The sequence below is a fragment of the Chiloscyllium plagiosum genome, unplaced genomic scaffold (assembly GCF_037043375.1).
Source record: "Chiloscyllium plagiosum isolate Xiang-an unplaced genomic scaffold, Cpla_swu_hap1 HiC_scaffold_25, whole genome shotgun sequence".
In the NCBI taxonomy this organism is placed as follows: Eukaryota; Metazoa; Chordata; class Chondrichthyes; order Orectolobiformes; family Hemiscylliidae; genus Chiloscyllium; species Chiloscyllium plagiosum.
This window is the reverse complement of record NW_028270163.1, coordinates 43,733,404-43,877,582: the sequence shown is the minus strand read 5'-3', so window position 1 is coordinate 43,877,582 and position 144,179 is coordinate 43,733,404.

The following is a 144,179-nucleotide window of genomic DNA, read 5'->3' as shown; positions in this document are numbered from 1 at the left end:
ATAGTACATGTGTTGAATGGGCTGCCAAAGGAAGTGGTGGAGGCTAATACAATTTCATAATTTAAAAGGCATTTAGATGGGTATATGAATAAGAAGAGTTCAGAGGGATATTGGCCAAGTGCTGGCAAATGGGACTAGATTAATTTATGATATCTGGTCTGCATGGATGAGTTGAACTGAAGGGTCTGTTTCTATACTGTACATCACTATGTCTCTATAACTCTATAAGAATAAAAAGGAAAAAATGTACTCGATTTACTGTCCTTTCACCCCAGTCCATGGCATTGTCAAGGCTCCAAACCACACTGGGTTTCAAATCTTGAGGACTCGCCGCCCCCCTGCGATGGGCCCTGGTCCATGACTCGCCCCGCTTCCCTTCCCTCCCCATTCCCTGCAATGGGCCATGGTCCGGGATTCGCCTTCCCGTGATGGCCTCTAAATCTGCATAAACTTTTGGCATGTCAGTGGTAGCCATGGGTAGTTTGCTTTTGTTTCATTTCTTCTCAAAAGGAACATCACGCAGTAAAAATACTAATTGAGAAATGTATGATTCACGACAAGTTTGTCTCATATAGTTAAACATTAGACAAAAAGAGACATGAACTTACATTTTATACTTAAACATTTAAGTGGAAAGAAACCAAGTTTCGAAAGGGAACAACAATTTAGCTGTGCAACCCAACACCTGTCAGACTGTATCAAACAAGTCACTGTCTTTACTATCCACAATGGGTCATGACTTTGTTCAACCAGTCTTGGCTTGCATTACTCAGAACGTAGGGTGAAATTTTCCCCATCTTGCTGTGACATGAGCAATGATGAAAACGGCAAGAAAATACAGTGAGAATGTAAAAGTTATAACAAGGTTTCTACCTGCTCTGTAGCCTCTTCCCTCCTCCATGATTTGTCATCAGAATTTGGCGTTAGCACGACTCCAGCCTCACCACACCTGCTCTAGGATCAACTTTGGTCTTTTCAACATTTTGTTATGGAGTTCTGGAAGACTTCTAACATCATGCTTCTGCAGAGATACACATCTCCCAGGATGCTTCAGTTAGTTCTTAGTTCTCCTCCCTAACACATACTCATTGGTGCTTGCTTGGAAGCCGCTAGTCTCTGTCTCCTCGTATTGAGATCTTTCTAGGCACTCACTGAGCTCATCGCTAACATTTAACTGTCAACAGGCCTGCGTGAGGGCCATATTATTTTTTAGGCCATAGAGTTTTTGGTGCTCACTTGTAAGTTGCCAACCTTTGGGGCTTGCATTGTTTTTCCAGCACCAAAGGAGAGGAAGAGCAGCTTGTGACAGTAGGGGATCATTGAGTCAGGGGAATGGACATGTGGCTGTGTGACACTGTGCTGTGTCAATGTTACATTTACGGCATTTACCAACAACTTACGTAACAAACATACTGCAGGTCCTTCAAGCAAATGGTCCTGTGTGAAAGTCAAAGGGGAACACTTGAGATGCGCTGGGATTTTAGACAGTCAGCCAGTGATGGGAACCATCACATCAGTCAATTCAAGTCCATTTGTCTGCATCACATTCCATCTGGAAGGCCTAGTGGGAGCAGCCTGGGTATTACAGGTGCATCAGTCGGGAGGTTGCTGAGAAATCAAGCTGGGCAACACAATGAGACAAAACAAGGAATGAGTATAATGGAAATGCATAGAAGTGCAATTATAGTGTTGCAGAAACAGGAGATGTGGTGAGTCAGAAGTACAGAGGATAGGAAGGATTAATGGTTTGGGAAAATGAGGTGGCTGAGAACCATTATCCGTACAATGGTGAGAGATGCAACCACAAATCTTGGTAAGAGACATATGCATTGGGAGGTGAGAATGAGTAGTGATCCAGTGAGTGTCAGATAGGAGAAAGAAGTTGGTGACCCTTACTTTTGTAGAGTCAAGAAGATCACTAATCCTCTACCCATGCTCCATGGTGTCACACTTCACTCAGGCAATAGCACTGACCTAGACAGTTATTTCTATCTGACTTGGCTTAATCTAGTCATGTAACCTCCTATGGATGTCAGCTGGAAAAATGAATGTCCTCCTCTCCAATAATTCCAGGTCCTTTTTCCATAAAGTGAGGAGTGAGATTTCCTTTCCTCTGAGCCATGTCCTGAATATAGAGCCTAAGACTTGCAGCATCTGAAATGGAGTGGCACTAAATATGGTGTCAATTAAATGAACACAGAAAGGTTGTGGCAGTATTGGGCATTTCTGCCTCTCTGGCTATTCAAGTCCATGACAAAGGTATCCAAGAGCTAGTTTGTAAAAGGAATGAGATGAAGAACAGAAGACTGTGAGACTATTCACACATAGGGCTTTGTAGGCAAAAGGAATATGGCTACACTTTGCACCTATTTAAACTAAGAAAGGGCAATAGAGATAGTGAATCCTTAATGCATCCTCTTAGAACAACCTTGACCAATCATAGGTGTCTTGAATTTGATCATTTGACTGTTCTTTCTGCATTTCCATGCCAGCCACAGTCCAACTAATATGCCAGATGTGCCGGTGTTGGATTGGGGTGGACAAGGTCAGAAGTCACATGACACCAGGTTACTGTCCAACAGGTTTATTTGAAATCACAAGCTTTCAAAGCACTACCCCTTCGTCAGGTAGTGACTTTTGACTTGAACTAATAAACAACTCTTCTAATGCCAAATATATTTTTGTTCTTTTCCTAAATTTAGTTTGTAGCAGTAGTTCTGTACTACCAAGCAAGTATACAGTTAAGTAGACTGATATTCTTTACAAGGCCCTGTTACTGACATTATTTTCTTCATGACTCATACCGAATTTGGATACCTATTAAACACAACATTAGCAATGATTAAAGGTTATGGTAAATGTTTAATTGTTATAAAAGCCCAAATCATTGGTGCATTAGTGTTGACAGTAGCTCGGAATTGTATTATTTCCTCTATAAATAATGGAAATGTATTAAACTCAAGAGAAACTCTCTGAATAGATGAAATTGAATCCAATTCATTAATTATACATGCTTTTGAAGTTTGGCTCTTTTTGCACTAAAAATAGCAGACAGACTTTGCTGATCAATATCTCCCTCTTGGCCATTGTGGTATTTTCCATTATTAAGATCGTGTTACAAAGCAACATACGCAGTTACCTTACAAATTGTGTTTTAAAAGTTAAAATCTCTCATGAACCTCATTTATGTTCCATAGATGTGAATGCTCACAAATGCAAATTACTCTATGTGACACTGGATACATAGGAGGACAATTATCTCTCTAATTGAAAGGACTTGTCAAAAGCCAATGTAATTTTAAATCCTGTATCTACACAATGCAATATATTAATATAACTACAGTACTATACTACAATTGTAATGTTGTTTAGTTTGTGTTAATCATATAACACACTAATGACCAATTAACTTCCAACATTGGTTCACATGACCAACAATAAATGGGATAGCCTCAGGAACTCTCTTCCATGAATGGCAGTAGATGCTTGATCAGTTGTTAGTTTTAAATCTAAGGTTGATTTTTTTTTGTTCAGCAAAGACATTAAGGGATGTGGGCTAAAGGCAGGTATATGGAGGTAGACAGCAGATCAGCCATGAGCTCATATGTTGTGTAATAGGCTCAACAGACTGAGTGGCCTCATACTGTTCCTGTGTTCCTATGCAAACATATTCTACTTTATCTTTTCTGTATTTAAATTCATTTTGAATTATTTTTCTCTAAATTGGAAGAATACAGATTCAAGCTTCCCTCCAGAGCCTTGAATACAATATACCAGACATGATCTTTTCAGTGTCTTGTATAACTGAAGCATAATCTCCCTATATGTTGCATTCACTTTCCCTTGTATTGAATGATAACATTCCATTACTTTCTTGCTGGACCTGCAGACTAACGTTTTGTGATTCATGCACAAAGATACTCAGATCCCTCTGCATCTCAGAGCTCCATGATCTTTCACCATTCAGATATTATGCTTTTCGTTTTATTCTTCATGCCAAGATGGACAATTTCACATTTTTTCCACATTATACTCACTTTATCAGATGTATGTCCACTCATTTAAGCTATCTATAGCTTTTTGTCACCTCCTTTGTCCTCTTCACAACTTACGTTCCGAACTAACTTTGTGTCTTCAACACAATGGTCATCCATATCTTTTATCCCTTCATCCAAGCCATTTATATAAGGTGTAAACAGTCGATGTCCAAGCACAAATCCCCAGAGCATCCCACTCATTACATCTTTCCTACCTGAAACAGATCCATTAATGCCTGATTTTTATTACTTGTTAGCTAGTCAATCTTCTATGCATGCCTACATACTATCTACGCACCTGAGCTTTTATTTCCAGCAAAAATTTCTAATGTGTCAATTCATCAAATGCCTGCTGGAAATCTAAGTACAATGCATCCATTAGTTCCCCTTTATCCACAACACTTGTTACCTCCTCACAAAACTCCAATAGATTGGTTAAACATGATTTCCCTTTCACAAAACTATGCTGACTCTGCCTGATTAACTTGAACTTATCTAATAGATCATACGTAAGACTAAGGCTCTATTTCTCTTCTCAGGTGGAAGTAAATGCTCTATGGTGTTATTTGAAGAAAAATTCAGAAATTCTCCTGGTGTCTGATCAATACATTTTGTTCAAATAACATGATGACATAAAATAGATTATACATGTCATTTTTGCTGGTGGGATTTTACTATGTGTAAACTGACAGTTGAATTTCCTACATTATAATGGTGAGCACACCTCAAACATGTTTAATTGAATCTGACATGCTTTGAGACACTCTGAGATTATGAAATGTGCTACATGGGGGAAGGTCCTTTGTTTTGATATTTAGTTAATCTTGATTTTATTATTTTACTTCATGCCATTTTGTTTATGATTATATTTGATTTCAAGTAATTAATTTTTAATTATTAAACGAAGAAACTCTTTAATATGCTTCCAGTGTTCACTGATTTTGGGGAACAATGACATTTTATACTTGGCCTTACATTCAATCAGAGCTTTAAAAACCTGGATTTCTCTTATCTCCACTGTTTTTAGTGAGATATGGAAACAATGGAGAGGTATCCTCTCTATTCAGGCTAATTTTAATGGGATGAGATCCACTTCTGTCAGTGTTCCATCTTGTGTCGTACTCAATAAAATGTCGGGTCTGGGTCCCCAGTTTGTTCAGTTGAGGGGGTGGAAAGAGTTATTGGCCTGGAGCACTCAAAAATAGTTTGACTAACCTCTCATCTTTCTACTGGGATGGACTGAACCACTGCTGCTCTGCAACAGGTAACTTCATCCTGGAGTCCAGTTACCAGTGGTGTACCGCAAGGGTCGGTGTTGGGTCCACTGCTGTTCGTCATTTTTATAAACGACCTGGATGAGGGCATAGAAGGGCGAGTTAGTAAATTTGCAGACGACACTAAGGTCGGTGGGGTTGTGGATAGTGACGAAGGATGATGTAGGTTACAGAGAGACATAGATAAGCTGCAGAGCTGGGCTGAGAGCTGGCAAATGGAGTTTAATGCGGACAAGTGTGAGGTGATTCACTTTGGTTGAAGTAACCGGAATGCAGAGTACCGGGCTAATAGTGAGATTCTTGGTAGTGTAGATGAGCAGAGAGATCTCAGTGTTCAGGTACACAGATCCTTGAAAGTTGCCACCCAGATTGACAGAGTTGTTAAGAAGGCATGCAGTGTTTTAGCTTTTATTAATGGAGGGATCGAGTTCCAGAATCATGAGGGTATGCTACAGTTGTACAAAACTCTGTTGCGGCCGCACTTGGAGTATTGTGTACAGTTCTGGTCACCGCATTATAAGAAGGATGTGGAAGTTTTGGAAAGGGTGCAGAGGAGATTTACTAGGATGTTGCCTGGTATGGAGGGAAGGTCTTACGAGGAAAGGCTGAGGGACTTGAGGCTGTTTTCGTTAAAGAGAAGAAGGTTGAGACATGACTTAATAGAGACATATAAGATAATCAGAGGGTTAGATAGGATGGACAGGGAGAGCCTTTTTCCAAGTATGGTGGTGGCGAGCACGAGGGGGCATAGCTTTAAATTGAGGGGTGATAGAGATAGGACAGATGTCAGCGGTAGTTTCTTTACTCAGAGTAGTAAGGGTATGGAATGCTTTGCCTGCAACTGTAGTAGATTCACCAAATTTAAGTACATTTAAGTCATCATTGGACAAGCATATGGACGTACATGGAATAGTGTAGGTTAGATGGGCTTCAGATTGGTATGACAGGTCGGCGCAACATCAGGGCTGAAGGGCCTGTGCTGCGCTGTAATGTTCTATGCTCTATGCTCTAAAACACTTTTATTTCCTTCCTCAAGGGAAGAGGGAGTCAACTGTGGGATCCAGCTCCCGTGCAGCATCCCAATCGCTAGCAAAGTCAAAGTTCTATTAATGAAGAGGTGATACTAGTGAGAGGTATACCTGAGAGTGACAGAGGTGGACCATGAATTGAGATAATGGGGAGTAGAATCAATTGGAAGTCATAAATAGAAAGGCTAGTATGCTTTACAAACACAGTATCATCGTCAGGTACCAATGCTAGCGAGATGCTTTCTTCGCTATTTTGTGCTAATATTCAGCATTCTAGATTACCCAAATGTCTGCAGCCACAACTAGGTGTTAACATTTATCTTGCCCATGGCCATTATGTTATCAGATTTCTAACTTGTGCCAAATGTGGTATGTGGGGTGGGGAGTGGGGGCTGGGCAGGGAGGAAAGGGAGTGGGGGAGCAGGGGAATGGGTTAGTGGAGGTGGCACAAATAGTAAACTTGCTTCACTTTGCCACCACCACTAAAAAGGTTGACTGCTTACAGTCCTTCTTTGTCCCTCTGCCTGGCCTTCAAATTAAATGAACCTTTCAGTCCTCTATCACACTATCTCTGGGGCTATCTACAGTGTTATTCCAACTGCAATCACATAATTGATGAGTGGATCCGTTTTCATGATGCCGATGACTTTTTCAGTTACCCTGGAGAGCAACGTTTCCCGCTCAGTTATACAGGAAATAATGGAGCATAAATGCAAATCATTGTCTGCAGCAAGGCAACAACGAATGCGGATTTTGACAACAAATGAAATTTTCCTCTAAATTTTAAAAAGGAATAAAGTATTATTCAGCAGTTACCCTAAATTATGTTGTAGGCAAGATTAAATATTTAAATGTTGGCATTGTACTAACTATTCACCATTTCATGTTGAAGGTTTCACTGCCATTTCTAAGGTTCTGATGGTGCAATCATGGGTACATTTTTATACATCCCTTGGCAAGTAAAAGGTGGCTGAGACAGAATGATATCCTTATCCCAAAAACAGATGTTGTTGCCTGATGTAATCAGCAGCCTAGAGAGTTAGCTTGGCTGAAGAAAGTATTAAAAAAAAGTAACATTTTCAGATAAAAGTAAATATCAGCCTGGCAGATTGCAGGTCAAACAGCGCCAAGCATATCAGAGTGAAATAAAACGTTCAACAAGGTGAAAAATTACAGCAGGAACTGACAGAAGAAGAATGGTTTTGAGGCAATGCATTGATACGTTTGTGTGAAATATTACCTGCTTACTCCAAAAATAGTCCTAATGGCCTTTATATACAGGCTTGATCATTTTGACGCAACAAAGATTTTTTTTGTGTGCTCACAATGTGCTGAAGGTTTTTAGCCAATTGAAAAAGAGCAGGAGGAAGTTTTTACCCTGTGGAATATACTGGATGTGTTTTGAAATTCAGCAGTGTAACTGGCAAAGTTGGATCCAAGGTAATGGGGGTATGTTAGTACACTGTGCAAAAAGAGGAGAATATGACAAATTAAATGATAATATTTCACAAGCAGGTCTGGAGTTTTGGTATGATTATACTTGCAGTAATTCAATAATTCTGTATTAATTACTTTCTTGAATAACAAGCAATATCCGACTCTTCTGCATCAATACAAATTGTTCCATTTCCTCTTTTATCTAAAGCAGCACTGGTTGATTCCTATGGATTTTCTATCCTATTGTTAAATTATTATTGTCACATTATAAAGATTGAGGAACTCATTTTTACTTGAATATGTATCCCAGGGTGTCATATTTACTGTCGCACTGCATTAATCTGCCATGTAACAATGCATTGGTCTAACAAACCACCAACTACATGGCGAGATAAAGGAAAAATGCTCAATCAAGCATCAGCATTTTGGTCTAAACTGTGTTTATTTCTAACTAATCTGGGCAGCAGAAGATTGACAGCGGGTTATCTGTGAGTTAAAACCCCCCAAAATTTAAAGCAATTTCAGGCTGAATTAGATTGAAAATCAAACTGAATCAGTAGCAGAGATAGCTAAGAAAGAAGAGTGAATTGTGCAAAAACAAAATGGCTGCCATAGCAATAAATGCACAGCTCCAGTCCATGATGAATTGGGAGCTTACTGGCATCTTAAAGGCATTTCAGAAGTTTAAAGGGAATGCTGATGAACATTCAGTATCGTTCTACAAGGCACTATTGAAGAGAAAACGGTCATCTTTTGGAAACAGGAGAAAAAGGTTTAAATATGTTGAATAGCTGCAGGAGCTGAGTGAAGATGACAGCAGAGACCAAGAGAGTTTTTTTTTAAACTTTGAGAACAACTACATTTCCAGCCAAAGTCATATCATCAGATCTACAGATATAAATTTCAAAACCAGAAATAGCAATTAGATGAGCATGTTGTCAACTTCATAAAAAAATTGAAAAATATAGCCAGAATATTTAAATTCAAAGACTCAGATGAAAGGCTGCTAAATCATCTTAATTGGGGCTCTGTATACCATGAAATACAAAAATAAATGATTGGAAAGACAAGCTTGTTTTCACTCAGACAGTAGAGTCTGCCAGAGCACATGAGACTACAAGTAGACAGATAAAGACTCTGAGTACCAAGATTTTAGTTCATAGAATCCCTAAAGCATGCAAGCAGGTTATTCAGACCATTGGGTCCACACCAACCCTCCAAAAAGCATGCCATTTAGATCCACTCCTCTACCCTATTTCCATGGTTTAGCTTGCACATCTTTTGACTGTAGGAGGAAACCAGACTACCCCACGCAGATACAGAGAGAATGCACAAACTCCACATAGACAGTTACCCAAGACTGGAATTGAACTCGTGTCCTTGGCATCGTGATAGAGCAGTACTAACCACTGAACCACCATGCTGTCCAAGTCAAGGGAAAGACAGCAAAATTGATGCAGTGAGACAGGGACAAAAAAAATGTCCAATTGAAAAGAGAGAACGATATGCAAAAACTGTGGATGACCACATGAGTTAAGAGATGAAGAAACTGTCTCAAATATGGATCAAATTACAGTAATTGAGAAAGGATGTGAAGGACAAACAAGAACGTGGTAAGTGGCTTATCAGAAGTGGAGCAAAGGGGCGAATTAGAAGGAAAAAAAGAATCAAATTATTTATATACATTAGAAGATGACAAAGGGTGTGAAGACACAATAAGCATAGGAAGTCTATTGCATGATAAAATAGCCCATAGTCCCAACACACTGTTGGCCTGCTCTCTCCACAAAGAGGGATAACTGGTGGTGAATTTAACCTGAGGGTTATCACAGCTCAAGTGAGGGGCAATGTTGAGAATGCAGATACACCATGGCAACCTCCATATAGGAATTAAACCCACACTGTTGGCATCACTTTGTATTGCAAAGCAGCTGTCTAGCCAACTGAGATAACTACTCATATGTATAAACTGAACCTGGATAATTCTGCAATATTTTTATCTGATATATTTCAAATGTTGCTTAAACATGGAAGCACTTGCTGATATCATTTGTCAGTTGGAGTGAATCTTCCATCCACTCCTTACCCAATTTCAGGCAAAGACTAAAATCCACCCCCTAACAATAAGTTGGCTGTCAATGAGATGATGTGTGGAAATATTAACAATTACTCTTTCTGGCATGCTAGAACACATGGAAAAATCCCCATGACATCACAGTTACTATGAAACTTAATAAATAACATATTTCCAAACAGTTATGTTTGAGATCAACATAGGTAGATTTGCTTACAAATTATAATTACTCAGAAATGCAAAAACACTGGCAAAAATAGAGACAGTAAATGAAAGAATCAATCTTTGAGAATACAAAACATTATTTTAAGTGTTTATAATTTGAGATTCTACAAGATTTTTGGCAGAATCAGTCTTCCGTAGAGTTTCTGATGCACTGCTAGTATATGGCTGAGAAAATGTCATGACCCTTTGCTCCCCAGGTAAACCTCAACAAACTCAGCTGAAACAGAAATAAAAATGTTGAGGGGAAATAAATGGAAAAATATTCTTAGATTCTCAAGCTAATAAGTAGCCATCCTTCTATCAAATGCAAAAGAGAAAGCACATCTTATTCTTCAACACTCATGAAAAGTTATAGTTTGTGCTGATGTAACTCTTACATTTCTGGTAATGTATTGATCAAGTATTCTCAAGGAGCAAATTTTACTACACCTAGGTGAAGCTGAATTATATTACCAAAAAGCCAGGTTTAGTTTGAGAAATTTACCTTAGAGTATATGGGACAAGGCTTGCTAATAAATACAACAAAGGGGGTAAGGTACCATCAAATAGTATATTCAAGGTTCTTTGGAAAGATCGACTTGAAACAAATAGGCAGGAGGATGGTAAAAAATAAGAAAATGAAACAATATAAAGTACCAGGACATTGAGAACCGTTATTGCTTCAGTTCCTAGCTTAATGGTAGCAAACATGAGTGAATCAGAAAATCAGAAACTCAAGCCCTACTATAATGCTAAAGTGCATAACTCAGGTTGATATTTCTGAAACTTACTGAGAAGGTGGACTTTTAGAAGCGTTATATGCTAGATGAAATGTTAGTCCTGTTTTGTTGAGGATTGTTAAAAGCTTTGTTAAAATATCTCATGTACTGGTGACAAGTGTAAGACACATGAAAAATGGAAAAATATGGAAGGGGGATATGAAAAAATGGGATTATGACTGCTCACAAAGAACAAGTATGATGACTGGCAGTAGACACAAAAGATGACAAAAAGGAATTTCATTATCTCATAAGAAGCAAGAAAATAATCAGAGAATGGGGTGAAACTATCCAGATTTAAAGGAGCTACTTTTCATTTCCAAGTTGAGAAATGGTGGGGGTAGTAAGTGATTTTAACTGATAATTTTCATCCATCGTTAAAAGTGGGATAATAGGAATACTTGAAAGGGGGAAAGAGGAAAATCTGAAAGGGTCATATCTCTAGTCAAATCAAAAGAAATTTATTTGATATAGGTATAACCGTAAAAGTCAAAAAGTGACTGGGCCTAAATGAAACACATTGCAGAATATGAAGGAGATTGTGGAGGAACATTAATAGTAATTTTCCCAGTCATTGTGCAGAAGAATTGTGCAAAGGGCTAATGCCATACTGCTGTTCAAGAAAGGAGAAAGTGAGAAACAAGAAATAAAAGGCCAATTAGCCTTACCTCCATTGTGGTTATGACTACATGCCACTCATAACAATTAACAAGATTAAGGAAGATTTAAAAAGACATGGGAACTTGAGACAGCAGAGTGGATGGAGAAAGGGAGAGTTGTATAGTCGGATTTTCAGAAAAATTTAATAAGGTGCAACTACATGAGAAATATAGTTGCATAAATGTGGAAATGGCAATGTACTAAAATATTGGCCCTAAATCAAAAAACAAATAAAATGTCTAATAATGGAGCTCCACATTGAAGGAGTTAATACCAATCAAACTAGCCAAAATGCCAAATTAATACTTTCACCAAAATGAAAACACATGTGAAGAAAAAAGGCATAATTTCTGATATGGACTCTTATTGTTCTCATTATATGTTCTGGTTAGTTTGCATTTTAATAGTGATTTATTTTCTTGATTTATATCTTTTTGATTGGTTTAGCATTATAATATTGTAATTACCAATAAACGCAAACCACCAATCAAACTTGCATAATTGGTGGTAATTTTAATCATTCTATAGTTTAAAAGAAATCTTTTTATATTCCAAGGAAGGGAACCTTGTCATCACTGATCCAGAATGGAATATATATATATAGTTAACAGTGCCACATTTTAAGATCTAATTATAACATTGTTACGGGTGGTTGTTTTAATTGATGTCATAAGTACCCTCCGACATGATGTCACCTTCTGGAAAACATCCGAAGCACATATTCATTTACAGGCCACTTGGGATTGCCACATGACTTGCAAACCCCTTTTTCCATCAGTAATATCATTCCCACATTTTCCACCAATTCAGTTGAATTCAGGCCAGCGTCTCTTTTGATTCATAATATTCATGCGTGAACAATAGTTACAGTATAGCAACTTTCATTTCAAGTGCTAGCAACCAATGCGTAGGTCAAATGGAGCTGCAAGCTTCTTCATAAGTGAGTTTTCTCCAACACTTTTTTCAAGGCTGTGAAAATAAGTTTTGGGCTGGATTTATGAAACGCTTGCTACTCAGCAAGGAATGAATTTATTTTCCACGAGTTGACCTTTTTTTGCGTAATGCTTCTTGTTTCCAGCTTTTGGAGCTGCCGGGTCCCACAGGAGCCAATAGTTTTGCTTGATAGTTGGTGGTGGGGAATAGTTATTGTTGAGCCCCTGGTGGCCCTGTAGACCTTAGCGTTGTGTCGAGGATGTTGCATGGCGACAGTGTTTTTGTTTGGGTGGAGGCATTTTGTTTTCTTGCCTTGTTCATCTGTATTTTCCATTCATGGTTTAGAACTCCCTGATGATACGTTGTCCTGTTTAGGGTGTTCTGGTTTACAGTTTGTAAATGCTGACAGCTTGCATGACTACTACAAATTGCCAGCTACTTTGGCCGCTACGCTACAATTGAGGGTATGAACACTGCATACATTTGGTAGTTATCTTATTTCAAATTAAATATTTCTGATTACCAAGGTTACCTTGACAACTAGTCAGACAATACACAGTGACTGTTTGACTCAACAAATTTAGTCTTTCTAACTGCTTTCCTTCTGCCTGCTCTGTCTTTCTAAAATTGTGCTTTTATTTTAAGTTCCATATTGCTCTAATTTATTTTATTTATACTCTTCAGTGTGGTCAATGCCATTGTGAGACATGGGTTTCTAACACAAGTACACACACAAACATGCATGTGCATACACACACACACACTGACATACACACTCAGACAGACACACACACACACTGAACACACAGATATCAGACAGATGGACACAGACCCACTCAAACTCACACACACACACTCAACAGTACCTGACACTTTTAATGACTCAACACAGTGTGAATGAACTGATTTTATTAGATGTAAATAGTAGTCGAATTATGATGAAATGTGAGCAACAACAACAACATTTAGCTAAAATGATCCTCAAATCTGCAGACTGGAGTCAGGATCTGTTTCCTTTCATCTTAGCCAGCTCTCAAACACATTCAAAAATCCATCAGTATATTCCAAATCAAATGCAAAATCCATCCACCCAGAAATTCTATATGATCAAGAGCATATGTATTCATCTCCATACTGCAACAGTCAGTCAAGAGAGTTCAGACTATAACTTAAGGACCTCTAGCTATGTGAGTTACTGACATAGTTTAACCTGTTAGGAATTTTTCAGCATATCAACATTGATCATGGGTTGGGGTTCCTCAGTTTGTCCAGCCAGAAACACTGCACCTATTAGGAAATTGATTCATAAAATGATTTTGAGCTAAGTTTGAAGAAACCCAGCCTCCCAATCTGGATCCAGCCTCTGATTGCCATTCTCAACCCAGGGTGGCGACTCAATTATATCAGAACTGGGTGGTTTCTGTTGCCACATAATTTGTGGCTTGGGGTTGTAGATTTTATGGAAGGTTTTTCTTGCCTCTTCTGGTGGTTTGTGGCTTGTAATGGTTTCCCCTTAGCTATGAGTGGGTGCTGGCTGGCTCTGGTTGGTTTCTGCAAGGTTTTTTATTTACTCGGTTGTCCATAGAATTGTTCGTTGACAAGACATCTCTCACTTGAGTCATAGAGGTGTACAGCATGGAAGTAGACCGTTCAGTCCAACTCGTCCATGCTCACCAGATATCCCAACCTAATCTAGTCCCATTTGCCAGCACTTGGCCCTTATCCCTCTAAACCCTTCCTGTTCATATACCCATCCAGATGCTTTTTAAGTGCTGTAATTGCACCAGCCTCCACCACTCTCTGGCAGTTCATTCCATACATGCATCACCCTGTGTGTGAAAAAGTTGCTCTTAGGTTCTTTTTATATCTTTCCCGTCTCACACTAAACCTATGCCCTCTAGTTCTGGACTTCCCCACCGCAGGGAAATGACCTTGTCTATTTACCCTATCCATGCCCCTCATCATTTTATAAACTTCTATAAGGTCACCCCTCAGACTCTGATGCTCCAGGGAAAACAGCCCCAGCCTATTCAGCCTCTCTCTATAGTTCAAACTATTCCACTCTTTTGCTATACATGACTGCCAACGTGTTATATGGCATCTTATTATCATATCCAATCTCATTAAAATAAATCAACACCCTCGTGCTGAGTCACAAGGTAGTTATAGACCGGGAAAATAGAAAAACAAAATACGAATACAGAACAGATTTCTCATTTGAGACAAAAGCAGTCATGCTGCACTATTTCATTTATCTATCCAAAGACTTTACACTTTCCCTTCACTTGCATCCCGGGTCAAACTCCTGGCATTCCCTCACTATCTTTGGATTGAGTCAAGCTCCAAAATTTTTCACATGCTCATGCACAGAACTGAACCACTTTCATGACTTTGCATTATCTAATTTTTTATGATTAAAGCGTTTTGCAATTTAAAAATGCGGCATCCCAGCACCTTCTCCAGGGAAACTCAGGATGGGTAATAAACACTGGCCCTGGTCAGTGAATGTTCACATCTCATGAGCAAGCAAAGGAAATATCATGTGCTCTGTCTCAAATTCAGAAAGCCCTGAGAGGATCTTCATTTATTCGTGATTTTTACAAATGGTTTGAGTAGCGCCTTCGATCATCAGACCTTTCGCATGCCAGTGCTAAATTAGCCTTTTGTTGTAGTTTCAACCTGTGTCCCTTTGCATAAGAACAAAAATGGTGCTGGAATAGGCCATCTTGCCCCTCAAGCTTGATGCGCCATCCAATCTGTTTTCCTGCTCAACGTGTTTAACATTTTATTTATTTATGTCAATGACCTCCTGACACTTAAAGCTTCCTATGGCTGCTCTCCTGCCTCTATCCAGGCAATCCACAGATCCCTAAATTGCCTGAACGGAAGGGGTGATGACTTTCCTTTGTGGCACTTCATTCATCTTCCAATCCAGCGCTCTCTCTCTGGAAAGAGGCCAACCTCTCCTCCTGGGCCCCAGCAATCAGGAGCAAAGTGCTGTATATTCTAAATTTAGACCACATTTTGGAACAGTGCAATATGGGACTGCTCCTTTACGGCATTCGCATGCTGGATAAATTGCGCACATGACCCCTATTCTCCCAGTGCATGGATAATCAATCCAAGGAGAGACAACTAATTAGTAATGCCAATGTACCTTGGAAATTCCACCAAGATCTGCCTCACATATAATGATGCAAGCATTGGCTGTGTAATGGAACTTCTGTGTATTAAACAATGGAAAATTAGTCCTTATCTGACTGAAATCCAAGAAGCACAATTAATGAACTGCAAAGTTATGCCAACTGATTTTGCCACTAGAGAAGTTAACATAGCCTTGCAGGGAATACACACAACATACCCTGTACAAAGTCAATTTGTGTAATGTGAGATCTGTCTCAGGTCTGAACCATCAGGTCTGTACTGGCCTACCTTCAAAACAATTTACATATCTAGGTATTAAACCTCAAACGCAGGAATAAAAATTTCTGGAAAATCTCAGCAAGTCTGGTAACATCTGTGAAGAGAAAGCGGAGTTAACATTTCGGGTCCAGTGACCCTTCCTCAGAAGTTCTTCAGAGTCCTGGCACATGACCTGCCTTATAAAACTGATGAAAGTGAAAGCTTAAATTCCTACAAGAGACCCAGAACTCAAGGCTATCATGACAAGATAGTCACCAAGAAATCCAATAGGAAAGTCAGGAAACATCTCTATCCAAATAGTGGGAACAATGTGGAACTAACAACCACAGGGAATCCAATGGAGAATTCAGGAAACATCTCTATCCAAAGTGTTGAAATGGAAACACTGTGGATTGAAAGGGAAACGAGACAAACAAATGAAGGAGGGGAAAATGAATATCACAATTACAGATATAGACAAGGAAAGATGGGAGGAGGCTCAAGAAGGACAGAACAATGGAATGGAGCTGAATACCATGCTTTGGGTCATGTGTTCAAAACACCTAATCATATATGATCCTATGGATTTTCCCCAACTTAAACAACATTTTCCTTATTCTCAGGTGCAAACATGAGACAACAAATTAGACAGTACCTGCCACATCCTCAAGATGTTAGTAAGTACTCCACAGCCGGTAAGTATCTTTTGGAGAAGAATCACTGCTGTTTTGAGGCTAAAGTAGCTGCTAATTTGTGTAGAGCAAGGTTCTACAAATAGCGTTGAGATGAATGACCAGTTTATTTATAGTTTTTGTAGTGTTAGGAGAGAATAAATCATTCCCAGAACACTTCTCTGCTCTTCTCAGAGCAACTTTGGATCATTTCAGTCCACGAACAGATTAATGTCTCAATTGAAACAAAGCACCTCTGACTGTACAGCATTCCCTCAGGGCTATGCTGAAATTGCAGTCTAAATTACATGTTCAAATCCTGCAGTTAATTCCTGAGTTATTGAGCTAAATTAAGCTTTAATTTAGGATTTTTAAAGCATCATTCATAGACTGTGGGTATTACTGGATGGACAAGTATTGACTGTCCATTCTTGAGAAGATGGTGCCTTCCTGAACAATCCTTTAGTGTAGATACACACACAATCCTACCAGAGAGGGAGTTCCAGGATTTTGAGCCAGTGACACGGAAGGAATAGTAATACATTTCCAAGTCAGGATAGTGATGGGCTTGGAAGCGATCTTGGTTACGATCAGGATTAGGGGCAATAAGAGGCACCAATGAGCCATCTGACTTTGACCGCAATGATGTTTGAATTGGGAATATGGGACTATGAATCACCTGACTAAGAATATGTGTCATTACTTCCCATTTTTTTCAGAATCCTTTTTGAAGATTCTGTCAGGGCAGAGTTCCTCATGCCACCAAATCCCACAGTTGGGTGCCATTGATAGGTGAGAGCATTGGGATACTATTGAAGAATTGGAGGCATGAGTTACAAATTTTTCACTTTCCTCTTATGGGAGAATCTAGAACTGGGGGTCACTGTTTAAAACAATCGGGGGTGCCCATTTAAAACAACATTGAAACTTTTTTTCTCTCAGAGGTTGAGAGTCTTTGGAACTCTGTTTCTGAAAAGGCGTTCAAAGTAGCGTTCTTCAATATTTCTCAAGGCAGGCAGAGCTCAACTCATGTTAAAAAAGTGGGAGCAAAAGGTTATTGGGGGTTGGCAGGAATACAGAGCTCATGTTACCATAAGATTATTGAATGGTGGAGCAGGCTCAGGCAGATGAATAGCCTATTCCTGTTCCATGTTAATATGCTCGTAAATGAGCCTGGGTATTTTTTTCTAAACCCAACATTTGTACCAAGAATACTTTACAATGCTAGCAATCAAAAATTACTTCACTCTCCCTAACCCACTGACTGATTGCAGTGAGGGTAACATTGGCAGTACTCATAACATTACTGATGGAATATTAACTTTATGTTTATAACTTCATGCACTCCATCTCTCCTATACCAGGAATCACATGTGATCTAAATAAACTCAGCAATCCGGTTAATCTATAAAAGAAAATATTGACTGCTGGGACTGCTGCTGCTGAGTGGTGTGGCTGTTTCCTGATGTAGAATAATAACCCAGACCTTGGTATATGGGACACTATTTCAAAACTTGTGAATGATGTGAAACTTAGAAATATTGCGAACGGCGAGTATAACATGAAATCAAACCTGCTGAATAGCTTTGGACCACAGTCCGTTGTATTGCTAATTGACTCGTGAACCAATAAGCAGGAGCCCAGCAATGTTCTAAGGTTGTCTCTGATGAGATGAGATCCAGGTAAAAGCAATGATTGAAAGAGTTGATCACTTAGACTTCAGCTTCCTTTGACCATTAGTTTTCACTGAATCCAAATGATCAATGGATTTTTCCCAGAAAGCGTAATGTACTGTCGGGCCACTAAACTAGTGGTCTCGAGAATAGAAGTGTAATCACACTACCTTATGTTTTTATCAGTGGTCAGGATTATATTTGGGCTCTAACTCCAATATTTTCTGGGGCTCCACTCAGAAAGCAGATCATTCAGCCCATTGAATCCACACCAATCCTCTGAAAAGCCTCCTATCCAGACCCAACCCCCCTACATTTCCTATGGGTAATCCACCCAGACATCATGGGCAATTTAGGGTGGTCAATCCATTTAAGCTGCACTTATCTTTGGACTGTGGGAAGAAACCCACGCAGACAACGTGCTAACTGCAAACAGACTGTTACCCAAGGATGGAATCGGACCTGGGCCCCTGGTGCTGTGTGACAGCAATGCTAACCATTGAACCACTATGCCACACTCCTTTATGCGACCTCCATCTGAATGGCCATAGCTGTGGTGGTAAGGCAAGTGAAGGTGGTCTCACTAGCCCCTTCTTCACTGTTGATGGAGGCTACCTCCAGGCACCTGCCTGGCTTCAACCTTTAGGGAGGGTGGGGGTGGGATGGGGTCCATCTGCTGCCGTCAGTAAAGTTTTGGTAGCATCATCAATTTTGTGCTTAATGAGCTCCTAATTAACCAGCCGCCACTGCTGGTGATAGCTGGTGCTGATCTCACCCAAATTCGAATGTGAAACTAAGCTCGAAAGACACTTTCCAGTAGCTGATACATTTCTGCCCTATGCGAGCAGAAGCTAAGGCCAATGCTGAAATGAGCTGAAACTCAGATCATTAACACACTGCCATCTTTCCAGCATAGGTATTGTTCTCGCTCATTGTTTATTAACTTGCTGCAAGCTGAACCTTAAGTGTACAAGAGGAACTAAACCTGAACACAACTGTACCTTTATTAATAGTTTAAAGAGAGCTGGAAGCCTCTCAGAAACCTGCTTGACAAGAAAAGTAACTAGTACTATCGCACTGCAATCAGACAGCAAAAACATGTCAATTTTACTCTGACAGTTTGCAAGGGCTACTTGTTTTTTTCTCATTCACAAATTAGAGGAAGCAGGGGTCATTTAACTTCTTCCTTTATTTGAGTACAATAACATTGTGAAATACCTAAAATTATTTCATCAACACTGCAAGAAATAGAAAGTGCTGAATTTCTTGCAGTGATAATGAGTCTGTCTGCTAATAGCAACCATTCCAGGGAGAATTGCCACCCAATGTTTCAGTGTGAGCAGGTGAGCAGCACTTTGCACTTGTCATTCTCAATGTTGATCAGGTCCTGCTGGTAAGGCTTGCGGGACCACAGAATTCCTGGCACCAGGGGAAATGGCATGTCCCATTAACGTGGGCCATCAATCCTGTCATAATGACAGACCTTTTACTCCAGGGATTCTGTGCCGACATTTCTCATGCTTACTCATCCTTGTCTGGATTTATGTGTCAGGAAAAACATACAAAGCAGGATGAGATTTACTTTCACAAGCGTCTAGCTCTTTGTGATTTATTTTCTGTGTAAACTTTTACAAAAAGGGGCTGTCGATTCTACATGGGATTTTGAAGATGGGCCTATTTCTTATGATTCAAGATTACCATCAAGTTGTTGAACTGTGGAAATCTGTTTAAACCCATTGTACCCACCACTGAACACAATTATTTTAAACCCAGTTTATTTGGTTGTAATGCAAGACTGTTAAAACTGTAACTTTCACCATAACAGCAATAATGATGATGGTAAGGGTTGTATTCTACTTTTCAAATCTTGTTGAAAACATACTTCACGAGAGCAGCTCCTTCTGTTACTCCAGTGTCACATGTTCCTTTACAACCTATTAATATACACACACATTGAATTCTTGTAAATTTGTCAGACTTGCATAATTCAAGAATACTGAACAGTGTAAAATGTTCTAATCAGGGCTTACACTATCTCACATGCAGATTTGTTTTGTTGTTGTTCATGTGTATTAAGGAATATGGAACTGAGCTGGATACATGGAGTAAAGGTACAGATTAGCTATAAATTAATTGACAGTAGAAGCTTTCAGATAGCTTGCACTTCCAATTAAACCTGTTGGACTATAACCTGGTGTTTTGTGATTTTTAACTTTGTACATCCCAGTTCAACACCGGCATCTTCAGGTAAGATTGATGCATTTGCAACAATCTTCTGCCAAAATTGCCTCCCTCAGAGGTCTCCAGCATCATGGAATCCAGTCTCCTGCCAATTCTATTCACTTTATGTGATATCAAGGAATGCCCAAGGCACTGGTCACTGCAAAACCTGTGGATCCAGACAACATTCTGGCAACAGGATCAAATATGTGCTCCTGAACTTGCTGCGCCCTAGCCAAGCTCATTCATTATAGCGACAACACTGGGATCTACCAGACAGTGTGGAAAATTGCCCAGGTATGACCTGTACACGAAAAGCAGGACAAGTCCAACCCACCCAGTGACCAGCTCAACAATCTATTCTTGGTCAAGAGTAAAGTGAAAGAAAGGGGAGGCAAGGGCTCAGTAATATTATTGCTGGACTGTTAATCCAGAAATCTAGGTTATGTTCTGAAACCTGGGTTGGAATTCCTCCATAGATGGTGGAATTTGATTTCAATAATCTCTTGATGACTATGAATCCACTATTGATTGATGGAAAACCTCATCTGGTTCATTAACGACCTTCAGGGAAGGAAACTGCCATCCTTAACTGGTTTGGCATACATGTGACTCCAGACCACAGCAAAGTGGTTGAGTCTCAATTGTCCTCTAGGCAATTACAGATAGGCAATGAATGCCGGCCTAGCCAGTGACACCTTCATCCCGTGAATGAATACTCAAACACACTGGTTTGACAATAACCTACAGTCTGATGCTCAGTTTGGCTTCTGCCAGAGTCTCTCAGTTTCTGACTTCATTACAGCCATGATTCAAATATGGATAAAAGAGCTGAAATCTAGAGCTAATGTTGCAAATGATTGCAATTGACATCAAGGCTGAATTTAACTGAGTATGGCATATTTGGGCCCTAGCAAAACTTGGTCAATGGGAATCAGGACAAAATTCTCTGCTGCTTGGAGTTATACCTGGCCCAAGGGAAGATAGTTTTTGTTGCTGGAGGCAAGTCATCTCAGCTCTAGGACATGTTTCCAGGGGTTCCTCAGGGTAGTGTCCTAGGGCCAGCCATCTTCAGTTGCTTCATCATTGACTTTTCCTCCTTTAGAAGGTCAGATATGCTGACTCCATTGATCGTTACACAATATTCAGCACCATTTACAACCCCTCAGATTCTGAAGCAGTCCACACTTTACATGACAAGACTTGGACTGATCAGGTTTGGGCTGACAAGTGGTAATTAGAACTCATGCCTCACAAACGCCAGATTGGACAATGACTATCTCCAACAAGAAAGGGTCTAAACATCACCGCTTGATATTCAATGGCATCACCCTCACTGAATACCCTACTATCAACATCCTGGGAGGCCACCATTGACCAGAAACTGAAACTGGACTAGTCACATAAACACTATGACTACAAGAACAAGTCTGAAGCTAGGAATCCTGCAGCAAGCAACTCACCTTCTGACTCCCAAAAGCTGTTCTCCAAGGCAGAAGTCAGGAGTGTGTTGGAATAGTTTCCACTTGCCTGGATGGGCACAGGTCCAACAGAATTTAAGAAGCTCAACGCTATCTTGGATAAAGGAGCCCACTTGATTGTCAGTCAAAAATAGCTTTGTCCTTTTTGTGATGCAAACCAGATTTGTGCTGATGGAGCAAACAGAAAATTGCTGATTTCAAAATAGTTGTAAACTGTTGAAAATGTTTCAAAGGTAAAAAGGACTTACTTAAACCGTGTAGAGTAGAAATCATCAAGGAAAACCTGTTGAAAAAGAGGGATTTATCTTTTGGAGTATCAAATAATAGGAGTCATTTGGTTTAAAAAAAACAATTAAAATGGACATTGTTTATTAAACCACAGGCAGGAGTAAAGTAAAGCCATTCATTCAGGCTGCAAAATCCAAGATCCATCCAGTGAAACCTCAAAGAAAAATGGGTGAGTCCTCCATTTTAACTGAAGAAGTGGGAATATTACCTTTTGGCCACAAAACATGGTTAAACCCTCCAATACAGCAGCATAGAGCAGCAGCACTCAGACTGAAAAATAAGAACTATTCAAGAAAGAAAATAATACTCGTAACAAGACGACATCGGGGCAAGAATAATATTGCAAAGAAGATTTACTTTCAGAAATGGTTCAAATAGAACAGCGAACAGGACATCTTGGAGAAAACAATTTTTAAGACACAGCAGCCTCCAAATCCAATGCTAAATCAAATGCTGAACTACACACACATAAAATGGAGAGTATGGCATTATAGCTTTCTGAGGTGTTACAGGTACCTTTAAAGAAAACCTTTGATAATTTCTCTAAACTTATATAAATAAATTAAAATTATTTAAAACACAAGATTCAGTAGGAGTTTAACATTTATGGGATCTGGAGATGATGTCACTAATGATCACTATAAAATAGTGATAAAAGTACAACTATTGCAAATGTCAGAATTTGTTAGGAAGACAATTATTGACAGAGTTACTGTTGAATCTTATTATAGTTTATTCTGGTTAAAAGAAAATTTGACTCTGGAGAAAAGTCAGAAAGAGTTCATACTGATGAGTACTATAAATACCACACACAATGATGGATCTTGAATAAACTTGGTGGCAGACAGCTTAGGATCTCCGGTGAGTAAGACCAAACATCCTTATTGTTTCTGTGACGTTATTTGTCGTATCAATACACCTTTAAATGAGTGCTAATATTGAATAAACTACTTCTTGTTCAATTCAAGAAATTCTTCTATTTAGACCAGTGGTAGTTTTCCTATACCACACTAGAACAAGAAGGCTATGTATATCCCTTCACTTAGAGAGATGGTGGCAACCAATGTACCCCCTGGTGAGATGCAGACATGGTTTGATTAGGTGTACAACAATATCCTTCATTAACTTTAGATGCATGCTGCCTCATAATCTAAATGCATTCTTCAATTCATTCTTTGCATTTGTATTGTCTCATGTCTGGGAGAATGCTAATGAATCCTGTCTAAGGCTGAATTTTTTTTTCTGTAAAGTGGAGCCCAATATGACACAATCTAAATTGAAGCCTCATTACATTTGTAAGCATGTTCATCATTACGTGTTATGTTGTATTTTTCGTACAACAGCTAGTAATGACATACACGTTGACATGAGGCAAAAATAATAACACAAACTCTTGAAATATAAGCTGATTCCTCTGTTATGGCCAAAAGGAAGTGATGAAAATTTGAATTTGTCTCAGTGCCTGAGTATCTGTATGGAACCTGTGGCATTATTATGCTCCACCTAGTGGCAGAAGTGTTCCACTATAAGCATAACCATGTAGAATAGTGATGTCCGATATGTTTGTGATATACACAGGAATTTGAATGGGAATAGATAGATCACACAGCTCGTTAGATGAAAGCATTTGCCACCTTGTTCACTTGTCTCTCCACTCAGAGTGCTGCTGTAGATAATTTCAGATAAGTCCTGTGAAGCCTAAAAAAAAATCCTTCCAAAAATGGAGATTGACTTAGATGCTGAGTGTAAAAGTAGCAGTTTCCTGTCAGTGTAGTGATTGTAACGTGGTCAGCCAGGTGGACCTCATAGAATGAGTTCACTGATTGGACCAGTTTAATAGCCCCAATCAGGGAGTCCTTGCTGACAGATAAGAACAGGAGAGTCAGAGGTTCTGTTCACTCTGAGAGTTGGATCAGTGTCAAGGGCTCTGCACGTGGAAATAAACAGTGACTTTTGTGATGGGATACCGGCCTTGGTGGAGTTATTTCAGTGTGTGGATTGTTGCCATTTTGAAATGTCATTAGCATCTGATGCAAAGACTGGGCACGTTCTAAATTGCTGCCCATCTTGTAACACAGTGCAAGTTACCTGTTTGATCCTTTGTACCAATTACAAAGTACCTGCAAGTTAAACATGCAATTATGGCTACTGCGACTACTACTATGAATACAGCACATAGTGGCTGTGAATTATGTGTGTATGGAGGAACAATTTATGGACAGTGTATATGCAACAGCACCAATTTGTGAGTGAGACAAATGGGGATGGTCATATAGACACTTCAAGCCAAACTGCTCAGATATCCTTTGACACATGTTTGGGGCAGGTGAGGCTTGAACCCACAGAGAGCCCCACACATTCGACCTCCATATTCTGCTGAAATTCCTGATTTTTAGTTGTTTTCACTCTCCACACAGAGGTATTTCAGCTGACCTGGGGTTGTCTCATGTGCCAGTTCAGCTTGTGCTATATTGTTACTTTATTTTGGAGGATGATTATATTTTCAGTATTCATGAATTGCATGTTACAATGCTTTTGACATAAGGCCACCGAACCCCCCCAAGTCTTTCCGGCCTACCTCCTCCCTGTTTTGAGGTAGGCTCTAAATATGTGTTCAAGAATTTGCAGAGATTTGTCCCTTTCTAAATGAGATTAATTCTGTGATTTTGAACATTGTTATTCTTCTCACTGACTCCTAAGATAATGCCACACTCCGGGGCTATGCCTTAGAATGCTTTGGCCAAAATTGTAGAAATGCTTAGGCTAGGCTCCATATCGACCTGCATTTTTCAGGTACAGGAGACACCAGTGATATTAATTAGCATGGCCTGAATTGATGATAGCTCAGGGAAGTGCTGAATTTATTGTACCACCTACCAGCTTCCTGGTCCCTGAATGGCACTCTAAGGAGAACTGGTGTGGCTTATTCCTCATTCCAGTCCTTTCCATATGTTACCTCATTGCTATAAATTATGCCAAAAAATAACAACAAAGGAAGAAATTATAAAGGGATCATTCAGTACACCAACCGGGGCCCTGTTTCACCTAGAGGCACAGAGCGTAGCATATAAAAAGAGCGATGGGATACTTGCAATGAACTGCAACCAGACAGTAAATAACTCTGCTCCAAAAGTAATCTGACATCAAAACAGTTCTTATTTTAACTCATGAACTTAAACCTGCCACAGTCTTTGAGGAGTCGAAGTAACTTTTCTAATAAGCCCAACTCATCATTGAGTTGTAGCCTTGAAGCACGGTAAAAAACTCACAAGACAATTGGAGTAATAACTTTTTTAAAAAAAGTTGGCCTGCAGGATATGTTTCGTCAAAACTAATATAAATACCAGGGTGGCTATAAATTTTCTATGAATTTCACTATTGGCTTCAAACTGCTTACAAAGTGTCTCAGTGCCATTGCTTAAATCATTAAACAGCAGGAGACTCTGGATCAGCTTTAATATTTCCAAGAGCTGCTGATATTTTAGGCAAACTTCGTATAAAGTTCAGGAATTGGGAATAAATTTGACAATTGAAGGAACACCAACCACGATCATGTTTGAATTCAGTAAAGGATATATGGTTCCAAAAGATTTACAGTTTCACATTTTCCTCCTCAATAGTTTAACGATTTACAATTTGTTTAATAGAACCTGTTCTAAACTCCTGTAGAATCGTCTTGGGTATTAAACTGGGATGTTCACCAATAAATGTCAATGAGGTAGGTTGGTCAAGAGCTGATTGCATTTGCTAGCAGTAACCCAGGCCCATCCCTATCTCTCCACACATTTTCCCTAACCCTCCATATGCTTTGTTCAAGCATGCAACCAATAAATAGTCAATGGGTAACAATGGCGCTGTGCCTGTCTTATTATAGTGAGCTGGGAGTCATTGCTCCAACTAACCTTCTCCAGACACAATTAAATTTGCAGGTGATTAGGCTTCACTGGCAAGAAACCAGAAGTAGCTGCCTTCAGATTGGCATTACGTCTTGACTGAAATCGAACAGCCACTGCCTTGTGATTGTTTCATTGTTGTGACGTTCAAATGAAGAATCTAAACACAAAACAACCAAATTTGAAAACTGCTCTGCACCCTAATCAAGTGTTTGCAAAGTAACTATTAACAATCAAACTTCTTTATTGCATATCTGAGTGTGATTAGATGGATCTTTCAAGTTGATAGGTGAGATTAGGCTGGCAGCACCATTACCAAGGTTTTGATCGTGTTCATTACTACAAACAAAACATTGCCTCCTGTTATTTTACACACCATGGATTTGTGAAGCTGGAGAACCTCCTTCATTTGGAGGACATGGTGATTACTGCCAAAAGTTTGAGCTCCTCTCTTGTGACTAAGCAAAAGAGCCCCTATATAGCCCAGTAGCCATATTGTCCTCTAGACAATATGGTGGGGCTAACACTGTGTGCTACTGCCCAAAGGAAAGTGATTTTGTATCAATACCATGCAGCAGTGACACATTCTAATTTTGTATATTTTAATAAAGGAGGTGCTGATGAATTGTTTACATCTAAGACTCCAGATCTCATGCCAATGTTTTGTACATTGGGTTCGACTCCCACTATGGCAGATGGTGACTCAATAAAGGAAAAATCTGGGGTTCTTTCTGGGGACGATGGGACCTCTATAAACAGGATGGTCTACACCTGAACCTGAGGGGCACCAGTATCCTTGGGGGGAGGTTTGCTAGTGCTCTTGGGGGGGGTTTAAACTAACTCTGCAGGGGCATGGGAACCCAGATTGTAGCTTCAGGGTGCAGGGCCTGGAGTGTAGGGAGGTTGGGAACATGGCATCAATTTCCAAGGAGGGTGTCTGTAAACAGGAAAGTGGCTTGAAGTGTGTATACTTCAATGCACGAAGTATACGAAATAAGGTAGGTGAACTTGCAGCGTGGGTTGGTACCTGGGACTTCGATGTTGTGGCTATTACGGAGACATGGGTAGAACAGGGACAGGATTGGCTGTTGCAGGTTCCAGGATTTAAATGTTTTAGTAGGGTCAGAGGTGGGGGTAAAAGAGGGGGAGGTGTGGCATTGCTTGTCAAAGATAGTATTACAGTGGTGGAAAGGACGATGGATGAGGACTTGCCATCTGAGGTAGTTTGGGCTGAGGTTCGGAATAGGAAAGGTGAGGTCACCCTGTTAGGAGTCTTTTACAGGCCTCCCAATAGTCCTAGAAACGTAGAAGAAAGGATAGGGAAGGTGATTCAGGAGATGAGTGACAGTAATAGGGTGGTTGTGATGGGGGACTTTAACTTTCCTGATATTGATTGGGAAAGCTATAGCTCAAGTTCGTTAGATGGGTCAGTGTTTGTTCAATGTGTGCAGGAGAGTTTCCTGACACAATATGTAGACAGGCCAACAAGAGGTGAGGCCATACTGGATTTGGTTCTGGGTAACGAACCAGGCCAGGTGTTAGAATTAGAGGTAGGTGAGCACTTTGGGGATAGTGACCATAATTCGGTGATTTTTACTCTCGTGATGGAGAGGGATAAGTGTGTACTACAGGGCAAGAGTTATAGCTGGGGTCAGGGAAATTATGATGCGGTGAGGCATGACTTAGGATGTGTGGCTTGGAAAAGTAGACTCCAAGGCAAGAGTGTAAATGATATGTGGAGCTTGTTCAAGGAGCAACTATTGAGTGTCCTTGATAATTATGTACCTGTCAGGCAGGGAGGAAAGGGTCGTGCGAGGGAGCCGTGGTTTAATAAGGAATTGGAATCCCTTGTTAAATGGAAGAGGGCGGCCTATCTCAAGATTAGACGTGAAGGTTCAATTGGGGCGATTGAGAGTTATAGGGTAGCCAGGAAGGACCTGAAGAGAGAGCTAAGAGCAGCAAGGAGGGGACATGAAAGGTCCTTAGTCGGTAGGATTAGGGAAAACCCTAAGGCTTTCTATAGGTATGTCAGGAATAAAAGAATGACTAGGGTAGGAATAGGTCCAGTCAAGGATAGTAGTGGGAAGTTGCGTGTGGAGGCGGAAGAGATTGGGGAGACACTGAATGAATACTTTTCTTCAGTATTTACTCAGGAACAGGGCATTGTCGTCGATGTGAATACTGAGTCACAAATAAGTAGAATGGATGGCTTTGAGGTATGTAGAGAAGAGGTGTTGGAAATCCTGGAAAAGGTGAAAATAGATAAGTCCCCTGGGCCTGATGGCATTTATCCTAGGATTCTCTGGGAAGCAAGGGAGGAGATTGCAGAGCCATTGGCCTTGATTTTTATGTCCTCTTTGTCTACAGGAGTAGTGCCAGAAGACTGGAGGATAGCAAATGTGGTTCCCTTGTTCAAAAAGGGGAGTAGGGATAACCCGAGTAACTATAGGCCGGTGAGTCTCACTTCTGTTGTGGGCAAAGTCTTAGAGAGAATTGTAAGGGATAGGATTTATGCACATCTGGATAGGAATAATGTGATCAAGGATAGTCAGCATGGTTTTGTGAAGGGCAGGTCGTGCCTCACAAACCTTATTGAATTCTTTGAAAAGGTGACGAAGGAGGTTGATGAGGGGAAAGCGGTAGATGTGGTATATATGGATTTTAGTAAGGCGTTTGATAAGGTTCCCCATGGTAGGCTACTGCAGAAAATACGGAGATATGGCATTGAGGGTGAGTTGGAGGTTTGGATTAGGAATTGGCTGGATGGAAGAAGACAGAGGGTAGTAGTTGATGGCAAAGTTTCTTCATGGAGTGCCGTCACTAGCGGTGTTCCGCAAGGATCTGTTTTGGGACCATTGCTGTTTGTCATTTTTATAAATGACCTGGAAGAGGGGTTAGAAGGTTGGGTGAGCAAGTTTGCGGATGATACGAAAGTCGGAGGAGTTGTTGACAGTGAGGAAGGATGTGGCAGGTTACAGCAGGATATAGAGAAGCTGCAGAGCTGGGCAGAAAGATGGCAAATGGAATTCAATGTAGCTAAGTGTGAGGTAATTCACTTTGGGAAGAATAACAAAAAGATGGGGTACTGGGCTAATGGTCGGATACTTGGTAGTGTGGATGAGCAGAGGGATCTTGGTGTCCATGTACACAGATCTCTGAAAGTTGCCACCCAGGTAAATAGTGCGGTGAGGAAGGCATATGGCGTACTGGCTTTTATTGGTAGAGGAATTGAGTTCCGGAGTCCTAAGGTCATGATGCAGTTGTATAAGACTCTGGTGCGGCCGCATCTGGAATATTGTGTGCAGTTTTGGTCGCCATACTATAGGAAGGATGTGGAGGCACTGGAACGGGTGCAGAGGAGGTTTACCAGGATGTTGCCTGGTATGGAGGGAAGATCGTATGAGGAAAGACTGAGACACTTGGGGCTGTTTTCATTAGAGAAAAGAAGGTTTAGGGGTGACTTGATTGAGGTGTACAAGATGATTAGGGGGTTAGATAGGGTTGACAGTGTGAACCTTTTCCCGCGTATGGAGTCGGGTATTACAAGGGGGCATAGCTTTAAATTAAGGGGGGGTAGATATAGGACTGAAGTTAGGGGTAGGTTCTTCACTCAGCGAGTCGTAAGTTCATGGAATGCCCTGCCAGCAGCAGTGGTGGACTCTCCCTCTTTATGGGCATTTAAGCGGGCATTGGATAGGTATATGGAGGATAGTGGGTTAGTATAGGTTAGGTGGGCTTGGATCGGCGCAACATCGAGGGCCAAAGGGCCTGTACTGCGCTGTATTCTTCTATGTTCTATGTTCTATGTTAAAATAAGCTAGTCTAACAGTGACCATTTAAACCGCTCCCCCCCCACCCCCCACATTGTCAATTGTTGTAAAATTCCATCTGGTTCACTAATACATATTTTGGAAGGAAATCTGCCATCCTACCTGGTCTGGCCTACGTGCAACCCAGACACTCAGCAATGTATCTGCCTTCCGCATAAATAGGGATGGGCAGTAAAGGCTGGCCTAGCCAGTGATTCCTGCCAGAACTCATGCAGCACTTATAACGCTCCTACTGCATCTATGCAACACAGCTGATGCTGCATTCATTGGAATAAGGTCCATTGCTAAAGTACAAAATAATGGCATTCCATGGCCCTCCTTATTAGACTCCTCCATGTCCTTCTCTGCTGAAGACATGTGTGTGATGCAAATGTTGATTGTTCTTACTATGACTCTGTTCAGTTTCTCCTGTTTGCCCACGCAGTTTCACTGCAAATGTGACTGATGGATCCAGCCACAGCAGAGGTTATTGTCACTATTCCTTCAGTGTAATAAAGGTTCAAAAAAAATGGAGGAGGATAAGCTATGCCAAGAAGCCTCGGACCAGCAGCAACCTCCATCAATGCTGAAACACCTTCACGTGAAGAGGTTGTAGATGAAGGAATCTTCTTGTGCAGAAGATGCAGAAGATGTAAACTGTTAACATCATTGTGAAAGTTTCGGCCTCTTTTGAAATATTATGTGCAATTCTGGTCTCAAGCCTATAGGAAGGATGTTGTGAAACCTGAAAGGATTCAGAAAAGAGTTACAAGAATGTAGTCAGGTTTGGAGGGTCTGAGCTATAGGGAGAGGCTGAATAAGGTGGGGCTGTTTTCACTGGAGTGTCGGAGGCTGAGGGGTGATCTTATAAAGTATTGTGAAATCATGAACGACATGAATATGGTAAATATATAAGGTCTTTTCCCTGGGGTGGGAGAGTCCAGAACTAGAGGCAAAGGATTAGGGTGAGAGGGAAAAGATTTAAAAGGCTGGTGCGTGTATGGAATGAGCTGTCAGAGGAAGTGGAGGCTGGTACAATTACAACATTTAAAAGGCATCTGGATGGGTATATGAATAGGAAGGGTTTAGAGGGATATGGGCCAAGTGCTGCCAATTTGTACTAGATTAGTTTTAGATATCTGGTTGATATGGATGTGTTGGGCCGAAGGGTCTGATCCATATACAGAACATAGAACATAGAAAAGTACAGCACAGAAGAGGCCCTTCGGCCCACGATGTTGTGCCAAGGATTATTCCCAATCTAAAACAAAATAACCTAACTTACGCACCCCTCAATTTACTGCTATCCATGTGCATGTCCAGCAGTCGCTAAAATGCCCCTAATGACTCTGCTTCCACTACCACCGCTGGCAATGCATTCTATGCATTCACAACTCTCTGCGTAAAGAACCTACGTCTAACAACTCCTCTATACCTTCCTCCTAATATCTTCAAACGATAACCCCCTCATGCCAGTCAATCCTGCCCTGGGGAAAAGTCTCTGGCTATTGACTCTATCCAAGCTTCTCATGGCCTTGTATACCTCGACCAAGTTACCTCTCTTCCTCCTTCTCTCCAGAAAGAAAAGTCCGAGCTTAGTCAACCTCACTTCGTAAGACCAGCCCTCCAGTCCAGGCAGCATCCTGGTAAATCTTCTTTGAACCCTCTCCACAGCCTCCGTATCAATCCTATATAATAGGGTGACCAGAACTGGACACAATAATACAGTACAGTACAGTTTAGTACAATACTGTACAATACAGTACACCTCTATGACTCTACAATGACATTGTAAACTCGCTAGGGTACTAATGACACAAAATAAAAACAGGCAAACATATTATACTGACAGGCAATGTTAGTGAAGACTGAGGGCAGTGGGAGAGAAGAAGGTATATGGAGAGTGAAGTAGGGAAAACTGTGATTGTTTATTCAAAATCTGGGAAGCAAGAGGCAAGTAATCTACCAGCAGGTGTTATGGGAGAATCTTTGCTTTTGTACTTTTGCTGGATTCCTTTGGAAATTGAAGGGGAAATTGTTAGGATAACTTCATCTGAGAAAAACAAAACAAACATTGGAACTCCTGCAACAGGAGAAAACATAGACCCGACTCTAGCACTTAATCAATTAGAAAACTGAGACGTACAACAACAGACATGAAACATATTAATGCATAGATGTGAAAGATAGTAAATTGTTGCTTTATCAAGCAAAATAATCCATATATCTAAATGTCAGATCTATATCCTGAAAGGTCATGATCCTTTGAGAATAATACTTGATAGCGAAGAAATAGTCACCAAAGATTTTTAAAAAATTTTTCCATATCATCTAGTTTCTCTGGGAGTTATAAACAGTAACCTAATCTGGAGACACTGGTGGGTCTTGTCAATATGTCTGAACACCGCACCCCTTGTCTGGATTATTACCCCATTATCCACATTCCATTATTTAAATCTTCATCTTCGGCTAGAATTGAAGTTGTGGAAGGAATGGCTAAGAAGTAAACTTTAAAGCTGATGTTTTAAAATTGAAACTCGAGCTTTAATCTTGATTTGAACAAAGTCTTTATGCTAAATTGTTTTGAATGACCTAGCAAGCACAATGCTCTGAGCTGAACTCCCAGTCACCGGCTATTGACATTTACTCATTTTGGTTTCTCCCATTCCTTGATGAGAATAACTTGACTCGAAGCTGATACAACTTCAAAGCCTTTCAATAGCTTGTGAGAATCAGTGAATATTTATCTCCCGGAAATGATCCTGGAGGAAATGGATGTTTTTGCAAAGAAATATTTGAAGTCTGTTTCTCGATGGATGGTTTTAACTAGATTCATTCAGTTTATCTCAGTCTGGAACTGATGCATTCCTTGATGTGGATACAGCATGGTTTGGGCACCTACTGTGCTTTAAATCAAAAGTTGAATTGTTATAAAAGAGGTTACAGGCCATTTTATAATTAGTTTTGCTGCTTAACATCAATGCAAATGGAATTAAATATGAATTTATAATAAATTTTCTGAAAATACTTCAACATAAGAGATGCCAAATTACAAACACAGAAGGGCATCATTAAAGACAAAAGGTGGAAGAGTTTAAAAGTACAAAAGCGAGGAAATTCTCTTAAACCTTTGTAAAATACTCATTCAAACTCACTTTCTCCATTCATTTGGGCATCACTGGTGAAGCTAACAGTTATTGCCCATCTCTGGTTGCCCTTGAGAGAGTGATAGGGAGCTGCCTTCCTGAACTGCTGTATCTAATTGGTAGGTACTATCATTAGGGAGGAAATTCAGGACTTCGACCCAGTGACGATGAAGGAGCAGGGATTAATTTTCAAATCAAAGTGATGATTGGTTTAGAGGTAAATTTGCAGGTGGGGGTGTTGCCACATATCTGCTGCCCTTGTCCTTCTAGACAATACTGGTTGTGGGTTTGGAAGTTGCTGTCTAAGGGGCCTTGGTGAATTGCTGCAGTGCAGAAGGTAGATAGCACACACAGTTGCCAGTGAATGTCTATAGTGGAAGGAGTAGATAGTTACCTGTCGATGTGATGTCAATCAAGTGGGCTGCTTTGTTCTGGTTTGTGTTAAGCTTCCTAAGTATTAGATTCCCTACAGTATGGAAACAGGCCACTTGGCCCAACAAGTCCACATCGACCCTCCAAAGAGTAACCCTCTGAACAAATGCACCTAGAACTACGGGCAATTTCAGCATGCCAGTTCACCTGACCTGCACATCTTTTGATTGTGAGAGAAACTGAAGCACCCAGAGGAAACCCACGCAGACACAGGGAGAATGTGCAAACTCCACACAGCCAGTCGCCTGAGGCCAGAATCGAACTCAGGTCCCTGGCGATGTGAGGCAGCAGTGCTAACCACTGAGCCACTGTGCCGCTCCGTGTTGGGGCTGCATCTATCCAAGCAAGTGGGGAGTATTCCATTACACTCCTGACTTGTGTTTTGCAGAAGGTGGTCAGAGAATGAATTATTTACTGGACCTGGAGAATCAACATTTTGGAAATAAGCCCTTCATCAGGAATGAGGCTTGTGGACCAGGGGGCTGAGAGATAAATGGGAGTAGGGGTTGGGGCTGGGGGAAGGTAGCTAAGAATGCAACAGTAGATAAGGGGGGGGGGGTGGGAGATGATGATAGGTCGGAAGGGAAGGTAGAGCGGATAGATGGGAAAGATAATGGATAGGTCAAGAAGGCGGTGCCGAGTTGGAGACTTGGGACTGGGATAAGGGGACGGGGGTTGCGGGGGTGGAATGAGGAAACTGGTGAAATCCACATTGATGCCATGGGTTGGGGAGGGCGGGGGGGGGAGGCGGCCCAGGGCGGAAGATAAGGTGTTCTTCCTCCAGGCATCAGGTGGTTGGGATTTGGCAATGGAGGAGGCCCAGGACCTACAAGTCCTTGGTGGAGTGGGAGGAAGAGTTAAAGTGTTCAGCCACATGGTGGTGGGATTGGTTGGTGCAGGTGTCCCAGAGATGTTCTCTGAAATGATCCACAGGTTGGCATCTTGTCTCCCCCATGTAGAGGAGACCACATCGGGTGCAACGGATGACATTGGTGGAAGTACAGGTAAAATTTCTGCCAGATGTGGAAGGATCCTTTGGGGCCTTGGATGGAAGTGAGGGGGGAGGTGTGAGCACTGGCTTTACCCTTCTTGCAGTGGCAGGGCAAGGTGCCAGGAATAGAGTGTGGGCTGATGGGGGCATGGATCTGACAAGGGAGTCGCGGAAGGAATGGACTCACTCTTTAGATTAGATGAGATTACTTACAGTGTGGAAACAGGCCCTTCGGCCCAACAAGTCCACGCCGCCCCGCCGAAGCGCAACCCACCCATACATTTATCCCTTACCTAACACTACGGGCAATTTAGCATGGCCAATTCATCTGACCTGCACATCTTTGGACTGTGGGAGGAAACCGGAGCACCCAGAGGAAATCCACGCAGACACGGGGAGAACGTGCAAACTCCACACAGTCAGTCGCCTGAGGTGGGAATTGAACCCGGGTCTCTGGCGCTGTGAGGCAGCAGTGCTAACCACTGTGCCTTCCGCCGCCCACAAATTTCTTTGAAATGCTGATAGAGGGAAATATATCCCTCTTGCTGTTGTAGTCACAGTATTTATGTGGCTAGTCTGCTTAATTTCTGATCAATGGTAATCCCCTAGGATGATGAAATTTGGGGATTCAGTGTTGGCAACAACAGTGACTCTCAAGGAGTGATGTTTGATTCTATCTTTTAGCTGATGGTCATTACCTGGCACGTATGGTATAAATGGAGAGCCAATGGTCTAGTGGTATTATCGATAGACTATTAATCCAGAAATTCAGCTAATGTTCTGGGTTCAAATCCTGCCGTGGCAGATGGTGGAATTTAAATTCAATTAATAATCTGTAATTAAGGGTATAATGATGACCATATAACCATTGTCAAATGTCAGAAAAATACATCAGTTTACAAATCTCCTTTAGGGAAGGAAATCTGTTGTCCTTATCTGGACTGGCCTACATTTGACTCCAGACACACACCAATGCAGTCGACTCTTTAGTACTCTGTGGGCTGCTAGGGACGGTGATAATTGTTAGCCTAGCCTAGCCACACATTTCATGAGTGAACAAAAGAAAATTGCCACTTGCAAGCCCAAACCCAGATATTATTCAGCTCTTGTTGAGTTTGAACATGGCCTGCTTCAGTATTTGAGGAGTTGCTAATGGTGCTTAAAATTGTGCAATCATCAGTCAACATGCCCACTTCTGAAGTGATTATGGAGGGAAGGTGAAAGGAGACAGATCTAAAAAAAGACATGGGTGCAATTTTTTTTTTTACACAAGGTGGCTGATATGTGGAATAACTGAAGTAACTGAGGATGATTCGGCTTAGGAAACCAACCTGAGGAATTATTGTAGAGATGGCCTTGAGCTGAGGTGACTGACCTCCAACAACACTCACCATTGTTCTTTGTTCCAGGTATAACTCCAACCAGCAGAAGGTTTATTGCGATTCACATTGACCCCAATTTTGTTCAGGCTCCTTGATGCCACACTCTGTCAAATGTGGCCTTGATGTCAAGGGTAGTGACTTTCACTCTGCCTCTGAAACTAGGCTCTTTTATCCATGATTGAAACAAGGATGTGATGAGATCAGGAGTTGAGTGGCCCTGGCAGAACCCAGCTTTGATATGGGGTCTCAAAATCTCAACAGGCTAAGAAACTCCCCAGATTGATGGAAGGGGAATTTACATATTTAAAATTAAAAATCACACAACACCAGGTTATAGTCCAACAGGTTTACTTGGAAGCACTAACTTTCGGAGCGCCGCTCCTTCATCACCCTCTGATGGAGCCTCTGGTGTTGTATGTTCTTTAACTTCGGACACCCCAGTCCAACACCGGCACCTCTAAATCATACATATTTAAAGTAATTGAATAAGAAGCAATGGTGACAGGAGGAAAACTGTTTGTATGCAGCGAATGGTAAGGGTGTGGAATGTATTGTATGAGAATGTGGTAGAGACTGGTTCAATCATCTCATTCAAAGTAGACCTGTGTTAATGATATTAAGGGGTAAAATAGTTAAGACTAAAGAGAAAATACAGGAGAGTGGTACTCAATTAATTAGTTCCATAGAAATTGCGTCTCTTTTCTGCTCAAGCCTGAACTGCATTAATCAACATGCTTTTACACGCGGCAAGATTTGTTACAAATCAACATTGTTTGTTTAATTATGACAATTGCATATGCCCAGACTTTCTGCCTCTGTGTCACAAGACCCTAATATACACATAACTAGTCAAAAAGAATCAACCAACCTGTTCAGCCTTTTGTCACACCCCCTCAGGGGAGGTGGGAGGTGAGCCCAAAGCTTCAGGCCCACAGGCAGGAACATTACAATTGCATCCATAAAAATATTGTTTTCAATCAACTTGTTCGAACATATTATAACACATTGTCATGACTGGGGTTTGCACCCAGATTTTTGGCCCAGAGCTCGGAACATCACTAGCGTGTACACAATCCCTTATATGAACAGCGAATTTTTTTTTAAAAAATTAATCTGTTTTTGGTTGCGTTATGACATACACTATTGTGGCTGTCACATTGTGAGGTGGGACTTGAGCTCAGACTTCCTCTCCCAGAGGGAGGAACACTCCCACTGTGCTCCAAAACCCTGATGTGCACAGGAAGAAAAGAAAACATTAAATCAACTCACACACAGCAGGTAGGATTGAACCTAGGACTTTCTAGTCCGAAGTAGGGACACTGTACCACAAGACCCCGACACATGACTCTTATAGTTATTTTCATCAACTTGTTCAGACATGCTATGGTACAGAAGCACAGAAGTGTTACAGTGCAAAGGAAACTATTTGTTCCATTGTGCCTGCATCGGGCTGTTCAAACAACATAATTGCCAAGTGCTAAGCTCCTGCCTGCCCCCCATAAACTTCCATGCAGTGCATTCCAAACCTGAATTCCTTGCTGAGTTGAAAGAAAAGGTTTCTTCTTCCTTCTCTTTTTGCAAGTCATTTTAAATCTGCACCCTCTTGTTCTTGTTCATTTTACAAGCAGGAACTGTTCCTCCTTATCTACTCTGTCCAACCTGCTCATGACATTGAAAATCTCGATCAATTCTCCTCTTAGTCTTCTTCTCTCCAAGGAGAACAAACCCAACTTCTTCAATCCAACCTCATAAGTTCCTCATCCTTGGAGCCATTCTTGTAAACCACTTCTGGATTATCTCCAATGCGTTCCCATCCCTCTTATACTATGGGCCCCCCAAAATATACACAATTTACTAGTCCCACCTGCCCAGACGACATGTCCTGGGCAGATGGGACTTAAGCTCAGATTGTCTGACCCAGAAGTAGGGACACTAGCTCTGCACCACATGACCCTAGAGGACCTTTATGGACACAGTAGATGTAAATCCACAGGGTTATTAAGTAGGTGCATAAGTAGCTTTCTAGCAATGTGATCATTGTTAATTACTAGTAATCAATCTTCCTGACATATAAAATTGGCTGGTACAAGTGTGAAGTCTCAAATCATTGATATTTCACATTTTATGAGAGCTATGACATTTTAAACATCATCTTTTTCTTACGTTTCCTCTTGCTTCCTGTATTCTGTTCTTTTAATCCAAATCTTTCCTTTCTGTCCTGGACCAACGGTAGTGTTGGATTCACCTGTTTTAATTCACCTCCCCCACTATCCTTTTGCTATTGGTTGTGAGCTGAAGGACGCAGGACCAATTCTAACTAATGGTGATGATTTGAAGATGCTGGTGTTGGACTGGGGCATACAAAGTTAAAAATCACACAACACCAGGTTATAGTCCAACAGGTTTAATTGGAAGCACACTAGCTTTCGGACCGACGCTCCGATCACCTGGTGAAGGAGCATCGCTCCGAAAGCTAGTGTGCTTCCAATTAAATCTGTTGGACTATAACCTGGTGTTGTGTGATTTTTAACTAACTAATGGTGGATATCCTGCAACAACAGATTCTGACCCAATGTCCTCTTCGGTTTTCTTTTTACATCCTGTGGGATTTTATCAAAATGTGGAAATGTTGCAGAGCATTAGGACAGAAAGCACTTGGAGATCTGTGGAATTAGACAAGCAATAACCACTGACCTAGGATCTGTGTGCTTTTTATTATTAAATACATGCTTCACAGTCTGGTGACCAACCCGCAAGATAGCTCCAAGAAATTATACAACTTAGGAGCAAATCCTGGAAATGTTTGTGCACAAAGTCCATTATTGCAGATTAAGACAGTCAGAAAGGTTTTGTCACAGAGCCAAATCCTGGAGGGGTTTAAATATAGGAAACTTCCCGTCTCTGCTGACATTGCCTGCACTATAGCCATAAGCCCCTTGGGGACCTGCCATAGGCACACATATGTTCAAAATTGGTCACAGGCTCAAAAGATGTAGTAGGAACAATTTTCAGCGTAATTGCAAACTGCAAATAGATTGGCGGAGTAGCAACCACACTGAAAATCAGCCCCTTTGTTTTGTCCATTTCAAAATTCTTTTATCTGCAACAAGATCTATTAAATCAAGCCAAATCTCTGTTAGTCCTAGCCTTTGAGTCAAGGGCCATTCACAAAGATCTTTCTGTCTGAAAATAACTGTTGCTCAGCCAAGTCCATTAGCCTATGATTGCGGGTACAGGTATTTAGATTTTTTTTCTGGAAAAAAGAAAACTTCAACTAAGCAAGCAAACGTGAATCACTCCCAACGGAGGATGGAAGTGGAGACTGTGAATGTGCTATTTGAGCAGACCATTTCTGAGACACAAATTCCCTGAAACAGACCATCAACAGTTCTTTGTCATCATGCATACAGCCATTTCATGCAGAAGAAACACTGAACTTGTTTTTATGAAACATAGACACTATGCACAGATACACTAATCCAACCAAAGGTGGCAGTTTCAATTTTTAGAATCTGTTTTACAGTGCTAAATGGCAACCAAAGTCTCCAATATTACAAACTGGTTTGTGCAAAGCACCACATTGGTAAAAGGTTCTGGATGGAGGTTTGCTCGCTGAGCTGGAAGATTCGTTTTCAGGTGTTTTGTCACGATATTAGGTAACATCTTCAGCGAGCCTCTGGATGAAGCACTGGTGGTGTAGGCTCCTTTCTGTTTATGTGTTTGGGTTTCCTTGGGTTGGTGATGTCATTTCCTGTTTTTATGCCACTTCCTGTTTTTTTCTCAGGGGGCGTTTGTTGATAGAGTTCCGGCTGGAATGCCATGCTTCTAGAAATTCTCGTGCGTATCTCTGTTTGGCTTGTCCTAGGATGGATGTGTTGTTCCAGTCGAAGTGGTATCCTTCCTCACCCATATGTAAGGATACTTGTGAGAATGGGTCAGGTCTTTTTGTGGCTGGTTGATGTTCATGTATCCTGGTTGCTAGTTTTCTACCTGTTTGTTCAATGTAGTGTTTGTTACAGATCTTGCAAGGTATTTCGTAAATGTCATTAGCTTTGCCTGTTGTCTGTGTGGGGTCTTTCAAGTTCATTAGCTGCTGTTTTAATGTGTTGGTAGGTTTGTGGGCTATCATGATGCCAAGGTGTCTGAGTAATCTGGCAGTCATTCCCATAATGTCTTTGATGTAGGGGAGAGTGACTAGGGTTTCTGGACATGTTTTGTCTGCTTGTTTAGGTTTGTTGCTCAGAAATCAGCAGACTGTGTTCATTTTATACCTATTCTTTTTGAATACGCTATATCGGTGATTTTCCTCTGCTCTGCAAAGTTCCTCTGTGCTGCAGTGTGTGGTGGCTCGTTGAAGTAATGTTCTAATGCAGCTTCATTTGTGGGTGTTAGGATGATTGCTTCTGTAGTTCAATATTTGGTCCGTATGTGTTGTTTTCCTGTGGATGCTGGTTTGAAGTTTCCCATTGGCTGTTGGCTCTACTGCAACATCCAGGAATGGCAGTTTGTTGTTGTTTACCTCTTCTTTGGTGAATTGTATACCAGTAAAAGTATTATTGATGGTCTTGAAGGTTTCTATAATTTTTTTCGTTTAGTGATGACAAAGGTGTCATCCACGTAGTGGACCCAAAGTTTGGGTTAGATGGTTGGCAGAGCTGTTTGTTTGAGTCTCTGCATTGCTGCTACTGCTAAGAACCCTGATAACGGAGATCTCATAGGTGTTCCATTGGTTAGTCGATAGGTTTTGTTGTTGAAGGTGGAGTGGGTGGTAAGGCATAGGTCCATTAGCTTGATGATACTGTCCTTGCTGATGAAGTTAGTGGTGTTTGCTGTATGTGTCTTTGGTTCTTCTGATGGTGTAGTCAGTGTTTCCTTGGCTAGGTTGATGTTGATGGGTGTGAACAGGGCTGTTATGTCAATGGAGATCATTATTTCATCCTCTTCTATCTTTGTGTCTTTGATGGTCTTCAGGAATACTTGGGAGGAGTGGTGTGAGTCTTCTACTAAGTGTTTTAGTCTTAGGTGTAGTTCCTTAGCTTCTTACTCTCACAAGTATCCTTACATATGGATGAGGAAGGTCACCACTTCGATTGGGACAATACATCCATCTGAGGACAAACCAAACAGAGACATGCAGGAGAATTCTGAGAAACATAGCATTCCAACCGGAACTCTATCAGTAAACACATTGACTTGAATCCCATTTACCACACCCTAAGAAAAAGAACAGGAAATTACATCACCAACCCAAGGAAACCCAAACACATAAATAGAAAGCAGGCTACACCACCAGCGCTTCATCTAATTATTCCGGCACCACTCCCCACCTCTTACTCCGCTACATTGATGACTGCATTGGCGCCACCTCGTGCTCCCGCGAGGAGGTTGAGCAATTCATCAACTTCACCAACACATTCCACCCTGACCTTAAATTTACCTGGACCATCTCTGACACCTCCCTCCCCTTCCTGGACCTCTCCATCTCCATTAGTGATGACCGACTTGACACTGACATTTTTTACAAACCCACCGACTCCCACAGCTACCTGGATTACACCTCTTCCCACCCTATCTCTTGCAAAAATGCCATCCCGTATTCCCAATTCCTCCGCCTCCGCCGTATCTGCTCCCAGGAGGACCAGTTCCACCATAGAACACACCAGATGGCCTCCTTCTTTAGAGACTGCAATTTCCCTTCCCACGTGGTTAAAGATGCCCTCCAACACATCTCGTCCACATCCCGCACCTCCGCCCTCAGACCCCACCCCTCCAACCGTAACAAGGACAGAACGCTCCTGGTGCTCACCTTCCACCCTACAAACCTCCGCATAAACCAAATCATCCGCCGACATTTCCGCCACCTCCAAAAAGACCCCACCACCAGAGATATATTTCCCTCCCCACCCCTTCCGCCTTCTGCAAAGACCGTTCCCTCCGTGACTTCCTGGTCAGGTCCACGCCCCCCTACGACCCACCCTCCCATCCTGGCACTTTCCCTGCCACTGCAGGAACTATAAAACCTGTGCCTACACCTCCTCCCTCACCTCTATCCAAGGCCCTAAAGGGGCCTTCCACATCCATCAACATTTTACCTGCACATCCACTAATATCATTTATTGTATCCGTTGCTCCCGATGTGGTGTCCTCTACATTGGGGAGACTGGGTGCCTCCTAGCAGAGCGCTTTAGGGAACATCTCCGAGACACCCGCACCAATCAACCAAACCGCCCCGTGGCCCAACATTTCAACTCCCCCTCCCACTCTGCCAAGGACATGGAGGTCCTGGGCCTCCTTCACCACCGCTCCCTCACCACCAGACGCATGGAAGAAGAACGCCTCATCTTCCGCCTCGGAACACTTCAACCCCAGGGCATCAATGTGGACTTCAACAGCTTCCTCATTTCCCCTTCCTCCACCTCATCCTAGTTTCAAACTTCCAGCTCCACACTGTCCCCTTGACCTGTCCGGACTTGTCCGACCTGCCTAGCTCCTTTTCCACCTATCCACTCCACCCTCTGCTCCCTGACCTATCACCTTCATCTCCTCCCCCACTCACCTATTGTACTCTATGCTACTCTCTCCCCACCCCCACCCTCCTCTAGCTTATCTCTCCACGCTTCAGGCTCTCTGCCTTTATTCCTGATGAAGGGGTTTTGCCCGAAACGTCGATTTTGCCCGAAACATTGATTTTGCTGCTCGTCGGATGCTGCCTGAATTGCTGTGCTCTTCCAGCACCACTAATCCAGAATCTGCAGTCATTGTTTTTACCTCACTGAAGATGTTACCTAGTATGGTGACAAAACATCTGAAAACAAACCTTCCAGCTCAGCAAGCAAACCTACATCCAGAACCTCAACCTGAGCTACAAATCTTAAAACTCACATTGGTAAAAGATCTGTCTAAAAATGCCACACCTGATAAAGGAGTAGCACTCTGAAAGCTAGTGCTTCCAAGTAAACTTGTTGGACTATAACCTGGTGTTGTGTGATTTTAAACTTTGTCCACCCCAGTCCAACACCGGCACCTCCAAATCACGCCTGAAATGGGCATTATTGAATGTGAAAGTGAAAGGCCTAACACCTGTTTGATGTCCCCACTCCAAGATTGGCTTGTAATATTAAAAATCAGGCCAATATATAGCTTAGCAGTCAATTTTCAACTGGACTGCAATTCTGAAGTTCCACATTTGAAACATACTTGTTGCATGGACAATCCACACTGCTGACCACCATGCTATGTCAGACTTCTACACTAAAGTCACTATGGATAGGTTCGCTGTCACCATTCTCTTTTAGGATAAGGATGTAAAGGGTCCACCAGGTCTGACGTGGTAAAGAAAACCCATTTGCTATTCTAACGAGATGAGACTCTTGTCTTAAACAATATATAGTTGATCACATATCAGCAACTTTGTACAAGTTACACTTATATTATATACGACGGGGTCCCTGATTTGCAAACACTTACGAATGTTTGTACTTATGAACATGCCCCCATGCAGGGGTGTATTAATATTCATTTTAAAGATCTAACATACACACTCCTGAGTTGCTTCTTTATATTGTGTTCCCACTTGTGTGCAAATTGACTTAAAACAGACTCAAGAAGGGAATTGGTTTGCACCCCAGGGGTTACCTATATATTGATTCTTCAGCATCACCACATCTGCATAGCATCATGGTCACGAATGGTTTAAAAACACCCCTCTCACACCCTTACAGCTTTATACAACAATCCTTAACTAGAATGGAATTGAGAGCACCAAGAAAGTCACTCTTCGCTCTACAGTTACCTGCAGCTCCACCCATTCCCTATTACCATCCTCTCCCAACTCAATCTTACCCCCGGCTAACAGCCCTTTCCTCATTTATCTGAGGGCTGATTTGATATCTACAGCAGTTCAACCCTCAGTTTGCTGCAACTCAATGGCTTAAAGAAAATGAAGCCTCATGTCCAATATTGGAGGTGCTTTTGGCATCATCATTTCACCATTCAGGAAAATGATTTGATTCCTGTATCCCATCCCTCCTCCAACCTGATGGTAGAAAATAGGTGTGATGAAACATAAAAATTTGGTTGAGATTCTAGCCCCAGTCACTGCCTACAAATCTTATTAACATATGAAATCAGATCAGGCATAGGTATTTGGCCCCTCTTAACCTGCTCTGATATTCAATGAGATCATGATTGATCTAATTATGGTCAAAGTCCATATTACATCCTTTCCTCAATATGCTTTGACCTCTTTGTTAGTTAAGAATCTTTCTTGGTTTTTAAAATATTCAATGACCCACCTCGAACAGTGTCTGGGGAAGAGAGTTCCAAAGGCACTCGAACCTCAGCAAAACATTTCTCCTTATCTCAGTCTTAAATGTGCAATGTTGTATTTTTAAATTGAATCCTATGATATTGTTCTGTCCAACAAGAAGAAACAGTTTACCACGCACCATGTCAAGACGTCTGAGAATTTTTCTATGAAATAAGATCACCTCTCATCCTCCTGAACTCCAATGAATATCAGCCCAAGCTTTCCTGATTAGATAACCCTTCCATACCAGGAACCATTTGAGTGAACCTTCACTGAACTGTTTCCAATTTTTTTTCATATAAAAAAAACAAAACATTACATAGTACTCTAGACTTGGTCTCAAAGTCATGTACAACTGAGGCAAACTTTTTTTTAAATCTCTTGTAATAAATGACAACATTCTATTTTGCTTTCTATTCATGCACTGTATCTGTACACTAACTTTGTGCGTCTTATGTAACTGGCCACCCAAATCCCTCACTACATCTGTGGCTCTGCAATCTCTCCATTTAAATAATAGGCTGTTTCTCTATTCTTCTTGTCAAAGTGAAAAGATTCACATTTTCCCATGATATATTCCATTTGGCAAAATATTGCATACTCACTTAACCTATCTATATACCTTTGCAAACTCCCCTTGGCTTCTTCACAACATATTTTACTACCTGTTTTTGGTGTTATCAACAAATTTAGCAACTGTACATTTGGTTCCTTCATTCAGTTCTTTGAGATAAATTGTAAGTAGTTGAAACCCTAGCACTGATCCCTGTAACTCACGCCTTGCCATCCCACAAATGACTCATTATGTGTGCTCCTTTTCTATTCCTCTAACCATCTTAACATGTTATGATCATATGTTACACCATTAACTCCTATTTTGCCTAATCCTGTTAGATTAGTCAAAGACAAATTGGGTAATTATGAGGATGCATTTCTTTCAAATACCTTTTACGAATCCACTACTTACTGTCATTTGGTTAGCAAATCTGAATACTTAGCAAGCCATATAATTCTAAATGATTTATACACTCTCTTCAAATTGTTTGTACTCCTTATACACACACAACTGTGCGGCCAAGTTCCACCCCAACTCCATTTACAAGTTTGCTGATGACACCACCGTTGTAGGTCAGATCTCAGACAATGATGAGATGGAGTACAGGAAGGAGATACAGTGCTTAGCGGCACAGTGTAAAGATGATAATCTCTCCATCAATGTCAGCAAAATGAAGGATCTGGTCAACGGCTTCTGAAAGTGGAGCGGAGGACATGCCTCAGTCCACATCATAACAGTAATAAATTAAATCAAATCAAATATCTTTTTACTGTTGCTGATTGACTGAGCCCTGTTCATGACAAAGAACCAAGTTAGAAACTGAAGGTATCTTTTGGCAATGATGTGGCAAGCTATGTTGGACATAGATAATGTAGCGCTGGCAGGACCAATCCATCATCTATATCAGTTTAACTATTTCAATTAAGTAATAAAGGATGCTTGTGGGCCATATGCCAAAATGGCTGCATGACTGAATGCTAACCCTGTCCTAATTTTGGCAGAGTCTACACTACAGAACCTGGATTGTTGCTTTTCAATCACAATGCACTTTAACTATTTATGCTTTCTTAATTCCTCAGTTTTAACTTGATTACCAAATGCTGGGAGTTGATTATGCATCCCCATTGGGAGTTTCATGCTCTGCCAATGATTTTGTTGGTACTGAGCCACAGGGATCAGGAAGGTCACAGGTTCCATACTCAGTCTGTGCTACGTTACCTGATCTCCACTGGGAGCAGAAATTGGCTTCAACATCCTCAATTTAAGGAGGGAAAAACAAATCAACCAGGTTTCCATTTCTGATCACCATTCACTGATTTATATTGAATGTTTGGTGAGACAGCAATGCTGCTGCGATTAAATAGTCTATCAGAATTTACCTTCTAGAATTAGCTGAAGCATGACAACAGATGCATCCTTTCAGGAATCTTACCCCAAAATATATTAATGCTGTATGGGGAATTGAATCAAAAATAGAATATAAATAAAAACTTTATCACATTCTGTGTGTTGCTCAATTATAGAATTTTAGATTAGATTAGATTAGATTCCCTACAGTATGAAGAATTGCAGTATTTAATTACAGCATGAGGAGGGGATCAGAGAATCCCTTAATTTTCACATTGCAATCTCACCCTCCTCATTAACAATCATGAATCATAATGGTGGATCTCTTAATGTACTCCCTTGTGAGCCAGCATACCTTAACAAAAGAGCTGACCTTCAGCCTTGCCTGACTCACAATTACCATAGCTGAGTTATTATATACTAATCTTATTGTGCCATGGGGAAAGTAACAGTAGCGGAGAAGAGATGTAAAACAGAAGTTACTTATTCAGTAAATCAATAATTAATTTGGAGAGCTTTAAATCTGGATAATGTGTAACCTTACCAAAGGATGTGGTGCCGTGTTCGGTGGATCTTATTTGTACCATCCAGGCTTGTCATTATTCCAAAAAATAGAATTATCAGAAGTTTGAGTTCTTTGAATTTTTCAAAACCATGCCTTAGAAATAAATTTAAAATATGTATAATATGTAGACCCTTTATACTTGCCAATATTTCCTTTCCCTCCATAAATGTGTTAACTCCTAGCTAAACACAGACACTTTCATTATCTTACCAAATTGGCTATTTTCCATCTATGAGCTATGACAATTTAGGAAATCACATCTCTCCCAACCAGTCAGGCAGGGGGAAAGATTTGTAAATCTCAATAGCTCAAGCAGAAAATACTTTTCCACTCAGACTGATTCCTCAAGTTATAAAGTCACTTGAAACTTGGATTTGCATGATGCATTGTGATCTGCAATTTACATCTAGAATGGTTTTTATATTTGTTTTCAGTTAACCCAGAAAGGTTTGTAAATGAAACACAGGAGCTTCATGTTGTGCTGTGACTCAGCGGTAGCACTCTTACTGCTGTGATGTAACATATTTGAAGCTTTGAGAGGACTTATCTTAAGCTGCTGTCTATCACTCCCCACCACGGGACAGGATGTGATATGTAGTTCCATGACTCTGTAGACAAAATAAAAGATATTTCTACTTAGCCACACATTTGCATTGTCTGTATTTAATCCTAACTTCAAAGAAATAACTCACATTATTGTTTTACCAATTCTTACCCAACGATTGGTATGTTTGGAGCAAATAGAAGAACATAATACTTACTCACAGTTCAAGGGTTGCCCAAAATTTCAATCCAAATACTTATGCACTTAAATCTAGGCTGACAGTTCAGGAGAGAACTGCACTGCTGGAGGTGTTGTACTTATGGATAAGACATAACACTGAACCGCTATCTGCCCTCTCTGGTAAATGTAAACGATTCCAATACACCAGCAGCATGCTAAATCGGACAGACTTTGAACAGATCAAGCAACTCAAGACTAGGCGCTGTGGATCATCAGCAGCAACAGAATTATACCCTGGCATATCTAACCAGCATAACCCCACTGAAACATTCCCATCAAACCAGGGGATCAACCTGGTTCAATGGAGATTGCAAGAGGGCATGCCAGGAGCAGTACCAGGCATACCTAAAAATAAGGTGTTAACCTGGTGAAGCTACCAAACAGGACAAATTGCATGTCAAGCAGCCAAACAGCAATTGATAGACAGAGCTAAGTGATCCCACAACCAATGGATCAGACCAAAGCTCTGCAATCCTGTCACATACAGTCATGAATGGTGGTGGACAATTAAACAACTCACTGGAGCAGGAGGCTCCACAAAAATTGCCATCCTCGATGATGGAAGAACCCAATACAGGTCAAAGATAAGGCTTGAGCTTTTGCAGCAATCTTCAAACAGAAGTGCCAAGTTGATTATCCATCTCGGCCTCCTCCAGTAATCCCCAGCATCACAAATACTTGTCATCAATTTGATTTGCTCCACTTCATATCAAAATACAATTGGAGGAATGGGATACTGTAAAGGCTATGGACCCTGACAATGTTCCAGCAAGAATACTGAAGACTTGTGCTCCAGATATTGCCACTCCCTAGCCAAGGTCTTCCAGTACAGCTACAACACTAGTACCTACCCGATAATATAGAAAATTGCCCAGATATGTCCTTAATACAAAATGCAAGACAAATCCAACCCAGTGAATTACCACTCCATCAGTCTACTGTCAATCATCAAGAAAGTGATGGAAGGTGTCATCAACAGTGCTATCAAGCAGCACCTATTCAGCAAGAACTACTCAGCTCCTGACCTCATTACAGCCTTGGATCAAACATGGATGAAAAAGCTGAATTTCAGAGGTGAGGTGAGAGTGATAGACCTTGACATCAAGACCGCATGCGACTGAGTATGTCATCAAGGAGCCCAAGCAAAACTGGAATCAATGAGAATCAGGGGGCAAACTCCCTGCAAGTTGGAGTCATACCTGATACATAGGAAGATGGTTTTGGTTGTTGGAGACAAGTCACCTCAGCTCCAGGATGCCTGTGCAGGAATTCCTTAGGGTAATTTCCAAGGCCCAACCATCTTCAGCTGCTTCATCAATGGCCATCTCTTCATCATAAGATCAGAATTGGGAATGTTCACCAATGATTGCACAATGTTCATTACCTTTTGTAACTCCATAGATACTGAAGCAATTCATGTTCACGATTAAACAAGACCTGGACAATGTCCAGGATTAGGTTGACAAGTGGTAAGTAACATTTATACCACACAAATGCCAGGCAATGACCATTTCCAATATGAGACAATGTACCCACTGCCCCTTGACATTTAATAATGTTACCTTCAATGAATCCCCACTATCAAACATCCAGGGGCATACCATTGACCAGAAACTCAACTGGACTTGTCACATAAACACAGTGGCTACAAGAACATGTCAGAAGCGAGAAATACTGGAGCAAGCAACTCACCTTCTGACTCTGCAAAGTCTGTCCACCATCTACAAGGCACAATTGGAATACTCCCCACTTGCCTGAATGGATGAAGCTCCAATAACTCAACTACTCAAGAAGCTTGACACTACCAGAGGACAAAACAGCCCACTTGATTCACATCACATCCACATGCATCCATTCGCTTCACCATTACGCTCTATAGTAGCAGTGTGTACTAACTACAGGATGCATTGCAGAAATTCACTAAAGATCCTTAGACAGTATCATCTGAACTCATGAACACTTCCATTTAGAAGGCCAAGAGCAGTAGGTATATGGGAACACCACCATCTGCAAATTCCCCTTTTAGGCTACTCACCATACTGCCTTGGAAATATCTAAAAACTATTCAGGGTAAAACAGAGAAGTTTTCCTGAAGTTGTGGCCCACAAACAAATGATTTTGTTCTTTTCTGTCATTGCTTTTGCTGAGAGTTTGCTGAGTGAAATGATTGCCCCTGGCTCCTGGATGACAAATGTGATGATTGTTCTAAGTGACTCTTTGTGTAACAGAGAGGGATGAGACAGATCTGAAAACCAAAATCCCTTCCAAATATTGTTGATGATTAATTGTAATTTTCGAGAAGATACGAGTTTGCATTTCTTAACCCTTGAAATTTGTAGTCAATTTGAATAATCAGCAAGCTTTTGTAACTTATTAAAGAGGATTATTTATTCATACATTCACCCTGAAAGTCTAATGCTGTGTTTTTACTTGGTAGTTTCACACACTCTTGAGGAAAACATACAATGAAGAGGATAGTGCAATTTAGCAAGTCATAAACAGAAGGACAGTATATAATTGACATGTTTGGCTTGTCTTAGGAAAAGCATGCATTGCAATCCCCGATGGAGGTACTCTCCCTCCTGAAGCCTCATCCAGGGGAAGTCAGTGCCTTGCATTGGAGATCAGGGTGATTGCAGAGTTGACATAGAGAGCTGGATTTTCAGCAGGTTACGCAGTCAATCTTCTTAGCAGGAGGTCAGTTCTCTTTATACTGATGGACTTGGAAAGGAACAGAGTTGAAGACTTGAAGAAGTTACACTTTTAAAAATGACTTAAGACTGCAAATGTCACTGTCACTTCCACTGCTACAACAGCAGCGTTTGTCAGAATTAACTGGTTTCTTCCAAAACCACCCCACCCACCGAGATTCTTGGGAATTATAAGATTCATTAGCTAATGACATTTTTCTTTAGGTGACCATCTACTGTCCCCAGAGAATTATGTCATATCACAACTATTACTGTACAGTGGAGAGTGGCTGGTGGCTAACCAAACCTACTTATGTTTTGAATGGTTTCTCTCATTCTTTAGTTTCAAGCTAGGACAGTAAATCTGGGTGATCATAGATGTTGTGATTTGTATAATTTCATGAACAGAAGCAAGTGTGAATTCCTCAATTTTCTTTCTTTGTGGTATACATATTTGGAGATGACCATGTCTTACAACAATGACAGGAACCCTTGTTCCTCAATTCCCACCCAATCAGTCTTAGCACTCCAAAGGATTGTAAGCAGTCATTTCCATCACCTTCAGCAGGATCCCACCATTCGATACATATTCCCCTCCTCTCCTTTGTTAGCCTTTCGCAGGGACGGTTCCCTCTGGTACACTCTGGTCCACTCCTCTTCCACTTCCAACCATACTTTCCCATGGATTCATAGAATGTGTAATTGTTCATCACCTCCTTCTTCATTATCCAAGAGTCCAAATGGACCAATGCTTTACTTGAACATCACTCAATCTAGTCTACTGTATTCGCTTCTCACAGTGTGGTCTCCTATATATTGGGGAGTGGAAACACAGAGTGAGTTATCACTTTACAGAACATCTACACAGTGTCTTCAGAAATGACCCCAAGCTTCTTGTTGCCTTCCAGTTCAGCACACCATCAGAGTTCATATGTCAACATTTCTGTCTCTGGCCTGTTGCAGTGTTCCAGCAAGCCTCAGTGCAAACTCAAAGATCGACATCTCCTTTTCTGCTTGTGGACCCTGCAGCCTCTGAGACTCAATATCAATTTCAATAATTTTAGAGACTGATTCCATCTTTCCATATTTTTTAACCAAATCCACACTGTGGTACTGGGTTGTTTTCAGGATAGTAAAACCATTCTTATCCCTCAGTCTCATTTATTCAGCTTCTGTTCTGTCTTGGCTTACACTCAATAATCCCCTTGTGTGCCTACCCTTTCACATCCTTTCACCCCAGCACGGTGGCACAGTGGTTAGCACTGCTGCCTCACAGCGCCAGAGACCCGGGTTCAATTCCCGCCTCAGGCGACTGACTGTGTGGAGTTTGCACGTTCTCCCCGTGTCTGCGTGGGTTTCCTCCGGGTGCTCCGGTTTCCTCCCACAGTCCAAAGATGTGCAGGTCAGGTGAATTGGCCATGCTAAATTGCCCGTAGTGTTAGGTAAGGGGTAAATGTAGGGATATGGGTGGGTTGCGCTTCGGCGGGGCGGTGTGGTCTTGTTGGGCCGAAGGGCCTGTTTCCACACTGTAAGTAATCTAATCTAAAAAAAAAGTTGAAAACTTGCAATTTTTTAGGGCGGCACGGTGGCACAGTGGTTAGCACTGCTGCCTCACAGCACCAGAGACCCGGGTTCAATTCCAGCCTCGGGCGACTGACTGTGTGGAGTTTACACATTCTCCCCGTGTCTGCGTGGGTTTCCTCCGGGTGCTCCGGTTTCCTCCCACAGTCCAAAAATGTGCAGGTCAGGTGAATTGGCCATGCTAAAATTGCCCGTAGTGTTAGGTGCAGGGGTAAATGTAGGGGAATGGGTCTGGGTGGGTTGCGCTTCGGCGGGTCGGTGTGGACTTGTTGGGCCGAAGGGCCTGTTTCCACACTGTAAGTAATCTAATCTAATCTAATCTCTCCTCTCTGAGGCTCTGCTGCCATCTATCCACTCACCTCTCCCCCAACCACATCTTCATCATAATCACCACTTTCTCCTAGCTGCTATCAGTTCTGATGAAGAGTCACTGATTCAAAATGTTGTCTCTGCATTCTCCCACAGGTGCTACTAGACCTGCTGGGTTTCTCCAGCAATCGCTATTTTTGTTCCATGTCCACGGTCATTCAGTTAGGAACCTTCTAAAGTTTTGAGATAGTCTGTGTAGAAATTGTAGCTCAAGCCTTTGTAATCTTCTTAGGAGCCTTTAATGTTCATTTTTCAACACAGTCCATGTTCAAAGCTGGGAATATGGAATGTCTCTACTTGATCTGACATTTGATTGTAAAGTTCTTAAAATTAGACATGAGGCTGTAAGGGTGTCAGATAGATTACTAGATAAACGTCTTTCTAAGGATATGGTTAGCTATCTGTTCCCCACTCTGTGACCCTTCCTGCTACCCTCATTAGAAACAAAGACACAATCCTTAACAGATATTATCATTCCTGTTTATATGCTGATGACTATAAAAAATTAAATTGGACTCATCACGTGTTTTTGAGTATTTCCAACTAGATTCCCTGTTACTTCAAAATAAAACTTGGATTTGCCTTCGTCAAACTGTATGTTGATTAATACACCTCAATCAGTGATTTAATTAACTCACTATCTATATTATCCTTTAATTGCTGCCCTTGCAACATATTCCTGTAAGGGGATAGTAGGTAAAGAAGCACATGTCCTACTGCTCTAGTTTTAGGCAAAATAACAGCTAAAATAGTGAACCTATATGGATTTCCATTGAAATACGAGGAAGAGTACCTCACAACAAAGCTCCATGCAGTTCCTCTGCTCTAACCAGGTTGCCCTGATATCCAGTGCAATTTTGAGATTCAAAATGTTTGGATGCCCGAGGTGTATTTTCTCAGATTAAAGTATAACCTTACTGGTAGATTATCTGCATTTCGATTTGTACTTTTAGCTTTGGTTTGGGCAGAACAGTATCGTCACAAAGTTGCCAGTCTGGTTATTTATCTGGTCCTTCATGCTACATTACTAAATGTTCCAGTGATTTTTATAAAAAAAGAACTACAAAGGAAGTTCTAATGTACTGAAAGGGTCACTGCTGCTAATATTAAAATAAACTGATGTTCACATAGACACTGCAAAGGGCTTGGGCCAAAAGGGACAATATAAATAGGTTTCCCTCATCTATAGCCTGCGCAATACACATATCAAAATGTGAAGCTGAATTGTGCAACAGGTTCAGGACTGAGCTGAAATTATCAGCAACTAGGCTCCGTGAGATAAATCTATCCATGACATGATACCATTCAGCTATCTTTTCCTCAGTCCAGAATTCCCGGAGACAGTTGGAGTCTGCAAAACTATTTTGTCTGTCAGGGTTATTTTGGTAAAATGCACCACTACCGCTATTTCTATGTCAGCTCTTGGAGTATCCAAGGTACACATTTCCCAATCAAGTGAAAATATGTAAAAACGTCTGATGTGAAGTTCTCTTGTTCACAGTATGAGCTGAGCGACATTGGTTTTTCTCTCTCAAGTACATTATAATTTCACTTCCCCAAGCTTTTCGAGCCAGGAGCACGGTGTCTTAAAACCTCTGAGGCCTACAGTTCATACAGAAGCCCACAGGAAGTGCCCTGTGCTTGTGTGGTGATGTAACTGTCAAATCAACACAGGAACATTTCTGTTGATATTAGACTGGCTAATCATTTAACTAATTGGACAGCCATTTGAACCTCAATACAAAGACAGATCAGTTTTCACTTTAACTGCTTACACAGATGATGTTTGACTTGAATGTAATACTTTATATCAACAGACAGAAATGACTGTAAAAATAATACCACATGTGCTGGTGCCAGTCTTTAATATGTGTCTTCCTCAATTTTCTGTGGTGCATTAGACACTCCAATATAAGCCCTAATTGCTAGAATTGTTTCAGCACTTTGTGTATCCACTTGATGAATTAGCCCCAGGAAGTCATTGGCATTATTATTTATCATAAATTACTCACAGCGGTGGTTTTAAGGATTTGGATAATGTAAAAGCTGTACCAAAAACAAAGGCAGGTAAAGACCCCGAAACAATGAAGGAGTTTAATTCCTTTGCCTGCTATTTAATGGTGTTCCTATAAAGTTTTTGCATAGATTACTATTTATACAGTTACAATGAAGAAGTTATCAATTTGACACAAGCATGATATGGCTCCATGAAAAGATTGTCGACTTTACAAATGAACTCACTAAATTTATTGCGTCAATAAACATTTTTATACTTCCAACTTAAAAGAAAGCAGACAATAGTTACAAATGGGGCATATTGGCAATATTCTGCTCCCACCGTGGACTTGCTAATGTTGAGCACAGGTCAAGGTATAAGGGGCTCATATGTTTGCTAGCAGATTTAATAGATCGGAAACTCTTTAAACTACTGTCAGTATATTATCCTGGTTTGCAAAACAGCTGGATAACCAAGGTACATCTTTTCTCTCTGAAAATTTGCCATTGCAGTTTGGCAAATACATTTTCCTCAATATTGTTGTTGTTTGGGCCTAGACTTTTGGAGGACAGACAGTTTAGCTATTCATTGTCTAACAATAAGTGATATATTTGAGTGTACTGTATATAATTACTGTTGCAAGCAAGAGATTCTAAACATCACAACACAAACATAAATAATTACACATACATACATCTTGTCCTCCACAGAACACTGTTGAGCGAATATGCCAATTATGACACTGAGTGAATGAAATGGTAAAATATTTGCTATTGATTCAGCCATCCGTTATATATCTTCCTTCAAATTTGTTTCCAATAGGCTCAACAGAAATTAAGTGAGGGTGGTGTGAATTGAATGGTTGCATTAATACTGAACATTAAATTGCACATAAAATTTTAATAATCTAATCTAGCACCAACTATCAGAGTAAAACAAGGACTCTTATCATAAAAATCTGTATCTATTGCTGACAATAATCATTTTATTAACACCTGACAGCAATATCCAGATATTGGCCTGTAGTTTTACAAGTGATTGGTTAAATTATGGTAACATAACCTCAAATGCATCCAACTGGAGGTTCTAATCTCAACAAGGTAGATGGTGGAATTTGAATTCAATAAAAATCTGGAATTAACATTCAAGTGATGACCATGAAATCATTGTCAGTTGTTGTAAAACTCATTTCATTCTCTAATGTGTTTGAGGGATGGAAAACTACCTTTCTTACCTGGCCAGGCCTACATGTGACTCCAGATCCACAGTGATATAGTTGGCTCTTAACTGCCACCAGAAATGGCCTTGTAAAACACTGTCATATCAATTATTAAAATGCCCCAAAAAAGGAATAAAACCTGGCACTGACTCAAGCACTGGAAACATCATCTGCAAACTCCCCTTTGCTGTCCCTACAAAGTCCTCTTTGCTGATATTTAGAAGCTAGAGTGCCAAGATTAGGAGAGCTGTAATCCAGGCTATTCAAAGAATACCCTGACATACTCATGCTCATAGAATCATGCCTTACTCACAATATTACAGACAACAATATCACCAGATCTAGATGTGATCGCCTCAACAGAGGTATCTCGGACACATCCTTCTAACTCCTGCTAGTTCATGCCCCCATCAATGAACCAGACCTTGGCATTTCTAGGATTGTCACTGACCTCCTCTCGTTTGGACAACTCCCTTCCACAGCTTCCCATCTCATAATCCCCACCCATAGTCTGTTTCTACCTCCTTCCTAAAATCCACATATAGGACTGCCCTGGCTGACCCATCATTTCAGTCCATTCCCCATTGATTCCATTTCTTCCATCCTGTTCAGTCCCTTCCCATTTACATGCATGGTTCTTCTGATGATTTAGGAACACCACCTTTCTTACCTGGTCAGGCTTATATGTGACTGCAGACCCACAGTTTTGGCTTTTAACTGCCTTCAGAAATGGCCTAGAAAGACACAATTTCCTGTTTCCTGGTCCTAGCCGCCTCCTCTTCACCATGGATGTACAATCCCGCTACACGTCCATTCTCCATCAGGCTGGTCCAAAGGCTTTCCCCTTCTTCAATGAAAAAATGTCTGAACAGTCTCCATCTACCACCAGCCTCCTTCACCTAGCTGAACTTGTTCTCACTTCAAACAATGTTTTCTGTAACTCATCTCACATTATACAAGTCAAAGATGTGGCCATGGGTTCCCGATTGAGTCTCAGCCATACTTGTCTTCTTGTTCGAGTCCTGCTTGGGCCCTTGTTCAAAATTCTAATCTATGGTACATCAATAATGTCATTGGAGCTGCTTTCTGCACTTGTCCCGAGTTGGAAAAATTTGTCAGCTTCACTTCCAATTTCCATCTCTCACCTTCACTTGATCATTCACTGACTGTTCCTTCCCTTTCCTTGGCTTTACCATTTCCATTTCTGGAGATAGGATGCCACTAATATCTACGACAAACCTGCCACCTCCTACAGTCACTTTGACTGCACCTCCTCACACACTGCTTCCTGCAAGGATTCCATTTCATTCTCCCAACTTCTCTTTTCGCTCACATCTGTTCCACCCATGCCACTTTCCATCCGGGTGTGTGTCTGAAATGATTGTCTCTTACCTCAGCCAATGATTCACTCACTCTTCACCCCCTCACCCATGGTTGTCATGACCCTTAACCACTTCCAACCCATTTCCTGCACTTCTGCACTCTAGCCTTCCCCTCAACCCCAGAACAATGATGAGGTTCCTTTGACCTCACTTGCCACCCCACCAATCTCTACTTTCAAAGGATCATTTTCTGCTTTTTCTGCCAACTCCAGCAGGATTCTAACACCAAATATATCTATCCCTCCCTACCTCTATCCCCATTTGCCCCATCTTTGCCTTGAGCATCATCACAGTCTGTTTCACTTGATCCTCTCCCTTTCTGACAACAGCATAAAATCATTTGACTCCCCCTTTCAGTTCTGCTAAAGAATCAAATTGACATTAGCTCTCTTCTACGTTCACAGATGCTGCCAGATCTGCTGAGTTTTTCCAGTACTTGGATTTTGGAAATCTGGAATAAAAACAATCAGAATTTGCTTTCAAATCAGCCGAGGCAGTGGCACAGTGGAAAACAGTCAAGACAGAGTTGACCTGGAAGTGTTCAATTAAAGATCTATTAAATCTCATTGCATAAGGCAAGGAAAACTTCTGCTGATTATATGCTACCACCCCTGGGTTTGCGGCAGGTGGTGAACAAACCAACAAGAGAGAAAAATATGCATGATGTTACCCTCACCAATCTGCCGACTGCAGATACATCTGTCTATGACAATATCAGTAAGAGTGACCTCGGCACATTCTGTTTGATTATGAACCCTGGTCTTCACATTGAGATTAGCCTCAATCATGTAATGTGGCACAATCACTGTGCTAAATGGGATAGACTTTAAATAGGTTGAGCAACTCAAGACTGAGCATTCCTGAGACAATGTGGGCCATCAATAGCAGCAGAATTGTACTCCAACACAATCTGCAACCTCTTGGTCCAGTATAATCCATACTTGATCATTACATTTCTCTGAGTGTGGCATTGAGGAGCCCTAGAAAATCTGGAGTCAATAGGAATAATGGAAATTCAGTCTACTAGTTGGAGTCATATCTGGCATAAAGGAAGGTAATTGTGGTTGTTGGAGGTCAGTCATCTCATTTTCAGCGCATCTCCGCAGGAGTTCCTCAGGGTACTGTCCTAGGCCCAACCATCTTCAGTTGCTACATCAATGACCTTCCCTACACTAGAAGGTCAGAAGTCAGGACATTCTCCGATGATTTCACAACATTCGATGTCATTCATTGTTCCTCAGATACTGAAGCATTCCATGGCCAAATGCACCAAGCCTGGACAATATCCTGGGCTGACAAATGGCAAGCAACATTCCCATTACACAAAGGTCAAGCATTGACTGTTTCCAATAAGAAAGAATCTAACCATGTTCCCTTACCATTCAATGGTATCACAATCATCAAATCCCTCACCATCAACGTTCTGGAGGTTACTATTGACCAAAATAGAACTTGACCAGCCATATAAATATAGTGGCTGCAAGAGTAGATCAGAAATTCAGAAATTTTCAGTGAATAACTCAACTCCTGACTCCCCAAAGCCTGTCCGCTATCCACAAGGCACAAGTTTGGAGTATTATGGAATTTGCCTGGATGTGTATAGCCCCACTACCACTCAAGCAACAATTCAGGGCAAAACAGCATGCTCAACTGGCATCACACCCATGAGCATTTGTTTCTGCCACCACTAACATCAGAAGCATCAGCGTGTAATGAACGTGGACAAGATGCACTGTAACATGCACTGCAGAAGTTTAAAGATCATTAGACAGCATCTTCCAAGCTCACAACTACTTCCATCTAAAAGGACAAGGGCAGCAGACACAAACCATACTGATTTGGAAATACAGTAGAATTTTTCACAGTGAAAATCCCAGAATTCCCTCCCCAATTGTATTGTGAGTCTACCTACAGCACATGGACTGCAGTGGTTCAAGAAGGCAGCTCACCACCACCTTCTCAAGGGCAACTAGGGATGGGCAATAAATGCTGGCTCACCAAACATGTCCATATTTCATGACAGAATTTTTAAAAATGTTAAAATTATCATGCCACCAAACACATGTCTATATCAACCAGCCAACGATTGAGATTGACCACCTCTACACTCTCAGGTCCAGCAATGGGATATTTTCACAGCTTTGCCATCAGTGTGAAAGTCAAACAGCATCCCAGGCAATGGCAGTGAGAGGAGTCAGGGCCGTTATTACTCCTGACTCACTCCAGACTAACATTATAAATATCCACAATATTGGCCAATGTTCCACCCTCAAACTGTTAGATAAGTGTACAATCAAGTTGCTTCTTTATCCCTCATCGCAGAATGGTAACAGCAACCTGTTGGAGCTGATCTGCAAAATACATATTGTCATTGATGGCCTTATTCAACAAGATAATGGCTTATGTCACCAGAAAAGGACTTCACTTCTTACGACTGGTACAACTGGTCATTGGTGTCAATGATATATCATGTTAGTAATTGCCTATTTCCTCTGCAACATTACCAACAGAAAACTTCACTTTTTAAACCATTAATATCTAATTTAATGGAATAATGATGCAGCACTCCTCTCCTCGCAGCATGCCCTTTCAATAACTATAGTTAAAACAATAGATAGGTAGGAGAGCTATTCCAGAACAATAACTTAAAGCAGTATTCACATATTTCAAATTGAACAGGTGTCTTACATGGCAATGCCAGCAGGATCTTTGATTTCATTATTGTATACTCCACAACTTTCTAAATGCAAGACTTCTAATTTTAGAGAGGAATAGAAGGAGAGGATCGAGAAAGTCAAAGTTAGAACTGGATACGGACAATCACCTAGATGTTGCCATGGCACAAACATCGGTACCATCAGCAAAATTCATGCTACAAGTACAGGACAGGTGGGAGTCAACATGAAGCAGATCTGAGCAAATGCAATGGAGGTTTTCTCTGCACTTTCTGCCCAACCACAATGCTCATTCATTTGTTCTGCTATTATCTTCTACATAAGTAGAATGAAATTCATTAAATGAGATTCAAATACAATGTGAGCAATGTATTCTCAGATCCCACATTATGTGAGTAGTGTTGCTATCTTTTCCAATAGATCTTCCTAATGTCTTTCAGTGGAAAGGTTAGGGGTACTAGCTGATGATCATAGATTATAAGAGCAAAAGTAGTTAATTCAGCTCATCAAGCCTGTCCTCCCATTTAATAAGATCATCATGGATGTGACTGTGGCCTTAACACTACTTTTCAGCCTGTTTCCTATAACCTTCGATTCCTTTGTCAATCAGAGATTTATCTAACTCAACCTTGAATATAATCAATGACCCCACTGCTCTCTGGCCCTCTCATCTTGAATGGGAAAACGTTTATGATTAAACTGTACCCTAATTCTAGATTGACCTTTGAGAGGGAAGTTTCCTCTCAGCATGTCCTTTTTTACATCCCCTCAAGATCTTATATATTTCAATAAGATTCTCAAATCCCATGAGTATAGGCCCAACCTGCTCACTGCTTCCTCATGAGATAACAACTCAGTCTGAACTGCTTCCAAATCGAGTGTGTGCCTCCATGGATAGAGGGACCAAACTATATGCAGGACTTCAGATGTGGACTCACCGACACCCTGTATAGTTGTAGCAAGAGTTTGAATGTCATGCTACTACCTCCTTAATAATGAACCCTAATATCTTGCCAAGAGTTGAGTTGTTTCTTGAATACAAATTTATAGTTTTCTGGGACATTTTCCAGAAATTAGGGTATTTTGGAAGGAAACAACTACAGTATTCCGTATCTCTACAGCCTCTTCTCTCAATATTCCAAGATGATGGCCATCAAGTCCAGGGGACTTGTTAGCTTTTTTGTTCAATTAATTTTCATAGACTTTTTTTCTCATGGATTGTCATTGATTTGGGTGTTTCTTCTTTTTGCCCTCTTCTTCACTATTATTCTTGGGAGATCTTTTTGTTTCCTCAATTGTGAACATTAGCTATGATCTACGTTTTTTGAACTACAGCATAGTCCATTTTCCCCTGATTTTCCTGCTAGTTCTCTCAATGAGCGTTGCACATAGGTAGCTCCTGCACACACATGCTGGACCAAAAGTTACACCCCAACACCTTATGTCGAGATGGTTAGGGAGCAAGTTAAGGTAAGATGGCCAGAGCTGAATTTTCACTTTCAGAGTGAGAAACAGGAGTGGGGACTGTTCCTGGATCCTGAATCTACCCTTAGGGAGTATTCGATGGAATTTTGACAGGAATGTCCCAATAATTTGAACGGAGACAGGTTCTCTATTCAGTTAAGCCTATTATAGACTCTCTAAACTGGAAAACCAGAGACATTCCAGCTTCAGAGAAACCAACTGTTGCCATGAATGATAAGTGCCTGAGAGGCTTCTTCAATGTGCTCTGTCAATAACCTTTTAAATAATTAAAAATAGAAAATGCAACCAGGCCATCACTGTAGCAAAGGGTGAGGATGGGTGTTGGGACCTACTCCCCAAGAAGCATGAAGGATAGGTAACCAATCCCAACTTGCCACTGCAGGGTGCCAACCATCAGTTGAACTTCCGCATGTCAGGAAGCTGTAACCATCTGAATTTAATCCTGGTAACAAATGACAGAATCCCTGATTTTCTCACACTCAGTGACTGTACAACAGGAAAATCTCAGTCACTCTCCGATATTTACCTTTAACAATATTCTGAGCATGCTTAAAATCAAAACAAAACACGGTAGATGCTGGAAATCTGGAAAAAAAAGGTGCTGGAAATACACAGCAAGTCAGACAGTACCTTTGGAGAGTAAACAAGAGTTAGCACTTCAAGTCGAATATGAAACCTTTTGATACCAGCTGCCTGTGGTATGAAACAGGTTTTTTTTTTGCTATTTGAGAAAGTTGCTTTGCGTCACAATTGAAGAATTCTTGGTCAGATCTCTTCTCAAATATCATCAGCCCAGATTGAATGACAGCAGAATCTTAGCTGGGGGAGCTTGAAAACATTGCTACTTAAGTTACTAGATATCATTCTGCTGTTTAAATTGGTAAATAAAGCATGTTTATGATTTATGCAAAGTTATGAATAGAAGGAACCATATGTTGCAAAAGCAAATCATAATCTCAGCATCTTACCTACCAATCATACTTACTAACCACATAATTAACATTAATTTGTAATGCCACACAATTTTCTTTTAATATTAATCAATTTCCACAAAATTGAGAACTGTCACAGTTTCTAATGCAAGCATTTGTTGAAACAAATCATATGGAGGAAGGTGGGTTCAAATTTAAGTTTGCTTCAGGCCTTTTATATAAGTCAGGCAGAAGAGTAGCCATTTTATCAGTGACATGCCTCACTGCACCAGAGTTAGAGCTACTGCCGCATTAGCCTGGGGCTTAGTTTAGGTGAACGCAGAGTATATATCTCATTTCAATATTGAGCATTTATCTCTATGCCTATGGTGAGTACAGGATTATAAAGACCAAGCTATCAAAAGAGAAAACTCCCTCTATTATAAAGACATGAAGAAAAGTAAGGAGTTCAGAATTAAGGGTGTGATTGTCATTTTGTGCCACAAAACCTTGAAATATATTCCATTTGCAGACCTCCCAGTTATGTAATAATTAATTTGTGTTCAGGATCCTGTGTACATTATATCACTGGGCACAGTCATACAAAAAGGTTTTATACTTCCATGTGTTTGGAAGTTAGGCTTTGTAGCAAACAGAAAGATGTGAGTTTGCTAAATAGGCTTTCATACTCAATTCTATCAAAGCTTGTAGCCTGTTTTATTCAGTTCACTGCCGATCTTGCTATATTTATAACTGTCTGAATTATCTATTTTAGTATCAATTGGAAGAATCTCTGTTTTACTCCCACACAATGTTTGAATAACAGGCTCCTAATGTGTACTTTTCAACACTGAGCTCCCACAACTTTGGTGAGTTGTTAATCACAGGTGGTTTTGCTTTTTTTTAGTTATGAGGAATCTCAGTGTTTGGTGGGTTCTGGCTTGATATTACAGTTTATATCAGTGAAATGTGCTGGATATTTATAATTAAATCCATTGTGGCAGTACCAAAAAAAACTGGTGAACACCGTGGTACATTTGCACTGTAAGGAAATCCTTTGGTGAAGATATTGCACATTCTGGGGTTGCTTAGCTCTTATTTAGCTTGTGTCCAATTTTCAATTCATGACTTCCTTGGCATTTAGTCTGTGCTTTGGGCCACTTGTAAAGGTGCACTGCATACATATTCTCTGACACCCTGTTAATAATGCAAATATCACAAGCATGGGATTAACATCTGCTTTAAATACAGATAATACATGAAAAATAGTTGGTCACGATAGCCAATCTTTGAGAAATATCACTTCCTATTGTGTTTTGTTCTCTGTTCAAACCAGCAATTGAAATGCAGTTTTGTATACTGTGACGAAGATGCCTAGCCATATGAAACTTCAAAATATGTGATATTTTTACGCGGGGTCATAAAGACTTCTATCAATCCCAGAAAACCATCAGTTTAAAAATAAAATGCTATCCCTTTCTTCTCTTGACTGCCTTTGCTCCTTACTTGTTATCTCCACAACCTGCAGGGGGCAGTGGTGCATTACTCATTTCTCTCTCCTTGCAGTGGGAGTATCCTGGTCAATTGCATGACTTCTGCTTACAGATATTTCTTCCAACAGTGGCTTTAACCCCCAGTGGGAATTCGGTTCTAACACGTCCAGCTCAGGAAAAAGAAGATCATTATACATAATTAAAGAGTATTGACACCATATGTACTGCACCTCCCCTGTTGGTGTTTATGATTAATGGAAAAACGACAGAGCTGTTGGGTTTCACAGAAATTAAAGGGAAAGACCACCTTAACCATTAAATCGCCACTTAGTCAACAATTTAACAAGGCCCTGTTTCCGCCGCCAGTTGACATCATTGTTACCTTTCATCCACAAAAAGAAATACAGCTTAAAAATACGGGGTAGACCATTTAGGACAGAGATGAGGAGAAACTTCTCCACCCAGAGAGTGGTGGCTGTGTGGAATGCTCTGCCCCAGAGGGCATTGGAGGCCCAGTCTCTGGATTCATTTAAGAAAGAGTTGGATAGAGCTCTCAAAGATAGTGGAATCAAGGGTTATGGAGATAAGGCAGGAACAGGATACTGATTAGGAATGATCATCCATGATCATGTTGAATGGCGGTGCAGGCTCGAAGGGCTGAATGGCCTACTCCTGCACCTATTGTCTATTGTCTATAAATTTCACCATTTACCCTGCAACGGTGTTATGCAAAAATACAAAGCATTTCAAACTCTTCATAAAGCTCAGACACAATGGTAGAAAGAGGATTTAATTGTGTTCAAAGCTATCATTCCCAGCAAATGACGTTGGGTGCTACACCATGATATAAAGAGTGGTTATGAGAGACCGTATAAGGAATCTGTCAGTTTGTTCGTGACTGATAGCTTTGGTGAGGTTTGATGGCTCTAAATGTTACTTCAGTGTCAGGATTTCAGGCAGAGTTTTGGGCTTTCCTAACATTTCTAAGCCTACCTAAAAGTCAACACCTTGATCTGAAGGTTAATTTGGATTGCAAATGTTGTCGTCCTGAATTAAAATTGTTCAACGTACTGAGTGACAAGTCCTGGTAGATTGAAGAAACAGGACATTCCTTCAGATTCTTTTATGTTTGCGAAAACCAAAGTCCAACAAAAAAAAGATCTGTTCCTTTAAATAAAGAACCGACCGCTACCAAAATAAACATTGAACTATAATAGCTGTTATAAAAAGGAACTGAGTGTTATCACTTAGCCCAATCTTTTGGCATGAAAGTTTGTAACAGTCTGAAGGAAATATTAATGTAAATGTTTGCAAATGAATTCCAGTAGTTGAATAAATGAAATGGGGATGTTCAGGGACAATGAGAAAGGCAGTTTTGGACAGTGAAAATGCATGGGCTGTCTGATTCAATAAACTCTCTGTATGATTTCATCTGAATGAGTTCCATTTTCATTCTGGTATCCCTGGCTAAAACGAAAAGAGATCTATTTTTATTTGGAGGTAAATGCTTTTTACAGGAACAGTATATATTTATCCCTTTGTGGATTACAGTAGTATTCCTGTACCAAATCCAACAACTCAAAAGGTTCTATTTTCCTTGGAGCCTACCTTATATACTTGAGTCTCACTGTGTTCTTTAATCATCTGAATTATGGTTAAAAAGAAAATGTCATTCGTGAACAAATAGACTCTCAGAAAACAAGACTTTCAGTCCTGAGGGAGTTAAATAAATCATCAGCTTGATAGCAGTTTTATTACAGTTAATCCAGCTGAGGGAGTGTTCTTGTAACATTGCCTCAATTTAAACTTATCAAGTCGTCTTTGGCTTCTCTCTGAAGTTTCATTCATCTAACAACATTGAATGTGAAGTTGAAGTGCTAATATAACAATTAAAGATCTTTTAGTTCTGAAAACTAATCCACAGAAGTATCCGCTCTGTTGGCTCTCATAAATAAAATAGACTTGAAATGCTGCAGAACTAAACATAATGCATTGCATTAACTTGATGGTGTGGAGGTCAGTGAGTTTGTATCGTGACCCTTTTGTTGGTTTTAAAAACACTGTATTGGTAGGCAATGGGAGATATGGGATGATTGAACACATGTATCTCTTGCAGCAAAAGCTGCTTTTATTTTGCAAACTGAGCAATTTCTAAATACTGCTGTCAAAACCTTTCCAAACTTTGAAAAAGAAACAGATGCTGCCATCTGCATTTTAATTGTAAATTGGCTACGACAGAGGCTAAGTGCTATCAGGAAGTACTATGGCTGGCTGCTGATGTCACTGTCACCTCCAGGGAAAGTGAGGTCACTCAACCAGTTTCCAGGGCGATAAGCCTCCTGTAAAGTAAACAGAACTACTGCATTATTACTCAAGTTCGAAGAAAGATAATTCTAGCTTGTTATTAACAAAGACGACATGAGTTCTTTCAATTATTAGTTTATAATATTGCCTACAGCGATGACAACCGAGATAAACAGCCTTAAAATGGTCAAACCTATTTATGTTTACTCGTTTCACGACACTCTTTATTATGGTTTTATTTTCACAATTGAACCAGAAAATGTTGTAACTGAACCGAATCCACTTCACATTTGTGGTACTTGTGCCAAGACAGACAAACATATAACTCAGTAAGATCTGTCACTGTGCCTGCAATGCAAATTAAACTGACTTAACGTGCCTTTGAAGTGTATGCCTATATGTGAATGTCTGTACAGATATCATTCTGTACAGTGTGAACAACAAGAAATTTTTTTTAAAAACTTCCCCAATAACATTTTACATTAGATACATTACATAGATATTTGCACATCACAGACATCTGATGATAAATACCTTTCGTTCTCATTCATTTCTCAATGCCAGCAATGACATTGTATCAGTCAAACTACAACATGTATGTAAGCCCTGGAACATAATTAAATGGCCCAAGTAACTTCACAAGTAGAAAATGCAAAATTTGACATTCAGCCTCATTAGCCAATATGGCCAAAAAACATGATCCAGGTGGTAGTCTTAAAAGAGGATCTCTTTGGAGGAAGAACAGTAAAATATTTTAGGCTGGGAATAAACTTTAGAGCTTAGGCAGTCAAAGACACAATTATCAATGGTGGAGTGATTAAAATTAGGAATGCCCAAACATCCAGAAGACGTTAACATTAGATTAGGTCCAAGGGAGTTATGGAACTGGATGAAACTTGCGGTGACAGGAGGGATTAGATCACCAAATGTAGACGTGAAGGGTGAATGAGACTTGATGCACGTAAGGACACAGGAAGCAGAGTTTGGAACACCTCCAATGTATCTGAGTGGTTCAAACATGTTTGGCTGGTCTGTACATCTTACATTTATCACTGCAATGTGAATTCCTGTCACTGACCTACATTTCCTGTGCCTACACCCTCAGTTTCTTGGAGGTGATACTTATATTAAAAGTATGTGGTGTTAGTTTCAGTTGTGGCTTATATTTCATTTCATGGTTTAAAATCGGTGCATGTCCCTTCAATTGCTACACAAAAGGTATTTTAGGCTGACTTTTCCCCCCAGAGTCCTCCAGAGACAGGGGTGGTGGAGGTGCTTAAGGAATGATTTGGAGATGCTGGTGTTGGACTGAGGTGTACAAAGTTAAAAATCACACAACACCAGGTTATAGTCCAAAAGGTTTATTTGGAAGCACAATAGCTTTCGGAGCGCCACTCCTTCATCATTGAGCCCTCCACTACCACCTGATGAAGGACCGACGCTCCAAAAGCTAGTGTGCTTCCAATTAAACCTGTTGGACTATAACCTGGTGTTGTAATTTTTAACTTTGTACACCTCAGTCCAACACCAGCATCTCCAAATCATTCCTTAATCACTTCCACCACCCCTGTCTCTGGAGGGAGGGTGGAGATGCTGGGAAGATAGAGGGAGAGCCACACCGAGCTAACTCCTCAATGAATTCCCACCTGCAGTAGAATGTCCCATAGTGGATCAGGAACAATGCAGACAGCATGATGGAACTTGACAAGCAGCTAAATACACCACAAGAGTAAAATTAGTAGAGATCCTGATATACACAAAGCCGAGCCAAATCTCGTGAGGCAGCCTCCTAGCAGCAGGCCATGGGACCATCCAAGTCAAAGGCTCTATTTCCCAACAAAGGCACCACAAAGATTAAAGGTCACCACTGCAACGAAAACTAGTCTTGGCATTCCATGAATTGCTCACTCAGAGAGCTGGTACATTCTTGGTGGGCTGAATAGCCTCCTTATGACCTGAAACAATTCTACGATTCTACCAAAGGGTTCCCTTCCATATCAATTTCCCAACTTGCTATGTCTCAATTCTATCTCGCATTTGAAAACTGTGTTGAAGAGTATCCATGTTGATGTATATTTATTGTCTCCTATTTGCCTCAGCAGTGCACATCTTTCCTAATGGGCATCCAGAATATAAATTGCAGTGGGCCTACTGATTGGACTTCCTACTTCCTTAATTCATCCATTGTTTCTAATTGGCTACTTCGACACAGACAAATGTCCATGATGTCCCTCCTCTGTAACTTTCAGTTTTGCCAGCCATGCATAAAAGCTAATGCCCAGTTGGGAAAATCCATATCTTTATTTTGTCTGCCAAGAATCTCTGCTCACAATAATCCTCAACAGTAACACAAAATCTCCTAGAAACAAAGAGCAAAACTGATTGCACCGTGGGAGGAACTTCCCAAAGTAAATGTTTAACTTGTTCTTATTTATAATTCATCATCCAATTTTTGGAAAGTAAAATATTGCAGAGGCTGCAGTGCTGAAGTAAATATAGAACATATGGGAATAGCTCTCAGATAATCAGGCAACATCTGGGAAGAAAGGGAGGATATGATTAATGGGTCATTCATAGAACATAGAACAGTACAGCATAGGACCAGGTCTTTCTGCCCATGATGTTTTGCTGAACATGATGGCAAATTAAACTAATCCCTTCTGCCTCATCATGGTCCATATCCCTGCATTCTTGCTTATTCATGTGCTTATCTACAAACCCCCATAAATACCCCTATCGTATCTGCCTTTACCCTTGGTTGCTTGTTCCAGGCACCAACCACTCACTGAAAAAAAATTGCACCTGATACCTCCTTTGAACTTTCTCTCTCCCACCTTAAATGCATTCGCTTTGGCATTAGACATTTTAACTCTGGGAAAATGATTCTGTCAACCCCATCTATGCCCCTCATAAATTTTATTGATATCTATCAGGTCTCCCCTCAGCCTCCACCTCTCCAGAGAAAACAATCCTAGTTTATCAAGCCTCTCCTTATAGCTTATAGCACACTTCCTGCAATGTAGCAACCAGAATTGAATGCAACACTCTAAATGTGGCCTAACTAAAGACTTATAAAGCTGCAAGATGACATCCTGACTCTTGTACTCAATTCCCCAACCAATAAAGGCAAGCATTTCATACGTCAGTCCTTGTTTAAATTTCTGATGAAAAGCTCAAATGTTCCCTCTAATTGGAATTACTACATGGCTTGCTCTAGTTCTAGTTGCCATGCTACCAAACAAATCTGAAGGCTTCAGATAGGGCATTGAAAAGGTTTATCAGGATGTTGCCTGGTTTGGATGGTATTAGCTATGAGGGGAGATTGGACAACCCTGGTTTATTGTCGACGAAGGTGGCGATCAGATCTGTGTTAACAGTTCAGCTTGGTCTCCTGATCTAATCAATGGGAGTGATGTGATTGATGGCCACCAGAATGGAGGTCATGCTGAGAACTGGATTCCACCAGGGAATTGAAGAACTCTGCACTGTCTGACCAATCACGCATAAGCATGGTTATGGGCTGATCAAGATTCAAATGTGGTGTATGGGCATTATGAATATTAATATGAAAGTTAAGGCTATTGCTTTTTGGGATAGGAGTTCAACTCCCACCACAACATTTGGCGAAAATTAATACATTTAAATTTAAATGTTTGACTAACGGTGACCACAAAGCCATAATTAATTGCCATAAAGTCCAACTGGTTCATTGCTTTCCATCAGAAAAGGAAATCTGTCATCGTCACTTGGTCTGGCCTACACGTGACTCCAGCCTCATATTAATGTGTCTGGTTCTTAGGTACCAGCTCAGCTGTGTCAATCTTCTACAGAGCGCAGAGAAATGAATGTAGCTGATGGAGCCCTTAGCTTCAGCACCAGAATGGCAATGACAAACATAGCCCTGTCAACTCTGCAAAATCCCCCTAACTAATACCTAGGGGTTTGTGCCGTAATTGGGAGAACTGACCCACAGATTCTTCAAGTAAAGACCCTGCTGTACTCACACTCGCTGAATCATACCTTACAAACAATGCCCCGGGTACTACCATCCCTGGCTATGTCCAGCTGCATAGGCAGGATAGATCCACCAAGAGATGGTGTAACAGTGGTATATGGTCATGCAAAATTTACCTTGGAAGTCCTCAACTTTAAATCTGGATCTCATGAAGCCTCATGATACCAAATCAGACTTGGACAATTAAAACTCTGCTGATTATGAGAGACACCAACTGGAGGAAGTATGAAGAGTGGCAAAGGCTCCAAATCTACTCTGAGTGAGGATATCAATATCTATCATTAGTTGGATGTTTTTTTGTTGGTAGAAAGATATTGTCACCATTTCTCTGACCTTTACGGGGTTTGCAAGCCTATTCAGTTTTCAGTGGTAGAGGAATAGTCAGCAGTAAATCTTCACAGAAATAGGTAAAAACAAGGACTGCAGTTGCTGGAAACCAGATTCTAGATTAGAGTGGTGCTGGAAAAGCACAGCAGGTCAGGCAGCATCTGAGGAGCAGGAAAATCGATGTTTTCACAGAAATAGGCCCTTGTCTTAATAGGATGTATTTTATTGCATGGTAGAAATTAGGTGAAAGTTGCATTACTGAATTCAGCACTGTTACCATGATCATTGAATAATATAGATGACACATATTTCCCCTTCAAGATCTTGAGCTATTCTCCCAATTCTATGATCTAAGACTGTATCATCAGAATTGGTGGAATTTAAAGCAGTCTCTAAAATTAATTCTTTCAGATTGATAGATGCAGCAAGTAGTGCCACTACGGACTGAATTGGCCAAGTCTGAAAGGACATAGAGTTTCCAGCAAAAGATGAGAGAACTAACAAGAGGAAAAACTTACTTGACATTATCCTTACCGATATACCTGCTACAGATCCATCTGCATGTGACAGCATCAGTAGAGGTGACAATCACACAGCCCTATGCAAATGAACTCTTGTCTTTACATTGAGGATATTTTACATAATGTTATGTGGCACTAACACCATCATACATAAAATGATTTTGAACAGATCTATCAACTCCAAAACTGGGCATTCATGAGGTGCTATGGGCCATCAACAACAGAGTTATATTCAGCCATGACCTGTATAATCCTTGCTGTATCATTACCACTAACCCAGAGGATCAACTATGGTTCAATGGAGAGTGTAGGAGGGCATGTCAGGAGCAACACCTGGTATACCTGATAATAAGGTGCCACTCTGTTAAAGATATAACACAAAGCCACCAACATGCCAAAAAACAGAAGCAGAAAGGGATACACATAACTAAATGATCCCACAGCCAACAGGTCAGATCTAAGCTATATACGCTTATATATTCAGCCTGAATGGTGGTGGACAATTAAGTAAAAACCCATAGCTTTCCAAGTGCTCAATGACAGAGATGTCCACCAAATCACTGCTGAAACATTTGCAACCATCCTCAGCCAGAAGTACTGAGTGGATGATCCAGCGTGGCTGATTCCTGATGTTCCAAGTATTAGAGATGGCATTCTTCAGCTGATTTAATTCCCTGCATGTGATAGCAAGAAATGGCTGAAAGCATTGGATATAGCGATGGCAATGGACCCTGATAAAATTCCAGCAATAATACTGAAGACCCAGGTTTCAGAGTTTGCTGTGACAGTTCAGCTACAACACTGGCATCTACCCAGCATCATCAAAAATATCCCAGGATAATTATACCCTTTGCAATGCTCAAAGTGACGGAAAGGCTCATCAACAGTACCATCGAATGGCACATACTCAATAATATGCTACAGTCTCACACTCAGTTTGCTTTCCACAACAGCCATTCAGCTCCAGATCTTATTACAGCCATGGTCCAAACATGGACAGAAGAGATAAACTCAAGAGGTGAGATAAGAGTGACCTTGTTGATAACAAGAGTGTGGCATCGAGGAAAGTCTAGCAAAATGGACACCTCTGGGAAGTCTGATAGGAAATTCTCCACTGGTAGGAGTCATAACCAACACAAAGGAAAATAGTTATTGTTGTTGGAGACCTGTCATTTCAGCTCCGGGACACCTCTGCAGGAATTCCTCAGGGTAGTGCCCTTGATCTGACCATTTTCAACAGCTTCAAGTGTAACCATCCTTCCATCATAATGCCACAGAAGGAGATGCTCACTGATGATTGAATAACATTCAGCACCATTCACAATTCCTCCAAATGAAGCAATCTATATGCAATGTGCAGCATCTCCTGGACAATATCCAGGCTTGGTGTGAAATAACATTCATGTCACACAAGTGCCATGCAATGACCATATCAAACAAGGGGTATATCTAAACTAACATTCCATGGCACTAACATTGGTGAATACACCACTATCAAAATCCTGGGGTTTACCATTTACCAGAAACTCTTATCAACACTGTGGCTATGGGGGTACATCAAAGATTAGGAATTCAAGATGATTAACCTACTTCCTCTCTCCCCAGTGTCTGCCCAATGTCTAGGTGGCAAAAGTCAGGAATATGATATCACATTCTCCACTCTCCTGGATGAATATGACTCCAATAACAGTTAAGGAGCTCAGATAAAGTAACCTATTTGATCAGCACCCCATTCATCCACCACTGTCAAACCATCTGCAAGATGCATGGTAGCAATTCGCCAGCACCATCAAAACCTGCAACTGTAACGATCTAGAATGACAAGAGAAGTAGACACATGTGAGCACCACCACTTGCAAACTCTCCTCCTAGCCACATACCGTCCACACTTGGAACTATTGTATATCACTGTTTCTTCACTGTCACTAGGCCAAGATTTTGGAACTTGCTTCTGAAAAAAAGAAATATCCCCCGTGCACCAAAGGAAGGTGGATCCTGGGAACTTCTCATGATATACAATAAATGCCAACCTTGCCTACAGTGAGTGAATAATAAAAATTCTCCTGACTAAATTGACAAGGAGATTCTGAACGAATTCATGGGAGTCCAGTAGTTAATATTCACGCTGCTCCTATCTACCTGTAATAGGTGGTTGATGTGTTCTCAGAAACTTTGAGGGTTAAAACATTGAGATGTGGAAATGGCTTGGCTTCTTGATGGCTGCCATTTTAATACTGAATAATGTTGCTGCTGAGTCAGCATGCTTCAGTTGGGGATTGGGTTTTACTGCAGATTCATGTCCTTTCAATGAAATAGCCCAAATAGCTACTACTCTCCTCATTAATATTTTCATAACAACTAGTAAAAGATAGCCTGAGCCAATGAAAGGCCCTGTTATATTCATCCAGCCTGGAATAATTCCCTGGGAGCTGCAAGGTCCCATCTTAACGTGGTAATAGGCTACATGACAATGGGTTCCCTACTGCAAGCTGATTGACATCAATGTGACATGTTTGCTCAAGATATTGAGAATAATCAGTACAGGAAACAGGAAGACACCCCTTGGGGAGACAGAAGCATTCATGTCAGGATAAAGTCAGTTGTCATGCTCCACCTTTTACCTGTGTTTACCTGCCATGTCTAAGCTCAGCTAGGTCTGCTGTTTCTCACTTTGTAGTCTCACACCAGGAGAAATAAAAGCTGAAAATTCAAACGCCTAAATATAAGTTTCAGAATTCACACTTCTGTAATCCTACTTTTGGTGTCAGACTTTGTCTGTGAGATTATACTATGCAGCCTTCCCATTCTAGCTTTAAAGCAGAAGGCAGACACAGCTGTTGCAACAGCTGTCTGGAGATCGCAGCTCTTGGCTGAGTGAGGGCTGACAGCACCCCTGAGGTCCCAGCCTTTCTACAGCTATTGCCGAGCTCAGCGTCCAATTATTTGCGTCTGTCTACGAAATGCAGATGTTGCACACCAATGAAAGTAACAGACATGGGCCAAGTTTTCAGATCGTGCTCTTTGCATGGGGCCATTTATCTTCTGACTGTGCTCCCAGCTTGTTATCAGTCCATGTTCTGTCAATTCACCTGGCTGCAGAGGTGTCACTGTTGGCTCTTCATGCTTGGCAGTAAGAGCTTGCAGGTGTGTGTTAGTTCCAAGAGGGCAGGCCTATGATGCAATAAGGAGGTGGATTTTGGCTTCTGTTGAGGTAATAAAAATGGGCCGAAGGTGCAATTAGTGGCTGCAAGCAGCTGGAAGTAATTCCAAAATCATGTACAGTAAAGAGTGTTATAAACCACTGTTTTCAATATGTTCAAAGTGCTGCGAGCAATTCAACTCCCACACATCTCAAGGATGCCAAGATTATTTGACCAAACAATTGAATACAATCTTGGACGAATTATTCTACTTGTAAATAAAATTATCAAAAATCTGATTTTCTATGAATTTAAATTAAATTATAATGATATGTATTAAGTCCCCTATAAAGAATTGTCATAGTGGTCCCATTCATCTTCTCTCTTCATTTGTGCACAGATTCAAAACTTTACAAAGGGATTTTTCTGACACTAACATCATAGTTTTTACATAAGGAGGGTCCGTGGAATATTGACACTTGGCTTTAGCATTTTTCAATTTCAATTAGGATTAAACAAGAGAATGTCCAGTAATGTCAATATTAGGAACAGCTAAGTCTGAATGATTTTAATCCAGTCTATTTCCAAACTTTAGCAGTTAAAGACACAAAACTTACCCCAAACAATCTGGGATAAACACAGCACTGAGTCAATTTGTTTAAATTTACTATCTTGTTGCACTTTACAACCTAGTTAGTAGAGATTCTATCTTGTTATTCAAGAGAAAGTCTGAATGTTTCTACATTTTGGCAAATGGTCAATCTCAGGAGATGGGTGGAGCATTTTCTTCCCTAAGCCCTGGCGACTTTTCTTCTGCCACTCCCCATTACTTCCCTTATTAAATATTATCAAATAGGCTGAGGTTGTTTTCCCTGGAATGTCGGATGCGGAGGGATGATCTTATAGAGGTTTAAAAATCATGAGAGGCATGGATAAGATAAATAGACAAAGTCTTTTCCCTGGGATGGGGGGAGTCCAGAACTGGAGGGCATAGGTTTAGAGTGAGAGGGGAAAGATTTAGAAGGGTTCTAAGGCGCAACTTTTTCACACAGAGGGTGGTATGTGTATGGAATGAGCTGCCAGAGGAAGTGTTGGAGGCTGGTACAATTATAACATTTAAAAGGCATCTGGATGGGTATACGAATAGGAAGGGTTTAGAGGGATTAGGGCCAAGTGCTGGCAAATGGGACTAGATTAATTTATGATAGCTGGTCAGCATGGATGAGGTGGACCAAAGGGTCTGTTTCTGAGCTACATATCTCTCTGATTCTATGACAAGTCAAAGCACAATCTTGTGTGAGGTAGAAGTGAAAGTACTCACTGGTGCTGGGACTTGCTGGTGTATAAGCCGCAGATGCCATATTCCTCTCAAGCTGTCCCAACCTGTACCCTTCCACCAACACCCGCATCCGCCTGGCTGAACTGGTCCTCACTCTTAACAACTTCTCCTTCCAATCCTCCCACCACCTCCAAACTAAAGGGGTAGCCATGGGCACCCGCATGGGACCCAGCTATGCCTGTCTCTTTGTCTGGTTGTGGAACAGCCCATCTTCCGTAGCTACACTGGCACCACCCCTACTTGGTCCACCACTACATCGATGACTGTATCAGTGTTACCTCATGCTCCCATGAGGAGATTGAACAGTTCATCAACTTCACCAACACCTTCTACCCCGATCTCAAATTCACCTGGATCATCTTAAACACCTCCTTCTCCTTCCTGGACCTCTCCATCACTGTGTCTGGTGACCATCTAACCACAGACATATACTACAAGTCCACCAACTCCCACAGCTACCTAGACTACACCTCCTCCCACCCCTCCTCTTGTAAAAATGCCATTCCTTATTCCCAATTCCTCCACTTCTGCTGCATTTGATCCAGGATGACCAATTTCACCTTAGAAAATCCCAGGTGACCTCCTTCTTCCAAGATAGCAATTTTCCTTCCCACATGTTTGACAATGCCCTGCAGTGCATCTCCTCCACTTCCTGCATCAATGCCCTTGAAACCCACCCCTCCCAATGCAACAAGGACAGAACCCTACTGGTCCTCACCTTCTGCTTCCTCATATATCGCATCATCCTCCGCCACTTCCGCCACATACAAATGGACCCCAACACCAGAGATATATTTTCATCCCCAACCCTACCAGCGTTCCGGAGAGACCACGACCTCCACGACTCCCGCATCAGGTCCACGCCCCCCACCAGTCCTCACCCCACACCCAGCATTTTCCCCCGCCACCACAGGAAGTGCAAAACATGTGACCACACCACTCCCGTCACCTCTGTCTAATGCCCCAAAGAATCCTTCCACATCCAACAGAAATTTACCTGTACCTCTACCAATGTCATCTACTGTATCCATTTCACCCGATGTGGTCTCCTCTTTGTTGGGGAGACAGGACACCTCCTTGCGGATCATTTCAGAGAATATCTCTGGGGACACCCGCACCAACCAACCCCACCGTCCTGTGGCTGAATACTCCAACTCCCCTCCCACTCCGTGAAGTACATGTAGATCCGGGCATCCTCCATCACTAAACCCTAACCACTCGACGCATGCAGGAAGAACACCTCATATTCTACCTTGGGACCCTGCAACCACACAGGATCAATGTGGATTTCAACTGTTTCCTCATGTCCCCTCCCCCCACATTACCCCAGTCCCAAGCATCCAACTCGGCACTGCCCTTCTGACCTGTCCATCACCTTTCCCATCTATCTGCTCCACCGTCTTCTCTAACATATCACCTCTCCCCCACCTCCATCTACTTATTGCATTCTCAGCTACCTTCCACCCCCACCCCCCCAGCCCCAGCCCCAGCCCCACCCTCTCCCATTTATCTCTCAGCCTCCTGGCCCACAACCCTCATTCCTGATGAAGGACTTATGCCCGAAATGTCAATTCTCCTGCTCCTCGGATACTGCCTGACCTGCTGTACTTTCCCAGCACCACATTGTTGACCACGTCTTCCCCTATCTGCATCAACATTAATAGCTGTGCCAGCCATTTGCATCTCATTCAATATCTCCTTTATCTCTTGCAGGGAAAAATATCTCATGATAGGGCTGCAATAGATGGTGGGTGTGGCCAGCTGTTGTATCCACACCTCATGTGGAGGAGAGAATCCTTGAGCTCATGAATAGGATTGTGCCCGCCTACATAGAAATGTTAAGACAATCAAGTTAGCTACCTTGCACTGTGTGGTGCTGCACTCCCATTGGCACCAGTATGAATGTACTGTTAAAGTACTCAAGCTTCCACCTGTATAATTCAACTGTTGGGTGCATCGGTAACCATTTTCTGTGTTTATTGCAGTTTAGAATCAGGTGGAGATAGAAGGCTTTCAAGAAAGTGAGTCCTAGACTCTGTTATACGATGTGCTGACATCCTAATCTTCTTCCTTTCTGCACTACAGTCCCTGTCAACACCATTAGATTTGACCCACCACATGTTTCCATCTAACCCTTTTATCCAACTGATCATCTACCCAATTTACTTCTTGAGCTCCAGGTCTACCACATTGCCCTGTGCAACATAATGTTCTATTGACCACTATCAAAGCCAAGGTGGCAGTGGTCATCAAGAAATCCTCCTCCCTTGTTAACCTGTGCCCTCTGGCAGTACTTCATGCTCTCCCATAAAACATTAGGATCTCCTATGCTGGATTGGCTCCCCCCTCACATCTAGAATTGTCCCACTTCACAGCAATTGCCCCAATCTACCCACGCAGCACTGCTCTCAGATAACGTCCCTTGATGTCTAGCGCTCAAAGCCTCAGACTTAACTTTGCCAACTCTTCCTGACTGACTTGGGAGGATTGCTCTGAGGATGAACTGGATCTCTGACTGATTCCTCAGCTGCTCCCTCATTGACTTATCAGTCATCCCCGACTGGTTGAACTTAACCTGCAGGACAGGTTGTAACCTAAGTCCCAGACAGTAAGAACATGTTCATAATACCATTCAGCAGCCAACTGATCTTGGCCAACTCTTTGGACTGAGGTTGGATGATGCTCTTGACTGACTGTGGTAAACCTTATGACTGACTATAAACACCCTTGACTGGACAAAGATCTATTCCCCTTTGAATCAGACATGGCCAGTTGGCTAAATCACACTGTATTTGGCTTAAAAGTTACTGGCACACATCGGTGCAACATTGATGTGGCACAGTAGCCAACAACAACAACATGTCCATGTCCTTGGCTGTTCTGTGCTGATAAACACGATGAGCCAAAATTGCCTATCTGCTTGCGCTAACAGAAAGAGAAGACAGACGTATTGCGAGCCGGTAAGTTCTGAACAAAATAGCAATGCGATAAAAGGCAAGGAAAGACAGGGATGCTGCGAGCATCCAAGTTAGCGCAGTGAGTAAGTGCTAAGAGAGCAAGCTATGAGTCCTGAAATGCATTTTGTTCCACTGCATAAATTCGGTGCCTGGCAGTACATTATAATGCTGCTGTCAGGCTGCTTTGCATGCAAGATATCAGTGAGTAACAAAGTGAAACATAGAAGTGGTCAAGCGTATTGTAAGGCAGTTTGCAATGTTCCATGATGATGTGGTAAGGCTTGTGCCTTGCTAATGCCAATGTCTGTGGATGGAGGGTAGAGTGGTCACTGCCCATGCAGCCTACCCAGAGATGTTGAAGAATGATGATATGAATGGAGGAGCAGAGAAGAGCTGTTACCACCAGGTAACCCCTCAGTCTTTCAAGTCGGGAATTGGTGTTGTCTAGTTTGTCACCAGCACCTGAGAGAATGGCCACCTACAAAGTGAGATCATGTAATAATGAGATGGTAATGCTTGCAAATAGGTCCCTTGCCAAACACTCGTGTGATTCCCATCTGGACGTTGAAACCTTAAGAGGAACATCTGACTTTTTTTATCTCAACATTAAGAATATCATTTATCATTTTTCTTCCCCTATATGTCTCGCTGTTGTCCAAATTATTCAGATGCTGGAAAAATTCAGCCTCAAGATTCAGTTTCAGTGGCTTGGCCCACAGCCAAACACTCACTTATGTCCTTTAAGGAAGGGAATGTGCTGTTCTTACTTGCCCTGGGCTACATGTGATTCCAGACCCACGGCAATGTGGTTGACCCTTAACTGCCCTCTGGTCAATTAGAGATGGGTAATAAATGCTGGCTGGGCCAGCACTGCCCACATCCTGCAAATGAATAAAAAAAAAATCCATTGTTTACAAAGTCAACTTGACACTTAAGGCAAAAACTCAATTCCTTTGACATGCAAAATGAGGATTAACGACTCCAATGGACTTTGCTTCAAATTTCCAGAATTGATATTTAAAGGTGATTGATTTTACTTGTATATCATTTCTTTTTGTTTCAGCCTTCTGAAAATAGATTTTCATTCATATTGTATCATGTGATTCATGACCTCAGGATGTCATAAGGCAATTATGTAGGTTTGTGAAACTCGGTTGCAGTGTAAGGATATCTAAGACTCAGGAATTTTACTCTATCAGACCTGCTCTCAGATTTCCAGCCTAATTGCAATTGAGAAGATTTGTACATTCTATGCCGAACACCTGCCTGTTCCATTTGAGTGGATGGTAAGGGATTGCAGTGGAGGGAGTACAGAAGTGATTCACTGGGATATTGCCTGGACTGGAGCGATTCAGTTATGAAGAGACTGGATAAATTGGAGTTATTTTTAATAGAGCAAAGAAGGTTGAGGTGGGACCTGTTTGAGATGTACAAAGTTATGAGAGGCATAGATAAGGAAAAAAGTTTCCACCTTGTAGAGGGGTCAACAACCAGGAGGCACAGTTCTAAGGTAAGAAGCAGGAGATATAACAGAGGAATCAAAGAGTAACTTTCTCATCCAGAGGGTATCTGCAACTCACTGAATAAAAAGTTGGTAGAGGCAGAAACTCTCAAGACATTTATGAATGATTTAGGTAAAAGGCCTAGCTGATCAGCACAGATATGATGGGCTGAAGGACCTCTTTCCATGCTGCAAGAACAATCAACGACTGTCTATGATTCTATGAGTCATACTATGCCAGTACTCTGCAGTAAAAATATACTGTGAGAGACTTTCAATGAAAACACTGATTGAGAACTACATGTGATATCTGCAGAGAGGAAATGATCAGAAAATTATCAAAAATGGCCCCTTGCGAATCCCAAGTTTATTCATCCACAACTGAACAGATCAAAGCTTGAAGGTGTTTAGACAGGAGAGGCCCTTTCAGACCTTGTACTTGCTTACCTTAGGGCAGAGGTCAGTCCCCAGAGGAGAATATGGAAAGGCTATTTGACTGAATACCTTTGAACTCGTTTTTGGAAATCTCTTGTGATTGGTGTGTGACAGTTTGGAAAAAAGAAACACTAATGTAATATGCTGACAACAGTTATTGCAAGTTTCATTCATTCTTCGCAAAAGCCTTCAGAATGTTATCTTTATTTTACCTTTGTGAACGTGTGATATATTTACTTTAATGCTAATGTAAGTCAGCCCTGGCTCAGTCAGTAATGTTTCATTCTGTGTTAGATGTTGTGGATTCAAATCTCACCTGAGGACTCAAGCATAAAAAGCAAGGCTGATACTCTGGCGAATTGCTGCAGGAGTGCTGCACTGTCAGAGTTTCAGTCTGTCACATGGTAGATAGTTAGCTGGGAAAGGATAGAACTGCACCCTACATTTTAAGCTTTTAATTACAAAAATCAAATTATAAACATGCACCTACAAACCAACAACCACAGTTTCTGCTCCAACACGTTTACTTGAAAGTACTACAACCTGGTGCTGTGTGATTTTTAACTTTGTCCACCCCAGTCCAACACCGGCACCTCCACCTTAAAGCTAGGCAAAGTTAGATTGAACATACCAAAAGGCTCTATTATTTTCTTACATTCTGGAGTAACTGCCACTGAAGTGAAATATCCAATGCTGGTGCAAAAGGAAAACATCAAATGAGAGAACAAAGGAAGCATTTCAAAGACTCCCTGAAGACTTTCCTCAAGAAATAAAACATTGATGTCAACGCATGGAAGCCAGGCATTCAGAAAAAACTAACTTGGAGGAACCTCCTGTATGAAAGGATATAATTTTTTGAGAATGCTTGGGAAGATCAAGTATGGTAAAGGAACTGGGGAAAGGAATGACCAAAGATCTCAAGCCCAAGGACCAATTCCACCTCCCGGAGACACCTGTGAAATGTGTGGTTGGAGATGTGACTCTCGGATTGGGCTGATCAGCCAGGCAAAGACCCACAGAATCCATGAATTTGTGCTAGTAACAACTAGTTTACCTGCATGTGTAGAGTTTGCACGTTCTCCCCGTGTCTGCATGGGTTTCCTCCGGGTGCTCCGGTTTCCTCCCACAGTCCAAAGATGTGCAGGTCAGGTGAATTGGCCATGCTAAATTGTCCGTAGTGTTAGGTAAGGGGTAAATGTAGGGGTATGGGTGGGTTGCGCTTCGGCGGGTCGGTGTGGACTTGTTGGGCCGAAGGGCCTGTTTCCACACTGTAATGTAATGTAATCTAATCTAATCTAAATAATTGGTTGAACAAAACCCATGTTAGTTTTTGGAATAATTGGACATGAATACCCTTACCTTGATCTGATGATACTATAATCACATTACTCACACATGAAGTACATTTGAAAAATTACCCTAAAAATTTTAAACATTTTTACAGTTTCATTACAAATAATCATAACAATATATTTCATATATCCAGCAAGTTCCACTAGGTAAAGTTCAACAAATTGTCAATCATATCCTTCAGAGTTATTCTTTAATAATCTAGTAGATCCTCATTGTATCCATGTAGTATGAAGTGTATGCCTGTCAATTATTATCTGATCAACAGAACTGACTAATGTGATCTTTAGAAGAGAAAGTGTGGGTGAAGAAATGCAAGTTAATTTAGGAATGATAATTAATTTGAATACCATGCTATCTTGTGATAACAGGAGGAGACACACAGTCCATTAACCTCGACAAAAGTAGAATTTTATTTGAATCTGGTCTGACCATTTAAGGCAGATTGCAGATTAATTTAAGCTTCATTGTTTGGGCAATAATTTGACTGAGCGTATCCCTTTCTGGCAGTAGAGTCCAGGAATGGAATAACAGGTGGGCACTTTCAGAAGTGCAAAGGCGTTATGCTCCATTAGATTCCTCTCAAAGTGGTGAATGTGAAGATGTGTCTTTGCTATAAAAGCCGACACTAACCACAGACTAATCGCAGATGGCAGAGTGTTTGTAGATTGCCCTATGCTTTCAATGTCTTCTAGTCAACCTAAGAACTTTGTTTAACTACAATTCACCTTTAATCAACCTCAGAATTTTAGTTCTGATCTTGTAGTACATGGATACATTAGTGCTTTTGCTCACTGATGGGCAGTATGTACTTTAATGCTAATATGGAATGTGTGCCCATTACAGTGAAGTTTAATAAATGCAAAATAAGGTCAGTCAGAGCTTAACTATTGTTTGCTGTTTGGAACATTACTGGCTCCAAACCAGATTCTTGTATCTTTTGTTTTCTAAAGATTATTTAGCATTTGTAATAAAGTAGTTTTGAAATAAGACAGTGACCACTCTGACTGTGCCCAGCATGTGCTGCCTGCATTTTTTAGTTATATGTAATTATCAGAATTCACAAGACATTTTCATAGTATGTTTCAAATTACAGCATAATTATATCACAAAACAAAAAGGTGCATTCTACTGATACCAAGGTTTTATTAAAGTCTACTGCTGTTAAGTAACACTGGATTACATCATTGAAAATTGAATTATACTCCAGTTATAAATCACAATCCTACAAGTTATTTTTCAAATAAACATACACAGAGGTTACTGATATATTTGTGTACAAATCTTTTTTGAAATGAGATACAAACGTGTGAATATTTTTTTAAAAATGGACAAATCTAGGATTATGATATGTTTGCATCAATCAACCCTTTGTTTTGTTCTGAAGAAGGGTCACTGGACCTGAAATGATGACTGTTTTCTCTCCACAGCTGCTGCTAGTCCTGCTGAGCTTCTCCAGCAATTTCTGTTTTAGTTTCAGATTTCCAGCATCCGCAGTATTTTTTGCTTAGCTCTTTTTATTATTACTTTTAGCTATTGTCTTGATAAACTCTTGTTCAGTCTTCCAAAAACATACAGTATCAGATAAGACTGCACTCCTCCCGTTCTTGTGCATGTTCAACTTTAATCACTTCATAATTGGTCGCTGTGTTTTCAGCTACAATGGCCTTAAGATTTGGAATTACCTCCCTAAATCTCTGTGTCTCCACATCACTCTTCTCCTCTAATCATCATTGAACCTTGATCTTTGACCAACTTTTGCTCTGCTGTTCTTATAACGCTTAATGTAACTCAGTGTCATGCTTTGTCTGATAATGCTTGTGATGTTTGATGTTTAATGATATTAAAAGGTGTGGTAAAAATGCAATTGTTGAAGATATGAAGTGAATCTTTGAGAACAGACTAAATGAAATGATCCAAAGTAATTATATATTTATCTCAATCACTTTAATTGAGGCCTGAAAGTCAGTGAAGCTATAAAAGATTGCAGCTATGCCATCCTGTCATGTTTAGAGGAGTTTTTTTTCTGCAATGACTTGCAAGTGCAGTACCATAACCTGTCAGCCAAGGCAAGAATTGTACCTACTCTGAGGTTTATTTGTGTTGTTATGGGTATACCAGGTCCCAGTGTTGCCTGAGTTGCTGCTCATGATGAAGATTTCTGCTACCATCCTCTTTATATGTAAGGTATGACAAGGCCTGCTTGCTCTCGTGTGGTACAGAAAAAAACACTTCCTGACCAAACCAGAAGATTCCTTTTGTGGTTAACACAATATTGTTCATTACATGTTCGCACCTACTTACAGATTATATTGATTTAGTAAACTTCTTAGAGAAGCTTTAAGGAGGACCAAATGTTAAGTCTCATTTCTTTGAGATCACAAGCTGTTCTGCCCTCAAGTACATATGACATTATTATAGTTAGTGGTATTTATGACACTTCTCAGTTGAATCCTTGGACTCATGAAAGAACGTTTCACCCAACCTGGTTTTTCATGATGAGTATTATGCATTTGTGCAGCTTATTACATTTAGCACTACTCTATTTCTATCCAAGTCAGATACATAACTAATCAGGTGACCTAGATGTTTCACCATTCTACTGGAAGTCTGTTCAATTTTGACTTAGAAAATTGGTAGTTAGCTGTGATGATGACCATTGACTTTGATTCTCTTCCTGACAATCTGAATCTGTGTATCACTTGCATCATCAGGATCCCACCACAGTTAGACCGAATGGTGGGCGGATGATTAACCTGTAAAGGGATAAGGTTCCTTCATGAAACCCCTTCATGCTACTCTTGTTCAACACCTTTTGCACCAGCAAATTGAAAATTGAAACCACGTCCATGGGCCTTTAAAAAAACACATCGGGGTATCAAACATTGCAAATTTCAGATGTAAGACTCAAAATCTTATATTTGTGATTTGTAACATCTAAACCTCTATCCACCAAAAAGAACCTCATATCTGGTCCTCCACAAACTTTACAAATCAATAGATTTCTTGCCTTCTCTGAGCTAAAATAGAGGATTCCCACTCTTCATTGATAAAATTAATATTTTTGCAGTTTCATAGAATCCCAACAGTGTGGAAACAGACCATTCGGCCCAACAATGGTCCGCACCAACCCTTTGTAGAGTAACTCATCCAGACCCAATCCCCAATTACTTTACATTTACCCCTGACTAATGCACCTAACATGCACATCCCTGAACACTATGGTTAATTCATCTAACCTGCACATCTTTCAATTGTAAGAGGAAACCAGAGCACCCAGCAGAAACAGGGAGACTGTGCAAACTCCACACAGACAGTCGCTTGAAGCTGGTATTGAACCGGTGTCCCTAGTGCTGGGAGGCGGCAGTGCAAACCACTGTAATCTCAGATGTATTGAAGGGTTCTGCTTCTCACCTTTTGAGAAGCAAATTCTGAATTTAATGTGGCTTTTATGAAGAATCTCCTACCTTTTCCACAGACTGAAAAGACTCAGAAAACATTTTATCTCCAATAGACTACATCTGGTTAGACTTTAATTTGCTCAATGTTATTGTTTAATTCATGGTTTTTGATTTCCCCAGTTCTGTAACCTTGGGATTAATATTTATTTGGTGGACCTGTCCTTCAATTTCTGTGGCTGTGCCTTGTGGGGTCTACTCGCTGTAGGGTTCAAAGCTTGATATTTTCTATTCATTCATGGGATGAGGGCATTGCTGTCTAGGTCAGCATTTATTGCCCAGAGGGCACATAAGTGTCAACCACATTGTTGTGGGTCTGGACTCACATGTAGTCCAGACCAAGTAAGGATGGCAGTTTCCTTTCCTGAAGGGCATTAGATCTGAGCTGAAGGTAAGGTCATAACTTCTCACTTGTCCAGGCCAGATTACTGCATTGTATTAAAAGGTTTCTCTCACCCAGCAGAGATTATAAATTCTACTCAGAGAGCCTCTGATACCTGTTTGCTAACTGCTGAACTCTCATTCGAGACTGCTTGCTCAGATCACCACCACATGATACAGCCGAGATCCGCTTTCGATTTACTAATTCTCCTACTCTGGGGAGCTGTTTACCATCCTGTTAAGTGCATATCTTACCGTGCCTACAATGCATTTACCACATCTTGCAGCATTCTTCCTTGCTGAGGATTGTCATAAAGGTTTCTTCCATCAGGTTATTAAATCATCAGCTATTCCTTGCTGTAGACTGTGCTGTATGAACAGACAACTTAAGGCTGAGACTGAAGATCTCAAGCTGCTGCTCCCATGTGTTGTATGAGTAGTGTACACATTGTGTGGGAATGCCAACTCACTATGTTTTATGAGCTGTTAATGATAGAGTTTGCAGCCTGTTTGGTCTAGTGTGGTAAAATAATACTTATTTCTTATTTAACTAGAAACATCTCTTATTGTAAAAAAAGACATACTTTAATGTATGTTAGCAACTAGTTAAAGGTTACATTGAAAGGATAGGCATTGGTACAGGAGCTTTGAGAAGGACCAGACATTAGGTTTCACTCATGGAGTCATACATCACAGAAAAAGACCCATTGGCCCAACTCGTCCATGCTGACCAGGTCTCCTAAACTGACCTGGTCCCATTTGCCTGAGTTTGGATCATATACCTCTCAACCTTTTCTGTCCATATGCTTGTCCAAATGTATTTTCAATGTTGTAATTGTACACACCTTTACAACTTCCTCTGGAGGCTTGTCCATCTATCAACCTCTGTGTGAATAATTTGTCCCTTAGGTTCCTTTTAAATCTTTCCCCTCTCACCTTAAATCTAAGCCCTCTTGTTTTGGACTGCCCCACTCTAGTGAAAAGATCTTGACTATTCACCTTACCAATGCCCCCTCATGATCTTATTAACCTCTGTAAGATCATTGAGGCCCAGAGTTGTTCTAGCTGCAAGTCCATCTGACATTATAGCAGATGTGTTCATGACAGTTCTCAGTATTAAATCTCTCAGTCTTTTAGACCCCATATACAGCAATTTGGATGTTTCCATTTGGATGTTATTGTTTCCCTGGTTACCAGTGTAATGTGCCAGGTGAAATTCACCAGCTTTCACAGTGAGCTCTGATGGAGTCCAGGCCAAACTAAACCCCAGACCCTACACTTGTAGGAAGCAGGGCTTGAATTTGCAACATTAATAATGATGGAACTGTTCCCCTTCGCAGTCATTATTTTATGAGGCTTGACTGCTGTTTTCAGGCAATCCGAAATGCGCAGGTCAAAACAAAATTCCAGAAGCCCTGAAATTGCTGTCAGTGATTCTTTGCTCTTCCATGCCCTGTGACTACTTTTGCAGTTTGAATCAAAAAGGAAATTAATTTGGTGTCAATTTTAACCAATTGCCCATTATTTTCACTGCAGTTCCATATGAACATGTTCAGTGTAGTTCAGGAGTATCTGAGCTTTTAGTGGTGCTCTGAGTCATAATGATAGCTGAACAAATCTCTCTGACATTGACTGACCAATATTATACGGTTGCAGTCTCATCGCTTTAAAGAACATTTATGAGCTGTGGATATTTTACTTACTTCAAACAATATACTTTTTATTATTACATTTGTTTCTGATTTTTAAGGTTTTCCCTTATGATATACATATTTCACAAATCATTCATTTCACTTTCAGCTTAGAGCTTGAAGTATGATTTATATTAACTGCCTCATTTGCTGCTTGTGAGGATTTTTCAATCTGTTTAGTTGATTAGTGTCACTGCTGCTTATTCTTTTCACAGACCAGGCAGATCCCCTGTACAAACTGCCAAATTCAAACTGATATTAGAAAAGAGAAAAACTACACCCGAGAGTTCCATTAAACTTTGTGGGTCAATGATAAATACTATTTCTTCAGCGTTTGTCACAAACTCATTGTTGGAATGATGGTCGGTTGGGAGAATTATCTGGACAAATCTTTCACCCTCACCAAATGGATAACAATGTAAGTAGCACTTAAATGTCCTGACCTGTGAATGCTTAAATATCTATTCTTAAATTTGCTAACATTATTATCAGTCTCAAAGGGAACAAGTATATGCTGAAGAAGCTATCGGAGCTTTACTCTCTGTTTCATAATGGGTGATAGAACAAATGTAAACAAGCAGAAATGACTAATAGACCATTTTATCACAGTGCACACAGTCTGTAGTGGTTTAAGATGATTGTTCACAACCACTAACTCAAGAGCCAACAGGAATGGAAAGTAAATGTTCAGTACCCACATCCGACAATTTTTTTTTTGAAAAGTATTGTTCTGAATGTAGTTGGATAATTGCCATCAGCAGCAAAAAAAACTGCCAAGATCCAAATTTATTTGGAACTGTGGCATTGCTTATGCATTTCATTCAAACGCCATAGTCTTCTCCTCTTTCAAAGTGAAGATGTATGAAAGAAATGCAAAGGTAAGATGGGCTATTCGTTCACAAAGGCTTCACACAACTTATCCTAAAGTGTAACAGTTCCTTTTGACAGCCAGCACTCCCATTCAGGTCATTCTGCTACAACACACGTTTTATGAATGTGAATTCATTATAACATGATTGACAAATTGGGGACACTGTTTCCAAAGCACAAACTTTCAACTGTGTGTTGACTATAATGTGATTACAACGCCAACACTAAACACTGTTTCTAAAATGTGAGTTTTCTATAATGCAGCATTGCACAAGAACACAGCCGTGGCATTATAGAGTCTGTATTATAGAACCTGTGTACTGGTATGGACTGAGTCATCCCTTGATTGGTTTCCTAGATATTGGCATCCAGGAAACTCTGGACTGACTGCGAGTAAAAACTAGTTTCTATAGTAAAAGTAGAACACCTAATCACAGTACATTGAGTTTCTTTCTGCTAAAAATGTCATATTTTCATAGCTGGAGATTTTCTCTTAACTGCACATGTTTATAAAATTTCTTCCTCATTTCCTGACCATCACCACTTCTGTAGAAAGTATAGTTTACACTAGGACAAGATTCCAATCACTCATAAACACAATAACGTCAACTCCAACTGATTGAAAAGAGACAAACTGATTCAAATATTGCCAGCAGAACAAAAAAGCAAGTGCGGACTACCTGAAAGCTTTTTAATTAATGCAGCATTTTGTTCTCAGTTATTCCTTTTAAAACTGAAGTTCTGTTTGACCTTCTTAATGAGGGTAGGTTGTCATTCCTGATAATGCTCTCAGCTCTGAACCAGAAGGTTGTGGGTACAAGTTCCACTCTGGAAATCAGAGCACACCATTGAGACTGGGGCTACTGTGCAGTAGAGAGAGAGTGCAGCACTATCAGAAGCACCAGCCTTTGAATGAAGCATTGAACTAGGGTCCCACCTGTCATATCAGCTCGATAATATTATTTCAAGAAAGACCAGAAAGTTTTCAGTGTCTTAGACAATAAATATCCCTCAAATAACATCACTAAATGGTCCATTGCTGACAGGCTAGGTGAGCGTAGTGGGGACTGGGAGAAGTATGGTGCATGCAATCAAGCAGGATATCCTGTCCCACCCCAATTAAGTCTGTGGCAGTGGGAAGGACTGGAGATAACAACCTTTCCCCACTGTTAATTAAGGCCATTAGTGGACAATTAATGCCCACTTTCAGGTCTCACCCACTGCTCACAACAATAGTAGGCTGCTGGGGATGGGACTGGGCATGATCCTTCATCAGAGGCACTCAGTGTCTGATCAAAGTGTCCACTATCAGAAGGACGAAGGGTTAATGGCTATTGAAGCCACACAATTGATCAGAAAGTGCGAAGTAGCCTCCACTTCATTCATTTGAGTGCAACATGGAATTTGCTACATTCTCCAGAATAGTGTGCCTACTTGTTGGAAGGATGGAACTTCAATAGCAACCTATGATAGATAGTGAGACCTGAATTTATGTTTCCATACCCCTGGCCTCCATCTAATAACCTTTTTTGTCCAAGTCTCAGGAATTCCTCTACAGCTACTTTCAGAATGATGGCAGGATACACCTTAATGTTCTTGATATCCATGTCCAACTTTCATATTTCTGTTTGTCTCTTGGAGGGCTTTACCAATTGACATGATCATTAAATACCCAACTTGATAAAGTCAGTGACAAGTCCACTGGGGACAAAGCATTTCAGCTCTGAAGCTGTGTCTCTTTTTTGCCACAGGTTAACTTCACACTTTGAAGTTCATTGTCTCACACAAGCCCAAGTAAGCTCAATTCCCTTCACTGAACTTGATAGGTTTAATTAGGGTTGACAACTAGTAATTCAGATTGGTTAATGAGCTGACTCAATTTAAGAGATAGTGACCCTGGAACCATTGCTAATTATGATCCACATGGAAGTGGTTGAATTCATTGTTCAGATTTAGATTTGTGTTTAATGATCTGCAACTTATTCAGAAGATCATTCTAAACTGAACTGATTATTGCGTTATGCACAGTTCTCCAGAGTGGTGATTACTTCTCTACTTTGTTAAAATTGTTTAACTTTGGAACTGACCATCAAGAATATTTCTGCCACCCATTTCAATGATTAGGAATCAGGAAGACTTGAAGATTGAACAGAAAAATGAAATAAAACTATGTGGGCCTTCTTCTTATATACTCCTTCACAAACCTCCCCTGGCGAACAGTCAGAGGTTAAACTTCTGTCCACAGATGTATGTCTGATCCCATCCAAGACCAGTGGGCTAGGGGTAATGGTAGATTTTAGATAGGAGGTCAATTGTCATTTATAAATTTTATTAGTACAACTCATGTCAGAATCAGATCAAGGCCAACAAATGTATGTGATTCATGCTACCCCATTACAAATAGCCAAATGAGGCAGAACATTGGGAATTCCAATGGTTTTTTTTTTATTTTAACTCAACCTGGACTATAATTGGAAGCAAAATGTCCTTATTCCTATAACCAGTAGAATTTAGAAATCCTGGGAATAAAGAGATAGAAATCTAACATTATTAAGTGTTGTCCTGGGTAACCTTGCCAATACACAGATAATGGGACCAATGCTAACAAATCAGGTCAGGGTAAGTTAGGCCCTGGTTTTACACACTACATTCATATTCAAGTGAGGATTGTTTTTTCATTATGTTTAATCAGGTTAGTTATTTATTTAAATTGAAATCCTGATGGACAATTTCCAGCATGAGTTGCATATTCTCATGTTAGCCCATTTGTTTTTATGTTCTCTCTGATTGCAATTCCAGAGCCACTAATAATCTCCACATGGTAAAAGCATTATTTACACAGATGGTTATCATGCGAGACTGGAAGTCATTGGTTACGATATTGATGTTTGCTACATTTGGTATCCAATGCTACTTTAAATACACGATGTTCAGAAGCCCAGTTCTCATTTTTGTGGCCTATTAGTTTTGAGGCCAGCATATGAACTCAATTAAGAAAAATATCATTGTATGCTTTTGGAAGCAAAGGCAAAATATCTCCAAAAACTAAAAGGAAAAGAGGGAAAGGCAAAACCGAATACAAGACTCGAGGCCAAGATTGATCAGGTGATATTTTCCTTTCTGTTTACCATGGGCCCCCTCGCTCTCAGCCTTGAAACAGGCTTTCACTATATACCCCTTAAAGTTGGTCCTACCTGGTGCTACATCCATAGACCTTCCCATAAATCAGGACAGGAAATATTTCGAGCTACTTGTTGAGCTCTGACATTTTGGGAACAAGTCCCATTTTCTGACTGTTCAGTGCTGATAGTTAGCTGTCTGTGTTCAGATGAAATGTAAATACAAATAAAGACTTGTTAATGAAGACTAGCTAGGTGATGACAAGACTGTATAATCAATATTCCACATGCAATCGTCATGGAATTGCTTTTTCCTTTATCCCAGGAACTGGTCGATACATAAATCATATATGAGAACAGTTAACTTATTCACCACTACATGTTTCACTGTTTTATGGCTCCCTTTCCATCAGAAATGATTAGAAATAATTCTAAATGTGCTCTATTTTCCTTCAAAGGGGCTTTTTAATCTTCAGTCAATGGAAATATTTCACAAAATGCCTTCACTTTGCTTTTTCTGGCAATGCCCAGATGTGTTCACCTCCAACTTAAGCTGCATTGCTATTCACCACTATCTGCAAGTTTAAATGTCCAGGATGCTTCATGGTATCCTTCTGCATCACACTGTGATAACTCGAAAAACTAATGAATCAAATGTTAATGGGAACATTGTGGTGTTTTCACAATTTAAGCTGTTATTCAGGTGCAATTTGTCCAATAAGTTAATGGAGTAAAAAGACCCTCCACACATTGTGAACCTACACCACTTCATTATTTGTTTCTTTACCAGTGGCACCTCATCTTTCATCTCCATGCTCTATTTTTTGAAGAACTTGCTGCATTTGCACATTAGTTGTTCACTAAGCTCACCGCAGTTAGGGCTCATATTAACAGGGTCAGTATCCTATAGACCCAAGTGGTAATTGTAACCACTGAAATTGTCGAACCACATTTTTTATAAGTTGAATTGAACTGAAGTAGGTTTATTTGTCACAGGTACTCACCTGCATTCAGTGAAAAGTTTACAAGTTGCCACCTTAAGTACAAGGGTACCCTGGTACAGTATCTTAGGTACAAAGCAGAAGAAATAAGGAAAACAACATTTAAAAAGTTACACATTACAGTCCTTCATATTAAAGAATGGAAAAAAAAATGAGAAAACACAGTGAACAGTTCAACACCAAAAGTCCATAAGTGCCTGCCATGCAGGACTTGTACTCCTCATAAGGGCTCGAATTCCCCTGCTTCAAGCTTGCCTCATTGCACCGACTGCCCCGGTCTGCCTGTTCCCACTCTCACCACCGACCGCCCCGGTCTGCCTGTTCCCACTCTCACCACCGACTGCCCGGGTCTGCCTGTTCCCACTCTCACCACCGACCGCCCCGGTCTACCTGTTGCCACTCTCACCACCGACCGCTCCAGTCTGCCTGTTCCCACTCTCACCACCGACTGCCCCCAGCTGCCTATGCCCACATTCCCACTGTAATCCCTCTCTGGTACCACTCCAGGCCTCAAAGAAACCCGATGCTGCTGACTGCCAGAGCTTTGCCTCCCTCAGCACACCAGCCATTTTGAGGCCGACCACCCTGGCCCCCAGCCATTATCCTTGCCCCGACTACCTCCACGACCGAGCTCCCTGCAGGAGGTAAGTAGAGAAAAGAAAAACAAAAAGAAAGTGAGGAAGGCTGAAAGAGAAGTGGTCGGAATGGATGAGCTCTGGCTCAGGAGCCCTCCTCTGCCACCATCTTGGACAATGTCTTGGACATTGTAAATTCATCTCAACAATTTTGAAAGAAGATCAAAATGCTTTTGCTTTCTCTGTCTTTCCTATCTCATTTTTCCTTTTGATTGAATTGGCTGATTCACATTATTTCCTTCTCTGCTGTTCCCTTGTTTATTTCTGAATCTTTAAATTTATTAGTTAGGGAGAGAGCCAGTTGGGAGCATTATTTACTTAGGCTCCACATTCTTATTGCACTGTATGGTTTTCAGTTGTGCTTTCAGAATGTTATGGTGCAAGCTGAAGGCTGTGGAAAAAGTGTAGTGAATGTCATACCATTGTGACATGCCTGATTTGATTTTCAATTTTTGTGCGCATGTTTCTTTTCGTTGTTGATTAGGGGACTTATTGTACTCAAATAGCTCATAAGTAAATGGATATTAAACTGAGCCGTTCTGATCCAAATAACAAAGTACCATGTTGATTATATACTTACTCAATAAACCACTTGAGACACCTCAAAGCATTCACCTCGTTTTATCCAAATGTTTGGATTGTGAATGAGCATGTTCATGTGCACCTTGATTAATTTCATATAACGACTGCATTTCCTGATGAAGGGCGTATGCCTGAAACATTGATCCTCCTGCTCCTCAGGTTCTGCCTGACCTGCTGGGCTTTTCCAGCACCACACTCTTGACTCTGATCTCCAGCATCTGCAGTCCCCACTTTCTCCTAATGACTGCAATACCAAAGCAGGCTACTTGGCCCATTGTGTCTCAATTTGTCCCGCTCCCCTGCCTCTTTTGCACACTCCTGTACACTTTTTTTCTCTTCAAATAATTATTCAATTCCCCTTTGAATGCCTTGATTGTTGCTGCCTCCACTAGACTGTCAGGAAATGTATTTCAGATCTTATCCATGACTGCACCAAAATGATTGTCCTTATGTCGCTGTTGCTTCTTTAGCTAATCACTTTTATTTGATGCCTTCTGCTTCTCAACTCTTCTGCCAATGGAAACAGTTTCTTCCTACCTATCCTTTCTATACCTTTCACGATTTTGAACAGCGCCATCACATTTCCTGTCAGTCTTCTCTTTTGTAAAGAATACAGCACCATTGCCTTCCTATACATAGAATTGAAATCTCTTGTTCCTAGATCTATTCTCATCATTTTTTTTCATAGAATCCTTACAGTACCAATACAGAACATTCGGCCCATCGCGTCTGCACCAAGCCTCTGAAGAGTATTCCATCCAGATTCCCCCCCCCCCCCCCAACCCCCACTTCCACACCCGATCCCCATAACTGCACACTTACCATAGCTAATCCATCTAGCCTGCGTATCCCTGGGCAATTTAGCATGGTCAATCCACCTAACCTGCACATCTTTGGACTGTGGGAGGAAACCAGAGCACCCAGAGGAAGATGGTCTCTATGCCTTCACATCTTTCCTAAGGTATGATCCCAAGGATTGGATACAATACTCCAGTTGAAGCTGAACTCATGTTTTATAATGGTTCGTTCTAATTTAGTTGCTTTAATCTTTCCTCCGTGCCTCTATTTATAAGGCACTGTATCCTATATTTTGAGAAGCTATGTAAATTGCAGATTAAAGTATGTCATTTCCCCTCCCTTTCGGTTTCAATTCTGTTCCAAATTCCCCTTCTTTTGCAGAATTATTTAGATGGCAATTCTGGTGTTACACGTAATGGAGTCACATGATGCATATCCCAGCAATCCAGTTCCATTTGCACTCCGCCTGAGGTGGAAGAGTTCATACTGTATCGCATTTGCATTATCATTGCCCCCCCCCCCCCCCGGACACTTGCCTCTCAGTCGGAAGGTTTCCAGTTCAAAAACTATTGTGAGAGTTCAGCACAAAAACCAAGACTGACACAGCAGTGCAACACTGGGGATGTGCTACACTGTTGGAGCTACTACTGATCAGATGTGATATTAAACCAATGTCCCATCTGAACTCTGAAAACTCTGTGACGCCATTTTGAAGGAGCTGAAAAATTATCCCTGATGTGTCCTGTTTACCATTCATTCTTCAATCAACTTCATAAAAACAGATTCCCTGGACGCCCTCATATTGGTGTCTTTGGATGTTTGCTCTAAACAAATTGATTGCTGCATTTCCGAGCAGCACAATAGTGAGTACACTTCAAATGCACCACACTGATTGCAATGTGTGGTGTTTTCCCAGATGACCACTGTTGGCACTTTGTTGTATTAACCACCTCTACCAATATATAGCAGGAGGTAAGGGTTGTTCGTGGTAGTTCAATGTCACAAATCCTCTCGTCTGTATTTTATCTTGGACCAATCTAGTGACTATCATTGCGCAGTGCACCACCACAGAGAATCTACAGAAGAGGTACAGTTCTCAGATAATGAGAAGATTTATTGTATGATAGCAATAAGTAAAGCTATATGTTTACGCTATGTATCACTGATTTGGAAGAGGACAAAACACATAATATTTGCAAGTTCCCAGATGACACAAACCTAGACATGCTATGATGCAAATGTAAAATGGCTTCAAGGCATTTTAGACAGACTCAATGAATGGGGGAGAACATGGCGGATGGAATATAATGTGGAAAAAAATGTGAGGTTATCCATGTTGGGAGAAGGAGCAGTTGTGCAGACTGCTGCATAAATGGTAACGTGTTAGCAATGGTTATGTACAAAGGAACCTGGATGTCTCATCAGTAAGTTACAGAAGGCTAACATGCAAGTGCTGCTGATAATTAGGAAGGCTCGTGGAACATCAGACTTTATTGCAAGAGGAATTGATTACAAGAGTGGTGAAGTCTTGCTTCACTTGTATATAACTTGGTGCACTGTGTGCAATTTTGATCCCTTTACTTTCGGAAGGATATTATTTCCAAAGAAGGAGTTTACCAAAGGTTCACATGACTTGTTACTGGGATAATCAGGAATATTCTAGGAAAAGGAATTGGGAAAACTGGACCTGTATTATCTCAAGTTTCAAAGAATTACAGATGATCTAATTGAGATCTATTAAGTACTTAAAGGGTTACACAGAGTCAATGTAGGTAAGCTGTTTCTCCTGCTTGTGAAGTCGTGAACCAGGAGACATCATTTCCAAGCAGAGGGAGATTGATGGCCATAACTTACGAGTGCAGATGGAGGGAGTCACCACAGAGACAATATTGACATGATACTTGATCTTGGAATTGCAGGGATCAAAAAAAAATAGTGGGGTTGGTGTGGTGGTGGGTGGGATGGGAAGGACGTCAAAGGATTTCCAGTGAGAGTGGAAGGTTTAGGGAAGATTTTGGAAGAATCAGCTCAATGGGAGATCGTGACTTAGGGAGCCAGGGGAATGGATGGGAAAGGACTCCTGAGTCCCCAAAATTCAACTGTGGAAAAGAAGTAAAATCTGACAAACATAGCCACCTTCGGGTATTTATGAAGGTGTGACAATTCCTAGGTTAGTTGCCTGATCTCACCACATCATACCTAATCCATCAACTCAATGCAGAATCAATACAGTTTTATGAAATTAAAAATGTTTGACTAACTTATTGGAGCTTTCTGAGGAAGAAATGAGCAATCTGGTTAAAGGGAGATTGTGGACATGCAGTACTTAGATTTCCAGAAGGCATTTGACATATCAAAGTTTACTTCACAAAATAAGAGCTCATAGTGTAAGGGGCAACAAAAATAGTGTGATTAGAGAATTGGTTACCTAGCAGAAAACAGGGACATTTTCAGGTTGGCAAGATGAGATGAGTGGAATGCCCCACTGATCAGTGCCTCAACTATTTACAATTTTATATTGATGACTTGGATGAAGAAACCTAATGTATGGTTGCTAAATTTACCAATTTACACAAAGGTACGTTGTGAAGAGTGCATAAGGAGTCAGCAATGGGATATACAGTAGATAGGTTCAGTGAGCAGGTTAACAATTTAGAAAATGGAATATAGTTTAGGAAAATGTGAACTTGTCCACTTTGGCAGAAAATTATTTAAATGGAGAGAGATTGTAGAATGTTAATAAGTTTAGTGTCCTGGCATATAGAGTCATAGAGTCACATAGCATGAAATCAGACCCTTCAGTCCAATTAGTCCATGCCAACCACGTTCCCATACTAAACTAGTCCCACTTGCTTGCTTTTGACCAATATCCCTCCAAATCATTCTTATTCATGTACTTATCTAAGTGTCTTTTAAATATTGAAATGGGTACCCGCACCCATCACTTTCTCTGCCAATTCATTCCACACATGAACCACTCTCTGTGTCAAATTGGTCCCCCTCATGTCCTTTTTAAAAGTTTCTCCTCTCACCTTTAAAATATGTCCCCTAATTTAGAACTCCTCACCCTAGGAAAAAGACCTTGTTATTGACCATATCCATGCCTCTCATGATTTTATAAACCTCTATTAAGTCATCCCTCAACCTCCTACACTCCATATGAACCATAAAAAGTGAGTGGGCAGGTACAGCAAATGGTTAGGAGGGCAGCTGTTGTTGTTTATTGTGAGGGGACCTAAATATAAACATAGGGATTTTATGCTACAGTTGAATAGGGTATTGGTAAAACCATTTTTGAAATATTGTATAGTTTTGTCTCCTGGTTTATGAGAAAATATGAATGCATTAGAAGCAGGTGCAAGAATGTTCATTTGACTGATAACTGAGATAAGAAGGTTATGAGGAAAGAATTCAACCTATATCCCTTGGAATTCAGAAGTTTGAAGTTAATTTTATTGAGATGCACAAGGTATGGAAGGATGGTTGGATTCTAAAAGAATGTTGGGGCAACTAGGATGAGCGAGTGTTAAAAATAACAGGCCTTCTATTTAAGAAAGGATAGTGGTTCAGTGTTTAACACTGCTATCTCACAACACCAAGGATCTGGGTTCAATCCCAGCCTAGGGAAACTGTCCGTGTGGGGTTTGCACATTTTGCCCATTTCTGCATGGGTTTCTGCAGGTGCCTCAGTTTTCTCCCACAGTCCAAAGTTAACATACCATGTAATTGAACATTGCGTACAGGGTCAAAACTTACATAGGCAAAGTAGGCTAGGTGTGTTAACCATGGGAAATGTAGGGTTATAGGGATATGGTTGGGGTCCAGGTGGGATGCTCTTTGGAAGTTCAATGTGGGCTCGATGGGCCAAAAGGCCTACTTCCACGCTGTAGGAATTCTAAAGCATTAAGATGTTCATTTTTCCGGAAGAGAGTTGTTTGAATTCTCTTCCTCAGATAGTTTTGAATTTGAGATAGATTCTTGATTAATAAGGGAGTCGATAATTACCAGGGACATGCAGAGTTAAGGCCACTGTCAGACTCACCATAGTTTTATTGACGGAAAGAGCAGATATTTTCTAATCAACGTGTTCAGAGGTGATATTACATACACCTGGAAAAGATAGGATATGAACCTGGGTCTCCTGGCTCAGAGATGGGGACACTTGGGGAGGCAAAGGCTTAGTGGTATTATCACTAGACCTAATAATCCAAAAACTGAGCTAATGCTCAGTTCAAATCCTGCCAAGGCAAATGGTGGAATTTGAAATTAATACAAATCTGGAATTAAGGGGTTGGCCATTAACTCAATGTTCATTGTCAGGAAAAACCCATCTTGTTCACAAATGCCCTTATGAATGGAAATTGCCATCATGTGACTCCAGGCCTATAGCGATGTGGTTGACTCTTGACTGTCCTCTGGGCAATTAGGGATGGGCAATAAATGTTGGCCCACCCAGGAACACCGTCATCCTATGAATGAATATTTAAAAAAGCACCAGCATGCCGGAAGCTCATTTTTGAATGGTAGAGCAGGCTAGTGGGACTAAACGGTCTTCACCTTTGCCAAAATGTGTATGCTCACATCCTCTGGAATTTCAGGAAGTTTGGGTTTGAATTCTTTCAAAAACCTCTGAGTTGTCAAAATTCTCTTCCCCAGAAAGTGGTGAAGACAGGGTCACTGAATAGTTTTAAGTTAGAGATCTCACTGGACTCAAACCCATCCATTCATGACATTTAAAAGCCCCCTCAATGTCTCAGATGAATTTGGACTGTTTTCTATCAATACATTTTAAATCCTTGCTTGTGGGTTTGCATATCCCGGTTCCAGCTAGCTAATGTAGCAATGTGTTTGATTTATCCATTATCCATCCTCATGTTCTTGTAATAGTGAAGCAAAGAGTATTTTGTATTCCTGATTCCTGCTGAAATTGAAAATTCTTATTACCTTCTCTTTGCCTATGTAAGTTTTGACCCTGTACGCAATGTTCAATTACATGGTATGTTAACTGATTTGAATGCATTTAACTGCTATATTGTGAAATTTTAGGCAAGTGGCAAATTTTGTAATGATGATCCACAGATAGTTCTGAAGGCTAAGCAGAGGATTGAGAACGGAACTCGACAGAACGAAAGATGCATTGTGCAGCAGTTCCTTGACCTGAATGAACTATGCTGGTCTATTTCTCGAATCGAGATTTGCATTGTACTGAGGAGCTTCACAGAATTCATAGTGAAGTGTGCTTTCAATGGTAGAGTTTTTTATAGAGGGAAATTCTGTGAAACAATATCATTTTTGACCAGGACACAATGTCCATTCAATAGTACAAAGGAAGATAAAAAAAAACAGCAGAGTTCGGTTCTGTGGGTTGCATGGTGATTTGCGAAAGAAAGTCGTAATGAGCTGTGCTTCACGGAGAATAATGCCGTGGAAAGCAATAAAGTTTTACTAGAGGATTGGGCTGGCCCACAAATAGTATTATGAAAAGAAATTCTAGGAGGTTAATTTTACCTCAATCTTATAAACACTGAGTCACCGTAATCATGCCAGCAGCCTTGCAAGGCTTTCTCCTTGTTTCATGGATTTTGTGTAAATATTTTTTGATAAACATTTTCCTGCCCCAAGCAGATGAGGGCTGATTTTCAGCTGTTTCTACTAAAGCCGCAGACAGGCTCGAACATCCTAGCTGCACGGGGCCCACAGTTTATTTTCTTCCTGTTCTTTTTGGAAACAGAATTGTTTAAAATTTGTTTGCTCTGAAACTAAGAAATCACCTTCAGCTGTGCACGGGAAGAATTGTGGCATGGTGGCAGTGTCCCTGCCTTTGAGGCAGGTGGCCCTATTTAAGTCCACCTGGTTCAGAGGTGTTTTATAATATATCTGAACAGGTCAATTGAAAATGCATGCAAAATGGGAGTATTTGTCATTCTATAGTCCTGTACGGCACTATGTCAAGCAAAAGATGCAGAAATGCAGTTTCTTACTATGTAGAGTGCCAAGGAGCTAGCACAGTACAGTACAGACCGCAACATAAATTATTCCTAGTTTAACTCTTCAATACATACAGGGGTTTACTGTGAAAGATGTTTCTTCCTCTCAGGACTGTCTCGTCTGGGGCAGGCACTAGAGAAGGATTTCTGACCTCATTAATGCTCATCAAACAGACAAGTTCAGAGGACTTTAATTCCAATCTGCTCTACTAGTTTTTTTTGAAATTGTCACTTTTCAGAAAGAGCTCTTGTACTTTGAAGATTTGTCTTAAATGCAAAACAACACCTTGCTGTTGTTTCCCTCCTTTTGTTTCAGTGACCATGCGGATGAACTTAACGTGATTAAAAAGCCAAGAATAACTTGCTATCAATGGAAAAGAACATCACACAGGATGTAAAACAGGCTGTTCACTCATCCATCTAACTGTCCAAAATTAATTTTACCCCGGTTTTGCAACAATGTTTATCATTAATCTGACTAATTAAATTCAGAATAAAGTTCTCTTCCTCCTTTATCATTGCTCTTTGAAGAGGACAATTCATGTGAATGGATATTAATTCCACAGACACTCTCCCTGAGGCTAATAGACTTTTCTCATCCAAAACTACAAAGATGGGTAAATGGAGTTTAATTGCAGAATGGATCTCAGTGAAAGGCAGAATAGGTTTGATCAGCTCATTGGCTATCATCTATTCCTATGTTCTGTGGTTTCCATAATCCTTGCCAATTGGATATCATTTGTGTAAAAACAAACATCCACTTACAACCTGGACCTTCTTGAATAATAAAGAATCTATCATTCCATTTCGCAGTAGTATTCCTATGCATGTCCTTCATAAAGGATATTCTGATGTTGATTTTTCTGTCCTCTTCCTCAATACATTAAGGAGGCTATTTTACCACTCATTTCTTGCCCTGGTTGAGAGTAATTAATTCAGTACAGGTAATAAGTTTTACCTTGGGACCAGGCTTGAACTTTCTATTAAAGAGAATCATACAGCTGATCATTGTAAAATCCCCCAGTTATCACATTTTATACATTTTGCTGCACAATTCCCACTGTAGAGCTTTTTTTGTCACTTTGGATTAACTACTCATTTTTGAACATTAGGACTAACTGGGTCAGAGTGCTTCCTTTTCTTTACTCTGAGTAATCACACAATTGATCGCTTTAAGACCTGATGACTTTTTTGACTTTATTTTAAGGGAGAATGTAGGTGATCTGAGACTATAGTTTTATAGTTCTTTAGCAGTATAATAAGATGGGATGCTTCCTTAAATTTACAATTCCCTGAAGATTACTGTTCCGCTTAAGTTAGCAGTCTAATATTGAGAAAACCTTAGTTAGAGTAGGTGTTGCTGCAGTCAAATAATTATCATACTGCTGTTTTAACATAGTGTTTGTTGAGTGTTTACCACCCTGTGTGAGATGGAGCTCAATTAGTGCGCTAATTAAAGTATTTCCCATTGAGTTAGAAACTCTAGCTGTATCAACATTCTGGTTATTGCACTATAGTTTATTTAGTGTACTGTATTTTATGTCCACCCAATGCATCACCATGAGTTAGTCAATGTGCTGTTTGCATGTACCTTGTCACTTTAAGAAATTGACATAACTCTCATTGTATTTTGGGTTTAGTTTATTTGTAAGAGGTTGTGCAAGCATCAGGAATGGTTCACACTCTGATTCAAGTGTTCCGTATGTGTTGTGATTCCAAATACCACCAGTTTACAGTTGGGTCATTCACTGCCACCAACTTTACAAGCCTATTTGCTTTACAACAATCGAGGAAAACCATTACTTTGTAGAGGTTCTTGTCTTAAACAAAATATAGTTTACTAGTTAATAGTAATCAAGCATAATTTACATTAGTTCTTTATACATTGTTAGAAAGACGATGAGAAGATTTAGGATAAGTATTCTGTCCTCTTTGAGATCCCGAGATATTATTTATGATACCACGAAATTTTGTGGCGCTTATTGCTGTCTCCAACATTAACCCTTTCCAAATCATTACCTCAGATAACATCTCGCCTCAAGATCTTTGTTTTCCCCCATAGTTAACACTTCTACATTCATGCATGTAATTACATTCACAACAAATCCACCTCATCCAAGTTCTTGATGTGATAAATTTCAGCAGTCTGGAGGTTTCATAATTCTTCAGAATTGCATACCCTTCAGACTTGGAAGATTGGTAGATTTTTGGATTAAGATTGCTAATCTTGATCCTGTATGGTGTCTCTACACTGGATGACCTTCTAGATGTTCCTTACTGAAAATGTTGTTCCTGAATTCTTCTGCTTAATCTTGTTGTTTCAAGCATATTATTTATTTTTCAGAATAAAGTAATCTATAAAATCCTTGCAGAATTATATCAAACATGTTGTGACTGGCTCCCAGTTCACACCTGCTTCTGCGTTTTTCTTACCTGGTCTGAAGTAAATGGCTTCACCGTTAAGTGCTATTTCCCCCTAGTTGATCTATCCATGAATTTGTCAGCAGGTTGTTTGACTGTCTGTATGAGGTAGCTCTTAAAGCTATAAAGTCATTAGAGTCGTAAATGTCCAGTACAGATCTTGGATCATCTGGAATCCTCCGTACTTGGATCTACTGGAATTCTCACTTGGTTACTTTGTGGTATTAAACAACAATACCAACCACTCCTATCATATGACAAAATGCCTACCACTCCTATCATGTGCACAATGCCAACCACTCCTAGTTTGTTTTGGGGGTAGTTTGTGCCACCATCCCTATCTTTCACTGCGGTCTGAAGCCATAATTGCCTTACAGTGATAGAAGAAAATCTCTGGTGATTCTTGGTGAGAAGAGTTTCTTGTCTGAAACAAGACACTATTTATTGCATAATAACAATGAGGTACAACGTATATTCATAGGTTCACCACCATTACAAAGACTGTGAGAAGACCGAGGATTACTGGCCCACGCTCTTTGAGATTCTCAAATTGTCCTACCTTTCTCCACCCGAGTCCTTATGAACACCTGTTTGAGTGGAACTTAATGCAAAATTAATCCTATCAAAACCATTACCTTCTCCAGGTTGACTGCCACTCAGTTGACTGCCCTGAATAAATTGATAACATATCTCAGGTCAAAATATTTTTTAGTTAAATTCCATTCTGGGACTTGAGCATAAAAGAAAACCAAAGCTAACACTCCAGTTCGGTACTTGACGGAGTGTAGCAATGTTGGAGGTGCCATCTTTCAGCTCAGTGGTCAATGTGAGGCCCTGTCTGCGATCCCATGTCACTACTTTAAAGAAGAGCAGGGGAAAATATCCCTAACTTATTGGCTGATGGAAAGTGCCAGGCATTTGTAGATATCTAACAACAGCCAAAAAAAAAACTAACCAACAACTAATCCTTTTCAAAAAGTGCAGTGAGGAGATCTTCCTGTTGCTAATGCAAGTGGTGTAAGAAAGAAGGTTATAGAGTCTTAGAGTCACACAGCATGGAAAGAGAGCCTTTTGCCCAAATTGTTCATACCACCAAGTATCCTAAACTGAACTCGTCCCCTTTGCTTGCATTTGGCCCATGTCCCTCTAAACCTTTCCTATTCCTGTACCTGTCCAAATGCCTTTGAAATGTTATTATTATACCAGCCTCTACAACCTCCTCTAACAGCTCAGTCCATACATGCACCACCCTCTGTGTGAAAAGGTTGCCCCTCAGATCCCTTTTAAATATTTTCTTCCTCTCACCTTATACCTATGCCCTCTAAATTTGGACTCCCCTACTCTTGGAAAAAAAGACTTTGGCTATTCACTCTATCCTCATGGCTCTCATGATTTTATAAACCTCTATAAGGTCACGCTTCAATCTCCTACGCTCCAGAGGAAATTGTCCTAGCCTGTTCAACCTTTCCTTGTTACTCAAACTCTCCAGTCCTGGTAACATCCTTTGCGTCTCCTTTCCCATTAAGTTGCACAAGTAAAATTAGATTGATTTAGGGGCAGGAACTTGTGTGAAATATTGTGGTGAAGATAATACCCTCAAGCTTCCTTACATAACACAATGAACTATAGTTGAGGAAAATGCATGATTCAGTTCAGGAAATAAATTCAAAGTTGCACTTGATGGATGCCACTTTAATACAAAGGCATGCGCTAGTAATAGTTAATGTCACATTTGAGTACTCAATATTAGGAGTTCGCAGTGTACCGGCCAGAATAAAGTACGGTAGGAAAAACAACTTCACTTTGGCAGCGTCATTGTTATGAGGCTCCCACCTCATCCAGTGAGAGCTTCCTATTGTTGAAACTAAACCTATAACCTAAAAACCATGCTACTGAACATGTGCATAAGCTACTATGTTATATCACATGGAACTGGAGTTTGAGTCTGGAGGGTTCCAGAAGATTCTGGATTAGTGGTGCTGGAAGAGCACAGCAGTTCAGGCAACATCCGAGGAGCAGTAAAATTGACGTTTCGGGCAAAAGCCCTTCATCAGGACTATGAAGGGCTTTTGCCCGAAACATCGATTTTACTGCTCCTCGGATGCTGCCTGAACTGCTGTGCTCTTCCAGCACCACTAATCCAGAATCTGGTTTCCAGCATCTGCAGTCATTGTTTTTACTGGGTTCCAGAAGATGCTATCTCTTGCATAAAGTTATTTTTATTAAAAGCTGTTAATGTTCATTCATCTGAGTGTGGACTTGATCTTCCTGCAATCATACTGATTTCCCGGCTTACTGGATGTGAGCACAGTAGGCATTAAGAGAAGATTTATATTGAGACTTTATATTGAATCATGGGATTTCGTGGAACAAACACAAACATTCTCCAGAAGGCTGGAAAACTCAGCATCAGATGGCAGCATCTGTGAATAGAGAAACAGAATTAGCATTTTGAGTCCGGTGGGGCTCTTTTTGAGATGAAGGCTGTTATTCAGATGAAAAGTCTTTTATTCTCGAGGGACTTCAATACAAAATGGGAAAAGACACTGTCTTTTTAAAATGAAGTAAAAGAAAAGTTAGCAGGAGTGACCTGACGGCAAGGCAATCATTCCCCCATCTTACCATCGCAGTCCCCCTCCACCATCAGGTGTAACTGTCATTGCTTTCCCCTCCTTCCCAATCCAGATGTTTCCTGAAGGAGTCCTTCTGATGGTTCCAGGTCCAACTTCCTGCTCCTCCCAATTAGGTTGTCATGGTGACTCAGTGGTTAGCACTCCTACTTCACAGCCCAAGGGACCTGGGTTCAGTGCCAGTTTGGGTGACTGTGTGGGTTTCCTCCCACAGCTTAAAGATGTGCAGGTTAGGTGGATTAGCCACACTAAATTGCCCATAGTGTGCAGGCTAGTTAGGTTTGTCTTGGGAAATGCAGGATAAGAGAGGGGGAGGGTGGATCTGAGAAGATACTTTTTGGAGGATCAGTGTTGACTTGTTGGGCCAAATGGTCTGCTTCCATATCTTATGGATTGTATGATTCAGACTGACTCTGCCCTGCATTTTCTGCTGATAGATTGACCAGTGCACATGTGAGAGAAAAGACTTCTGACTGGAGGAGGAACTCCTTTGCAACATTTCCCACTTTTTACTTACCTGTATTTGAAACTCTAGCATCAAATAAAAGAATTAACCAGACATCGGGAAGTATGGAAAGCTCTGGTGGGCCATAGGTTGGGAATCCTCATGTAACAGATTCAGTAAACTGGCTCACTGTCTGGTAGCTTGCTCGCTGGTGGAGTTTCCAGCATTTCAGGCCTAGCTCAAGAAGTCTCGGTGGAGCAATGTGGTGGTGAGACATCCCAAAGAGTGCCTGTGGTTTAATGAGACAACATTCACAGAAAAGAATTTCTGAAGAGCTTGTCAAAAATATGTCTACATAAGCCAGACAGGATAACCACACATTTCAAAATAAACCAGGGAAAACCTATAGTTCAGTGTTTCCGTACCACACACACACACTGGAATTTGAGAGTGTGTTGCATTGTTCCCAAATATATTTTGTGTAATGGTGGTACCTTTCGACAGAACTCTCTCCATGATTTGGTTACGCGTAAGGTGTGAAATGGTGTCAGAATACAAGCATTTGTTTGTTATTACAACTAAGGCGCACTCTTTTCCACCTTCATTTCAAAAAGAAAACTTGGATAGAGGAATTCTGTGCAATTGCATTTCTTTAATTTTATGGCAAAATGCAATTTGAATAGCCTGTGTTTGTTGCCTTTCTTTTGACAGTGGCTGGGGTATGACGGTGTGAGTCATTCGCTGTGTTTGATGTATGAGGCTATGAGAGAAACATTTGGAACCTCACTTAAGCCTCCAAGAGAATGGTGAACCTGCCTTTAAGGGGATGGAAGTCACATTGTTCATGAATTAGGTGTAATGCAAATATGGGGGAACCAAGACCTCTCCTCCCATCACCAAACTATCATCTCCCAGACCATCCACAACCTCATCACATCAGGGGATCTCCCATTCACAGCCTCCAACCTCATAGTCCTGGAATCCCGCACTGCCCAGTTCTACCTCTTACCCAAACTTCACAAACCTGACTGTCCCTGTCGACCCATCATCTTTGCCTGCTCCTGCCCCACTGATCTTATCTCCACATACCTTGACACCGTCGTGTCCCCCTTGGTCCAGGATCTCCGAACATATATTCGGGACACCACCCACGTCCTCCACCTTCTCCATGATATTCGGTTCCCAGCCCCCAAAACCATGGACATCCAGTTTTTGTACACGTCCATCCTCCATGGCAAGGGCCTCCAAGCCCTCCAATTTTTTCCTCTCCCACAGACCCAACCAGTACCCCTCCACTGACACACTTATTTGATTGCCTGAAATGGTCCTCACCCTCAATAATTTCTCCTTCGAATCCTTCAACTTCCTTCAGATCAAAAGGATAGCCATGGCACCCACATGTGTCCCAGCTATGCCTGCCTCTTCATCAGATACATGGAATAGTCCATCTTCCATAGTTACATCAGCACCATTCCCCACCTATTCCTTTGATACATCGATGACACTATCGGAACCGCCTTGTGCTCCCATGAGGAGGGTGAACAGTTCATCAACTTCACCAACACCTTCCACCCTGACCTAAAGTTCACCTGGACCATCTTGGACACATCCCTCCCCTTCCCGGACCTCTCCATCTCCACTTCCGGCAACCAACTCAACACAGACATCTACTTCAAACCTACCCACCCCCACAACTACCTGTACTACACCTTCTGTAAAAACACTGTTCCTTACTCCCAATTCCTCCAAATTGGCTGCATCTGCTCCCAGGAGGACCAATTCCACTCTAGAAGATCCCAGATGGCCTCCTACTTCAAGGACCGCAATTACAACTCCCACATGGTCAACAATACCCTCCAGCTCATTTCCTCCATTTCCAGCGTCTCCGCCCTTACCATACCCCTCCAGCCACAACAAGACTAGAAACCCCAAGTCCTCACCTCCCACCCCACCAATCTCTGGATACAGCGCATCATCCTTCACCATTTCCACCACCTACAGTCAGACGCTACCACCAGAGATATATTTCCCTCCCCACCCCTTTCAGCATTCCACAGAGACCATTCCCTCTGCGACTCCCTCATTAGGTCCACGCTCCTCACCAATCCACCCTCCACTTCCAGCACCTTCATCTGCCACCTCAAGAGGTGTAAAACCTGCTCCCACACCTCCCCCCTCTCCTTCATCCAAAGCCCGAAAGGATCCTTCCACAGCCAGCAGAGATTTTCCTGCACATCTACCCACCTCACCTACTGTGTCCGTTGCTCTCAGCGTGTTCTCCTCTACACTGTGGAGACAGGACGCAAAGTTTGGGAGCGTTTCAGGGAACATCTCTGGAACACACGCACCAATCAATCCCACTGCTCCGTGGTTGAACACTTCAACCTCGCCTCCCACTCCCACTCCACCAAGGACATGCATGTCCTGGGACGACTCCACCACCAAATCCTAGCTACCCGACGCCTGGAGGAAAAGCACCTCATCTTCCACTTTGGGACCCTCCAACCACATGGGATCAATGTCGTTTTTACCAGTTTCCACATCTCCCCTCCCCCGACCTTATCCCAGATCCAACCCTCCAACTCTGCACTACCCTCTTGTACTGTCCTGCCTGTCCATCTTCCTTCCCACCTATCTGCTCCATCCTCCACTCCGATCTATCACAATCACCCCCCATCTTCATCTACCTATCATATTCCCAGTTACCTTCAACCCAGCCCCAAACCTCTTTCTCTCCCCTTCCATTTATCTCTCAGTTCCCTTGAGCCCCTCCACATCCCTGATGAAGGGCTTATGCCCGAGACATCGACTCTCCTGCTCCTTGGATGCTGTCTGACTGGCTGTGCTTTTCCAGTGCCACAGTTTATGACTCTGATCTCTAACATCTGCAGTCCTTACTTTATCCTCATTGTCTCTGAAGTCCACATGGTTACAGTTGGGAGAGGAATTTTTCAGATTATTTTTGTGTCCAATTAGTTTCTTCCCTCTCAAGAGACAACCCATTCGGCTAAGATAGAGCGTGGCTGTATTGTCACACTCAACAGGATTGGTGGATGAGCTCGTTCTTTCCAATCCAACTTTTTCCTAAAGTTTCGAACCCTTGACTGCTTGTGTGTGCCCTTAAACTCTGAAGAATGGTCAAAGTATAAAGGACTTCTGAGACCTTCAGTAGCTCAGTAAGAGAGCATGAAGTGGAAAAAATTGGAAGGTAAAAAATGTAAGTTTCTACCGCAAAATTCCACATGGACCTACAAAAGATCTTGAATTTTCTAGGACTAGCAGGCGGGTAAGGGAAAATTCTCAAGGGCACACTGTGGAATTAGGAAAGATATAATTACCTTGAATTGAATATAATAGAACTAACTGCTGCACTTTCTGGAAACTCACACCATTCCATTTGTAGGCCCTAACAGTGAAATTTTGATTTTAATTGATCTCTCATGACTTACAACCAATGTGTAAAGAAACTATTAATTTTTCAACAATCTTGCCAGAAGACTGTTGATGAAAATAGCTCCCTTGCTAATAGAAAAATCTGTTCCTAGAGAGTCAAATAATTTTTAAATGGGGCCTGAATTTGCTAGTCTCTGGGGTATAACTCCTTTGCAACTGTTTTAATCAATTAATTCGGAATCATTCTGTAATTCTAATAGTGGAAATGTGCATTGCAATAATGATGTTTTGCGAAGAGCAGTTTTCCCATTTTGCATACTGTGGCATCTTTAGTAGCATTAGAAAATTGTAATGATAAGACAGGGTGAATCTTGTGGGTTTTATTTCAGTTAAGTGTCAGTTTTGTCAAGGTTGACGGAGGATTTCTCTCCTCAAGGCCTAGTGCGATCTTGTGTTCTATCTTAAAAAGGACTGGAGGAATATCAGATCAGGAGTAGGCCATTCAGCCCCTCAAGCCTGTTCTACGATTTCATGATATCATGGCTGATCTGCGACTTAATTCCATACATCTGCCTTTGGTTCATATTCCTTAATACTTTTGCTTGACAAAAAATTATGGATCTCAGACTTAAAATTAATGACTCATCCCAGATTCACTGCCATTTGTGGAGGAGAGTTCCAAACATCTACTACCCTTTGTATGTAAAAGTGCTTCCTAACATCTCTCGTGAACAGTTTGGCTTTAATTCTCAATTTATTCCCCTGTCTTACCAAACTCACCTCATTAACTGCCTATGTTGCCCCTGCAGTACATCACTCACCTGATATTAGCACTATCCTATCATTGCTGTTACTGGAAGGGCTCACCACTCACCATTTGAGGCACCCCCGCCATGATTTAAAGAGTGTTGTGCACCTGACCAAGCACTGGCATTCCAAAACTACCCTGCTTGTTGAAGGACAATCTTTTTGCAAGTGTCTGAGAAGAGAAAGATGGTGTTGTGTTTCTCTGATAAGGTCCTGAAAGATGAGGTGATCCAGAGGAGGTTCTGTTCATCTCCTGAAGGATCAATAGAGGAGGTCATAACAGCACAGCCCAACAGACTGGTCCTCAACCTCGGAGGAAAAGAACTCCAATGTTTCAGAGGAAGTATTAGCAAGGCTGCCTCCTGCTTATTCGCCTTCTCCAGCCCCCTCGGCTGTCCGAATACTAAAGCCTCAGCAGGAAGGTCAGGCTTCAAGGGTTTGGAAACACATGCTGGTGGCCACCTCACTGCGATAGTTCCACAGCTGGTTGAGGAAGAGATGGCCCAAGCTGCTGGTGTTCAGGGAAGAATAGACACCTACTCAGCCTCAGGCAGGAGAAGACTCTGCAGTGTCAGCAATCAGGGATTCAAGCACATACACAAGGAAGACAGGAACAGTAAGCAGCTATCTGGGAAGCAATGGCCCTCTTAGGCCTGAGGCTGCAGGAGTGCAGCTACGGGGAGAATGAGGGTAAGTGGAGTTGAAATGCCCATCAGCCATGATTGAATGGCGGAGTGGACTCGATGGGCTGAATGGTCTTACTTCCACTCCTATGTCTTATGGTCTTATGGTCTTACATTATGGCAACCGAGCTGCCTCAGGCATTCAATCAAGTTCCTTCACTGCACTACTGATGGTTGCCTAAGCTCTAAGTCCTGGTATTCCCTCCCACATTTCTTTGCTACTCTAACTCTCTCATTCTTTCAAGGTGCTTCTCATAATCAATCTCTTTGAGCAAGCTTTTTGGTCATTTGTAACCTTTGTGGTTCATGGTCAAATTTTGTTGCCTAACCAACTGCTTTGGGATGTTTGCACTAATTAAAGGCATTATATAAAACAACAACTTACTGCACCACTAAAATAATGAGAGGTTTCACAGGACCATTGATTTAACAATGTGCGACATTGAGCCAGATGAGGAAGTATTCGTTCAGATGGACAAAACCTTGGTCAGTTAAGGAGTGCCTTGAAAATGGAAAATAAGATTGAGAAGCAGAGACATCTGGGGTCAATGCAGTTAGCTATTGTTGATACTCACCTTCAGTGCAGTCATATTTAAACTCACTCCAAATATGAATATTTTCAATGTTTCCATTGTCTAACAAAAATCTGAGAAAGCAAGTAAGCACAATTATGGTAGAGTTTCCAATTTCAGCATAATAAGAATTAGGGTGCAGATGCTCTCCTATGGTGTTAGTTTTCCATAGTGAAATTATGACTCAAATGTCAGTTCAAACATCAATTGCATAATCAAAAATATAAATGTAAAATCACAACCGCTGTGTTTCAGTATTTTTTAATTAAGCAATAAAAGATACCCCTCGACATATTAAGAATTATAACCAGTTGTAGTTTTACTAATTTAGCAATATAGTAAAATATAAATGGACTTATCGTAGAAATATTGGGATTTTGAATGAGGTTGTCTGGTCTGCCACTAATGTGAAAACAACTTTTAAAAACTATCCAAAATTCATTATATTTGTTTATATTAGGCCATTTATTAGTAGATTAAATAATTTTAAGTAGTAAATAAAAAGCAGAATAATTTGGAGGCCGTCCTCAAAGACCCATAATAGGTGTAATAAGCGAAAAGTTGCCATGGTGATTAATTCAATCTGGTGCATGGCTAATTTTGTGAAAGTGCCCAACAATTTTTTTGTAATCCAGTTCAATAATCACTAAAACTCAATTTAGACTGAACATAATTTGCACTTGAAATTCCTCAGTCATTCACATGTTTAGTTGATCTCCAGCTATTTGCTCACTAGTGTATAAAGACACAATCTCTATTTCGGATTGCTTAGCACAATATATTTTCAAAATTACAGCGAACAAATATACTTTTTACATAAAATTAATTTTCTTGTGTGCACTAGACAGATCAAGGCTGGCAAGTCATTTGCAGCATCTACCAATGCTGCACTAAACTAAATTATTGGAGGGGAGAAGTAATTCACTGAACCTCAAGATTTCATAACCTATAACGTGGAAACAATGAATGGTCCTGCAATGTTTGAGTGAATCATACCACAGAACTCTAAATTTGATCACTTTTTGCTGTCAAATAATTAGTCTGTTGCTGGTTTGTACCTTATTTTGACTTGACTCTGCTGCCCGACATGAACATTTTCAACTAATCAATCACATCTGAATGCTTGCTGACCAAATGGGCTGAAAAATCACCAATTCTAAAATTCTCATCCTTGTTTTCACAACTCTTCGGCTGCTTAGGCCTTTAACTTGCTCTGTAAGTACCCTTCTACATTGAGCACATCCTTGATCTTCATCAAAGCACCTTTGGCAGCCATGTTCTCAGCTACTAAATCCCTAAATTCTGTAATTCCCATGTGAAAAATCCCTGCCTATCTACTTCTCCAACATTACGACCCTCTTTTAAACCTATCTCTTTTGTCAAACATTTGTTTATCAGTCCTAATATCTTTGTTTGTGATCCTGTGTCAAACCATTTGATAGTGTTCCTGTGAATTGTTTGGGAACATTTTACCATGTTCAAGGTGCTACATGTAAAAACACAAGTTGTTGTTAATTGATTCTGCAATAACATTCAATTGTAGTCTGTAATTTTGACAATCAAAGTATTTTCTTTCTCTCAAAATAGCAGTAAATATAATCTTATATTTCAAGATGTCAAACCACATTAAGTATGTTGAAGCACCTAGAACTTTAAATCTTAAACTTGCTATAGTTTAAAATTGATTTGTTGTATTGGGTATTGTACCATTAGAAAACCTCCTTGATGTAGATTAGATTCTCTACAGTATGGAAACTGGCCCTTTAGCCCACAAATCCATACTGATCCTCCAAAGAGTAACCCACCCAGACCCATTCCCCTACCTTTACCCCTGACTAACGTACCTAACGTACATTTCCCTGAACACTATGGGCAATTTAGCATGGCCAATTCACCCTCACCTGCACATCTTTGTATTATGTGAGGAAACCAGAGCACCCGGATGAAACTCACGTAGACATGGGGAGAATATACAAACTCCATACAGGCAGCTGCCCCAGGTGGGAATCAAACGTGGGTCCCTGGCGCTGTGAGGCAGCAGTGCTAACCACTGAGTCACCATGTCGTCCCGGTACTATATGTAGCTCTGTATTTAAGCGTGGTCCTCCCTCTGAGCGGGCAAGACAATAAAAGATTGATTGAAGTAGACCTTTTCCATGAAAATATGCCTCTTAACTGTGAATAGTTGTAAGTAAATGGACAAATAAGGCTCCAATAAACTGAAAGAGGAATAGGTTGGTTGCAAATATATATCGCAGCCTGTGACTTGTTGAACTTTAGAAATGTTTTCAAGTCCACGTATTGCAATTGTTGTACAGCAACTTAAATTCACTAATGGGCGAACAGTGGGGTTCCAAAAATGCTCAGCACCATTTATCCTTTTTCTCATCCTTCACCTGTCCATCAGCCTACTCTCCATCTCCCTCAACTGCATTTTTAAAGGGAAAAGAGTCTTCACATCTGTTTGTACATTCCTTAGTTGACCCTGGGAACATCTTTCTGTCTCCTATAATGTACAGGAGGCAGTTGAGAGACAAAGGTAAATCTAAAGGAGGTCTTTTAACATATCCCACAGCTTAACAATCGCTTGGCACATCCCATACCACACAACAACTTGTGTGCTTTACTAAAGTTTTTTTCAGTTATATACCCTACAGGATTTTACAGTGGGAGGTGGTGGATATAAAATAAAATTATAAATGTTCAGAAATGAAAATAAAACTAAGAAAACATTCAAATAATAAAACTACAGACCTACACTGCCTAATAACAGAGCAAATTAATCACTGCAGCAAAAGCAGAGAAATGGCACGTTATAATTTAAAAATAGACCACAGGTGATTTAGACATCCAACAGTAATGAAAATAAAAAGGGTATAAATTGTTAAAGTCTGCCCAGTTGTTATTATAGAGAAATATGTTTGAAATTTTCCTCTTAAATTTAAGGACCCTCATGCTTAGTCACTTAGGTTTAGCTACAGGAGGTCTAAATAACTACGTCAATGAGAAACTATACTTTTACAGCTGTTTAAATTTGTGTAAGCCCTGAGTGACTAGCATATATCATTCTAATTTCATTCTGGACAAATGATAAATTGGTGGATTGTTAAAAAACAGCAGAGAGGACCTACTGACTGAAGTAGCTAATCCTTCAAGTTCCTAATTTTATTTGCACCTTGGAACATAATTATGAAGTAAGACCAATGATGTGTAAGAATAAAGAAGAATTCTAATTAGCTGTGACCCCCTATGAAAACCCATGAGGCTCATGGGGTCACACCAGCCTCAGAGGCTTTTATTGTTCAGCAATAGAGTACACCAGACTTGACTCAGCAGGAAAATGTAGCAGTATAGCCAACACTGCTTCCACCTCCCCATGTCTGTCTTCATGATCAGTCAGTGTTGATCTGACCTATAGGTACATCACATCTTGAGCAATGTACCTTTAAGTAGAATGGGCAATAATGTGCTTTAAGCACAAGCTATTTGAGTATTTTTTAAAATTGGAATTGAGGACTGATCACAAGAAGGAAAGGGAAACGTAAACATTTTACCTAAAGATAAAACTAATTATCCAGAAAAAGGACAGTGAGACTTGTTCATTCTGCTGAGATAATTCCATTAGAACCAAATATAAATATTGAGGATTGCCTACATTTTTGTAGCACTATGGGGCTTGGGATGTGGTTTGTTTTTAGGAAAGATCTTTTTGGATGTTCTGCCAATTACGCATTGTGATTCTTCAGGGATTGTAACTATGACAACCAGATGGATTGTCACATAACATGTTTATTCAAAATTTGCATTTAAGTCAATTTGAATACTGTCATCATTCTTATCATCATTTCTTTCAATACTGCTGTCCAACTTTATATATAACTTCTTTCAAGGGAATATGCTGTTCTTGTTTGTGCTTCATGATCAGTCCTGTGAACAACACATTGAGAATTTTCCACTTTTAATACCAGTATTGCACTGTACCCAAGTTGCCAAATATTAGCAAAACCAGCACCAATTAAGCTTTGATTTAAAGGTGAGATACAACAGCCACAATTTGATGTGTATCACATTTTTAATGTATTTACCTCTCCTTTAATTTTTCTCTGAGGCTACAATACAGCTTTAAGAACATAAGAACTAGGGGCAGGAGTAGGCCATCTGGCCTGTCAAGTCTGCTCCACCATTCAATCAGATCATGGCCGATCTTTTCATGGACTCAGCTCCACTCTCCACCCTGTCCCCACCCCCCCACCCCACCCCCCTGTCCGACCCCCACTCATCATAACCTCTAATTCATTTAGTGTTCAAAAATCTATCTAACTTTACCTTAAAAACATTCAACAAGGTAGCCTCAACTGCTTCACTGGGCAGGGAATTCCACAGATTCACAGCCTTTTTGGTGAAGAAGTTCTTCCTCAACTCAGTCCTAAATCTTTCCCCCTTATTTTGAGGCCATACCCCCTAATTCTAGTTTCACCTCCAGTGGAAACAAAGTCCCTGATTCTCCCTTATCTATTTCCTTCATAATTTTATATGTTCCTTTAAGATTCCTTGAATTCTTCTAAATTCAAAGGAGTATAGTCCCAGTCTACCCAATCTCTACTCATAAACTGACCCCTTCAACTCCAGAATCAACCTAGTGAACATCCTCTATACCCTCTCCAGTGCCAGTACATCCTTTCTCAAGTAAGGAGACTGAAACTGTACATAATACTCAAGGTGGGGCCAATCTACTCATTATGCAGTTCCTAATTTGCACAGGAGACAACAGCAGTAAGGAAGGAACATGCTGGTAAATTGACCATCTAACTCTGCTACCATCCAAGAGGCAAAGCTTAAATCATAATTTTAATTCTAGTTTTCAATGAGCATCCATGCACCTGTCTGCATCAGATGGGAACTTTATTATTCAACGGACGTCAAGGTCTATTAGATACATAGAACTGGTGCTCTTCAATCTAAGACACAATGGTTGGGGTGGTATGGTGGCTCAGTGGTTAGCACTGCTGCCTCACAGCACAAGGGACCCAGGTTCAATTCCAGCCTTGGGCGACTGTCTGTGTGGAGTTTGCACATTCTCCCTGTGTCTGTGTGGGTTTCCTTCCACAATCCAAAAACATGCAGATTGGGTGAACCGGTCATGCTGAATTGCTCATAGTGTTCAGGGATGTGTAGGTTGGGTGCATTAGTCTGGGATAAATGTAGGGGAATGGGTTTGGGTGGGATACTTGTGAGTGTGGACTTGCTGGGCCAAAGGGACTGTTTCCTTACTGTAGGGATTCTAAGAGGAAAAGGGGCACAATAAGTCAAGATTAAAGTTATTTTTGCAGGAGACTAAAGCAGCCTTAAGATCTCCCCTAAATATTGTAAGTATCTACATGCTGCTATGATGCCTAACATAACAAAGGGGATAAAGAATTTGTGATCTATTCCATTACTTTGCACACAGGGATCCAAAAATGTATTTTATAGCAATAATTAGCTGAAGTCCAAACCTTGCATTCAAGAGAAGACTTTGTGTTACTTAAACTCATTGACTGAAAAAAAAACTATTTGTACCAGTCACTACACAGACAAAAAAAAAATCCAATTCCAATTCCAATTCATATGAAGCCTTTTGTTATTCTTTATTGGTATTACTGGAAGGCCAAGTGATTTATAGTGAGAGTAGCTATAAATTCCAGTGACGCTTTTTTTGTTCTGCTAATAATATTGAAATGATTTCCCAAAATATGGGTACTGTTTATCCAATGGGAAATGATGTTGTTTTTGCAATAGTTAATGGATGGTAGAGTGCAACCACATTAGAAAAGAGCACCACCACCACCCCCCAACTTCCCCATGTCTTTTATGTCTGGCTTCACTTAATCCACTCATGGGGAAAACGTATTGAGAATGGATGATCCAAAATGCTGACTGGGTTCCACAGCAGATTAAGTTGTGATAATGTTTAGTAACTGTGGGTGTACTGCCAGGTCTGTGCACTCAGCTATCCCATGAGGGTTATCACACCAGAGAGATAGTGTAACCTCCAGTTCCTTCCCAGAGACCTTGCTTGCTGTCACAGCCAGGTGTTCAACATTTATCAGCTTCAGTCGTGCTACCTCTCACATCTGTAATGCTCTACAGCTGGAGCAGAATTTCGATCATCTTTGATGCATGGTAAATGCCTCCTTTTTTTCTCAATTATTTCCTTTGGAACTCTGGAGTGTGTTGATACGTGTATTCCCCTGAAGCTGGCAAATATATAAATGTCAAGACTTCTTGATCGAAACTATATATTGGCCACATGGCTGCAGCATCATCTGAAACCCATTGCAGTTAGAAAATATTTAAGGAGATAAAATATACATTCATAGTAAATGATGGATACCTGGGAGAGCTGACAAAGAATTCTCTTTAATATGCTATAAATCACTAAGTAAGCACTATTTTATGAGTTACAATGCTCCTAAACGGCTTTATTCAATCTTGAGAACTTTCTCTGGTATCCAACCGCTTCAGTGATGCTAAAACAGTTTGTCTGTGTACTCAAAATAATCGATCTGAGATAACATCTGGAAATGGTGTCAGCCTAATGGCTCCAAGATTAACACAGGATATTTAAATTGTATGGAATCAAGTTGCCACTTAGAACAGAAGTAACATATGGGAAGCTTCAGGTGATGTAGTAAACTACAACAGCAACATTCAAAATTTTGAATTTTGAATATTTCAAAATTAATTTCAGTTTCTAATATCTAATCAAATTTGCTTTGCTCCATAAGATTGGCCACAAAGAATTTCTCCACAGCTATTGATATCAAAAGAATTGTTAAAATATTCAGTAGTACATCCCCTACTTATTGAACAGTCATCGAGCCATACAGTTCCAGGAACCTTAGCAAACCAATAGGCTATTTGACCCATTTGCACCTAGTTATCCTTATATCCATTTTCCCTATAACCTTTAGTACGTCACGTTTTAAAATGTTTATCTAATTTAAGATTAAAAATAATTTGTTATGCTACTTTCTTGAGAACTATAGAACCATATTGATTTGCAGCTCAGAAGAAGATCATTTGAAAAATCATTATCTGTGTCACCTCCTTCCTGAACCAGTCTAAAACTAATCTTACAGGACCATGTCCAGTATCTCTGTGATTTCCTCAGCTTCAAATGTCCATCTGCTTTTCCTCTTAAAACATTGGAATGATCTGTCTTAGATATTCCTTATGGTAAAACATTTCTGTTCCAATAACTTTCTCCCTGAAGAAACTTCTCTCCAACTCTCTACTGACTTGACTGTCAATTTTAAATTGATGACCCCTCTTCACTGATTCACAGCCATTGGAAAAGATGGGCTTTTAAATGTAGGCAGTCCTATTGGTACACACAAGTAGAACACAGAATGACGCCTGAGTGGTGATGCCCAAGGCAAACCTGGTATTGCTCCTCCATCTTCAGTTCAAATGAGCCAGGGTTGCAGACATTAATATCACTCATCAGTAAAAAAGGAAACATGATGTTTCTGCTGAGATGCTAGCATTGGTGATGATATTCCAGGGTGAGGTTAAGCTGTGGGCTTGGTACTGGTCCGATTGCTGAGGTGTTGACTGGAAGGCCTGGTGATTGGTGATCAGGTTAGCTGAGAAGTTGTGGTGGTGTCTGGAGAGTGTGTGGTAGAAATGGGGAATGTGTTGGATGAATTGGTCAGGCTAGGTATGTAGATGTAATCAGGGAGATGGTGGTTACAGCGATCCTGTGAAGTTCCCATTCAAATTGCTATATAAATGCCCTTTGTTATTGCTACAGTGTGTATGGTCTTATTTTCCTCAGTGTAGCCCTCATATGCATATTCAAAGGACAATTTTCCTCTTATAATAACTGAATGGAAGGAATGTTATGCAGGCCCTAGCCCAGAGGTGATAACTTTATTCTGAATTGCTACTGACAAAGACTTCAATGTTAACAACTACTGTAATGTTCCACCATTACAATTACTCAGTGATGTTTGATGACTCCGCAGTCGATAGTGACCGTAGATATGAATTCTATATTGATTATTGTTGCTTCTCTGTTGTTCTAACTGTTGTTGGAGTCATATGTAGGCCTGTTTCCTCCCCCAAAGGACATTAGTGAACCAGGCAGGATTTTCCTGGCAATCAGCAATGGTTTAATGGTCACCGTTAGACTCTCAATTCCAGATTATTATTGAATTCAAATTCCACCATTTGCTATGGCGGGATTTGAATCTGGATTCCCAGAACATTACCTGAGTTTCTGGATTAACAGTCTAACAATAATATCACTCGGCCATCACTTTGATCTCTAATGAGTAATGTTATAATAACCATTCCAAAGTAAGAAGTCAATGTGTTGATTGATTCCAGTGTTGGGATCTGTCTGGGTCTTCAGGAGCTAATACATGTGTAAGTTCTGTGTTCCACCAGATTGATAATCTTTTTGAATCCATTCTCACCACTGGATTGTCTAAGATTGGAGAGAAACTTCAGCCACTTCCAACTCACGCTTCCATTGCATGTTCAGGCAGTATAGGATACACATTGCCTTGTGTAAGCCATTGGTTGATACAGGAACTAAACGTATTTCTGGGAAATGTAGAAATCAGTCAGGTCAATCAACAACGATATATGACTGAATTTATCTCATGGCTTAAACAAGGTAAAATAACACTTAAATCCATGACTATTGAGCATACACACATTCACAGAAAGTCAAAATTCCTCAATTTATTGATTAGGAGTCATACCTTTATATAAAAAAACCTAAATATTCTTGTTGAAAAAAATCCAACCGTATATCATACAATTTTAGTGGAAAGATTATTTTGCACAGTTCTCCTGGACAATTTAAATGCGAACTAATTACATTTTTAAAAAAGCATATGTTACTAATCTATTCTGCAATTTGCTCCTGTTTTTGTTTTCAAAGTACAGTTTTATTGAAATGCTTATAGATAAACTTGCTGACAAAGGGTGGAATTTACTGTATTGCTCTTGTACTTATGGCATTGATAAATATAGCTGGCATGATTACATTGTTGTTAATTTTGTAGATTTTTTTTTACCATTTTCTGTTTGGTGTGATGATTAGTTCAAATCCATAAGCATAATTGTAGAATATTCTGGAGGGTCAACAGAACTCATCAAAGGTCAGCAAATTCTTTAAATGAAAAGCAATTTAATCTGTCATTTTAGATTAATGTTTTTAATTCTGTGAAGAATCAAGTACAAAAAAATATTTGAATTCCCAACCACTGTGACTAAAGATAAACCTGTCTCTTTAAATCTCCATGAAATCAGAAAGAAATTAAACTAGAATTTTGAGCACTGTGAGATGTATTAAGTACACTTTTCACTTTAAAGTATAAGCCATTTATTATACTAGCCAAAGGCATGTTTGTTTGAACAATTGTGGCCTGAAACAGGTTTCATCATAAAACACTCTTCCAATGAAATATATATTGCCACCAAATGCTTCCTTGATTGCTTGCTTAAAGAACATAAAACAAACCTAGAGCAGTAACCCAGGCTTTTGTCTGTGGGGAAATATCTCAATGATTTCCTGAGTGTAATAGGCTTTTGTTGGAAAAACTTTGGTCCACATCTTTAATTATTTCCTTACGAAAACAAGGCTGGAGATCTAGTACAGCATAGGAAACAACAGAGGAAGAGCAATGTTTTCTGAAGCTCTTGCGCCATGTGGCTATAGCTTGCCTTTGTCTAGCAGGTTTCCTTTGTTCTTGCTAAAGTTTCCGTTTTTTTAATCAGTTTGGCCAAAAAAGCAGTCGCCGGTCCAAACCAAATGAACCTTTAACACCTCTCATTACCTACTTGTTATTCAATGTGTCACCAGCCTAATGAACAGCTGCTCGTATGCAAAGCTATCATGTTCTACATTCTCTTGGAGGTCAAGAAGTATTATTGCAATACAATACTGTACTATTTTCCTCTTTTGAAACTTATTGAATATGAACTGCAGCAATCACACAGCCCACTGCAGCACAACACTAAGCTCTCAGTCCAGGTTTCAAAAAAAAATGCAAGTTTTATTTACATACTAAAGCTAGGTTTGAAAGCTTGAAATGGAGTCTGTTTTCATGTGATTTACTGTCAACTATACTCTGACATATCAGCTGGAATAGTTGTCATTGTCTACGTATACTGAAGGAAGTTAAGATCTGCAAATGTTCCAATTTGAAATGTTGTCCATGTTGTGATGAACACTGCCATCATTAATATTTTTTGGGACCATGTCAAAAGAATTGTGAAAATTGGAGTACTGGAGAGATACTTGGATTTGGTATTTTTTAAGGGGTCACTGAAAGGACACTGTGGGACACTTATGGAAGTCACATGTTCAGCAAACTGTTTGGATTTAATAATAATCACATTTCTGAGTTTATGCCAGCAAGGAGTATGGCAATTTTAGATTGTATGGAGGGCTGGGAGGAACCCAGTGCCACTGCATCACTCCCACTTCCTCCAGCTCAGCCATTGCCAACTCCCGAGAACCCCATGTGAGAACTGAAAGAAACAGCTATTCTTTCACAAGGGTCTTTCTCCTGAAAAAAATGCATTTGAAGACTCTAGTGAGGACCATTTGTGCAAAAGTGAGCACTGCAGATGCTGGAGATTAGAGTCGAGATTGTGGTGCTGGAAAAGCACAGCTGGTCAGGCAGCATCTGAGGAGCAGGAAAATCGACGGTTTAGGCATAAGCCCTTCATCATGAATCAGGATGACCATTTGTGTCCAGAATAGAGTGCTGTATACTGGTACCTGGTTTAGTTTATATGATTAGATTAGATCACTTACATTAGATTAGATCACTTACAGTGTGGAAACAGGCCCTTCGGCCCAACAAGTCCACACCGACCCGCCGAAGCGAAACCCACCCATACTCCTACATTTACCCCCTACCTAACACTATGGGCAATTTAGCATGGCCAATTCACCTAACCTGCACATTTTTGGACTGTGGGAGGAAACCGGAGCACCCGGAGGAAACCCACGCAGACACGGGGAGAACGTGCAAACTCCACACAGTCAGTCGCCTGAGGCGGGAATTGAACCCGGGTCTCTGGCGCTGTGAGGCAGCAGTGCTAACCACTGTGCCACCGTGCTGCCCACAATGCCGCCCACAATATTAAAGGATGCCAGACCGAAGGCAATCTGGAACATTTCATAACTTTTTTTATTCATTAATTATTCACAGTTATTTTTGGCCAAAGTGTTTTTTTATTTCTGAAGGTAACCACTGCACGGGAGTATTTTTTAACTTTATTCTTTAACTTGTCTGCATACGTATGTTTATTTGGAAGGAAAAATATTTATACGTTCATACTTCAAAGTGCATTAGTCAACTTTGCATTATTGTTGGTTAAGTCTTGTTATTATGATAAATCATTAATTTTGCATTTAAGGAAATCTGATGGATGGAAGTTTTTATGCTGAATCTAATACCAAGTGTATAATTGGCCATAGCAGTCACTGGGTAAATCATCTGAATTTATACTGTGACCAGTGAAGTGGAAGGACATTGCATTCCTCCAAATTTTCGGTTGCAACAATACTTTATCAGTATACAGTACTATATAAGCTCATCCAAATGGATGTGGAAAACTTATATCTTCATTATTGCACCTTAACCAGCCACTCAATTATTTTTAACCTCATTTATTATTCCACTAAAAGTCATTGCTATTCATACATTCTCATGAGTATAGTTCACATCTCAGCAACTGTAACAAAGGAGATAAAGATAGAATTGAATTTCCTGTGATAAACTACGTATGAGTTCAGTGTATTGTATTAATGTCACATTTTTTACCCTTCTGATTTTTCTGAAATTTCCAATGTTATTTTCCCAATTCATTTTTAATTGTTGAGAGGGGTTTGTAGGTGACTGTGGTCATCTCTCAGATTTTAAAGAATTTAATAGCTCTCTTCAGCCAATCACCTATCCACGCTGACAAGTTAAAACTTTCCCAATTGTCTTCTGAGGTCTGTGGTTGCAAATCCTAATGCCTGAAGTTTACAGGAAAATATTCCTGCTTTCCAGCTGGCAAAATGTGCCATTCCTCAAGGTGTGTTATATTTTCCCTGTGGTAGAATTGGATGAGATGCAGCAGTTATCCTTTCATATCATCACTGTCAGTCATGTTATTTTGATACTAAGGGCTGACAGACATTACTGAGTTTTAAGACCATTGCAACAATACTAAAAATAGCATGTCTGAATTGGTCAGGACAGTAGAGATTTATTGACAAATTTTTGATCACAAGGAAACATTGACTGTATTCTTCACCAATGCCAGATGTTTCTACAAGTATTTAGCTTTGTTTGACTCATGTTATTCTGCAATGACATGAAAGAAATTGGAAGAGGTCATGATTGACAAACTGGTGATTAATACTCATGTCTTGAAAGTTCTGCTTCAAAAACCCTGGCACAAAAGCTAGGCTTATACTCCAATGTGGTACGCAGGGAGTTCTGTAGTCTTGGATGTGCCATCTTTCAGACTAGATATTAAATTGAGTGTGAAAGGTTCAATGGCAGATTTTAAAGAACAGCGAGGACACAGTTCTCTAAGATCTTGATCAATACTTGTCACTCAACTAACGTCAGATTATCACATCAGATCATGGTTGCTTGTGAACTTTGGCTGTTGCATCCCCTACAGTATCTCTTACAGTATCGCTTCCTGTAGTGAATATACATCAAGATTACAGCCTTGTTTATAAAATTGTTTTGGAGCATCCTGAGATCATGAAAGCCACTAAATAAATACAGTGTATTTTCTTTCTCCTTCAGCAGTTATTACTTTCTGTAGAATTCTCAGCAAACAGGTGTCACAAGAGAATTTGTTTTAAAGAAATAAATTGTGTGCCGACACATTAAGGAAGCAACTATTTGACCTACCCCAGTCATATGCAATATTGATTGCAATGGCAAAGCATTGGGATGCCCATGATCTGTTTAGCTGAGTCTAATATTTCATGCCGTATCAATGATATTGAGATTTAGGAGTGACTTTAATGATTCGGCACTTGATTGTTGCAGTGAGCCAGACAATGATGGTAGAAAGAAATCTGTTCTGTTCTGAAGGCTGGATCGTATAACCAGTGGGTTAGTTGCAAGAAAGGAATGGATGTCTGTTTTAGACTGGCACAGTATCAGGCTGGTTTTAAGGTGGATCTTGGGTGAGGAAATGTTGGTATCAGAGAATGGGAGGAGAAGAAATTGTTAATTTTTAACTGATTGTTAACCGATGTAGCAGCGGTTCACATTACTCTTGTACATGTTTTGCTCTTCCTCTTCCTTCAAATATCCTGTTTAAATGTAAGTTTGTGACATTCTCTGGCTCACCTTTGATGGCTCCCCCCAGAATGGTCTTGTGGCATAAATACATCATAGTACCTGATTTCACATATGAGCAGGATCCAGCATCTAAACCTGATAATTGCTTCTTCTGTCTGAGGAAACAGCCTTCACAGAATAATGTAAGCCAAATTGGAAGTGGAAACAAGATGGCAAGACTTTTTCCCCCCCTGAGGTTATTTGAACTGTGTGTCCTTTGTATGGCATCACAGAAAATGTTATTTAGCAAAGCGTTCTGATGAGAATGGCAAATTCCATAACTCATTCTCCAAATGATTCCACCTTATAATGTTGTTCACTTGCTCGTGATGGACCACTTGATTTTTTTTTTCAAATTTATTGGTCAGTGATCCGAATGGTTGCATGACACCACATGATTGGTCATCAATATATAAAATATAGGTAGCAAAGATGCTGAATAAAGATTACTATCATTGAGTCAGTAATAACTGCTTTTTTTTCTAACTCAACCATATATTAATAATACAAATCACTGTAATTCCCTAGTGAGTACAAATTTTTGATCATAATGTTGTTCATTATCCACTTAAGTTGAAATGTGAGACACAGTTAGGGCTGTTACAAAGTCACATAGAGACTTGTATTGGGAATTAACAACAAATATGTTAATACATTCAGATGACATCCCAATGTCACGCATAGCGATGAAAGCATTAGCCAATTTAAAAAATGTCAGTGCTCTGCTGACAGAGGAATCTCATTTGAATGCAGCAATGCATCTGTTCATAACCCCAAAGGGTTTCGTTGTGAAAGCTGATTTATATTACAATGCCACCAGGACGGATCAAAGATTTAATGAATTTTTTGGCTATAATTAAGGTATTAAGCGTAGTAATATTTAAACCGATTGTAGAGTCATTCAGTCAAAGAGATGTACAGCACGGAAACAGACCCTTCGTTCCAACTCGTCCATGAAGACGAGATATTCCAACCAAATCTAGTCCCAACCTGTCAATACCCAGCCCTTTATCTCCAAACCCTTCCTATTCATACACTCATCCAGATGCCTTTTAAGTGTTGCAATTGTACCAGCCTCCACCACTTCCTCTGGAAGCCTACCACACTCTGCATGAAAAAGCTGCCCCTTAGGTCTCCTTTATATCTTTCCCCTCTCACCCTAAACCTATGCCCTCTAGTTCCGGACTCCCTCATCCCAGGGTAAAAGACTTTGTCTATTTATCCTAACCATGCCCCTCATGATTTTATAAAGCTCTATAAGATCATCCCTCAAACTCTGATGCTCCAGGGAAAACAGCCCCAGCCTATTCAACCTCTCCCGATAGCTCAAATCATCCAATGTTGGCAACATCCTTGTAAATCTTTTCTGAACCCTTTCAAGTTTCACAACAGCTTTCCAATAGGAAGGAGACCAGAATAGCACGCAATATTCTAGAAGTGACCTAACCAATGTCCTGTACAGCCGCAACATGACCTCCCAACTCCTGTAATCAATATTCTGACCAATAAAGGAAAGCATACCAAACGCTTTCTTCACTGTCCTGTCTACCTGCGACTCTACTTTCAAGGAGCTATGAACCTGCACTCCAAGGTCTCTTTGTTCAGCAACACTACCTAGGACCTTACCATTAAGCGTATACGTCCTGCTAAGATTTGCTTTTGCAAAGTGCAGCACCTCACATTTATCTAAATTAAACTCCATCTGCCACTTCTCAGCCCATCTGATCAAGATCCTGCTGTAATGTGAGGTAACCTTTGTCACTGTCCACTTCACCTCCAATTTTGGTGTCATCTGCAAACTTACTAACTATACCTCTTATGCTCAAATCCAAATAATTTATATAAATGTCAAAAAGTAGAGGACCCAGCACTGATCCTTGTGGCACACCACTGGTCACAGGCATCCAGTCTGAAAAGCAATCTTCCACCACCACCCTCTGTCCTTTGAGCCAGTTCTGTATCCAAATGGCTAGTTCTCCCTGTATTCCATGAGACCTAACCTTTCTTCAAGTGTAAAACACTAGAAATTCCACCAGTCAAATAGCACATGGAAGATAAGGTCAGGCCATTGGTTTAGATGTCATCCTTCAGCAAGATTATTCTCACATGGCATAAAAATGGTTCCAAATATATTTACAATAAAGGATCTATATCGCTCTTTGTGTATCAATAGGTATTTCTATACATTTCCATCACCTTCTAACCTCCTCTTGAATTTTTGTATTCAGAAATTTTCTTTTTACCCCATAGATATTTAAGAAAATGCATTCGATGTATGAGAAGTTAAGGGACTGTGGGTATCTCTTCACTTTCACACATTACCATAAAACTTATAGTTACATCTGTATTTTCATCAACGCATACATGCTGTAGCCAAAACCAACTTTTTGTTATTTGTATACCATTTGTATACCATTTGTATACCATAACTGTCAATGTGGCCCAAATACTACATAGTCTCCTAATTCTATGGTCCAAACACATGTATTGTAATGTATGTTTTAAACCTACTCTTTCTGTGTCAGATCTACGCAGACAGATGGTTCCTCCACACAATTGTTTCTCATACTTCTTGTAGATTGTGCAAACACTGTCAGCACAATGTCTGTTATTATAGGCAGCGGATGGGGCAGCTGACGTTCCAAGGATGTCTCCGGGAAAACATTGCATGCCGTTTTCTACTGACAATCAGCTGACAAAGCTGGGCAATGCACCACAACCACTGTTTAGTCTACTTTCCTGTGATTTAGCTCTGCCTCCAAATTCACTAAGTATTGGGCAGAAGAACTGTTATTGGAGATCACTTTCTTAAAAAACATTACACAGTAATGTTCCATTCGAAAACTAGTTCTGTTTAACTTTCATACTGCATCAAAACTGTATTTTATCATCCAATGTTTCTTGTTCCAAGATTATCCTGAAGAGGTTGTGCACAGAAACTAATAGCTGAAGAAGAAATGTTTCTCAATCAAAGTGATGCTGTCCTATCAATTATTGAGTTTGTAATGATCTTGAAATCGCAGTGAATTTTGACATGTGTAGGAATGCACAACAATCTTGTTTTCTATTGCAGCTGATTGATCAGTAGGTGGCAAGTGAAGTGGAATCCTCCTTTCGAGCCAGAAATTCTGGACCTGTGCATCTGTGTTAGCTTAGAGCTCCTAAGAGTTGCCATCTTTCTGAGTTTCCTTTATTTCAGTGTCCTCCTTCTCTTCCAGCTACAATAGTAGTTCAAACACCAAGCCCACTGAAGCCGGCCCTGGACTGAAAAATTCTCCAAGTTTGACTCCACTGGAGAAATTTGAGAGATTATGGAAGGATAGGAGCTAGACAGACAGATAGAGACAAATAAATAGAGAGAGAGAGAGAGAGACACGGGTAGGAAGAGAGATAAATAGAGAGAGATTGATATGTAGGGAGACATAGACATGTAGACAAACAGATACTGCTTCCAAAGACTGAGTACAGGCAGGAGAGGTTGTAACTGGATGTAAAATAATTAGAAGAAGTGCCAAAATGTCATAGACTGTACAAAAATATTGTGTGGTCTGGAATACAGTGCCTAAAAGGGTGATGGGAGCAAATGCAGCAGAAACTTTCAAATGATTATTGGATCTGTAACAGAAAATGAATCAAAAAGCTATCAGGGCTATTGTGATGGAAGTAGGGTGTGGGACGAAGTCCGCTCAAAAGGCTGGCCCAAGCATGATGGTCCAAATTGCCTCCTCCTGTGCTATATAATCCTAAAATTCAAATTCAGTAGCGAATGCATTCAAAACAAGCTAAAAAAAGTTCACACTCACAGCTTGTCTAAATCATGAGTACTTCCAAGATCTCATGGAATACAGCAAAGAAGGCTACCTCAGATTATGGGATCTTGATCAGATGGGCCAATGGTATGAGAAGTGGCAGATGGAGTTTAATTCAGATAAATGCGAGGTGCTGCATTTTGGGAAAGCAAATCTTAGCAGGACTTATACACTTAATGGTAAGGTCCTAGGGAGTGTTGCTGAACAAAGAGATCTTGGAGTGCAGGTTCATAGCTCCTTGAAAGTGGAGTCACAGGTAGATAGGATAGTGAAGAAGGTGTTTAGTATGCCTTCTTTTCTTGATCAGAGTATTGAGTACAGGAGTCGGGAGGTCATGTGTGGCTGATTTGACATTGATTAGCCACTGATGGAATATTGCGTGCAATTCTGGTCTCCTTTTTATCGGAAGGATGTTGTGAAACTTGAAAGGGTTCAGAAAAGATTTACAAGGATGTTGCCAATGTTGGAGGATTTGAGCTATAGGGAGAGGTTGAATAACTAGTGCTGTTTTCCCTGGAGTATCGGAGGCTGAGGTGTGACCTTACAGAGGTTTATAAAATCATGAGCGGCATGGATAGGATAAATAGACAAAGTCTTTTTCCTGGGGTGGGGGAAAGATATAAAAGAGACCTAAGAGGCAACTCAGAGGATGGTACGTGTATGGAATGAGCTGCCAGAGAAAATGGTGGAGGCTGGTACAATTGCAACATTTAAAAGGCAACTGGATGGGTATATGAATAGGAGGGGTTCAGAGGGATATGGGCCGGGTGCTGGCAGGTGGGACTAGATTGGGTGGGATATCTGTTTCCGTGCTGTACATCTCTAAGACTCATTGACTCTAACCACAGTATTTTTGAGGTCAGCATGCCACTGATGTCCCCTCTAAACATGGCTGGAAGCGATGCTCTGTAGCTAACAATTTCTCAGAATCAGTGAACAAATACCAAAGCTGTTGAGTAAAGTTGATGTTGAGGCAAGGATTAAGACTCAAATATGGAACTAGTAAGCTATGTGACATAACAGGTCACATGTTAAGTGAGAGTCTGAAGAGAGGTGATACTGTGCAAATATTTTGTTCAGACTAAGAAAGTGTAGAGAGTTTTGAATATCGAATAGATACTGATCTCAAAATGACCACAGACTATATCAACTTCTAATAAACAACATGGAAACATTGAAAATAAGAGCACGGTAGGCTCAGTGGTTAGCACTACTGCCTCACAGCGCTAGAGACCCAGGTTCAATTCCCCCTCGGGCAACTGTCTGTGTGGAGTTTGCATATTCTCCCCGTGTCTGCATGGGTTTCCTCCAGGTGCTCCGGTTTCCTCCTACAATCCAAAGATGTGCAGGTCAGGTGAATTGGCCATGCTAAATTTCCCGTTGTGTTAGGTGCATTAGTCAGGGGTGAATGTAGGGGAATGGGTCTGGGTGGGTTGCTCTTCGGAGGGTTGGTGTGGACTTGTTGGGCTGAAGGGCCTGGTTCCACACTGTAGGGAATGTAATGTAATCTAATCTAATCAAAAGCAAGAGTAGGCTATTCAGCTCTTTGAGCCTGCTCCATCATCCAACTGATCATGGCTGATCATCCAACTTGATGCCCTCTTCTTCCTTTCTCCCCATTCCCTTTGATCCTTTTAGTTCTACAGTCTAAATCTAACACCTTCAGGAAAAATAAATCCGTCTTGAAAACTCTTTTTGGAGTATCTAACTATTTCCAAGAATACCATTAAAATTACAGATGGTGACAGCAAATGCCAGCAACAGGACAGAGCGTAGGGTGGGGGTTGGGGGGGGGGGGGCAGCTCTCTAAAAGAATAGCCTGTGATTGAGAAGGCGCTGGTGGAAAAGGGACTGTGAAAATGAAACTATGCAAAAAGCAAGCTCCATGGAACAGACCATACCACAAATGGAATCTTTTCCGATACTCACAATACCCACAGCAAGCAGAGTAGTGGTCAAACTGACATGGGTGGTTCACTAGATACAGGAATGTTCAGGGTCAGTGCCAAATCAAATAAAGTCTCAGACTGGACTGTACTCAATTCAATTGGCAGCATTGTGGGCAATATTGTAGCAAGGCAAGAGATAAATGGTGAAGCAGCTACATATGATGCGGTTATAGGAGCTGTTGAATACTTCAGTATTCAGCAAATTGTAATATCATGGTAAATGTAATAAATGGAAGCAATATCAAGGTAACAGCATGGATTCCCTTACCAACAACTTAGTAGGCCATTGTGTATTAAAAATATGACCTGATTTGAGGTTGAATCACAGTCAGAATGTGGGAGAAACTCTGTTGGATTTCTTATATTCCAAAGAAGACTTGACTTTAGCAAAAATAGTGCAACTATTGAGTTGAGCTGAAATAAGGAAACAGCACTTGTGCATGGAATTTTTCCACATTATTTCTACGTGTGGGGTTAGCATATTAGATGTTGGCAAATGTGCCAACTCCTAATCCTACCAAAAAGAGAACTTAACTGATCACCTGCCAATCAGCTCATTAAAAGCTGAGAGTCAAGCAAGGGCAAATATTTCACCATATCAAGCCTTTGTCCAAGCATGAACAGAAGAGCTGAATTTCAGACTGAGGTGAGAACGACTACTCTTGACATCAAGGCTGCATTCAACTGAGTGTGGCAGCAAGGAACTCGAATGAAAGAGGAGTCAATGGGAATCAAGGGAAGCTCTCTGCTGGCTGGAGTCAAACCTGACACATAGGAAGATGGTAGTGTTTGTTGGAAATCAGTCATCTCAGCTCAGGACATCTCTGCAGGAGTTCCTGAAGGGAGTGTTCTTCATCCAACCATCTTCAGTTGCTTCATCAACAACTGTCCCTCCAACATGAGGTCAGAATCGCAGATGTTCTCCAATGCTTGTACAATGTTTAGCAGCACTTGCAACTTCTCAGGTACTGAAGTCCATGTCCAAATATAGCAACACCTAGACAATATCAAGACCTAGGCTGACAAGTAGTGAGGAACATTCATGCCACACAAGTCCTGGTAATGCATTCTCCAACAAGATGGAATGTAGCCATCAAGCTTGGCTTTTTAATGGATGTCCATCACTGAATCCCCCCCTATTGACATCCTGGAGGTCACCATTGACCAGAAACTGAACTGTACTACATACTGTACAGTGGCTACAATAACAGGTTAGAAGCTAGGATTCTTGCAGTGAGTAACTTGAAACCTATCCAGCATTTGCAAGTCACAAGTCAGGAGTGTGTCAGAATACTCCCCACTTGCCTGGATGGATACAGCTCCAAGTACACTTAAGAATTTTGACACCATCCAAAACAAAGAGCTGCTGGATTGGCACCATATCCACAAGCATCCATTCCCTTCATCACTGATGCTCAGTAGCAGCAATAGATGCCAACTGCAAAATGCATTGCAGTAATTCACTAAGGATCCTCTGGCAATGCTTTCCAAACCCATAGCCACTTCCATCGAGAAGGATAAGGACAGAAGACACCATCATCCACAGCTTTCTGTCTGAACCACTCACCATCCTGACTTGGAAATGTAGTATTGTTCTTTCAGTTTCATTGGTTCAAATTCATGGAAATCACTCCCTAACTGTAGCAGGGAAGATAGCTCACCTTTACCTCACCTCTTAAGGGCAATGTGGGATGGATAATAAATGCCTCCACTTGTGCCTCCAATTGCCCCTGTCCAAGTGGAGACCCTAATCCCTAACTGCTCAGGCCAATTGCCCTGGCTTTCTTAGCCACTTTTTTTGCCCACAAGGCAGACAGGCAATCAAGAAGGTAATTACTTGACCACAAAAGGACCTCACATTGCTGGTGAGTTAAAGTCATCCATGGACCATCTCACCCAGCAGTTATTGCAGAGGTTGCTCAATGTGGATGAGTTTCTCTCAAGGCTTAGCTCATCCAATTATTCCCCCACCTCCTTTACCACTTCCAAGGAGGGAGCAGTTATGCCAATAGTCTCAATTCAAGACAATAAAAAGGGTTTACGGTGAAAATAAATCAAGACAGTAGGATACGTTGGGCACAAAAGTGGAGGCATACCAAACCTGAAACTAGGAAAGAGCAAAGAGAGGGTAGTAGATGCCATTAGGTAGTGTTTGCTATGGTGGAAAGGGGATGCATCGACACAAAGATTGCCCCCCCCCCAAAAGAAATGTGGAATATCTTACCTTGGGAAGATTGGTTAAATTGAAACAGTCTGTCACGGTAATAAGATTTTAATCCCAAGATATAAGGAAACATGAATAGGAAAGAGGAATGTTCAAGATATTGAAGAGTCAGACAGTAGTGAAACAACTTTTGTACTTGTAATAAAAATATCAAAAGGGAAGTTTTGGTGTGCTGAATTTAAACTAAATGGCCATCAAATTAATTTTAAACTTGGCACTGGGACAGGTGTATCTTTCAGATGAAGTAAAATGGTTGAATCAAATAACATCCATCCACCATTCAATTCCAGGGGGGGGGGGGTAGGTGCTATCCAACTAAGAGTAAACAAAAAAATCTGAAACAACTGCCTCTGTCCCTCAAACCCTGCAGAAAGATAACAGACTTACAGATGTTCATTGGAATAGTCAATCAAACTGACAAATTTTAGCACACCTTGTACAAATAAATGAACTAATGTGAGAATTCTTCAGATGGGATCATGCTCACAATTAAAATGTAAATCAGCAGAAATCCTTTGAGAGAAAAAAATAAATAATTTTCTCATTAGAAATTCCAGTTTATTGCCATCCAGCTCCACCAAAAAGTAATAGCAATTAGTGCATCATCAACCAAACTAGGGACAGTGCTATTCCAGTTTGTTAAGATCAGTCCCAGATGTAGTTCATAAATTTGTTACAGTTCCAAATAAAATGTCTCCAGCCATTAAGCCCTTGGATGAGGAGGGACAAACTCGTTCTTCTTCATTCATCCCTCCTTACATCGGTCAAAGCAGGGTTGATTAAAATAGAATCCTTTCCTTTTTTGTACCTTTTTGCAAAGACCAAAGTCCAGAAAGAGAACATGACCAAAGAATTGCCATCCTCTGATGATTCACAGAGTGCAAGTGTAAAGTTGAAGAACACAGATCTTCAAACACCTTGGAGTAAACTACCAACTGGATGGGGAAAACTACATCAATTCACAGAGATTTTGATAGGATTGGGAGAGATGTAGGAAGGTACAAATATTGTCAAATTGTGGGGAGATAAAGAGTAAAGGGTTAACACTCAAATGTGTGAACAATAAGATGTGTTTAAAATAATGTAAGAGATCACATAATAGGGAGACTCTGAAGGGACTACTACTGTGTAGACTTTGTGTTATGTCTATGGATGAAGATAATTCCTGGTATGGTGAAAAAAAAACTGCAATCTTATAAAGACAGTAGGCTCCAGTGATCTCTCTTAAGAAATATATGGCATCCTTGAAGATGCCAACCACAATGACAGCTTCAAAAAGGCATTAATGTTTCAAAATCAAATGCAGAACCTCAATTAGCATTCTTAATGAGGCACCCTGTGTTATCATTTGGATTACAGAATATCTGAAAGAGACTCTGATTTGAAGTTGTGACGGGAAGATTTCACTTGCGAGGTGGTTGTGAAAGTGACAGCTGATGTCTTGATGTCTTTTTTTTTGCACAGCAAAACTGCTGCACCCACACAAAAAAAGTCCAACACTTACTATTCTTCCACTGTCACTACTGTCACTGTCTTCCACTTTGTCTCTGGGTTCTGTTTTAACCAAACCTGACCATTTCATCTCATTACCGCCTTGGTCTGTAAAATATCATATACATTGACAGTGTTTTATTTATCTCTTGCGTAATTCATTCATTCATTTAAACAAAACAGTAATTTTCCTTGAAACAAGGTAGTGTATTTAGCTTGTTCCACTCAAGTGCACACAGCATGACAGATTTATTCCTTCATCTCAGTCTTTTTTCTTCACAGGCATTTTTTTTTTGTTGCCCGTGTATTGTATGGTTTGTCAATATGTCAATAAGTTGTATTGTACTTATGCTCAGGACTTTAGTATTCCCTGCCATTAAGTTTGCTGAAAACTTTAACATGTAAGATGTAATCATGACAAACTATACAACACTGGAGTTTCCAGACAATGGAAATGTTCTCTGCTGGATGTAGGCAGAGGCCATCTGCTTTTGCATTCATATAGTTAAGCAGAGGGAGTATAGTATAATGTAAAAGTGTCACTGTTGTAACATACAGGTATTAAAGGATCTGCTGGTATGTACCATTTTGATCCATGTAGTGAATCAGCTTTGTTCTGAGAGACAGAATGATTTTCCACATTTTAAAATGTTTGATCTAATTTCAAGGCTTTATCTCCAAATTGCATTAAATATCTTAATCACTAGCTTCTGAGAGATTCAATCTTTTAGCAGCTCTGTCGTTAATTAAAATTCCAGGCAATGAAGTTGGTTCTTTTGTTTTTCTTTGCTCTTTCACCTAATTTATTTCACAACATTACAACATACCTTAATGACAGATTTTTTTTCTTAATGAGAGTGAAAGGGATAAAGATATTTACTAAATGTAGCCTGTAGAGTCTGAACTGAACAAAGTCTATGACTGAGAGTTTTCCACTTTCTCAATGAACTGTTCCACAGTTGCTGACCTCTCCATGGCGATGGTATCGCCTCCAGTAGCAGTATGGGAACAAACCTGCCTCTGCCTATTAAAAAACTCTGAGAGCTCATGCATGATGTGCCATTTTGTCCTCCTTTGTTCCCAGACATGCCAATACCAAACTTCAAGGGACACAAGTGAATCAAGGCAATGGCTTAGCTTATGTTACAGCTTGTGCTGTTCATAAAGAAACACTTGAGTGCTCTCTCACCCAAGCATGTTTTGATTTTTAGCCTTTACAATGCAAAATAACATAGATGCCTGAAGTCTGAACTGAAAACAGAAAATGCTGAAAACACTCGGAAGCTCAGGCAGCATCTGTGAGTAAGGAAGGTGAAGCTAACACCTCAGAATTTATCACCAAAACGTCATAGGCCTGGAACATTATCCATGCCCTTTGCTCTTCCTTAACTCTGTTCAATATACGTGGAAAAAGACGGACTCCACAGAACTGGGGACATTCTAATGATCCTAAAAATTTACATGTCACACCATTCAATTCAAACATCTTGTTTAGACAGATAAATCTTCTCAGTATAATTATAGATTTGCTCATTTTCACTTTACTTCTTCATAACTTTTTTGATGGAATTTTCAATCCATTTGTGTATTTGTAAGCAAGCTGTCTCTAAACCAATCCATTTTGTCAGAACTGTCTGCAGAATTAAAGCTGCAGTGACTCTTGCACCATGAGAGGATGTAAGGAAGATATATTATCAGACACCTGTTCCCAGCGCATTTGACTTAAAGCAGTAGGGTTCCAAATCAATCATTTGGACCACAGGTTAGCTAGTTTTGCTTGAATACAAACAGATTCCTAGCATTCTTTTGATCGGGACACCATTAAGTCTTGTGTATGATCACGTTAATAGGTAAACGTATTAGTATGGGGAAGATAAAAACGATGAATTACAACTCACAAAAACCAGAAACACAAGGCAACAAGTTTTACAACCCATTTCTTCTTGGTCCTCAAGGGTTTAAACTCTGTTGGAAATCCCCCTACAGTGCTATAACATGTACTGCAGGCCGAAAGGAAAAGCTCTTACACACAGACCTTTGTGACCTTGTAGAGTGTAAGTTCTTTGAACCATTAATCACTTTGTACTGTGGCTTGAATTCCATGCGTTCTTCCTGCTCTGCGGGAGAAATAATATTACTCAATTTATTTTTTTTATTACATACCATTGTTTCCCCAAATGACACACAATTACTAAGACCATATTATGCAATGTATCTAATCCATGCAAAAATCAAAAATCTTATAACAACCACTATTTAAGTATGATGCTTTAATTAATTTCAATGAATTGATACAGAAATAGAGGCCTTAGCTGTTTAATGGATATACCCAGAAGCATGTTTTAAAGTTGGATAAGGACATTACTCAAAATGCATGGCTAGAATCAAGTTAATTGCAACTTCAAAGATAATAAATTAACTTCAAATATAATCACATAATATGAAGAGGTTGACTTTACATTAATCAAGTATGATTTGATGTGGGTTTTGAATTGTTTTCTGCTTTTCTCCTTTGTTAGACTAAACATTAAACTGCACTACAAATCTAAAAATTCTGAATCATTTACTGACAAAATCAATCAGCGAAAGCTATATTTCACTCAGTTCCATAACCACTAATAACAGTGGCTTATGCTAAGAAGGATATGTTTCAGCAAACAACACAAACCCATGAATAAAATTAATTTTGAACTGCTGTGTATTCAGATGCAATAGGTAACAGGTTCATGGGTATAACTTCTCTCTTGACCAAACTATGAGGCGACATTATCGTCCTTATGATTGGTAATGCAGAAATTAAACACTGATACCTGTTCCTCAGTAGTAAACATAGCAACAACCTTTCAAGTATGTAAATTGGAAGGTCATTTTGTGGCTGTACAGGACATTGGTTAGACCACTTTTCGAATACAACATGTAATTCTAGTCTCCCTGCTGTGAGAAAGATGTTGTGAAACTTGAAAGGGTTCAGAAAGAATTAACACGGATGTTGCCAGGGTTAGAGGGTTTGAGCTGTAGGCAGAGGCTGAATAGGCTGGAGCATCCAGAGGCTGAGGGGTGACATTATATAAGTTTATAAAATTACGAGGGGCCTGGAAAGGGTGAATAGCCAAGGTCTTTTCCCCTAGGATAGGGGAGTCCAAAACTAGAGGGCATAGGTTAAAAGTGAGAAGGAAAAGATTTAAAAGAGACACAATGGGTAACTTTTTTCATGCAGAGGGTGACGTGTGTATGGAATAATCTGCCAGAGGAAGTGGTGGAGGCTGGAACAATTACAATATTTAAAAGGCATCTGAATGGGCATATGAATAAGAAGAGTTTAGAGGGATATGGGCCAAGTGCTGGCAAATGGGACGAGACTCGACATGGATGAGTTGAACCGAAGAGTTTGTTTCCGTTCTGTACATCTCTATGACTCTTTGACTCTATAAATGTAACTAGGAATGGAGAATAAATTATAACTTTGCAGTGGTGTTTACATCTGAAAATTTTTAAAAATTCTTCCGTTGTTCCAAAAGTAACCATGTATGTGGGATGTAAGTACTGTGATATTAGAATACAATCCACCTTATCTATCCAAATGTATTTGCTGAGATCATTTTTACTCCAAACTAAGTATAGAAGACATTTTGATGTCTCATGATTGATGTTCAGAATGTTTTAGCTCAACATGGTTAGCATTACTTATTAGCATTTATATTCAACGCAACAAAAATGACCTGCTTTTGTACAGTACAAGCATTCTTTGATGTAAAGATACTTGTAAAAATACTTCATTCATAGTAGTGGCCAAGGCAAAATGATTAATAGAATGAGCGAATGCCTATTATAAAAGGGAGGGATAATGGGAATGTTTGTAATAGTGAGACAGGGAGAAGTGAGGCAGGGAGAAGTAAGGTAGACATTCCAGAGAATTGCACTCAAAAAGCTGAAAGCTACCAATGAGTGGATGTAAAGAAGGAGGGACTGACAAAAAGAACTGAAAACTCCAGGAGGATGGCAGGTTAGAGAAGGTTTATGCTGTAAACCAGGGATTTGAAAACCAGGCAGAAGAGTTTAATGGAATATACTGGGGGACAAGATATTGGTCTCTGTAACAGGTCCAGCTCAAATCTGGGCATTTAGAATTAGAATTAGAATTAGAATCCCTACTGTGTGTAAACAGGCCCTTCGGCCCAACAAGTCCACCCCGACCCTCCAAACAGTAACCCATCCAGACCCATTCCCCTACCCTATTATCCTCCATTTACCCCTGACTGATGCACCTAGCCGACAATCCTTGAACACTATGGGCAATTTAGCATGGTCAATTCACCTAACCTGCACATCCTTTAACTGTGGGAGGAAACTGGAGCACACGGAGGAAACCCACACAGACACAGAATGTGCAAACACTACACAGTCGCCCGAGGCTGATCTGTAATTTTTTTTTTGTTGACTCCCATTTTCATCTCATGTTGATGTATCAATTTTTTATTTTGCTCTTTGAGATTGATTAAAAAATGAAGGCTACTTAGTGTATTTCTTTGACTGCATAGTCTGCTTAAAGGCATTGTTGTTCCTGAATGCTAGAGATCCCTTGTAGTTGACATTAAAAGGAATTAATATTGAGACATGGAAGACATATGCCATAGAAATTGAGACCTTTGTGAGTACCAAGATCAATTTTGTGTAGTGTTACTTTGTCATGTTGCTGATGTGAATTTGAGAAAAGATCCTTTTAAATCTTCGTAAAAGGATCATAATCTCTGGTACTATACATACATGCAAGAAATTGTCTCATTTTGACCACAAAGAAAGTAAATCAATTATTCATGGCTCCTGAGGATTGGACAGTTCAAGTGCATTTGCTAAAAATTAGGTTTTGTTTCCTTGTTGGCATATTTTCTTGAATCTGTATTTATATTGAAAAAAATGAACCGTTTTAGGTATTTATTCTGTTTTATGAAAAAATTTGGAACAACTCTCTTAACTAAGGTTTTATTCTATGGAATTATTCTAAATCCTTTCTGATACTCATAAGTTTCTTCAAATTTTTGAGATTGTTTTAAAAAAAATGCCATAGGCAGCATAGTGGCTCAGTGGTTAGCACTGCTGCCTCACAGCACCAGGGACCCGGATTCATTGAAAGTACTTGTGCTTGACAAAGACCTTTACCTGAATCACTGGGGCAATAGAACAAATGAGCATTATTAGTAGATGTTCAGCCTTCAGTGTGTAATGATTAATAGAGGCGCATCAGACTGATAAACCCTCTCAGTTGGTCAATGGCAGAAAAGATACTTCATTCTGGCATGTGGATGGCTTTGGAAGTTTCACCAGACAACAATTTTAAAATGTTGGAGGTTAAATGAATTTCTACATTTATGCAATATGTTATAGACTGAAATAATGAAAATGAGAACAAGTCATCAGTGGTTCATAGATCACATGAACTTACCAACAAAAGATCCATAGAATCTTCTCTTGAAATAGGACAAAATCCCATTTCCTTAATAGAATATTGAGAATATTTTTGGAATGTCTGAATCTTCAAGGAATTTACATGTCCCTATTTTTTGGTAGATGTTGACTTCCACAAACTGTTTCCCTACCTGCTAAGTAAACGTCATGCATAATCGTTCCTGAGGTAGATGTTTAATGGTGATGAAGTTCTGCTGTGGAGCTGGTCAGCCTTCAGAATAACCACTGAAGTGGCTGCTCCAGCAATTACCAAGAAAGGTCCCATGGATTTGGTTACAGTGAGAAAGAGGGAAATTTCTGTAACAAGTACTGTACAACAAAATGTCCACTCTACTAATCAGATCCAGCAGCTACTGTAGAAACAAACATTGCAGTTTCAATGACTTTTTTCTGACATCTTGCTTGAACATAAATAAACAGTTTTGGAGGAGAAATATTTTCTATTTATGTGTTTCTCTACATGAAGGGTTTACCCACAAAAGAGTTACTAGTATGTCTTGGAATTCAGAAACAAAAATAACCCATTTAACACTGTTATCAACCATCCTCCTAACTTTGAGAATGAGATTATAGAAGGACCTAAAGATCAAATTCAATTACTCTTTCTTATGGATGCTGGAAGAATCATTCGGCCAACTTTGAATTCTGTTTCAGAATTAGTGAAACCGACAAGAGTGAGTTTGAACAGTAAATAATACTGATGTTCATATCTGTCAGGATATGTGAACATTGCAGAAGAAAAGAAAATCTCCTTTGTAGGAGAACATTAAACCTGAATTTAGCATCTTAACATTCACTGGTCTTCAAGCGACAACAAAAGAAAGAGGCTGTTAATAAGTCTCTGTGGATTGTGTTTTCTTTTTGCTTTTGATCTTATGAATGACAACTGATATAAATTGCACCAATTTCTTTCTACTGTATATTGATTGCAAGTCATGGAACAAAGCATGCCGACTCTTGAGCAATAAAATTATTAATGGTAAAATGATACATACAGTAATAATATTTGTTCTGCTCCAATAACTCTGTGATTTGCATTACTGGGAAGAAGTCATAACATGTGTCTTCCTCTGCCATAACTCAGACTTAGCTCATTGACTTAAGAGGATTCAACTCATTGGTTAACTATCAATACAGCCTTTTGATCAAACATACAAAGCTGGGAAAAGCGGAAGAAGTTGTTTCTCACTACCACAAAAAAGTTTCTTTAGAAAGTGGGTTCATGTAGTCATTCCACCTCTGGCCCTTAAAATAAATTTTAAAAAATTGAGATTCTGCTTTACGGAGGGGGTCAAAGAAACAATCCTGGATTTTCTTCCATCAAAAACATTAAGTCCATGAACAAAACTGCCAACAACTCAGCAATGCTATTGGTACTAATTCACATAATTCCAATGTAGCACATTAAAAAAAAACACTGACACACGTGATTGTGACTTTAAGACGATAGATGAGGTTGGTTTCTAGGGTAGCTCGGAAGAATTTTCATCAGCCATGTAGTCATGCTACTTAACTCAGAAATTGCTGGAAAAGCTCAGCAGATCTGGAAACACTTGTGAAATCAGAGTTAACATTTCAGGTCTGGTGACCCTTCCCCAGAATATTCTCAGTTCTGAGGAAGAGTCACTGGACCCAAAATGTTAACTCTGATTTATCTTCACAGATGCTGCCAGGCCTAATGAGCTTTTCCACCAATTTTTGTTTGTGTTTCGGATTTCCAGCATCTGCAACACTTTCGGTTTATTTTGTCGTCATGCTTTTGTGATCTGGTGTAGCTGACTTTGAAAAGTATGGATCACCTTTCGTTGGGGAGGGGGGGTGCAAGCTCTTTCTTCTGCACAGTATACGTGGCCTTAAACACTTGTTAAGTGATTGTCACGACTAATTATTTTTATCATTGGTCTATTCACATACTGTTTCAAAAAACAGTCCTGGACACACCTAGCAAATTGCTCCCGTCCAAACCCCCAGCACTAAGAGAGTCCCAGTCAGTATAGGGGAAGTTAAAATCACTGACCACATCAATCCTGTTATTTTCACATCTTTCCAGAATCTGACGCATATCTCTTCCTCTATCTTCCTCTGGCATCTGGAAGATCTGTAGTACAATCCCAGCATTGTGACTGCACCCTTCCTATTCCTGAGCTTGACCCATCATGCCTCACTGCAAGACCATTCCAAGGTGTCCTCCCTCAACATGGCAATGATATGATCTCTAACCAGTAATGCAACTTCCCCACCTTTTACTTCTTCCTCTGTATCTAAAACATCAAAATCTCAGAACATTAAGCCACCAATCATATTCCACTTTCAACCATATCTCTGTGATAGCAACAGCATTACAATTGCATGCAATAATCTAGGGTCTAAGTTCATCCAACTTACCCGGTATACATCTTGCATTGAAGCAAATACTGTCCAAGCCTCCAGTTCCGCTGAGCTCAGTGATCTCTTCCTGACTGCTCTTTCTCTTAACTATATTTGCCTTAGACTCAAGTTCTTCTCCAGTCTTTATACTTACTGACTTGCTGCTCTGGTACCCATCCCCTGCCACACTAGTTTAAACCTTCCTGAGTCGCATTATCAAACCTCCCTGCCAAGATATCCTTGCCCCTTCAGTCTAGGTGCAACCCATCTTTCTTGTACAAGTCCCTCCTTCCCTGGATCCACATATCTGAAGCCCTCACCCCTACACCAGTTCTTTAGCCACATGTTCAATTGTGCTCTGTCTCAGTTCCTAGCCTCAGTTCCACATGGCATGGGGAGTAATCCTGAGAGTAATACCCTAAATGTTGTATAGTTTTAGATTTTTTTTTGTTTACTATCCTACTCCCTGAATTGTCACTGCAACACCTTGTCACTCTTCCTACCTATATTATGCGTGCCAATATGGACAATGACTTCTATCTGTTTATCCTCCAGTTTCAGGATGCCCTGTAACCACTTAGGGACATCTATAACACTGGCACCAGTGGGCAACATACCATTCTGTAGTCTCTCTCTCTCGCAGTCGCAGAAGTGCCTATCTGCACCCCAGACTACCGAACCTCCAATTACTCTTGCTCTACTATATTCTGTCCTTCCCCTCCGTATAGTAGGACTAGTCATGGTGCCACTGCTCTGGCCACTGCTGCTGCTGTCACCAGATAGACTATCCCTATCATCAGTAGCCAAAATGGGATATTTGTTTGACAGGGGACAGTTACAGGGCACTCCTACACAGACTAACTGCCCCAGTCAATGGTCACCCATCTATCCTCCTATACCTTGGGTGTGACCATGTTTCTATAACTTCTATCTATGACACTGTCCGCCATCAGTGCACTCCTCAGAGTCTCCAACTGCCTCTCAAGCTGATCCATTCATTCAGTGAACAGCTGAAGCTGGGATTATATCCTGCAGATATAATGATCAGGGATGCTCTCAGCATCTATGATTGACCACATCTTGCAGGAACACAAAACCTAGCTAACTGATATGACTAACCCTCTATTGGCTGTAGCTAACACATTAAATTTTAACTCGCCACCTAAACATTTACAGTTGTTACTTTCTAACATACCACACTCCCATCTCACTGTCTGAAGTCCTTGTACTAACAAGAAGATGAACAAACTGTACAAAGACTTTAGAAAGACTGAGACACATTTACCAAGGGGGATTTTTTTCAACATACATGGGGCATTAAAAGAAGTGGTCTTAAAATGATAATAGACACCTACCGTCGAAGCAATTAATTATACAACCACCACATTTACTCTAAATATTTAAAGACAGTACAGACAGTTTGGATTTGTTCCACAATCTGCACAAATTTAATTCAGCGATTAGGGTAAGTTTACTATAAGATTTCAGGGATATACTGTCTCCAATAATTAACTTAAATCTTATTTCACTGGTGGAATTAAGAGGTTGTTATATTCTCTTTTCCTGTAGTGTTGTAATTTATCTTTTTAATTTAAATGTTGGATTTATGGCCTTAACTAGATGGCTTCACATGAGAAGGATTCTAACCCAGACGTTTGCACGGATAGCTCATAAATGCCTATTTTTGTCTGATCAGGGTCAGAATTAAGGATTGTGACCTTGACTGGAAGATCTGAACCTTTATTCTTTACCAATGCAAAGTAAAATTAGGGTGGCTCAGTGGTTAGCACTGTTACCTCCCAGCACTAGGAGCCGAGGTTCGATTCCAGCCTTTTGGATTAGATTACTTACAATGTGGAAACAGGCCCTTCAGCCCAACAAGTCCACATCGACCCTCTGAAGAGCAACCCACCCAGACCCATTCCCCTACACTTACCCCTTCACCTAACACTACGGGCAATTTAGCATGGCCAATTCACCTAACCTGCACATTTTTGGACTGTGCGAGGAAACCGGTGTACCCGGAGGAAACCCACTCAGATATGGGGAGAATGTGCAAACTCCACACAGACAGTTGCCTGATGCAGGAATTGAATCTAGGTCTCTGGCACCATGAGGCAGCAGTGCTAACCACTGTGCCACCGTGCTGCCCTCGAGCAACTACCTGTGTGGAGTTGTACATTCTCCTTGCGTCCGTGTGGGTTTCCTCTATAATTCAAAGGTGTGCAGGTCAGGGTGGATTGGCTGTGCTAAATTGCCCATAATGTTCAGGGATGTGTAGGCTAGGTGCATTAGTCAGGGCTAAATATATGGAATGGGTCAAGGTGGGTTACTCGTTGGAGGGTTGGTGTGGACTTGTTGGGCTGAAGGTTTTGTTTCTACACTGTAGGGATTCTAATTCTGCAGTTTGAGACTTTCTTTTCCATTTATTTTGTTGTAAAACAATAAAGCCACAACATCATAAAAGCATTTGATTAAAGCAATTTATACAAATTTGTTGCTTATCTACAGACAGTTTCATGTTTCTATAAAATTTGGGCCAAAGGCAGGTATATGGAGTTAGCTCATCGATCAATTATGAACTCATTGAACAAGTGGGAGAGGCTAAAAGGACAGTGGGTTAGGCCTCAAGGATTGGTTGATTTTGTCACTGTACAATTCTGATGAAAGTATCATGGATCTCATTTGGAAAGTGTTCTTTAGTTTAAGTGATGTGTGATTGGTGGACAGTGATCTGCTACTGTGCTTTGGGCTTTTAACTCCAGCAGGGTTTATGTACCTGCCCAAGGCAGTAAGACATGGATAAGGTTGAACCAGCATTTACATTCAGTCCTGGTATATATATTATAGTCACAGGCACTTCAGTGTCTGGGCTCATAGTAAGCTATTTAGTTACAAACAGCAGCACACTCCCACCAGCAAGTCATGCCTCAAATGGTCACAGTTAAGATGGAGTCTGAGACCTTTGTACTTTG